Source organism: Phoenix dactylifera, chromosome 11 (genome assembly GCF_051530095.1).
Source record: "Phoenix dactylifera cultivar Ajwa chromosome 11, Ajwa_hap1_PhDact_Kaust_v1.1, whole genome shotgun sequence".
Taxonomy (NCBI): Eukaryota; Viridiplantae; Streptophyta; class Magnoliopsida; order Arecales; family Arecaceae; genus Phoenix; species Phoenix dactylifera.
This window is the reverse complement of record NC_143200.1, coordinates 1,516,189-1,660,367: the sequence shown is the minus strand read 5'-3', so window position 1 is coordinate 1,660,367 and position 144,179 is coordinate 1,516,189. Positions and strand designations below refer to the sequence as shown.

Sequence of the window (144,179 nt, the reverse complement as noted above, 5' to 3'; positions counted from 1 at the left end):
TGAAATGTTGATATATATATTTGAAACATGCAATCTACACATGCTTATCTTTAATATAAAATCTATCTTTTATGTTTATAATTATATATAAATCATTCTTTTTAATGCGTCCATCAATGATTTCTATTATATGTCTCAATTTTTAAAATATGTGCATCACCAAGTTGAAACAGGCGCATTAATTGTCATCTAATATGTGCATTATCTGTTTAAAATATATATACTAGTAATCAAATATGTACGGATCACCCATTTCAAATATACGCACAAAATTTTATAATATCTTTTATGCTATTTAAAGTGCATGTATTACCAATTGGAAACATATACATCAACTGTTTAAAATATGTACTTATTACTCTTTAATATCTATAATGTATGTGTCAAATCTCAGGTAATAAGTTTATCACCTATTTAAAACACGTGCATCATTATAATAGCAATTACGCATATGTCATGGAAATGGCATATATTCTTTTTTATATATGCTTGTATTCTCTTCTCATTCTCACTTTCTCACCGTTGTATTCCGAGATAACATGGTGAAGGGTATTTTTTTAGAAAATTAAAAAAAAATATATTTTTATAAAACATAAAAGAGTTTTTTGATGATAAGAGAGGCCCAAAAAAAGGCCACCTAGATTTTATTAAGAAAAAGAAATGTACATCAAAGGAGACTACATGCAATGAAGAGTGGAGTGAAAAGTGATTAAGCTAAAAATTCTGAAGTTGTAAAGTTAAACTTTAAGAGCTGAATAGTAACCAAAACAGAATATGCTCTAATCATGTTTGACTTCCAATAAGATCTCGTAGAAGATGTAACTGGCTGGAACTTTCATCATATGCAGCTAAAGCAAAACCACCATGCTGACAGAAAGGAAAATATGGCCCTCATTTGAGTAATCTAAAACAAGAACATTCCATGGAAAAATTAGCACAAAATCCTAACTAATTTAAAATTTATCCACTGCTCTATTTAACTTCATTATAGTCACCCATAAGGCTAAAAGGCAGTATTCTTCACTTTAGACCGGATTCTTTTCAGCTCCACCTGTATATTGGGATCACATAGTACTAATCAATCATTGAAACCTCCAAGTCCCCCATATAGCAATTGAGGCAATTGAAGATTTTTTATTTAAAAAAATTTAGATTTTCGCTCCAAAATTATGGTTACGTAGAGTTTAACTATATCGCAACCGCCATAACATATATCCCATCACCGTATGGGATGCCTTTCTCGAATCAGAGTACAGATTAAATTAAAACAATTAAAACAAATCTTGATGTACTGGGGGGCTACATCTGGATGTGCTCAATTAGATAATCTCCAACATATCCACTATTGGTTATGAGAAGCTACTTGTGTGGTTGTTGGGTTGTAACAAGAGAAAACTACATGAGGCACAAGCTCCAGACTCTGCTCTTGCGTACCACAAGGATCTCATTTTATCACAATCTACCCCACACCAGCCACCGACGTGTTATTGCTCTGCCGAGAAAAGATGAGGAAGACTCCCATCAGCTTCAAAACTCACTGTTGTGTTTTTGTTATTACACCATTGTTATGCCGCCTGTTAGCATTAATTGCCACCAAATGTTTCAGCTGAAGCTTCCCAATAAACCAAAAGGAGGTTCGACCTTTGGGTACAAAAGTACAACTGGGATCCCAAACAATCGCAGTCTAATTAATTATTAGTGGAGGCCATCCATCTTAAATAAGTTACTTACCAAGTTCATTTGGTTTTGGTCTTTTCATCAATGGACCTAGAGACCAAGGGTACGATAGACAAGGGTGCATAATCCACAGCCTTGGTTAAAGAAAATTCATATAGCCTACTATATATATAGGTAATCTAATCTGTGGAGAATTGGTGCCAATCCTGCCTATAATCCATTGAGGGTGAATAAAATCAGTCACTATATACACGATGATGCTAATTTGAACATTTAAAAACTAAAACTAGTTTGCTATTATAAATAAATAATTAGAAAAGCATCGGTTTCTTCCATTCTCTACACTTCTTTTCTTTTGTGGGGCAACTTATGTATCGGAAGAGCTTTAGATTTCCACAAAGCTATTGCTCATGAACTTCCCTTTCCATATAACCTTACTCCTTTGTAATTTTCTTGCTAATCTTTTTTTTTTAAATAAAATCATGGGGGAAGTTCCTCACTTCCTCCACTTTTCCACAAAAAAAAAAAAGTAATTATAAAATATTGCATGATATCTTGATCTTGTATTATTATGATATTTCGTAATATACTAATTTATATCACTGATGTAATTTGGATCAAGATATTGAATTTATTGCACCGATGTGTATGCAATACCAACATAAACCGATGCCCCTGAGGATCTCGGCTGAGATAAAAACCTGGGCTCCCATGGGCATTTTAGGATCACTACAGGTTACTAAACAGTGCTGGAGAAATCGCTATCTATGTGACGGTAACTGAAAGCTCCCTTTCTTGAGGGAGGTGTCTCCTTGGCAGTATGCATGTCATGGCTTTTGGCTTTGCCTTCCTAACAGCAACGGCTACAAACTAAGGTGGGGGGGGGAGTTAGGTGATGACTCTTGTCAAGGACACGTATGGGTGAAGGCCATGAACGTCCACTGCTTCAAGACAAAGACAGCTAAAATTAGTACCATTTGAGTCCAGCAATGGCACAGCCTGGTGACTCGTGAGGCGTGGAACGCTTGGAGTGTGGAAGGTTTTGTGGTTTTCCTCTCATTTTTTATTAATTCTTTGGTGCACCACCAAATGGTAGCAACCAAGAATACAGACCTTAGATTTTGTGTTAAAAGATCATCACCATTATATACTTCTACCATTGTTTTAACGTGCCAAGACAAGCTAGGATGAGCAATTCAGTCGTGTTAGTGCCCCTAAACTACTCGCCATCTGCTCAAATGGGTCCAACCCAATCTTGGATAGACAAGTCGGTCCGGTTATTCCCACCGAAACACTCAACATCTCTATAGATGGAGAAAGTAAATCCCGCACCATATGCACCATGTGGCCGTATGCCATGCCAATCGTCTCGACTCGTTCTCGTGGGCTCCATTCATTATAAGCTTATTTTAGCGATTGGCTCGTAGGAACAAGTCGAAATGATTGACATGGTACAAACCCACGTTGGCGCACATGATACATGATATATTTTCTCGTTCATGAGATGGGTCCAAATGCTCATGCCTAGCTTGTTCGATCACTCATGAGTAGTCTTTGAGCCAAGAAGGAGCCTCATCTCTATTTTCATGAGTAGAGATGTGTCGAGAGGATTAATTCAATGGTTGGAGAAGGGTTTACGTTAGGCATTTCTGAAGTTGTGGATGAAGAAGGAGTAGATGACGGCATAGGATCAACAGATGTGGGTGGCTTAGTTTTGAGGGTAGAAGGTGGCAAATGGTTGGATTTGTAGCATGGTGAAATGCGAGTTGGAATTTGAGAACAAAAGTGACCAGCTGGTTCATGGACTTGTTCTTTGGAAAAGGATTGAGTGGCTTCAAGAAATGTGACATCATGGGAAATAATGAGGCATTTAGAGGCAGGATCATCATATCAATAGCCTTTTTAATGAGGCAGACACTAGTGACAAGAGCTTCAGCCTAAAATTAAATAAGAATTTTTCTAGCAGCTTCAATAATATGCCAAGGTTTATCTTCAGCTACACCATTCTGTTGGAGAGTACTGGGACATGAAAGCTGATAACAACATCATTGGACTTAAGACAGCTCTGGAATTCATTAGACTTGAATCAGACCAAAGAGTGAGAGTATATATAGGAGGTTTCTGTGGTATTTTTGTTAGTTGATTGCAACATCAACCGAGTTTCTTCAGCTCTAACATCAGCCACTGCTTTCTCAACATCTGGAATTGGGATGCAACACATGATTGCAGATCCAGCATTCTCAAATTCAGATCTTAATCCTATCAAGAATTTAGAGAGCCCTAACTTGTTTTTGCACTCTTGAAATTCTGACAAACTAGGCCTTGAGATTCTTGAATCTATCATATTCTACTGGTCCAATAAAAATCAAAGCTTGGGAATCGAGAACAATCGTATCCTCTTGAATCAGGTTTCGAGTATTATGTTCTAGTCGATAAAAATGAATGACATCAGTACAACAATATAAATTTGTGAGATAATTCTAGATTTCTCTAGCTTTCATATAAGAAGTTATAGAGGATTGCACACATCCTTCAAAAGCAGTATATAGATATAATAATCCAGGATCTCATCCAAAAAAACTAGCCAAAAGGTATTATTTGGGTACTTTGATCCTATATAAGTACCCAAGATCTATCCAAAGAATAACCGATATGGGACTAAACAAACTCATGCACGGATATCCTCACAATAGAAATGCAATAGTTTGGGCATTTCCAACTTTCCACTTACTATATTTTTTATCATAATCTGGATCTGCTCTACCTAGAAGTTCCACATATTCGTCTATAAGTATCCTTGCCAATTGGCAGATTTTTTATTGCAAATGCTCATGACTGATAGTTTGCATTTGAGAGGCGAGGAAGTGGAAATGAAAGAATACTTGACTCTCCACTGAAGATACTAGGATAGTATAGAGGTAGGAGATCTAAAGCTTTAACACAAAGAGCACGGATTCTCTATAATGCGCCAGCTGTACCACAGGCTACTGTTATGAGGATCTGTGCGAATGTATATTTAGTTCTATATCAATTATTCTCCGAAAATTTTGGGTACTAATATAGGACTTTGAAATCTAAACAATATCTTTCAACTAGCCTTTTTGGATAAGGTCTTGGATTGTGAGATGTATGCAGCCTTCAAAGGTCACCATCAGGAGATGGTCGATCGGCCATCAAATAATGTGGTCCATGAGCACGTACCATGTTATGTATAGCACATATTTTTTGATGGCCATCAATCTCTTGATTGCCGCCATCGAGGGCTACACAGCCCACGCACTGCAGAGGATTCTACACAGTCTCAAAGTGCATCTAGACTCCAACCCCATTGAATCAAGATTAAGAACTGATAGGAGGAATTTGAAGGCACAAAATATGCAGATGTGGTGTTGACATGACCTTAACAGCTGGATTTGATTTTGGATCTAGTTATCACCTGACCCGGCAACAAAAGAATAGTGAATCCAGCTCCAGATTTGAACAAAACACAAAGATCTAAGCAGTACAAAGTATAGGTTAAGAAAAAAAAACAAGAAATGATGATCCATTTTAATCCACAACGCAGCAATTGGAAACGCTCACGCTGAAGAATCTAGGGACAGGCTGTCTGATACTTCCAACATTGGGTAGCTTGTTGAATCTAGTGATAAGAATGAGCCGAAGATTCTTCTTGTCTGAAGCTGCAGTTATGAATTCTATGACATCAGGTAGCTGCTGAACCAAATACCAGGAAAACAGTGGCAATGAAAGCATTTAAGAGAGCTGGGATTGATGCTGTGCTTATCTCCTATCCAGCATCTGAAGTATGATTTTTTTGGACATCTTTCAGAACTCTCGCCATCTCACCCTTGTTGCTCTGAAACTCTGCAAATCTGTTAGACATTGGAAGTTCAGCACCTCAAGAAGCATCTCTTTCCAATCTCTTGGCTGAAACTATGATCCTTCCAATCCTTATTTGTATTTTGTGATTGTATCCTAAGTCTCTCTTCACTTTAAATGCTTAATTGTTTTGCTGAATAGATACCTCTTGTTGAGAGGGCTGTATCTCATGTTCCATGGTCCCAGTCAATGTTCCCTTGTATTTGGGTGGAACACCCTCTTGTATCACTCCTCCAATCTGAAATAAAAGTCGGGTGGCACTTTTTCTGCCTCCCTTCACCTCAAAAAAAAAAAAAGGTTATATAAATATATGAAGTGTATACAGATGACAGCTGCCATGTTCCAAGAGCTAGGCCTCTGATGTGCGGTGGGCGCCGTTCTAGCTGCGCTTTTTTTTTTTTTTTTTTTTAGTACAACGGCTGTTTACACTGCTCTATTGTTAGTGTAACAAATAGAGTCGAAAAAAAAAGGAAGGCATAAATCTTGCTTCACTAACTGCCTAGTACTCTCCGCGAGCCATTTCTATGATCCTTCGTTCCAAAGTTCCAACTTTGTTCATCAAATTCCACCTTTGTTCATATGGAAAAGATTAGGTTTATCAGATTCCGCCTTGGTTTATCAAATTCCAGTTTTAGCATCAATAGTTGCCTGCCAAAACACCTCACCTGACATGACATGGATAGATTTTTTTCTGAACAAAATAAAATTTAGGAAGGGACAAGGGCAGAGCAGGCCTACATCCATACCTTTTTTTTTTTTTTTCCTCTTGATGCAACATCTATATCTTCTTGGTCAAAATATGTACCTGCTCTGTCCGCAAGGAGAACTTAAAATGCTTCTAGGAGGTGGCTCGCTATTGTATTTTATTTTTGAAATTTACATATTTATTTTTTGAATTGTTAATAGCATAACATTCATTGAAGAGAGTTGTTTTCAAAGACATGGCAGTGGTTTAGCAAAAAAGACATGGCAGAGGAAATAAAATTAGAAAAAATTAATGCCTTAATAACATATTAATCTCAAGACGCATATTTGTGTCATGCTGGTTCAGGAGCGCGCTATGAAAGGAATCACGTAGTAGCTACATAATTACTTTATGCCAAAATTGTGTTGCTATAAGACTAGCTATGATCATAGTCATATCAAATCATACTTATATTCAAAAACAATGCATGAATTTTACATGGAAGAAAACAAATGTTACAAGTAATATACTTATAATTATCATTTAACAGGACAACTTAGGTTTCTTCCATCAAAATGGTCATCAAATGGATCAAACCATATCAAAATTGAAGCTAACAAAGGGAAGTAAATTAAAAAAAAAGTTAATAGCTCGTACAGTGGACTGAATACTCATTGAATTGGATACAAAATAGATCAAAAATCTATCTAATAGAATCTAATAATTAAAAATTTATTTTTTAATTTAATTATTTTATTAAACAGATAATTTAATACAATTTACATTAGGTTGAAGCAAGTTAAAAAGATAAAATAAGAAAAAAAAATAAAGGTGGTTGGTGGGTCCTCCTCGCCCGACCCCCTGCCTCTATTCACACTTCGTCATGGTTATCTTGTTCTCCTCCTCATGGTTATTTTATACGGAAAATTACTTTCCCATCCCTCTAAAGACCCACTGTAACAGGAGGTCCCGGTCGCATTAACACTTTGACCGTCACATGGACTTGGACAAATCACTCGCTTCCACGGGTCCGCCCGAGGATGACGCAAAGTTGGAGGACGCCACAACGGTGCTGGCCAGCGTACTCGACTCCGGGGCTTCCTCCTCTTCCTCCTCCTCGACGATGGGTCCCACCGCCGGCCACATGAACGCCGGCTTGAACGGCGGCACCGCCGGCGGATCTACCGACCGGGAGATGATCTGGACGATGGCAGCTGTCTTCGGCCGCTCCGCCGGGAGGGGGTGGCTGCATGCTAGGCCAAGGAGGAGGAGCCGCTCGACGTCATCGGTCACGTAGTCGCCGGCGGCGGCGAGGCGGGGGTCGAGGGAGTCGAGGAGGCGGCCCTCCCGGTAAAGCTTCCAGACCCAGTCGGCGAGAACATGGAAGCCGGCGACGTCACAGCAGGGGCGGCGGCCGCAGACGGTCTCGAGGACTATGGCGCCGAAGGCGTAAACGTCGGTCTCGCGGGTGGCGCGGCCGGTGTGGAAGCACTCCGGGGCGACGTAGCCCACCGTGCCGGGGACGCCGCCGAGCTCGGGCTCGGTGTAGGAGGTCTTGTCGACGTCAATGGCGCGGGCGACGCCGAAGTCACCGAGGCGGGCGTGGAAGGTGGAATCCAGCATGATGTTGGAGGCCTTGATCGAGGTCGCGGTGCACCACCTTCTGGTCGTACTCGTTGTGAAGGTAGTGGAGGGCCGACGCCACGCCGGCAATAATGTTGGAACGCCGCTCGCAGCTGAGCAGAGGCTTGTCGTCGCCGCCGAAGAGGTGCTGGTCGAGGCTGCCGTTGGGCATGTAGTCGTAGACCAGGAGGAGGACGCATGCTTATGGCACCACCCTGCAGTAGTTGATCGCCATCACAGTTCTTAGTAGTCCTCCTCTAGGTCTCTAATTTATGTTTTCTTTCAAATTTCATTTTTCTATAGTTGTATAAATTTTCTCTACAGCAACACCCAACAGTTGTCGGGCAATTTTAACGTATTAAATTTCAAAGAAATATTTTTCCATGTCCCACGAGACATGGACCAGTTCATACCCGCCAACTCCATCTACCAGCCCCTCGGGACCGGCCTAAAAGATCTATTGCTAGAAATCCTACAGATTTACATGATAAGAAAAGGATATCTCAAGGTACTATCCGTAAAGCAAAGTTCAGAAAATTTAAGATCAACTGCTAATTAACACACACACACACACACAGAGAGAGGGAAAGGGAGATCTTAATTATGAGAAATTTACCAACTAAACGGACGAGATGCCTGTGGCGGAGGCGATTGATGATGCTGAGTTCGTGAATGAAGTCATCTAGACGACCCTCGCTGTTAGCCCTAGAAAACTTCTTCACGGCCACCTCGATCTTCTTTCCCGGCTGGTCTCCCGGCACCAGTCCCTTGTACACCACCCCATACCCCCCTTGTCCAAGCTTCAATTTCTCATCAAAGTTGTTAGTAGCCTTCTTTAACTCATCAAACATGAACTCCTTCGGTTGCCCCGGCAAGCTCTTCAACTTTTTGATCAACACACTGGGGTACTTGTGTCTCCCTGGCTTAAGCCTCTTACAAAAGTACCCCAGGAGCCCTGCTATTACTACACCGGCGAACACCGTAAGAGCGATCTCGAGGCCGACCATCCATCCGGCCGTGCCGCTTCTACCATCTTTGCCATGGGAGAGATCCTCTACGATTAAACTCCAAGAGAGAACGCAATGGAGCTGGTAGGCGATCCCGGTGGACGCCGAGAAGCCGAAGAAGGACTTCTGAAGAACGTGGGCGCCGAGGTCAAGCGAGGAATTAAGAACGGCTAAACTCGGCTTCCGGTGGCCCTGGACCGCCATGTACACCCAGATGTGGCGGCCGCCTCCATCGTAATCGATCCAGACGGTGTAGTTGGTGGCGTTCAACGGAGCGATGACGATGCCGAAGGGGCTCAGCGAGGCGGTAGCGTTGGAGACGACGCTGTTGACGTCGAGGCCGACGTGGTTGTCGTTGGGGTCGTAGGACTGCTTGACGTTGTCGAACTCGACGGCGACGAGGTGGTTGTTGGTGTCACCGTCGATGGTGGCGTTGGTGAGGCCGAGGAAGCCGGCGTCGCTGCCGTCGGGCATCTCGAGGGCCGGGGCAATGACGAAGGCCAAGCCCTCGCCCGGGTGGCTTTGCCGATACGGTAGAGGTTGATGGTGAAGGTGGTGTTGAAGGAGGCGACGCGCTTGCCTTCGGCGGCGGAGGAGGTGGCGGGGAGGTTCGCCTCTTGCCAGAGGATGAAGGGGTGGGCAAGGAGGACGCGGCCGGAATTATTGATGAAGTAGCCGACGTTGTTGAGGGTGTCGGAGGTGAGCTGGAGGACGTCATGGTTGATGATGGCGTCGTTGAGGACGATGAGGTCGGTATTGGCCTCGGATTTAGCGAAGACGGGGAAGGAGTAGTTGCGGTAGTTGGCGGTGTTCGCCACCCGGGAGTGTGTGGTGGTGGGGAGGCGGAGCTAGGAGCAGGAGTAGGAGGAGCGAGGCGTCGGCGCAGGCGGGGAGGCGGAGGAGGGTTAGAGGCGCGCCCATCTCAGGGCGAAACTGGGAGCGTGAAGAAGCTGGGGTTTGGTCCTTTTCACCGCAGAGAGCTACGCCCTTACGGAGTGCCGCCGAGGGCTCTCCCTCGCTTTCAAAACCGAGACCATCGCCTTCGGACACTAAATACCATAGTTTCGGAGAGGATGACGTGGGGATAATTCACTCATGCACGTTCCTCTGGCCAGCTCCGTTTTTAGCAGCTATCTAAATACTCGGAAGAGGATCCGGACTCGGATACCCTTCCTTTCATATTTATATCACAATATCTTTCCGAGTGTTTAAAGTAATTATTGTTAAATGAATATACTAATAGGCAGGGGCGGCCAAATGCACTTGGGGCCTAGAGCGAACTCACTGACTGAGCCTTTTTTTTTTTTAATAATAATAATAATAATAAATTTTTAATAAGTATAAAATATTTTAAAAATTTATTTAAAAATAATCCGTCTAGCTTTTTGAGATGCAAAATTATAAAAGAGAAAAAATAGAAAAAAAAATTTAACAAAATTATAGAAATTGTAACAAAATTAGAGGAATTAAACGCTGGATGCTGAAAATATAATCAAACAACAAAGGAGATTAGAAGAATCACACCGTATGTCGTGCTACTGACTCACTGTCACTATGTCACAGACTGACAGACTCAGTCTCACAGACAGTGAGACAGACGTGAGGCGGTGAGGGGACGGCCGGGCCCGCCGGGGTCACGGAACTACGGGAGCCGGGGCCAGGGAGGGAGGCGAGGAGGTCACGGCCTCATGGGAGCCGGCGCCGGGGGCGAGGAGCGGTGGAGGTCACGGGAGTGACGGCCTGACGGGGTCACGGGAGCCGGGGCCGGGGAGGGAGGCGACTGGCGAGGAGGTGGAGCCGTGGAGGTCACTGTGGCACTGCTTCACTGGTCACGACCCACGGAAGGCGGGAACCGGGGGCCTGGGAGGGACGCGAGGAGGTCGTAGCCTCGCAGGATCGCAGGGATGTCGGGGAGGCGGGGGCCGGGGAGGCAGTCAGGTGGAGGAGACGACCTCGCCGGCTCACTGGATTGAGCCGGACGGGCCGACGGGGTCACGGCCTCACGGAAGCCGGGGGCCCGGGAGGGAAGCGAGGAGGTCGCGGGAGGCGGGACCGCCGGATTGAGCCGGACAGGCCGACAGGGTCACGGCCTCACGGGAGCCGGGGGCCTGGGAGGGAGGCGAGGAGGTCATGGGCGGCGGGACCGCCTGGATGCCAGGGCCCAGGGAGGCGGGGAGGCGGACTGGCGGAGGCGCGGGCCGCGGAGCCGTGGAGGAGACGACCTAGCCACCCAGGCAGTCACGGAGCAGAATAGAAGAGGATTGAGGAGTGGAGCATGATGAGGATTTTAAAGAGAGCCAGAGAGGAATGATGGGCGATGGCCGATAGGAATATGGGATCAGGATTGAGGAGTGGAGGAGGAGTGGAGCACCCGCGTCTTGTCGAGGTAGTCGTTGGCTCCTGCGGCCTTACCTCTGCTCTACGGATACCGTAGCTAGGAGCGGGAGCTGGGAGGCTAGGAGCCTAGGATGCCATCGCGCGGGGGCCTTCTCTTGAGCCGGGGCCTTGGGCGACCGCCTAGGTCGCCTAAGGCTTGGGCCGCCCCTGCTAATAGGTGCACTAAAAACCTTTCTTACTGTCATTGTCCTTATTTATTACTAATAGTATGTTAATTTTTTGTTATTATTATTATTAAGATGATTATCTTTCTTAATTGTTAAGATGAGCATTTCCCTTTTTATTGACACTAGCTACAGTAAAATATATTATCTTTCTTACTTGCCATAATTTTATAATATTCATTTGGATCAAGCACAACCACCCCGTATTTGTATTTATTTCTTTCTTTGTTATTATTTTTTGTTATCATATCGATGATTCAAAGATTTAGATTTATTTAGAAATATAAAACAATAAATCTGAAGTTATTAATGTTGAAAAATAAAACTTTTGTTAATTTATATCAAGAATATTAATAATTGATCTAGGAGTATTAACTGTGGGTCATCTTGGCTACTATGGGAGGATTGGAAAAGATACATAAATGAGAACTGCCACATCAGAATGCTAAATCATCACGTGTTAAAATTTATGAGGCTATAACTTACCCAAACAATTTTTGATTGAGATATTCTTTTTTTTTTTGAAATTAGGTAACTTTTCAGGTTTTACAACATGACGATATCTCCTAAAGATGCAATGCACCCAACGATTAGAGCCAAATTTTATCATTTGGTCCGGAAATAGCCAAATCAAAGCAAAAATTTTTGTTTTAGGAAAGACTTTTAATGATACATATCACAAATTTGGAAAGAATTAGATAGAGTAATTGAAAGAAAAGTCAATATAGAAGATATGATATCCCTACTGTAGAATTTTAGTCTTTTTATGATTATTTTCACTCATCAGATCTATTTCCTAAAAAAAACTATGTTCCTTTTAACTATAAAAAAAATTCAACTTTTATTGTACAAGGATGCACCTCACTAGTATAAATAGAAATTATGTAACTCAGTTTATTATTCACTAATGAAAAAAAAAAGTCTAAATCTTACTTTTGCCCCCTTTTTTTATTTTTTCTAACTTTTTTAAAAGAATTCAAATGGAGCAGAATAGGAGAATTACTTTCTTCTCCTTGATCGAATCAATTACTATAGAAAATTCTATTGCTGAATCTCTTAATACCAAGTTAATCTCCAATCAAATGATCACAACTTATTAAGAAAAAGAGGTGATCCTTCTTAAATTCACATCTTAGAAACATTTGTTACCTATAAGTGGGAGAGTTTAGAAATGATTCTTGTTTTTTATTTTTATTATTCATTTTATAACCGGTAATTTTGTAATTTCTTTTAGAAAAATGTTTGAGGACGATGGTCATTTGCATGCGAAAAGTTGCCAGAACCGCTGCAACTAAACAAGAACTTGTGATTGGCACATCAATTATCATTAGCCATACAAACCCTTCTTTGCCACAGGTTAGCAATATGCATATAACCAGGCTCCAGATATATTACTTTTTATTTCCTTGGCACAATAATTTTCCATGCACTACATATGGATGCCAAAGTAATTTTAAGTGCTTTTAGAATGGGCGCAGCTAAATGTTTATGAACCAGAAAGTTTGATCTTAATTTGGTCTTGCTAATATGGTAGAAGGGGCGACAATGCTCAACTGTTTAACCCATTTAACTTGTATCAATTTACTGTAGATCATGATAGATTATTAATTTGTTTAATAGAATAGTCAGATTCATGTCTAAATTTATACGCGATCTATTTAATAAATAAATCAAGTTCAAGTTTCAATTTTTGATCTCTTCCGTATCCGGTCTGACCCAGCCTGATTGCCACCCCGTACTTGGCCAGCTTTTATGTTAAGACACCTACACAACGTGATAGGTCCCATAGGTAACCATGAGGTGAGTTGTTCCACAGCAGTAGAACAGTTGGGTAATCTTGATGGGTTCTCGATCCTTTCAATTTCTTTACTGGATATGATCTTGAATCAGAATTTTGGGTCCAGCAGAAAATGAGCATTTGAGAATTGGGGAGATATGAATTCGACAATTCGATCGTCAGGGATGTTGCCAAAGGACTCTTCTAAGGAAATGCTAAGTTTTGATTTTATGCATGATTTATGTTAGGATGCTACATTAATTATAACAGAGTATAAAGTTAATTATCCGGTGAGAGCACGCAGGCTTTTCCTTCCATGCTGATGTGTATTTGGCTATTTGCACATGCTATCGAAAAGCCACTGATAACTGATGACCTCAAGGGGAAAGAAGATACCCGTAGCTCTTGCTTTCTTTTCTGCATTTTCTTTTTGGGTCCATCAAAGGGGTCAAAACACAACCAACTAAAGTAAAAGCTAAAACCAAAGACCCAACCATAAACTAAACTCAGCCACAACAAGAGTTCTCATTTCGAGGGGAAGAATTTATGAAATGAGTTGGAAAGCTAGTGGTGCACTTTATGAGAACAGCCACCATCTTAAATGCTGAATAGTTAACAACAGGTTCAAAATTACTCGATTTCAATATATATATATATATATATATATATATATATCCATCATATGTTAGGATCTTTAGAAATTGAAGGAAAGATTTTGCTTCCATAAATATAGCTCTCTCTCTCTCTCTCTCTCTCTCTCTCTCTCTCTCTCTCTCTCTCTCTCTCTCTCTCTCTCTCTCTCTCTCTCTCTCTCTCTCTCTCTGGGTGGAAAGGGAGGCCAAAGCCATCCAAACTTTATACTATGTGTTTTTTTATCTATGAGTCCCCATCTTCGAGCTTCTTCAAAATCAACTTCGATAAATATGTCTTGCTGGGCGGCAGGAGGGGAGGTGCAGGCTTCGTTGTTAGGGGCTTGGATTTTAGGGCAATCGCAGCTGAGGTTGCCAATTGTTCGACATTTCAGTACCAGAGGCAGAGTTGAGAGCGGCTTAGTCTGAATTATGCTACGTTCGGCGTGCCTTACAGGAGAGAGAGAGGTCCTTCTGGAGGGCGATTATGCGACAGTCATTGGATGGATTCTACAGGTTTTGGGGAGGGGTCGGTGATTACCACTCACTTCTGAAAGATATTCGGGCCATGGTTAATGATGGAATGGTGCTTCAAGCGAAGCATGTGTTTACAGAGACCAATGGGGCCGTGGATTGGGTGACGTCCTTTGTTGCAAACCACTATGGGGATCACCTCTAGGTGGGAGAGGCGGAGTTGCCCAGTGCTCTCCGTGATGTATTATTTTTTGATTTTTTTGGCTGTATCCGTATACGTTATGCATGATACTACCGTTTTCACCCAAAAGAAGAAGAAGAAGAAGGAGGAAGTGCATATTTGCGGCGCTCTCTCTCTCTCTCTCTCTCACACACACACACACACACATCTCGTCTTCTATGTTCTCCTACTTAGATTGCATCCTCGGAGGATGGGTCGATGCCTGAAGCTGGGCGTGGGGTTATAGAGAACAAAGCTCTGTGCGTTGCAATTCTGGAGTCCATAATAGGAGAGCATGGGGTCTCCCCTGCAGCAGAGAGGAGTTTGGCGGTGCGACTGTCGGAGCGCTTGAAGGAATCCCAGGATGGAGAGGAGAAGGTGGGGAATCCGGTGCCTGTGAGAGCATGATTCCGATATAACATGGTAAGAGGTGGTTGTCGTTGTTGTATCGGTGTGAAATACTGTGGGCTGTCACGGTGAAATCGTTCCAGTGTTTCCTTTTTCCCATGCCCCACGAGGGGTGCCATCTTGTCACAGTGAAATCGTTCCGGTGTTTCCTTTTTCCCATGCCCCACGAGGGGTGCCATCTTGTTTCTTCTATAAAACTTCTACCTTGGTATAAACAGTAGTTTATCTAATAATAAGGCCTTTTGCAATGCTGTGAATAGATAAATGATAAATGTTATGCTTTCACAAGAGGATAACCAGTTAGATACTTTAGGTTCCAAATGAGATCGTTGCAAGGCCTCCCTATCGCAAGGTTGTTTATAAGGGCTACCTCAGAAGGTTATTAACTCTTGGCATCATGCCCAATCTTTGTGGCTCATATATTCCAACCTGCCGAGAGAACTTCCTGCCTGCAGAAAGCTATTTGCACTGCAAGCTGATCGAATCCGGGTCTGGTCCCTTCAAGGATATATGGAGATCAGAATTCTAGACTTCTTTCCGGTCTATTCCAGTCTAAGTCTAGATTAGGGATGGAAATGAGCTCACGCTGGGCTTTAGGCTAGGCCTAAAAGAGTTCAAATCAAATTTGTTCTTAAATACAGAGACTATTTATTTTTTGGATAGGACTCAAGTATATCATTAGCCTGACTTAGGTGTGACCTGAACCCAAGCCCGAACAAGGCTCGAAACGGAGCGTGAATTCATCTTTAAGCCGAAATCAATTTATCTTTGTATGTTGTTATTTAGATAAAATAACAAGCAAGTAAAGGATATATTAAAATAAAGCAAGTAAACAATATTAGCTTATGAGATATAAAACAGTCTCTAATGAGAACGCTGCCACTTAAAAAATCGTAAAAGGCAACTTGATCTTATTTGGACTATTGGTTCCTACAAGAATTATATCATATGTTTTTATTAGAAAAATGGATTATGTTGTTGATTTGGATATATCTTATTTTGGAACAGGACTAACATGATGAATAACTAAGAAATCAGTACAAGGTCTTTTAGCAAGTTTTCACCATATGGTATAAAATGCAAAGTTTTGCGCAGCTTTAGTGGACTCCTATAAAATGAGACTAACTGGTTAGTGATGGTCAGTCTATTGTGGCCCATATGGCTCGCTTTGGGTGGATGCTTCATCATGAATCTGCTTCTAGTCACTTTGTCCATAATGATTATTGTAGTGAAAAATAAATGCCAGCATTATCTTCTCCTCTGGTTATATTATTCTACAGCTATTGGTCAAATGCCATTCCTATTTTGGTAATAGAATTTAGTCTCTTATACGTCCTTTGTGAGAGCCTATGCGGGCATATGTTTAGTCTCACATTAATTATTCACCGAGGAGATCTTAGGTACTTATACAAAACTAAGAAACTCAAAAAATACCTTTCAAATAGCCTTTTTAAATAAGGTTCTGGCTTATGAAAATAATGATACCAAAGCGAACTCGGCTCATGACCCATGTGGATTAGGGAATGCTATAGCACAGGCTTATTGAGACTGACTACGAGTCGATCATGGTGTTTGTGATTGAATTTAAATGAATTTGGACTCTTAACCTGATGAGGATATTAGGGTTTGAACGAAGGGAGTATACAAGGATCTGTGCGGACATGTATCTAGTCCCATATCGGTTATTCACCGGAAAAATTTTGGATACTTATACATGATTAAGAAACTCAAAAGAAACTTTTAACGGCACGGACAAAAAGTACAATCAGAAATGCATTAACAAGGTTAATGGTTGGCCTTCAAGATTGGTCTCCTGTCCTTGTTAAGGATCAATGTGTTGGATGCTTGCTAGCTCATAGTGGATATATTGTCAAAATAGAATTTCCCTTTTTCCTTTTGTCATGTTTACATTTCATGTTATTCGCTAGTTTCTGAAGGGACTTACATAAATAGGATATTTTCAGAGAAAACATACGTATTAACGGTGATGAGCAATATAATTAGGACATAGGACAAGAGGTGTTTTCTTCAAAAAATGGACTTGGCTGGTAAAAGTGAGCATCATTGTTATCAGAGATTTGGAAGAAACTCTGAATACAGCTGTTGATGTGTTAGTTCAATAATTGGAATCTGTGCCAAATCGCATTAGAAAGTGCCTTTTGTGGGTATAAATTCTCTGGGGCTTTCGTTCCTTGTGACCTATCTGGAAAAGAGTTCTCTAGGAAGGGGGCAGCATGTGCAGTCGTGCTGTCAAGAAATCACCAAAATTTATCACTAGATCGCCTTCAATGGATCTTCCAGCCACTCCAAAAACAAACCCGGGGGAACAGATCCTCCATTTTAGCCATCCACAGCACCCTTTAGTTCAAGTCAGTTACCCCTACCTCTTTACATGCATGGGATGCAAAGAATATGGTGCAGGAAAAAGGTTTAGGTGCCAGATATGTGGGTTTGATCTGCATGATTTCTGCGCACTTGCTCCTCCCTCTCTACATAACCATCCTTTGCACCACAAACACCAGCTTGTGTTTTTCCCAAAACCAGGTAGATCTCTTCATGCATGCAACGTACTTGGTTAGAATGAATGTGCAAGGAATCACATCTTGCAGAAGCAACGTTGCATTTGTTTTCTAATTGGTCGTGTCGATCCGTTTGGTCATTTTTTTTCGGTCTCCATTTCAGTTCAATTTTATTCTTCAATGTTATGCTTATATCTCTTGATGTGGAACATGAAGGTGGATTTCTTCGCTCGAAATGTGATGTCTGTGGCAAACCTGCCAAAGGATTTGCCTTTCGTTGCAGCTCGTGCAGTTTTGAGATGCATCCTTGCTGTGCTATGATGTCTAGGGAAATGAAGTTCTCGACTCACCAGCATCCCTTGACTCTTTCACCACCTACGGCAATCATGGGAGGTGATTCGAGCTTTGCCTGTGAGGTGTGCCAAAGGAAAAGGTCTGGCCAGGTTTATTGTTGCATGGCTTGTGGTTATTATCTTCATGCTGTCTGCGCAAAAGATATGATTAATGGGCTTCATGTCCATGGCATTAGGCCTCCTGAAAAATCTAACATGCTCGGGGCGGCGGCTAAGCTTGCAACTCAGGCCATATTTGGAATCATTGGAGATCTGATTGAAGGAATTGGAGAAGGCATTGGGGAAGCAATCATCGATGACCTTGGGACAGGTCGAAGCAAAAGTATCAGAACTAAATAGAGATTGGCAGAAATGATAGACAAACTGGAGAAAGGGGAATGTGTTCGAGAATTTGGAAATTCTGGGACCAGTGAGAATAAAACAGCCATGGATATGTCTGCTAGTTTATGATGTAATTGCTCTTGTTCTTCAATATCATTAAGTGTGTGTTTTCAAACTTGTCGGTGGTTTGTATATTGTAATTCGTGTCTTGACTTAATAATTTAATATGAAGCTTGTTTTGCATCTAAATTATGCATGAAAAGTTGCAGAAACTATCAATGAGATATAAAAGATCTTGGGCTAAATCCATTTATGTTGAGTGAAGCACATATTGGTACAATTACAGGCCACCAAGTTAAGTCACAGTGGTTTCATATTGTAATCAGGAATTATATGGTTTCTGTTAATGTTGGCGGAATCTTGTTAGCAGATATTGAAAGCAAAGAGAACTATTACATAACTTTGGGGTGACAGTGATCCTTGAACTCTCTCGGAGAATATCTCATGTGAAAATAATAAGAACGATGACATAGATGAAGAAAAAGAGAAATGAAGAAGGCAGATAAGAAAACAGCAAATAAGGATAACGGTCATCATGATGTCATGATGACTCTGTCTTGATATCATGATTATATACTACATACGAATTAAAATCTTGGATTTTTCTCAGAATCTCTGTAACTTTTTCCCTGAAAAGTTCGATAGTGCAAGTGCGACTCTTGTTAGCTCTGGATTTTTGCTAAAAGAAATGTCCACATGATCATTGGAAACTGATATCGTTATGTAGATTCGCCCTGATCTTCCAAGATGATTCGGCTCCTTTTCACACCCTCCCTTCCACATACACACACACACAGGAGAAAAGGAAGGAAGAAAGTAAATGCTAGTATAGCATTTTATGCTTGACATGAGGGAAGATATTAGCACTCTTTATCTTGCAATCTCTTCCCTGTATTTTTAGGGGGCATATCTGTACTAATTACAGAATGGAGTGCGATTTATGCTCCCACAACACAACAGGAAGAAATGTGTTCTTCAGTATTAATCATAAAGCACAAAGCCATGGTTATGATTTATAGCTTGCAGTGATGCAGGATAGTATTTAACATGACATTCATACAGATGATAGAAAAGGATAATTAAAGATGAGGTTTCACCTACCTAATGCTGATTGGAGATAACTTTGTTGGAGAATATACAAAGGACAGAGTAAATATCAACTGGCCATACATTAAACTCTCTTTAATTATTATTTTTTGGCCTATGATGGTGTCAACAACACCTCCCACTTCTACCTCTTCTTTTCTTATCCTTCAACCTACATTAAACTGAAATCATCCAAACCATTTGTTGCTTAACAAGAGTATATAATGTTTTAAGGTCATTTCAGCACCCTTTATTCATTTCGGATCACAGGATATATACAAGACGATAGCCATAAACAAGCAACACATAACCAACATACTTAATACCAACATAAGAACAGAGCAACAGACATCAATGATCTTGAACTTGTTATCATGAATACTAATTTCTACTTGGATATGAAAGCCCCTATAACTGCAGCAATTATAGCTGTTGGATCTCCAAGGATGGCTGAGATGATAATACGGAGTGCACCGCTGGCAATCTGGCAGCATCTTCTTACCTTCCCCACTCTCCCCCTGTGGTGGTTCTGCATTGTCCCTCGAAGGCTTGGAATCCTTGGTTGAATCTCTCTGACCTTGTTCTTGTCCAAGTTCAGATATATAGCTTGCCAGCTCTCCGCAAGCAGTTCTTTGACGCATGACACATGAAGGTTGTAGTTCTTGCACTCAGATCTGTATGACCAGCCCAACCCCTTGCGCCCGCAGCGGTGGCAAGGGCTCGAGAGCTTGAGGCAAAGATAAAAGTTGTGCTCCCCATCATCGAGTTGCTGCGGGAGGTTTGCGCAGCATGGATGGAGGTCGAAACCACACCTGCTGCAATGGTACACAAAGCCCGGCACATCCTTCCCGCATGCATCACATATCCTCATCCCCAGGCCAGGAGGCTTGCTATAGAATCGGAATTCGCATCTCTTGTAGAAGGCATGCTTGATGGTGGCTGGTGCAAGGGCGCATGCCTTGTGGAGATCAAAATCGCACATGTCGCACTTGTACTTGAGGCCGATGCCTGCTTCCTTGCAGCCATCGCAGCGAAACGGGACTTCGGTGTATTCGATCTTGAGCTTGTGCTGAGGGTGGATGGGGTGGCAGATCTCCTTGTCCAGCTTCATGCTTTCTTGGCCTTCTCCTTCCTGGCCGGCTCTTCCTTTTCCCAGATTGTGCAAGAAACAGATTGAGTTTGAGTGAAGCTAGTTTAGAAAGTGTTATGGAACAGTAAAAGCAAATTCTCTAGTAACATTATAGAAGAATCTGCTTTGCTTAGTTGGAACAGAAGAGAATAACTTTGGGGCATGTGGCTACAATAAACTTGAAAAAGGGTTGAATGAAGGGTCAAGAAAGCAATTCAAGAGAATAAATGCCAAAGAGACAAGAAGGGTTAACTTTGCCCAGATGCTGAGATGGGAAGTCCTGCTTTGTAATAATCTGGAATATGGGTCCTCTGTGCTGAATTGAAATACAATAGGGCTTCGGGCTATCATAAAATATTCCGAGTATAGTCTCTTATTCTTTGCTCACTAGATGAGACAGAATGCTTTGGGTTTAAGTAAATCTGAACATTTTGCATCTTTATTAACTTAACCATCTCTGATCTATAAGATCCGAGGGAAAAGCAGTATTACAGATTGCTCTTCTTTTGATGCTCATTTTATCTTTTCCAATGCATCAAAAAAATTTATCTTTTTCTAAATGTAAGTTATCTGAAGGTAGCAATTATCAATTCTTCTATCCATCATATACAATTATATATAGATCAGCCTCCTGAGAACGAAAACCAGTAAATTAAGGGGCACTCCAACGCTTGCCATTCAATGCATATTCAAACTACCATGTGCTCCCTCCGCTGTGGGAGACGCTGGAGCATATGCTTCGGTACCTGCGTGAGTCTACTCGGAGGTCGACTTCTGCTGAGACAGGTACTATAGTGGCTTACTTAGCCTATCATATTTGGCTGGACAGGAACGATCGCGTGTTCGAGGGCGAGCGATCGTTCCCTCGAGTTGTGATTGAGAGAGCCCTATGGCAGGCGGCGGAGGTATCTATGATGGCCTCATCGAATCCACCTGAGATGGCCAGGGATATCTGGGGTACCTGTATTGCTGTTTCAGCGTCCAGGTTTAGCTACTTTTCTTGGGTACCCCCATCCCCTGGTTATCTTAAGGTAAATTTCGATGGTGGCATGGCAGAGAATGGCGCCTCTGGGGGCGTGGGCTTTGTGATTAGGGATCATGTAGGCAGTCTTGTGGCTGCTGGAGGACGGAGTACACGGGGTACGACTGTCGTGGGAGCGGAGGTGCGGGCAGCCTGGGGGGGCATTTTGTATGCGAGACGGGTGTTGAGGGCCGATTGCCTCTGCCTCGAGGGTGACTCTTCCACGGTAATTGATTGGATACGAGGTGTTGATACATATGGGGATGGCCATCCCTTGATATGGGACATGCGTAGATTGCTGTGGGAGCTGACCTTATGTCAGATATCTCATGTATATCGGGAGGCGAACAGTGCAGCAGACTGGGTCGCCTCCTATGTTGCCCGGCACTCTGGGGAGCTTCTCTGGACTAGCCTAGAGTGCATCCCACACTCCTTATTTTGTTTAGTTTCCTTTGATATGTCAGGTTGTATTCACGTTAGAGGTACTTGAAATGAAATACCGCTTTGACCAAAAAAAAAAAATTACCATGTTAACCAAGATTGCTGTGAAAGGATACAATTAGATCTTTGTGACAACCAAGAACCTCATCCAAAAAAAACTAGCCTGAAAATATTACTTAGATTCCTTAAGCCCCGTTTGGCAAAGCTGTTGGCTGTAGAGCTAGCTTTCAGAAGCAGAGCTTTTATAAAAAACTATTTTCTGTTTGGTAACTATATTTCTAAAGTATCGTGAAACTTTAATATGGGTTTGGTAAACAAACTTAGAAAGTACTTTTGGTATAACAAAATAACCAAAAAAAAACATTGCATAGTATTATACAACAGAGCATAATAAAATATAATATATATTAATACATCAATATATGATATAGTATAATATTACTATAGTGTAATATAATATTATTATAATATAGTAATATAATATTGTATACTATAGTGTAATAATATAACATAATATTAAATTATTTAACATAACATATCAATGTACTGCGATATAAGTAATATAATGGAACAGAGAGAGATCTCTCTCTCCTCTGTAGATCCTCTCTCTGTACAATGATTGATCTCGCGGTGTACCATGAACCGCAAGATCAATCGGGAGAGAGAGTAGGTGGACCGCGATGTCGCAGTCCTCTATCACCCTCTCTATCCCTCTCTATCCTCTCTAATGCGTGAATCGCGATGCTACAATCTATATCCTTTATGATGCGTGGAATGCGATGCCGCAATCCACACTGAGAGGTGGACCGTGATGTCGCGGTCCACGCTCAGAGGAGGACCGCGATGTCGCGGTCCTCTATCACCTCTCTATCCCTCTCTATGCTCTCCTCTCTGATGCCGACCACGCTGAGAGCTGGACCGCGATGCCGCGGTCCATGTTGGGAGGTCGGCATTTACTGAGAGAGATAGAGGAGAAAGAAAGAAAAAAGAAGATGAAGAGAGAGCTTTCGAAGAAGAGGAGAGATCGATGGAAGAGAGGGACAACTCCATCACGAATTGTTTTGGAAGAAATAGAGAAGAAAGCTAAAACTTTTTTCCTAAAACAAAATTCAAAATGATGGATACAAAAATAGAAAAAAAAGGAATACCTTGTTCACGGGAATCAGTTCGGCCGATTAAGGTTCCTTGTTGGGACTCCTATTAATTTTCATAATTATAAAGGGATATTTTTTGTAATTATTATATTTTATCACAGGTATTTTGGTCTAAAAAATAAAATTTATAACTCAAAATAGCTTTCTGACGGAGCCTAAAAGTGTTTTTTTGGAGAAACTTAACTTTCTTCCCGATTTTTTTACCAAACACCCCTATTCCATCTAAAAGTACTTTTGGAGGGCCAGAAAGTGCTTTCTGGCCTCCAAAAGCTCTGCCAAATGGGCCTTATATATATACCCAAGATCTACCAAATGTACAACACTAAATACTGACATTCATATGGTTTCTTACGTATGGTTGAGACTCATTGCTAAATCCTTATTTTATTAGGAATTTATTATCGTAGTTTGAATTTTAGATTTAGTGTTAGTCCATGTTAAGTTAGCTTGAGTCTTAGGCTCATGTTTTCTGTGAGAGATAGTAATGATTTCATCTTTTAACGGGAGAAAGAGTGTGGTTTTATTAAAATGGAAAGAGAATACATGAATTATGGTGGAGAGAGTTTTCGTGAGGCCTTTTTGTGAGAGCAGCCAAACTCATTGTTTCCGCCTTTATTTTTATTTTGAGTAAATTTATTTTTTTCTTCCAATTTTTTCTTCCATTGTTATTTCTTGATTTAATTAGTGTTTGTTTTGGATTTTGAATCGGTGGATTTGATCTACATTGAGTAGCATACTGTTCTACATTACATACTTCCCTTGTTAAAATCCTAGTATTCATGCCAGCCTAAGGGTCCAAATCCAATCATATTCATTATAAACACCATGATCGATCCATGATTAGTCCAAAAAAAAGGCCCATGCTATAATATTTCCGAGTTTATATGGGCCACAAGGTGAGTTTGCTTTGATACAATTTACAACGATGCAGAACTTCATCCAAAAAAAAAATAGCTAGAAGGTATTATTTGGACTGCTTGATCATATATATGTACCCAAAATCTATCCAATGCACAATTGATGCAGGACTAAATACATTGCCCCCATGGAGCCTTAACAACCTTCCTCAAAAAATAAAAAAAAAAAAAGTTATGATTAAACACTTGAAAATTTTTTGGGCTACTTCCCTTAAAAAAAAAAAAAATTGGGCTACTTATAACTAGGGCAGCTTTTAACATTATGGATATGAAGCATGGCTAGACACTAAAGCTATTCATCTTATTTTATAGGTCAAAAGAAACCCAAGGCTTGGATAAGAATGATTGTTAAATGTAATGGTAGTAAGGGAGGAGAACTTTTTTAAATAGTCTGCAAGAGCTTTCACCTTAACATGAGATTGTTGGTTGTTTGTTACATGCCAGGGTGTGACAACAACTTGGCAAAGGCTAAGGGCGTCCTATTTGGAGAATCCTCTTTTTGGTGGTCTTTTATTTTGCTTCATGAACAAGCATCCAAGGCACATGTTTATGTAACCCTTTATAACCCTTTACCAAGCTAAGCATCCCCTTTATCTTTTTTGCAATTATTCCTGCTCAATCGCAACCCATGTGAAGTTATTCGGTACCAAATTCCACCTTGGCACTAAATATATACGAAGCAAAATATGGCGCATGCTGAATTAAGATACATGATTTCTACCCTCTCTTTTTTATACTAACATCATATTAACCTTTTTGTTCTCTCGCAGCCATGCACTTGTTGTTGAAGAAGGAACCGGTGACTTAACATAACCAGATCTTCCAGACCCACAAGAACTAGGAAATTTTAGTATCCTTTGTGGGGTCGTACGGTATTATTGTGGATAGCTGCCATATTATTTCCAAGACGGATGGTTCTTCTTCATCACTGTGATACATTTTGCTCATCTCCGAAATGAATGATGTGGTTGCTATCTGTGATGGTACTGCACAAAAGAGGAAAAGAATTCGATGGGAAACTACAGTAAGAAACTAGAATTGCCTATAAGAAAACTGACATGCTGGCAGATTTCTGAATATTTATGCACAAAACAGGATCCTCTGTGGTGCGACTTTTGCATGATAAAGTACGGTACTATCTTCGATAGCTGCCATATCATCCATCTCGAAGACAGACGATTCTCCTTCATTAGTGCGACACACCGTGTATAGTATCGTATTTCAAGAATAAATAAAAGTTGCCTATCTCGAAAGTGGAGGATATGGCTGCTACCTGTGATGGCACTGCACAAAAAGAGGATCCGGATGCTTGGATGGATACGAAGGGGATCTGTATCTCAATGGTCTTCGCGGATGCCATGCCAGGGAGAATTCGACATGGCATGCATATTTCTCCGTATACAGATGGTAAGGTGGTCGCCATAAAAACGCCGCATGAAGTGGATCCAAAAATCAGACTGATCAACTAATAAATGAGCTGGTCATGCTGTCTCAAATCAATCACTGGAACATCGAAAATTTATTGGGCTGTTGCCGGGAAACTGAGGTCACTTTGCTGATTTATGAACTCATTCCAAACGGAAATTTATAAAAGGACTGCACGATTGTGTGGCAGTGGAAACTCTAATTTCATAAAATGATCGCCTCCAAATATAGTTATAATGTGAAGAAAAGAAAAGGAAAAAGAAAAAAACAATCCATACACGAACATTTTGTATTGGTCACCCAAAAATCTCAGGGTGATCATATGATTCAGTGGTATGATTATATAATTACAATGTGAAGAAAACTATACTGACATTACTGTTTGATAAAATTCCTGAGCAGAGCAGAGGCAGAAATATGCGTACCATGCACTGAAGAGAGAGGCAAAAACTATCTGAAGTAAAGGGTTCGGAGATGTATTTGTAGTATTATTAGACCCTTTCTCCCGAGCGCTATGGCGAGGCTCCGCCTTGGGTGCCATCCATCACCCTACCCCGTGTCAAATTCTAGTCCACATATATCTAAACTATAGTTTAATTTAGGATAACCAAATCATTCCAGCAACAGAAAAAACGATACACAACTTTTCTACAATGCCTTCAATCACAGTATATTTACTGCTGATACTTCTTATAGACCCCCCATTATGGGGTAACATAGATGATCCCAGCACTCATAGAAGATCTGTTATTATTTGAGACGACTTGGTAAGACAGGAAGATAAAGTTGCTTCTTAGACCTCTGGATGCACTCAAATAAGAAATAATATCATCGCATAATGTCGAATGGCTGCATAGCATGCACCGAAGAATCATCCTCACCATGCATACGACTCGGGATCGGGCATTCAGCTCCCTTCAACAGACACTCTCCCTCCTCTTCATTCTCTTCGATCCATGGATGTTGGTGAAATCTTCGCATCCCTTCTAGTTCCACTGCAACTTCTTTCATGGCGGGCCTCTCTTCTCCCATCAAGCTGAGGCAACGCTTGGCAAGCTCTGCAACTGCAACGAGCAGCTCCGGCGATCCTTCATCGACCACACGATCCTCCAAGGTCGGAAAAAGTCGGCCATCCTTCAAGCATGATTTGAAATGTATGGTAAGATTCCTGCATTCCGTTGGCCTTGTCGAAGCCACGGGTTTCTCACCTGTTAGGAGCTCCACAAGAATCACTCCAAAGCTATAGACATCACTCTTGTCCGTGAACTGAGCAGTGTGGAAGTACTCTGGATCCAAGTAACCGAAGGTCCCTCGTACCAACGATGTAAGACCATTTCGGTCGAACGGAACCAACCTCGACACTCCAAAGTCAGAAACTTTAGCAGTGTAGTTGTCATCCAGGAGAATGTTGCTGGACTTGACATCTCTATGAATGATGGCTATGGAGGCCTCCGAGTGCAGATAAGCCAACGCTCCTGCAATTTCTGCAGCAATCCTCAAACGGGCCTCCAAGGACAAGGAGGCCTTGCAATCTTCATCATGGATATGATGGGAAAGAGTTCCATTAGGCACGAATTCGTAAACTAGCAAGGGGACTCTAGTCTCCAGACAGCATCCAAGAAGCTTCACCACATTCCTATGGTTGATATGGGAAAGAACAACCACCTCATTTATAAACTGCTCGATCTCATCGTCATCCGTGATCTTTGATTTCTTGATAGCAACAACTATTTGATCTGGTAGAATTCCTTTATAGACTGTCCCAGCGCCACCTTGGCCAAGGATACGACTTTCCTTATAGTTATCGGTAGCCATTTCGAGCTCCTCCATTGTGAACATCCTTGTCGCTGGAGCACCGCCCTCGAGAGAGGAGACCTGCTGTCGTAACAAAAGACCTCCATTTTTTTGGAAAAACTTCTCCTTGAGCTCGATGAGTCTTTTCTTCTTGATGATCCAGTATAACCAAGAACATAGAATGATTAGAAACACCAGACCGAATGCTCCACCTGCAAGAATATATATACAGTACAAAAGAAAGCTTATAAATTTACGAGATCAAGCTCGCTCTATCTATCATCCGTATTATATTCAATGATGAAACTATTCAATATATGTTTGCTATGGTTGGATTTAGAGTGCATTACCTAGAGCCAAATAAACGAGCTTCCATATGGATTTGCATCCGCTTCCATCTTTTCTCCCATCACCATATTTGTCCCAGGGACATGAGCAAGTATAGTTTCCAGGCGTGTTCTTGCATCGACTCACGCAGGAAGTTTTATTCATACACTCGTCAATGTCTAGCGAGCAGCCATCAAAAAGTATGTAAGTACTTTAGTAAGTCGAAATTAGAGCTCAAAAAGGTCAGAGACCTGATATGATAAATTGCAGTCCCTCAACCGGCCCGGAGAGACAAACTGCTGGTCCTTGTCATGGAAGAATGAGACTACTGTCATAAGAAATCCCTTCTTTTACGTTTATCCATAAAATGTTACGTTGTTGCAAGTGAAGAAATGTTCAAAGTAATAAGCAATTGCCGGAATTCATGTTATATCTTTGTTATACAACAACAGAAATGCTTTCGTAAAGTGATGGTCAGAAATTATCATGGAAATTTTGCACAGAAAACACTTCCTTAAATGCAAGTAATTAGGTGGCACGTTGTAACTAGTTATCTTGGAAAACCGAAACTTGTCATGGAAATTTTGCACTAGAAAGCATCAATTATTTTAGTTGCAGGACGTGGTTTTTTTTTTTCCAAATAAAAACCATTATGACCTTTTTTGACCTTTATTCCCCTATCGGTATGATCACTGCAAGCGTATATTTAATTAAATGTAAGTCAAAATGTATTATATCAGACTAAACTACATCCTCGTAGTTGACCCAATACAACCATCTCATTTGCAAACCTAAATGATATCAAATTCATGAAAAAGCTACCTGGGCTGCACCAGTTACGTACCAATTCGAAAATGATAGGGCAACATGAAATTTTTTTTAGATGTGTACGTAAAAAAAAAAAAGTAATTATAAGAAACCAAAAACACCACCATAGCCGGTCCCAAGCACAACAAGCAAGATGGATGGTTGATGTTAGGTTGATAGCTGGTTGTAAAAATATATCAATAACCATAAAATGGATTCCAAAATGATCCACATGAATATTGGAGCATCTCCTGCCCCACGCGATGTGCCATAACCTGATCTGATTATTGTGACAAATGGGCAATTAAATCTTTTTATTTATGAAATTAACTCTTTCTTTAATGCTGGGCTCTAAAAAATTTTATTGATCTATTAGACAGAAAGTTAATTAATCTATTAGGATTCATATGGTTAAGTGTGAGGAGGAATAAACTAGATTCTAGCTATAACATAAACTGAATTCTAGTTCGTAATAGAATTAGAAAAGATCCCGACTAATTCTCTAACTCTTCCTTAAAATACCGGACTCTATGGTTAAAACAAAAAAAAAAAAAGAGAAAATAACATTGAGTTTCAACCAGATTCCAGCTCATAAAAAAGCATATTGAAAAAATCCGGTTCCAATAACCTATTCTCTCTTTCCTAAAATATTATGATTTTTTCCTGTTACAAAAAATTGCGGACTTCAAATAAAAGTATTTTAGTAAAACAAATAAATCAAGATCATTCATATTTTAAAAGAATTCCATATATCTCAAATAATTATCTTTGATCATCCCACGGGCATTGCACATGTGTATACTAGTATATAAAGTAGGATGTCAACGCTCGTTGTGGGGAATAGAGTGATGATCTCATATTTTTTGCTTTATTTTATCCTATCAAAATTTACATGTACCCACGGTCATTTTTTTTTCAAAGCTACCCATTTATGGATATGCTGTAGACCTGAGTTCGATCACCAATTTTACAATATGTTTAGATCTGTTGTAGACATGAGTTCAGGTTGTATCTTTCGCACGAAAAAAATAATTCATCTTTATCTGTGATGTCAACTGTTGGATCGTGCAATAGCTACTTCGAGATTCATATAGGTGCATATGATTTGGTAGTTGGCACTGTAAAAAAGGATCAATTATTATTTCACGCAAAAAATACAACCCGAACTCTCTCGTGGGTCGATGAGTCAAGCCCATCAAAATCAAGGCTCCAGCTGCATCTTCCGCGTAAAAAACATGATTCGCGTGAATTATTGGACCGTGCAACAATCGCTTTTGCGAGTGGATAAAAGCAAAATTAGGAATACTTTGAGATCCGTGCAATTTGTGATTCAATGATTGAAGCAGGGGATCAACTATCATGACTTTAATTATAATATATGTTTGTGAAATTATAATATATGTAGACGCCACCGGCCGGTTTTTTCAAAAACAAAAAAAACAAAAAAAAAAAAAACATCAAAGGGAAAAATTAAAAAAAAATCAAGCAACTAGCAGGACCGCAGATTTAAGCGCACTTATGGGTTAAAAGCAGTGGGGCCTCAAAAGAAGAAGTATTACCTTGGCATCCATCTTCCATATAAGGATTGCCCTCAAACCCTACGGAGCAATTGCACCGGTATCCCGGCCCATTTGTAGAGTTCAAGCAAAGGCTGTGCTTGGCCTTGCACGCGAACGCCGGGCTGCTCGTGCTCGCCTCCTCGCAGCTCTGGTTCCCTATCGCCCAGTCCAGCGTTACTGGGACGTTCGTCAGGTTTCTAAGATACGAGAAGCTGGAGACGCTGAAGTTGAGCCACCCCTCGTCGGCCAAGAAGCCGTAGCTGCAAGGATTGAAATCCCAGCAATTGGTGTGGTTCATGGGGCCATCGACGATGACTTCGAAGGCCGTGAGGCCCTTCGGAATCGGCGTTTCGCAGCAGCCGATGCCAGCACATGTGCCACTGGGGATGTTCCTGGTGCTGTTGCACGAAGTAATGCACCCGGTCTTCAGCCCCAACTCGTCATCTCTGAGAACTGCTAGAGTATCGCACCCAACTGCCATGAACTTGTTCCGGGAATCGGAGAACTTGTACGGCATGCCGGTTATGTTGATGGATGGGATGTTGTAGTCGTTGTCCTTGCCGTCCTTACTGTAGCAGTCCTGGGCCATGTATTGGTTGACGACCAGCAGGCCCTCGGTAAGGTTGATTTTTACAACGTCGATGTTGGTGTCGCTGAGATAGGCCACGGACTCGTTGCAAGTGATGTCGAAGCCTTCCATGAAGCAGCCCTTGCCGATGCCGAACGGGTAGGGAACGGTGACGTTCCCGCACTTGGCTTGGCAGCCGTGCAAGGCATCTGGCGTGGCTGCCGCCGCTGCGGCCAGGACGCTTGCCAGCCGAAGAAGAAGCGCTGCTGCCCAAACCATACTTCACCCTTCACACGGGTCTTCGCCGGTGTCAAGCTCCGGCCGCGTCCTTCTTTACTCTGTTGATCATAGGAGGGTGGGTGCTAGGCCTTAGTATATATGTGGATGAAACCCAAGCAAATTGCAATGAAGTCTTCCAATGTTGCAATCGAATTACGAGTTGCTGTCAGCTGCCTCGACAAAGAAAAGAAAGCAACGTCCGACTCCCCGGTGGGCGACCCAGTCAATTATCCACCAGATACTTTCAAAGACTGTCCTTTACCGCTTACAAATGATCTAGAACACATGCTGAAAGAACTCACAGAGAAAGGCATGGCCGCATGATTTTGAAGAACCCCACATCTCCAGCTAGCTGCTACCCTGAACGCTCTGGCGTTGCTATGCTTCACATGACTTGCAAGGGAAAGAGACAGAACGAGATGGTCTCCGGCAACGCCACGCCCCACTTCGGCGCCCCATTGACCTCCATGCGGCGACCAGGTCCGGACTTGAACCCCTCGTGGAGGCCGTGGGGAGAGGGGCACGACCTCGTCGAGGCCGTGGGGAGAGGGGCACGTCGCGACCCCTCTCCCGTGCCCCGTACACGTACGAGGGACTGTACGTAGGAGCCGCATGGCGCCGGTCCGAACCCGCTTGGAGAGGGGGAAGACCACGGCCCTTTGTGCCCAAACATCACCACCACGTCCTCCACTATGCGCGTGCCCTCTTCCGATGGCCAGGGTTCCAATTTACATACAGAAATACTTTTCAACGTCTGTCTACATGCCGAAAGAGACATATGCTAGGAAACACATGGAAAGTTTCTCCTGCCACCCTCCAGATCGGGTTGTTTCTTTCGCGCGAAAGAAGGATCCAGCTTCTTTCGCGCGAATCCACCGTTCGATCACTCACAGCACAACTCTCAAAGACTCTGTCAATCGGTGGGTGATCCGACGGAACGTGTGTTAACTGGACACACCAGCAATTATAAAACAGTAAAGGCAAAATTAAACTCAAACAAATTACATAATAAAGGATCAAGTAGTTACTGAAAAATCTAGAGTATATTTAGCAAAATTGGAGAAAAAACAGGAGAAGAGAGGCAGCCATACTATTCAGCTGTTACTTTTCTCTATTTTTTTTTTTTTCTACGGCATGTTCATGCCTCTTCAAGTTATTTTCATTTCCAAAACACAACTTGCTCTCGAAGTCTTGCAATCTTAGCCACCCATTCTAATCATACTTTGACTCAAGTTAACAAAAGTAACTATGGTAAATATTAAATAGAATTTAATTTAATAGCACATTAACCATAACAAGGTGAATCCTTCTTAGGGGCATCAATGGGTCAGATCGGACCGGGTCATAAATGATCCCGACCCAATCCGGTTTCTTATTCGGGTCTTAACGTTGAATCCAAATCCAATCCAATAGAAAATCTGGTCGGATCGGATCGGGTTAGGTCCATTGCTAAAATTTCTGACCCAACGAGTCATTCTGGTCGAGACGGGTCCATCTATAATCTAGTCCCAACCCAAAAAATTCGGATCCGGGTGAGGTCTCAACTCAAAATTACGTGATTTGTTTTGATAACTTAATTTGTTCTACAATCTATTAGCCATAGTTAGGAAAGATCTGCTCAATGTATTCTCTGCCCTATTTAAGCCCTAACTATTCAAATCTAATCACAAGTACTACAATCGGCCCGTGGTTAGCTAACCTCCCTCGTTTTCATTCAAATCTGGAAGGTATTTTTTAGAAACCTTAAACCTGTATATATACCTAAGATCTGCTCATATGGTTTCTCACATACTCTCCATATTTACGCCTTGACGTCCTCGTCAGGCTAAGGGTTCAAATCTATTCAAATCTAATTGCAAACACCATGATTGCTCCGTGGTCAGCCTCAATGAGCCCGTAGGCCATAAGTCGAATCTGCTCTGATACTACTTATAACAATCTTACCTCATCCAAAAAAACTAGCCGGAAGGTGTTATTTGGATTTTTTGATTTTGTATAAGTACCCAAGATCTACCCAGTGCACGCTTTTATGAGTCCTCATATTTCTAACATCCGAGAGCCACGTTGTTTCCATTTGACAAAAGGATATATATATATATATATATATATATATATATATATATATATAATTATAATTATAAAAACAACGGAAAAGAAGAAGAGGGGGGGGGGGGGGGGGGTTAGACCGACGCTTTTAAATGCTAATGCCTGTGATTCACGGAGTTGATGTAATAGCAGAGGAGAAGAGATCATGGAACAATTACAGTATGAGAATTTCCTCATTCTCTCTTTTCAGAACCGCAGAATAGGGTATCTGGAGGATAGAAGCCGGCATATTATGGGAGAAGAGGTTGATTCATGGTGTTTGGGCTGCGTAAGTTTCGGTAGACCAAGGGCTGAGGATGAAGGAGACAGCACAGGCCGGTCCTTCTCAGTTGAACCATGACCCAGGAGGTGGCGATTAATATCGCAGACGGGTAGAAGTAAGACCAATCACAAACAGACAAAGTGCCCCCATCATTCATGGAAATGATCATGGAATGGTTTCACTGGGCTCTCGTCTTGGCGTTCCCACGAAGGAGAATTCTGATGGAATACAACCACTAGCACAACCGATGGATGTAGGTGACCTTGGCCACGTGGACGTCATCTCGGAAGTCGGAAGGCAAAAGGAGAAATAAAAGCTTCTCCTAATAGATCACGATGCGGCACAGGATGGGTCCCCATTGCACCTGGAAGTCAAGGTTTTAATAGTAGAAGATTGTGTTGAATCCCCTAGGAAAGTATTCGGCAAGACCAACGGGAAGAGGCCGGCTTCTGTCGGTCAAGTTAATCCCATTTGGAAGTTGGTCGAGCCTAACCAATCTGGACATCATGAGTTCAGACCCTCTGCTTATTTTTTTCTTTGGTAAACTGGAATCATTAAACGGATCTAGAATAAATACATCCATGAGCATTTGAAAATAAAAAATCTATTATTAATACACTTGGTGTTGGCAGGTAATGGCATGAAATTATTAGGTTTTATTACTTCTCTTTTCTGTAGAGTAACTTTGTTCTCCATGTTTTAGTATTTGGTATCATTGTTTAGTTATATTTGTATCAAATTCTTAGATCATATGTTTTTATTCTAAATGATGATTCCAATACTCCATCATTCTTGTGTAGGACATAGCATCCAAAATAATGTCTTTTTCACAACAGGGACCAGGTGTTGTCTGTATCCTCTTGGCTAATGATCATATCTCTACACTGACTCTTTGCCAGCCAGCAACAGGGATCTGTATCTTTCGCTTGCCGACCTCCGGATCGGGTTGTATCTTTCGCACGAAAGAAGGATCCAACATCTTTCGCGTGAATCCACCATTAGATCACCCATAGCACGGCTCTCAAAGACTCTGTCAACCTGTAGATGATCCGACGAAAGGTGAATCCTTCTAGAGGTACAAATGAGTCGGATCAAACCGAGTCATAAGTGACACCGATCCAACCTGGTTTCTTGTTCGGTTCTAAAGTTGGACCCAAAGCCAATCTAATAAAAGATCGGGCCAGGTCGAATTAGGTCCATTGCTAAAATTTCTAACCCAACAGGACATTCGGGTTGGATCCATCTATAATTCGGTCTCAATCCAAAAAATTTGGATCTCGATTGGATCCCAACCCAAAATTATATGATTTGTTTTGATAACTTAATTTGTTCTACAATCTATTGGCCATAATTAGGAAAGAGGAAAAATGATTTCAGTATATAAGGCTAAAATGAGGATATATGCAGAGTAGTACCGCATGTGGTTATGCAAAACTCTACAATATACAGATATATTGCACCTTCTTGTGTTCCTTAGGCTTATTATCTTGTTGATAATCATTATCTTATTATTAATACACCTGGTGTTGGTATGTAATGGTATAAAATTATTAGGTTTTATTGCTTCTCTTTTTGCGGAGTTACTTTGTTCTCCATATTCTGGTGTTTGGTATTCATTGTTTAGTTATATTTCTATCAAATTCTCAGACTACATTAGGTAACTTTAAAATTAATTAAAATCATAAGTTTTTATTCTAAATGATGATTCTAATGCTCCATCATTTTTGTGCAGGACATAGCATCCAAAATAATGTTTAAAAAATCTAATAGCCGGATGTGGATTTTCTTTCTAAGCATTACCAAAATGGTTTCTATTATAATCTATTATGATATTTTGTATCTTTTGAGCTTTATTTTGCTTAAACATGCATACATGCACGCATGCGTGTGTGTCTATATATATATATATATATATATGTTCGATTCAACTGAGAGATATTTTGAGCCTTATTTTGTTTAAACATACATTCATACATATATGCATATATAAATATTTATATACTTGATTCAGCTAGAGATATTGAGATATCTTATAAGCTCACCATTCTATTTCTTTTATTTTTCTATTTTTAGGTGATGAGAAGTATAGAGCTCAAATTGGGTTAGGGGGGTGTGCTCTGGAGGATTAGAATATAGTGCGTTTCCTATGCTAGATGAAGCAATTATCTTGGAAAAGTGATGGAATATGAATCTTGGAGCACATCAATGGATGCACATCGCAGGAATTAATAATGGACATCTTTTCAAAAGCTCGGAGATCATTTGCTTACGATGAAGCTGCTGTCTCTGGCGTGTCCGCCCCGCCGAGGTCTGAACGAGTTGTTTTCTCTTTTAACTTGAGAGGTTTGCCATTGACAAAGGATTCAGTGATCTTGATGGTAGGGACCAGCCGGTTCCGGTCGTCTCCAAGTGTGTTATTTTCCCAGTCAGATGTGGTCCGTAAGCATGGATTTGTAGTCTTTGTTTTGAATAAAGGGGAGGCGAAGAAAAACGGCACCCATGATTTATTGGAAGGATGGAATTAAACGTCGAGTTACATGAGTAAGATTAGAGACAGCATCCCCCTGTGATACAGATTACGCGGCGGGGACCAGGGCAAACATGCGAGAGACTATCAGTTACGGAGACAAAGTCGTATACATCATCATTGACACAGCAAGAGGAAGAAAAACACCATGCGTAGCAGCGCTCAAAGCTCAGGTCTTCCTTCCATCGTGGATCCAGGGGGACCGTGGAAGGGCTTTCCAGCTGCAGGTTTAATCTTTCTCCGATATTTCAGGACATAAGGCTATGAAAGAAACAATTTAATTCCTTTCTTGACTGGTAAGCAGCCTTTGCTTTGAAGGATAATTGCTTACCGCACCAATCCAACGGGCTGAATCCAGACATGGCCCGCATTTTGCCGGCCGGTGCACGCAAGACCTCATCCCGGGCACTTCAAGATCTTCTGCTCTGGATGCCAAGTGTTTAGGATGGGATTCGGTTAGATGTCAGGCCATTGTGCATATGCATGATTCAGACTAATCAGACTGATCAACTAATAAATGAGCTGGTCATGATGTCTCAAATCAATCACTGGAACATCGAAAATTTATTGGGCTGTTGCCGGGAAACTGAGGTCCCTTTGTTGGTTTATGAACTCATTCCAAACGGAAATTTATAAAAGGACTGCACGGTTGTGGCACTGGAAACTCCAATGTCATAAAATGATCGCCTCCAAATATAATTATAATGCAAAGAAAAGAAAAAGAAAAAGAAAGAAATGATCCATCGAACATTTTGTATGGGTCACCCAAAAATCTCAGGGTGATTATGATTCAGTGGTATGATTATATAATTACAATGTGAAGAAAACTATACTGGCATTACTGTTTGATAAAATTCTTGAGCAGAACTGAGACAGAAATATGCGTACCATGCACTGAAGAGAGAGGCAAAAACTAGCTGAAGTAAGGGTTCGGAGACGTATTTGTAGTATCATTAGACCCTTTCTTCCGAGCGCTATGGCGAGGCTCCGCCTTGGGTGCCAACCATCACCCTACCCCCTGTCAAATTCTAGTCTACATATATCTAAACTATAGTTTAATTTAGGATAACCAAATCATTCCAGCAACAGAAAAAAACAGATACAACTGCTCTACAATGCCTTCAATCACAGTATATTTATTGCTGATACCTCATATAGACCCCCATTATGGGGTAACAAAGATGATCCCGGCACTCAAGAGAAGATCTGCTGTTACTTGAGACAACTTTGTAACGCAGGAAGGTAAAGTAGCTTCTTAGACCTCTGGATGCACTCAAAAAAGAAATAATATCATCGCATAATGTCGAATGGCTGCATAACATGCACTGAAGAATCATCCTCGCCAAGCATACCTCTCGCGGTCGGGCATTCAGCTCCCTTCAACAGAATCTCTCCCTCCTCTTCATTCTCTTTAATCCACGGGTGCTGGTGAAATCTTCGCAACCCCTCTAGCTCCATTGCAACTTCTTTCATGGCAGGCCTCTCTTCTCCCATCAAGCTGAGGCAATGCTTGGCAAGCTTTGCTACTGCAGCGAGCAGCTCCGGCGAGCCTTCATTGACCACACGGTCCTCCAAGATCTGGAAAAGGCGACCATCCTTCAAACATGATTGGAAATGCATGGCAAGATTCCTGCATTCCGCTGACCTTGTCGAAGCCACGGGCTTTTCACCTGTTAGGAGCTCCACAAGAATCACTCCAAAACTGTAGACATCACTCTTGTCCGTGAACTGAGCGGTGTGGAAGTATTCTGGATCCAGGTAACCGAAAGTCCCTCGTACCAACGATGTAAGACCCTTTAGGTCAAAGGGAACCAACCTCGACACTCCAAAATCAGAAATTTTAGCAGTGTAATTATCATCTAAGAGAACATTGCTGGACTTGACATCTCTATGAATGATAGGTATAGAGGCTGCCGAGTGCAGGTAAGCCAATGCTCCTGCAATTTCTGCAGCAATCCTCAAACGGGCCTCCAAGGATAAGGAGGCCTTGCGATCTTCGTCATGGATATGATGGGAAAGAGTTCCATTGGGCACGAATTCATAAACTAGCAAAGGGACTCTAGTCTCCAGACAGCATCCAAGAAGCTTCACCACATTCCTATGGTTGATATGGGAAAGAACAACCACCTCATTTATAAATTGCTCGATCTCATCGTCATTCGTGATCTTTGATTTCTTGATAGCAACAACTGCTTGATCTCGTAGAATTCCTTTATAGACTGTCCCGGCGCCGCCTTGGCCAAGGATGCGGCTTTCCTTATAGTTACCGGTAGCCATTTCAAGCTCCTCCATTGTGAACATCCTTGTCGCCGGAGCACCGCCCTCGAGCGATGAGACTTGCTGTCGTAACAAAAGACCTCCATTTTTTTCGAAAAACTTCTGCTTGAGCTCGATGAGTCTTTTCTTCTTGATGATCCAGTATAACCAAGAACATAGAATGATCAGAAACACCAGACCGAATGCTCCACCTGCAAGAATATATATACAGTATAGAAGAAAGCTTATAAATTTACAAGATCAAGCTCGCTCTATCTATGATCCGTATTATATTCAATGATGAAGCTATTCTATACATGTTTGCTATGGTTGGATTTAGAGTGCATTACCTAGAGCCAAATAAACGAGCTTCCATATGGATTTGCATCCGCTTCCATCTTTTCTCCCATCACCATATTTGTCCCAGGGACACGAGCAAGTATAGTTTCCAGGCGTGTTCTTGCATCGACTCACGCAGGGAGAATCAATTGTACACTCATCAATGTCTAGCGATCGAGCAGCCATCAAAAAGTATATAAGTACTTTAGTAAGTCGAAATTAGAACTCAAAAAGGTCAAAGACCTGATATGATAAATTGCAGTCTCTCAACCCGAAGAGACAAACTGCCGGTCCTTGTCATGGAAGAATGAGACTACTGTCATAAGAAATCCCTTCCTTTACGTTTATCCATAAAATGTTACGTTGTTGCAAGTGAAGAAATGTTCAAAGTAATAAGCAATTGCCGGAATTTATGTTATATCTTTGTTATACAACAACAGAAATGCTTTCGTAAAGTGATGGTCAGAAATTATCATGGAAATTTTGCACAGAAAACACTTCCTTAAATGCAAGCAATTAGGCGGCACGGAGTAATGATCTTTTATTGTTATGGGGAATGGAGTGATGATCTTTTATTTTTGGTTTATTTTGTCCTATCAAAATTTGCATATACTCAAGTCATATTTTTTTTAAAAAAAAAAGCTACCCGTATATGGATATGCTGTAATCCTGAGTTCGATCTCCATCCGATTCAGTAGAGAATTTGGATTTTTTTTTCAGGGACACAATGCAAATTTTACAATATGTTTAGACCAGTTATAGACCCGAGTTTGGGTTGTTTCTTTCACACGAAACAATGATTCACTTTAATCTGTGATGTCAACCGTTGGATCGTGCAATAACTACTTCGAGATCTATGTAGATGAATGAAAGAGAAGTTCAGAATGGTTTGACATATGTGCATGACATGATTCAATAGTTGATATCGTGAAAAAAAGATAAATCATTCTGAAACCTTTTTCCGCTTGCTGGCCAAGGAAGAGAGAAACCTTCATCCCTTCCAAAAGATACGGCCCGAGCTCTAGTAGACCCTCTTTTGAGGCAGTTCCGATGGAAAAATCAAAATTCAAGCTGCATCTTTCATGTGAAAAAATGATTCACCTTCTCTTGTGACATGAATCGTTGGACCGTGACCGCTTCCCGATGTGTGCAGGTAGATGGAAGCAAAGTTAGGAGTACTTTGAGATCCGTGCAAGGTGCATTCCAATGATTGAGATTGTAAAGAAAAGATCTACTATCATGACTTTAATTATAATTTATGTTTGTGAAATTATTGAAAGAACTATGTTTTCATTTCATAAACTCAATGAGATGATCCACGATAGCCACCGGCCGGTTTTTTCAAACAAAAAAAAAAAAGAAACCGAAAAGTGAAAAATAAAAAAAAAAGAATCAAGCAACTATCAGGACTGCAGATTCAAGTGTAATTATGGGTTAAAAGCAGTGGGGCCTCAAGAGAAGAAGCATTACCTCGGCATCCATCTTCTATATAAGGATTGCCTTCAAACCCTTCCAAGCAATTGCACCGATAACCCGGCCCATTAGTAGAGTTCAAGCAGCGGCTGTGCTTGTCCTTGCATGCGAACGCCGTGCTGCTCGTGCTCGCCTCCTCGCAAGTCCGGTCCCCAATCGCCCAGTCCAGCGTCACTGGGACGTTCGTCACGTTGCTGAGGTTGGAGAAGCTGGAGACGCTGAAGTTGAGCCACCCCTCGTCGGCCAAGAAGCCGTAGCTGCAAGGATTGAAACCCCAGCAATTGGTGTGGTTCATGGTGCTATCGATGACGACTTCGAAGTTCGTGAGGCCCTTGGGAATCGGCGTTTGGCAGCAGCCGATGCCAGAACACGTGCCAAGGGGGATGTTTCTGGTGTTGTTGCACAAAGTGAAGCACCCGGTCTGCAGCCCCGAGTCGTCATCCCAGAGATATGCTACAGTATCGCACCCAACTGCCATGAACTTGTTCCGGGAATCGGAGAACTTGTACGGCAGGCCGGTTATGTTGATGGATGGCTTGTTGTAGCTGTTGTCCTTGCCGTCCTCACTGTAGCAGTCGAAGGCCTTGAATTGGTTGACGACCAGCAGGCCCTCGGAGAGCTGGATCTCTACAACGTCGATGTTGCCGTCGCTGAGGTAGGGCACGGAGTTGTTGCAAGTGATGTCGAAGCCTTCCATGAAGCAGCCCTCACCGATGCCGAAGGGGTAGGGAATGGTGACGTTCCCGCACTTGGCTTGGCAGCCGGGCAAGGCATCTGGCGTGGCTGCCGCCGCTGCGGCCAGGACGCTTGCCAGCCGAAGAAGAAGCGCTGCCGCCCAAACCATACCTTCCTTCCTTCTTTTTCACCCTTCACAAGGGACTTCGCTGGCGTCAAGTTCCGGTGGGGGCTGGGCCTTGCTATATATCTAATTGAAACCAAAATAATTGGCAATGAAGTCTTCCGGTGACCAGGGTTCCAACTGGCATTTAACAATCGTTGCCAACTCCGTCTCGACAAAAAAGAAAGTTACCAACTCCATCCCCAACCGGCGACCCTGTCGGATATACAGCAAATACACTTCAACGTCTGTCTGTATGCCGAAAGAGACATGCTAGGGAATGCATGGAAAGTCTCGCCAGCCGGCCTCCGGATCGGGTTGTTTCTTTCGCGCGAAAGAAGGATCCAACTTCTTTCACATAATCCACCGAAAGAAGGATCCAACTTCTTGTTTATTTTGCTTAAACATACATACATATATGCATATATAAATATTTATATGCTTGATTCAGCTAGAGGTATAGGGATCTCTTATTAGCTCGCCTTTCTATTTCTTTTATTTTTCTATTTTCAGGTGATGAGAAGTAGCGCAAATTGGGCCAGGGGGGTGTGCTCTGGAGGATTAGAATATAGTGTGGTTCCTATGCTAGATGAAGCAATTATCTTGGAAAAGTGATGGAATATGAATCTTGGAGCACATCAATGGATGCACATCGCAGGAATTAATAATGGACTTCTTTTCAAAAGAAATGTTGAGGCTCCAATGATGCTCTTCCTCATCCACGCCAAGCATTCCTCCTCCTCCAACGGTGAAGCAGACCCCTCGAGGACCTGTGCTCTGCCGCTGGCCGCGGCCAGAGCCAGCGCTTTCAATTCGTCAGCGTCCATCCCAAGCCTTCCCCCCTCTTCCATCGTGGATCCAGGGGGACCGTGGAAGGGCTTTCCAGCTGCAGGTTTAATCATTCTCCGATATTTCAGGATATAACGCTATGAAAGAAACAATATATGCTCAGACTTTGTAGAGGCAACTAGTTGAACTGGAACATTCAGCAATCCGATATTGTAATGCGATATTCTGCAATCCGATATTCTTGTTGCTTGCTGGACCATGATTTATACATATTTTTCGTCACCAAAGCCAACGTCGCCGCATGAAGACCATTCCAACACCTCCGTCCAAGGACCTTCCGACTTTCAAGCACAAGCCTAATATCAAACTCACCATGCATCCTATTTATTAACAACTCACCTTGCATGACCATTTCATCGCCAAAAAAAAGGGAAAACAAAAAACTCAGGACCGAAGATTCGGTCTCCCTCAGTGCGCAAAAATAACTACAGTAATCACTGTGCGCTGAGGCTTGAACAACCTAGAGGACACGAGTCAGACGATGCCAAAACTGTTTTGCAGCACAAACACCCCCCCCCCCCAACCCAAAAATAAATAAATAAATTATTTTTAAAAAAAATAAAAGCAGACATCAGCACCTGACTAATTAAGAAACTGCTGACTTGATTATAAGAAGCTGAAGGTATATTATACACTCCTCGAATTTACACATTACACAATACCCATCGTGCTGGGTGACGTCTGCCCTTTGGGGATCCCTCCCATCCCAAAAATAGTCGGACCACCCGTATGTTAGCCAGCTTCTTCATGTATCTAATGAGCATATACAAAGAACGAAAAAATCAAGGGTGACCCATCAAAATCTAAGGCCGAAAGGGCCAATCTTCTGATTTACACTGTACATTGGGCCAATCAGATTCAACCATTAAGCTTTGCCAAGAAATGGCTGAGATTGTATTCATTTGCATACTGTGACTGATCCCAGAGCTCCTCGAGTCCACTTAGAATGGCTTTCAAGCCCCTTCCACCCGCCATGGATTTTGCATCTTGATTCCGGTCACCATTGGAGCTGCCCGAAAGTGCAGCACCCTGCTTCATGTTTTAACAGAAAACAGTTGAAGTGAGCAAAGTAGTTATATTCAATATTTTATTCTTTCCAAATGAATTTAGAACTGTAAATTACCTTTGGACAAAATCACAATAATATGGGAAAGTGGTAAAAGACTTGAGACTGTAAATTACCTTTCTGGCAGTTGATTCAGAAGTAAAGAGATCAAGCAACTGGTCAGTGTTCATTGTTTTCAAGCTAGCATTCTCTGCATTGATGATAGCATTAGCAACCGACACTTTGAACTTCTGGAGGCTCATGACTTTCTCTTCCAAAGTGCCTCGCATGATGAGACGATGGACATTCACGACTTTGCGCTGACCCAATCTATGAGCTCTGTCCATTGCCTGCAAAGACCGCCAGCGAAAATTAGCAAATGATTGGAGACAATAATGCCAATAAAGTACATTTTCTCCTAAGTTACCATAACACATTGCATGTAGAGGACGAGAGAAGCCTCTGAGAGCTATGAGAGAGAGAGAGAGAGAGAGAGAGAGATTATCAAGAAAAGACGAAAGAAACTATATGTATGAGATTTCAGCCTCCCATCTTACCATTGCGGTAAATATAAAATTGAGTACATGAATTGCATATCTGATGTATGTGTATGTGTATTATAATTTATGGAGGCAAATGATTTAAGGCCCTTTTGCTACTTGAACTTGCACTTCGGTCACACCCTAAATGCCATAAAGCAACCATTTAGCTAGTTTCATTAGAAGTATGATAACCCAGAACCAGCCAAGCATATTGGCATGGCCTCCTGACCATTTAGCTAGTTTCATGAAAAGTGTGATAACCCAAACCAGCCAAGCATATCGTCATGGCCTCCTGACCATTTAGCTAGTTTCATTAAAAGTATGATACCCCAAAACCAGCCAAGCATATCGCCATGGCCTCCTAGACTTTCTTGAGAACAACAGTGTGAGCGACCAACATTTTCAAAGAACTTATGCGACAACTACTGAAGTCAAATACTAGGGGAAACAATTGCTGAGATTTGAAAACAGGATTCCATTTGGACAAGGGCGGACAAGGGCAACAGCTGGGCCATAGCCCTGCATGCATGCACAGTTCAAACATACACATACATGTAAGAATGTCCGATCGGATGAACAAGAGAACCTTCATTCATGAACTTATATCTGGCAGGAAGGAAATATTCTCTTTAATTCAAGGTGTCTTCCCAGCCCCTGCCTAACCCTGGCCACCTCAACCTATCCTCACCTATTTTTGGGCCTAGATATGCACTCAGTGTTGCCACTTGAAACCATTCTTTTTCGTCCCTCCCACGCCCTCCATTCTATTATAGACAAGGTTCACAATCTTTATACTAGGTACTATACCAGTTTGATACCAGGTTGGTACAATACCATATCGATACTCGATATGCAGAAACATACTAATACAATAATAGATCATTGTTTTTTTTATTTTTCATTTTTCATTTGTTATGGTTATTTCAAGGTTTAGGGATCATGGAAGTGTGATTTTAAGATCTAATGCTATTTTATATCATACTAGTTGTAGAGACCATATGATTGCTTGACAACTATACATCATAAATCACCCCATTTATTATCATGAATTATATAAAGTGGATCTACCTCTCTAAAAAATATTATATACTTCAAGGAATATTAAGGAATTTTATAATTTAATTTCACTTAATATATGCGGCAATTTATAAAATAATGTAAAAACTAAGCATGCCCTAGAAAATGTCATAATTAAGAATATGTATTTCCATATTTTCATGATTTTAGTTGAATTAATGATGTTTTAAGTCGCTAAACATTTAAAAATTTGATAATGTGCATTGTAATGCAAATAATGGCTGAATTATTTCAGCAAATACTTCTAAATTATCTATAAAGAATAGTATTTTTTTATATTTTACTGATATTTAAGTACTTTTTAATCTAAAATCATATTTAATTATAAAATATTTAAAAAATAATTTTAGATCAATGTAGAACTCTATCAGGGGCACTACATATATTTTTTCAAACCCATTAAGTATGCCTTCATCACTACTTATTTTTAAAATTTATTTAAATTTGCACTCAGATTTGGGTAGCCATAATCATACCCAAATTTAAACAAATTGCTGCCAAAAAAAGATTGCTGGTAACATGCACACCACCAAAAGATGCTACCGACTTTTTATTTTCAAATATTATCTTTATCATTATATTTTACACCAAAAATATATTTTAATCGAAAAATTATATGATAAACAATAAACAATGGCTGAATTATTTCAGAAAATACTTCTAAATTATATATAAAGAATAGTATTTTTTTCATATTTTACTGATATTTAAGTAATTTTTAATCTAAAATAATATTTAATTATAAAATATTTAAAAATAATTCTAGATCAATGTAGAACTCTATCAAGGGCACTACATATATTTTTTCAAACCCATAAGTACGCCTTCATCACTACTTATTTTTAAAATTTATTAAATTTGAGCTCAGATTTGGGTAGCCATAATCATCCCCAAATTTAAACAAATTGCTGCCAAAAAAAAGATTGCTAGTAACATGCATACCACCAAAAGATGCTGCCGACGTTTTATTTTCAAATATTATCTTTATCATTATATTTTACACCAAAAATATATTTTAATCGAAAAACTATATGATAAACAATAAATTATGACCCTTTGATCCACACCACCATGCCAAAATAAAAAAAAATTCCATGATTTTCTCTCATTTATCTTTTTTGGGGTTTATTTCGAATAAAAAGAAAAAAAAAAAAGAAGAATGAAGAGGGAGGGAATAATACCTGATTTTGGTCTGGATTGGGGCTCAAAAGCACAAAAAATCTCCTCCCCTGATTTACATCACCTTCCACCCTACCCTTCATGTTCTCAGTAGAAAAGAGAGGAGAAAGGCATTGGGATGCCTTCTCCATTTTTACTCATGGGAGGGCCTGGAACTACCCGAACCAAGTTGTACTGAGCGGACTCAGGCACGATTCCACTCGGCCCAGACTGGTTCAGGCCAAACAAAACCAGCAAACTGACCACAAGTCCAGTTTGGTTCCCACCAAACCAGGAGGTTCAAGTCAGTTTTGCAAAGCTCAATTATAGAGCATACTGGTAATCAAAAAAAGAAAAAAAAAGGATGAGGAAAAGAAAAAAAAGATTATAAATGAGGAATCAAGATTGAGGTCCAGATACATGCCAAGAAACAGCTATGTCCACAGACAAGTTCATATTTACAAGGCAGGACGCTACATCAATATTATCTATGGGTCCTCACTACTATAAACATGAACTTAAAGGTTGCTTGAACCAGCAAACTGACCACAGGTTCAGTTTGGTACACACCGAACCAGGACATGTGAAGCAAACTGACCACAGGTTCAGTTTGGTACCCACCCTCTGTACATATTTTATCATGTATTGCATAGACGTGAAGCAAAAATTTGCATGCTCCGATCACGGGATATGCCCCTTGTCCATTGAAACTTTGAATTCAGCTATTTGGCTTATAATTTGCACCTCAGATATGAATGCAGTTCCACATATCAAATTAATCTTCTTCATTTATCATTTGGACTTTCCAATCCTGAGTCTTGGAGGATTTAACTTTGGTAGCTTGAGCTTATCTAAATAAGCATTTATGTGCACTTTTGTTTACTACCAAATATCAATAGGTCATCCAAGTTCCAGTGCAAGCCAATCTCTACAACCTTAACAACAGTTGTCTTGGCAATGAAATAGATACCGGACATAAGGCTTCGCATCAAATAAGTCTTGTTGTAGGAGTGTCTTAGATTAGTCAAACTGTGAGGCATCAAGTTCACCCCATATAGCTACAATATTGCTTGCTCATTAAGGTTAAGATTGATGGCTATAATACACGGTTACGCATGCTGAGACACATGCAACAGTTCGAACACTTTCTCCAAACATCAGCAAGGCATCCTAGGCACTACTTTCAGAATTCAAGTGGAATCATAAAAGTGTATGCTCCCTATAAGTAGACTATAGTAAAAATACATCAAATAAACTATCAATACTTCATATAATGATGATTACGTAAAAAAGCTAGAATTGTTCTGAGCAGGGATTATATTGTCCATCATTGCCATACAGCATCTACATTGAAACCTTTGAATATGTCATTGACACGACGAGGATGTCTAACTCTATACCATGTAACAACTTATGCATATTGGCTCACACTTCAATACACATCAATGAAGGTCGATAAATACCAGTAAGGGTTTGGACCCTTCTTTCCCATTTTAATGTTGTACTTGAACATCCCAAGAAGACTTTGTTTCCATTCTACATGGCCAGAAATTAATACAATACTTTTTTCTTTTTTTTATTGGAATCAAAAGGCCCATCTATTGACTGTACACGATAACAGAAATTTTTCATTCTGCACAGAATCAAAGGCTAGAAATGAAAGCAACCAACAGCGTACAGGCTTCCTATTGTATTGACAGTATGTGTATAATATTTGAGGTACCTTGATGCATAACATAACTGCATGCATGCCCCTAAAGTTCACTTGTACAACAAATTATTTTAAAGATGTTGAGCTCCAAAAGCATAGATATATATGATGAATAATCCTAGACTTCTACAGATTATTCACAGAATATGTTTACTTGAATGAGACATATCTATAAACTAGTATAAAGCAATTCAAATTGGTCCTTTTAAAAACCTGAATGTAAAAGCATATGGTAGCATGTTGATTGCATATATTTTCTACATGTACACCAGTGCATACCAACCATTGGAAATAAAAAGGCATAATAACTGAATTGTAAATGGCATGATATGCAATACTTTAGCCCATGTTCATCAAGGAGAGCTGAAATGTAAAGAATACATATAATGTGTCATAAAACTCAAACTTCATGGTTAAATAAACCAATAATTTACTTGGGTGTTTTAAGTACTTTCAGATGGTACACTCATAATGGCTACCTGGACAAATTTTTGTGCAGACATGTCTGAAAAGGTCAAATTTAAATTTGATTTAGTTTATTTTTAATTTTTGATAATATATATGATTTTTCACTTGTAAGTCCTTACGCTTATGGGTTTAAATTCTATTATCTCCAGATCTCTCATATTAAACATGGATATTCAAGGTTCCTTTCATATTAAAATATACTTTCGCATTTAGGCTTGATGACTGATACAGAAACCATAAATCTTGCAACAAATGGGACATCCCTCTTCCACTGTAATATACACCTATGCTCAAATATATTAGAAACAAAATATACAGAACTCGAAGACAGGAAAGCAGAAAAAAAGTGTTTTGTCAGTAGTGCCAATGCAACCTTCCAAAAAATGCACGTTGACTTCTGCAATAAGGATGATTTGCAAAAAATTTTCATTCTGTAGTTGATAATGATGCAATTGATTTAAGACAATATGCAAACCTACATTATTCAGTAATTAAAGGAGCCTAAAAAAGATCTAATATATCCGTAATCTAAAATGATTAATGTCTTCTTCTTGTTACTTTCCATAATCACAATGTCCGTATTTAGTAATATATTTGAAACCTTATAAAACAGCAAACTTAAAGAACTATACATAAGGAACCTAAGAATAAAATAATAATAGAGATTATATAACTTGGTCTAAATTTAAAGCAGTTAAAAAACTTATGATGCTTGCAGGCAATGATTTTAGAATGAAAAAAAATCTTTATTTAACAAATCCAAAAAAGACTCAAAAGTAAAATTCCTTAGCAATTATATATCAACCAAGAGGAGCCATGAATGAACAATAATATGATAACAAGATAAACTGCAGAGAAAACAAGATCCATCCATGAGGACAGATATGAAATGTTCAAATTACGTTAAGAAAGAAAAACAAGAGAATAGGTCAATAAATATTTGTAGCTAGTCCTACGATCATCATCACATTCCATAATCAACAAGATCAATCCCACAGCATACATAGGGCATGACTAACCTGGTGATCTTTCATTGGATTCCAGTCATGCTCCATGAAGACCAGTGTGTCAGCTGATGTAAGATTTAATCCAAGTCCTCCAACTGCAAATATAAGACATCAGTGACTTGCAAGCAATTGAAACTACCAACTTTAGTAAAACCTCACCATGTGTTGTGAGCAGCAGCACATCGATAGTAGGATCTGAGTTGAATGCTTTGACAATGTCAAATCGCTTTTCTGGTTCAACAGAGCCATCCAACCGCAGATATGTGATGCTGTTGGATACCAAAAACTCATGTTATTAGATTTATCAGAATGGAATGAAACCCATAAATGCATAGAAGTTCAATGAACAGACTGCTGAATATTACTAAGAACATGTTTAATTTATTTTGCAATTGAAAGAACAAAAGAAAGGCTCTCGAGATGACTCCTGTTATGTCATCAGCAACCTGCCAAACTAAACGTCTGCATCATAATGGGTGTATTCTATTTAAACAGGATAATGAAATGTTACATCACCATGCAAAACTAGAAATAAACAATGCTTTAGAAAAAAATAGTTACTTTTTGAACAAGTATCCTTCTTGCAAAAAATTAGACCATAGAAAGTTCAATCAAGGACGACAAACAACAATATTTACAGTATGCAGCTCTCAACAACGAAGCTGCCCAAGTACCCTCAATTTAGATAAGCACCCAGCCATTAGTTGAAACCTTCTAGCATCAATTATGATGCGACCAACATCTTGCTGGCTTGCCTTCAAAAGCATTCATAAGTTATTAGTACATACATCATTTGTACTAGCAAAGCGGCTGAAGTTCTAAAAAATTAAGGTCCTGCATTGCACATTATTTGAAGAGCTCAACTCAAGGTTTGTCATACCAGTTAGTACCATACCATACCAGTACCAAACCAATACATGGTAGGGTACCATACCATACAACACTCAGTATGCCTAACATTACCATATTTTACTGCATACCGACATTATAATAGGATGGTACCAGTACGGGTTCAGTTTACAATCATCTTTTTAACATTCAAATACTTCAACTAACCAAAAACAAGTACTCGTCAGCATTTAATTAAAGGCATCAGCCTTCCATTGACTATAGTCACGAGCACTGATATCCACAATTTCTCCACAAAGCAATATTCAACTCCAATTCAGTTGCCATATTTCCCCGATGCATGTAGCCACTGCAACAAAAACTAGTCTCCAACATTGCTCCTCAGAGTGTGTAACTAAAAGATAACATATGCAGATCAATATTGTTATACAACAATATTATAGCTAACAAGATCCCATGTGGATTCCAGATTTATATAAGAAGACACCTTTGTTTTGATTGGTTCAGATCATGTCATGTTGCACAAACACTAGGTGACAGGGGGGCAAAAGGATAAGTAAGACAACAAAAATAAGGAAGGTACAGGGATGTTCCAGATGTAGTCAGTAGATTGGTTGCCTTACGTGCCTAAAAAGGTGAGTTCTTCAAGATTTCAACAATTGATTGGCACATCAAATTCCCAGTTGTGCTACTAGAGCATGATTATTATTTGGCATAAATCAGTTGCCAGGTTGCCGAACATGTTGACAGTCCAGATTGCCCAGAAGGGGGCATTCATGATTGTCAATGATCCCACGAGAAGTCACAAACAAAAAAAGGACGAGCATATATTCCTACTATATTATGTAAAGCCTAAGGGAAGATCTGAAAAAGAAGGAAATCTGGCTCTTGATGAATATAGAATTTTAAAGCAATGTGCAAGGACTTGTACAGGAGTGTGTTTAGTCCCCAATCAGGTGTGTGTTAGGGAGGTCTTAGGTACTTAGGCAAGGCCAAGGACCCAATCAATTACCTTCTAGCTAGCCCTTTCTAGACAAGGTCCTAGATCATTATAAATGGTACCAGAGCTGGCCCAACCCACAACAGATGTTGACTAGGGGACACTACAACATGGACCCTCTTAGAGCTGACCGTGGAGTTTGTGATGGGACCCTCCCCAGCAAGGGCATCAGGGCTTTAATGGGAGTATGTGAGGGCCCATATAGGAAAACAATTATGGAAAAGTACTAGGATAATTGAACTCTATGCTCCTAATAGCAGGCTCCCATTCACCATTGATCAGTAGCCTAATATTTGGTGCAAGGCCAATTTCTTAATAAACAATCACATACAAAAATCCCTCAAATACCATTTGAACAAGACAACCATTGTAATAAGTACAATGAATACATATCGGTATTATTCTTGATGCATCATTTTTCATGGATTTCTAAACATGCCATGAACCCACCAATCTATGATGACTTTCTAATAACTCTCCTTATGATGCAGCAGGAAAAGGAAGAAAGGGCCAATTTGATCAATGAGGTTGCACTTTGAATATTAACACGCAAATGGAAGTAAACTGGATTGAAAAACCCTTCACTTCATGAAGGAAATCCTCTCAAAAAAATTTATTAAAGTCAAAAGGCTACCCCTCATAATGTATTATACACATATTTATAGGACATGAATAGAAAGAAGAGATGACAGAATCCACTCAATATATCCTTTAGCTTTCCTTGTGCTTTTCTTTTGTGAGTGGATGGTTGAATTTTTAGTTTTCCTTCTTTCATTTTCCTTTTTTTGGTTGGGATGAGTTAGGGGACTTATCAATTTTTAACATACAACCTTCTTAATTGCATGTGGACCTCGAGATTTAGGAGGGTTATGTCATTTACGACTTATTTTAGAAAAAAATTTCAATGCCAAACAAAAGTACCCCCAAAAAATGTAAACTTGTGGGATCAATTAGAAAAATAGGCAAATGAATGCATCCTAAATTATCTAAATGAGTGGCTTTACTATCTTCGTTCAGATGTCAAATTTCTTTGTCCCTCTTTCACAACATAAAATTTGTAATTGCACTATAATAAAATATTGTTAATGATATACCATGACTGCAATTCTCATGTCACCAACTTGATCACCGACATGCCACCAATACCTTAGCAGCACTCTGTTTTAGGAGAATCAATAGCAAGAAAACATGTGTTTTTACAAATTCTGACATTTGTAACATCCATAAGGGCCCTATCCCCTGAAAGTCAACACCCTTTTTGAAATTGACCATCAAAGAACTCTCCTCCCAAACCTTCTTATGACTTCTGCAACATTGAAAGGCCAACTGAAGCAACCATCTAATTCCATAGATTGATCTAAAAAATGTATTACAGTATGCTTAACTAGGATTCATTCAGCTTTAACTAAAATTCTCAGAAGTGTTTATTACCTTTAAGGTATATGTTCTTTGCTTCTTATATCGTGTAGGTTGCTGCACAAGTGCCCATATATTCTTAAAAAATGTACACTTTATTTTGATTATAATGACAATTTAAATTTCATGCAATGTGAACAATTTTTTCTGCTCCATTGGAAGATCACAAACTGTTCCAAAAATCTGAACACTGGACACTTGGTTCCAATATAAGTCTCAGTGAAATGATTAGGTTAGATGTGCCTCAAGCAACATCTTGGCATCTCCAAATTAAGCATGATATAATATCCACATGCTATGAATGTCGGTAGTTACTATCTCATCCTTAAATACTGTTGAATGTTCATAGGCAACATGGTCTGCTCACCCACGAACCTTTTGTTTCTTACTCCTCCACTTTAGCCAAGTTCGTAGTCTAAACTCTAGACATGCAAATCAACAAAAACAGTAAAATTTCCTCACACTATTCTCATAATATTCACCAACTCATCGAATTTTATCAAAACTGAACACTTTCAAGATGTTAGTCAAGACTCAAGAGAGACTTGTCTCTCTTCATTTTACTTTATATGTGTCCTCATATTCTTCTTTTATGCTTCTCCGATTTAAGGCATTAACTCAAAACCTTATGAACTTCAATTAATTTAAGTTATTCGGCAAATCTCCAATTCCAAATTGAATAAAATGAAACTATCGCTCAATCAGTGTATCATACTATCAGTTTTTGCCTTTCCTTATGTCTCTCCAAAACAAATCAAGATCAAAAGTCACTTTTTTTTATTTTCCATCATTTCCTTAATTAGACAGCATCCCTTACATATTTTTTTGGTTCTACCCATAATTTAGCTAGCCAGAATTCCTTCTCACACCTCCTAAAGCTTCTAATTTTACATTCTCTACTTGCTAAAAATGCAAGCATAGATGGTCACATGGGAATACTACTCTATCATCATACTGCCCTCAACAACAGTACAAATGTTACCACATGACAGCCAAATCAAGAGCAAAATACCATATATCAATGTGGAAAAGATGCTGTGAATTTATACATACATGTGTCTGCATGCAAAAGCACACATAAATATTATGTACAGCTCAACTTTATAATATGTATTATTCTCACGAATCACCAGATAGATCTTTAATTTCTAATATTATGTCAAAAAAATATAATAATATTGAAAAGCTTTATTTGCACAAGTGACAAAGGGGAAAAAACAATACATAAATTACATGTCTGATGCTGAATAACATAATAATACACTTACAAGTTGCATCGCAAGAGCAGAATAAACTGGGGAAAAAAAACTTTAGGAACAACTAACCTCTTCATATGAGCCAGGAACAAATCCCTTTCGATAATATCAAGAAAAGACTGCAGGTATCATGTTCCATTGAAAGGAGAAGAAGTGAAGAAAAATACTTTAGCATGCAAACGTGAATGAAAGCCGCCCAAACAAAGTTGGTAAAGGGAACATTTACCTTGTGTTGAGCAAAGATTAAAACTCGGTGCTGCCCAATTGTCACAGCACCATCAGAACTTGATGTGTCTAAGCCTATTCCACACTCTTCTAGAATTTCTTGAAGAGCAACCAATTTAGGAGAATGGTGTAGTTCATGAAGCTCAGTGAGAATATCAGCACAGTCAGGGATGACTTCTGATAGAAGATATGAAAGATGATTTGGTGGTTTGTCACCAATGACAAGCAATGGATGACTACAAAGTTTTAACAAGTACTTCAACGCCTGTATTTCATGATAATTCATGATTAGATATAGGAACATTCACAAAGCCATAAGTAATTTGACTACAATACCTGGAAGACATGAGAAGAAGTTTTTGTTGCTGAAGCTTCTTCAGCTGTACTCATGTTTTCTTGTGCTTTCACCAATGTTGATATCTCTTTTTTTGTATCGGAACAAGAAAATGCTTCATAAAGTTTAAGTTGCACAGGACTCAGGTCACAGTATCTGTCCTGAATAATTTTCTCAGGGAGATCAGATAAAACCTCATCTTTTGTTCGACGGAGGAGGAAAGGCATGACCTGAAGTTATAAGCAAACAAAAAGAAGTTGGTGTGATGCCAGAAATTCACTACATTATATAAGTATAAATTGTTTTCTAAGTTCAACCTGCTTATGCAATGCTTCCATGGCAAGAACCCCTGCTTCAGCATCCTTAGCAGAACATTTTGAATCTTTTGCTGCCAGTAATGGTTTCCCATATGTTGCTTGGAACTGTAGAAGTAGCCCACAATTAGTGACCATGTGGGTAGATGACTAACAGACAATTTTGAAACAAATACAGCCTACTCAACCATAGTCCATACATGTGTAAACTAGAGTTTGTGGAAGTAATTATTGTTTGTCTTTTAGAACATTGAGATGTACTAATTAAGACATACGAAGAGCCATGTACCTATATAAGGTTGTGTATAGAAAATGAGGAGGAATTAAGAATTGGATTGTTCGTGTTAATTCTATTTAAATTCAGAGGTGGATTCCACTTGATATCCCTCTTATTCTACTTGCTTCTCTATCCCGATCTCTTCCCCCTCTTTTTGCTTAACCCCTATTATTTCCAGTGTCAGTGTCAGAGCATTAGTTTGATATCTCATCCTTCCTCCTATTCTCTCTTTAAGAAGGCATTTCCTTTCTAAGGTCATGGTTCGCACTAACAATGAGCATGATGAACTCCTTCCACATCACAAGGAGTTACATCATCAACATGAAAAATGCCTGGCTTAAATAGAAGGAAAGCTAGATGAAGGCTTCAAATCAGTTTAAAGAAGGAAAAAAATCTTTCAAGATCAGTTCAAGCAACTTCAAGCCATGCTCTCTCTCAACTCATGACAACTAGAACTTCTTCAAATGATCGGTAATCATTCTCCGAAGTTGTTCATCACAAAATCAAGATCAATTCAACGGCAAGGCACCAATTTAGGAGATGGCTGAAGTTAAAAAAACACCTCAAAGGCCTCCCAACATTGTGACATCTCATCCTCCAAATTCTCCTCCAAGAGCTTTTCGCACCTCCTTTTATTGCTCTTGAAGCTCCAATAACTAAAAGACCAAACAATGCTTCGAAACTCCCTTGAACCCTCTATTTTACATGTTGATGTAAAGGGAATAAAACTTGATGTTCCAAATTTCTATTCAAGAAAGGAACCCTAAGTTTTTTAATACTGAATTTCACGGGTTCAGCTCGAATTTCATGAAAACACCAAAAGGATCTAAATATACAATCCAATAGAAGAGATATTACCACATAGCTGGAGATGAAACAATTGCTTCAACCTTGACTAATCCCTATAGATTATTTTCAATCTATTCAGATGTAGCATTACCATCCTATTCAACAAGAAGATGAATCGGTCGATTCCTACACCAAGAAGTTTTATGACTTAGTTGCCATGACTAGGACACAGAGTTTGAACTTTGAAGAAATCCTTTGTGCTCACTATCAAGCTAGCCTCCATTGCCAAATCCAAGAAGACATGATAATATGCCGTAATTGGATAGTTCATGAAGCATATTAAACAAAAATATGCTCAACATCAATTACCGTCGTCTTCATCATGTCATTGTATTTTGATATTTTGGTATTGATTCTAATAATCGTAAGAGGATATCCAAAAATTGATGCTTCAAATGTTAGGAGGCAGGCCACATCACATCATGACCCAAAATATTTGTGAATCCAAGCAAGGAGTCCATTTAAGTTCCCTTGGAAGATTAAAATACTTTCAAAGATGATAATGCACAAATTACATATATAAATGAAGGAGAGACCCTTCAACCATCTCCACCTTACACGTTCAAGATTGGAGGTGCAAGAGCATTCTCTGCACTTGTGGTAAGTGTGGTGGGCAACATTATGATCTTGTCATTGATAATGGGAGGACTTCTAACATTGTTTCAAGCACTCAATTTAAGGACCAAGCGTAGACCTTGGCCATGTCATCTAGCTGGTCTTAATACTTAAGCTCACCATACCAACCAATACTTTATTAGAATTTCCACTGGAAGGCACTTTGTCAACAAGTTCTATGTGACACAGCACCTATGACAGCCACACATCCTAGTTAGACGACCATGGCTTTACCATAAAGGAGGAAAACAAGATACAAGAGCCTATAATTATTTGTTTATGCATCAAGGAAAGCAGTTTTAATTTAAATCAATGAGATTGGACCACATGAAGCATATTTAACATCAAGATTGTGCAGATGCTCGATCAAGTATTCTGCAACCATATCCAAAAGCATAAAGATAAAAGAACCCGAGGGTGAGTTCCACGCAGCAGAAGCATCTGATGCAGGAGCTGTGGTTCTGCCCATTTTGGAGTAGCCTATATGCTAGTCTAATTCAGCGGTCTCGTCAAATAATATTTATTAGTTATTAATAGCCAGTGAAAATTATGCTTTAATTATGTACTCATATCCTAGACTTTATTCATTATGATTCATGCAAGTCTCCTACAATTTGTGAAAGTAATAAATGTTTGTCTTTTAGAATGTTGTGATGTATTAATTAGGGGATATAAAGAGTCGTGTAATATAAAGTCATACAGTAGAGAATGAATGGGGAATGAAGAATTGGATTGCTCATGTTATTTCTATTTGAATTTGGTGGTGGATTCCACTTGGTATCTCCCTTTAGCTACTTGCTTCTCCTCCAACCCAATCTCTTGTCCCTCTTTTTGGTAAAGTCCTATTATTTTCCGCATCAAAAAGAAAATGTTGTAAATGAAAAAATAATCAAGCCAAGAAAACATGTAAAACATCATTTTATGTTACTTGCATCATCTCAAACCTTAGTCTATGTTAACTTGTATCATCTTGAACCTTTAAGTACATCATTCTAGTGGTTGCTTGGCATTATTATATGTATGCAAGAGATGCATGCACTTTTGTAAATGTTCAAGAAAAGTCATAAATGTTTACAAACATGATCTACATTACTTAAACTGCACCATATCTTTTTTCTATTTAATCATAGTTGAGCATAAATATACAAAAATCTAAATGCCTAATAGGTTTAAGCTCTAGGATAGCCAAGCAATCTCAAAAATGTTATTTAAATATCTTTGAAATCAAGGTCCGTCATCTCAGTACCGGATACCATATCGATACCTTATCGATTTGATATGGTTTGGTACAATACAATACATCCCAGTACCAAAATAGCTTTCTAACTATTTTTCTCAATTTTTATCTCGGTACGCCTCAATACGGACGAGTACGCACCTCTGTATACCTCAGTACAGGTCGGTACGCCTCGATATGGATCGGTACGCCTCGGAACAAGGCTTGTACCAACTTGAAGCTAAGTTTCATACTAGTTTTCTCCCAAAACGGTACGCTCCGTACCGGGCAGTGTGGGGCGGTACATCAGACAATATTTGAAACACAATGCAACTGCTTCCAAATATTCACAAAACTTGCAAACTTCAAAATTATTATTAAGAAAATGTTCCCAAAATCAAAAGAAATGAAGAAATGACAACAAGAGTAGCCTGAATAGTTCAACATATACAATAAATTAGATGCATAAGCAGGTTTCCGACAATTCTAAAACTAACCTTAATTTCGAATTGCTCCCAAGTCCCAACCAATAACAATAAGCTTTAGATTGATTTGAAGTGACAGGTTCCGTTAAAGTTTCAAACCACACTCATCAAACTAGAAGTTTACCATTGTCTGGAAGTCTAAAGGCAAGGAGAAGGGGCTAGGCAGAGGTATGACCACAGAGATATTCTAGGACAACAAAATAACTTTTCCCTTCATCTCATTCAAACCCTATCTTAAATAGGTTTTTCATTACCAGCATATATAGCCTTACTGCAGTCCTGCAATGATATTTGTACAGAGATGTCCAAAATCCTTTCTGATCATGATAGTTGGGCTAGAGTAGCTTGAGTTCAGATCCTCTGCAATGCAATTTTTGCACCGCAGAGGGCTGTTTACAGCCCTAGATAGCCACTACGTCGTCCATCTCAGAGACAGAAAACTGTCACTCATCTCCAGAATAGAAAGGGTCACATTGGGTGCCAAACACTGTGCTCACAAGGATAAGCGACAGCCGTCCATCTCCGAGATGGATGTCTTGGCGGCTATCCAGGATTGTACAGCCCTCCGCCATGCAAAACATGCACCGAGAGGATCCTGACTTGAATGGCTTCCAGTATACTTCACCTATCTCTGTATTCAGTATATCCTTCCAACACCTGTCCCACTAAACATTGCAATTACAGCTTCCTAGTTGACAATAGATTGACCATTTGTTTTTAACTGGATCCCCCAAACTGCAACTCTACATATTTTACATTTAACCACAGATGTATTAATAAATAAATGCACTTCCGGCCCTCTTTTCTCTTGAAAAGGAAAAAAAACACAGATGTCAACTGAACAGCAAGACGAAATGTAATAGTAATATCAGTAACAATTTATAATTTTCTCTTTCATCAAAATTTAGAGTAACTTCTTAGATGCAGAATTCACAAAACTAGCAAAAGCTGATTACCAACTTCCCTTGCTTTCTACCATTACATGTTTAAATAGATATTTTCTTTGTTTAACTACATATAGTACAACTATCAACATCTCCTTACAAATTCTTAAATCTTCACTTAGAAAAATCTATTTTCTAGTAGGAATGATTATAACGGTACCGGTACCGGTACCGGTCAGCGTACCGGTGGCGGCCCGGACCGGTCCCGTATCGGTCTGGACCGGTCCTGTACCGGTCCCGTACCGGTACGACAGTCGAACCAGCCGGTTCTTCAATGAAAAGCTTCCGGTACCAGATCCCACACTGATCCAGTCCCTGCCCGAACCGGTTCGTACCGGCCCGGACCGGCTGGTACAGGCCAGTACGGCATACCCTGTTATAACCCATTACCATCTTCAACCACCCCCTGCCAAACCAAGAAAAAAACAATAAGAGTTCCCTTCTATCCTTTGAGAAGAGAAAGCAATTGAGGTTCGTTTAGTTTATTGGTCAATTATCAATCATATAGTTTACATATGTCAAAGAAAAAGTTATTTATTCGTACAAGTGAGCATAAATCTTTAATGCAATGTATATCTGATAGGTCACAAAAACTACTTCTGCCAAGACAATATTCACCTAGTTTATTTAAAACTATGATTAACCTTGCAATGTAGAAAGCCCATGAATAGAACTTAGTACAAACTTATAATGTCATTGCCATTAAAAAAAAGGCAAATGGATTATAATGTAGTTTGACAATATATAAGATCAATCAAAGAATTCCCATCAAGATATATCCACACCTTTCCACCAAGAATCATTTGTAAAGTTATAGTTAGAAAGTACAAACACATATTATATGTCCATGCACATGTATATGCACATAGGTACAAGAATACACATACATATGTACATGTACATATACATATATACATGCACACATACATAGATGCATAAATTATGTGAATGTATGCATATCACATATGTGCAAGGTACGTCGTACCGGTACCGGTAGGCGTACCAGCCGCCTACCGGATCGGTACAGTTCTGGTACGGACCGGTTTAATCCAGTACGGAACCGACCAACAGACCCATGCAGACGCGCCATCAAGCGCCAGTGCGGGCGCGGTTCCGAGTCCGAGCGTGGGGAACCGCGCGCAGGGAACCGCACGCAGGCGCGGGGAACCACACTCGGACGCAGTTCCCAGCTCGCGTCCGCGTGTGCCCACGTGGATGCACGCAGACACATGCCACAGAGTTACATTAAATGCCACTTTGTGGCATTAAATGGCCAGCGCACGGGCGCAATTCCAAGTCCGAGCGCGGGGAATCGCACGCGGGGAACCGGTTCCAAGCCTGTACTGGACCGGTCAGGGACCGGTCCGATACGTGCTGATCCGGCCGGTACGAGCCGGTTCAGCATACCATGCATATGTGCATATCTTCCAACATGTGCTAGAGTATCAAGGGCAGTGCCTTGGAACGAGGCGAGTCAGCGAATGTTCTGAGAGAGGATGGGACATCCACCATCCTATGTATCCGTATATGAGACATCCTATTCCATTAAAAAACCGGAGGAAGGCCCCATCCCTTAGTATTGAAAACCTTGAGCATCAGTATATATGGATGCACACAGGCAAGGATTCAAGTCCTAGTGTCTGGGCACATCCAGCCAATCTTGTACCATTCCAGTGAGGAAATGGTACTGGGGATGCCCCCAGGACACTCATTACATCCCGTCAAAGATGGTTGCGTCATGACACTTAGGGCAACGAAACATCCTAAGACATTTTTTTTTATTTTTTTAACTTCATTATTGCTGTTGATGGTTATTCCGGTCCATCCAGGTACCTTACCAACTCGGGACTAAACCAAGATAGGTATCAATACCATGACTCCAATCCTTGCACACAGCTGTGTATATATGTATGTATATATATAATTATATATATAATTATATATATAATTATATATATATGCGTGTGTGCGCGCGTGCGCGCGAGTTGCGCTATTCACTTTTGTACTAACTTGATGCATAGATTAAAGATCTCCGAAACATACAACTTTTGGTTTATAGGCAGTTTTGAATATACAGATCAAGATCAACAGTGTGGATCTTCAATTTGCATAACACAACATTGATTTTGGAATCATTAGATTTAATCAAAGATTTAACATTAAATGAGTATGAATGTATGTAAATATGTCTATGTGAATGTGTATGCATATGTTTGTGTATATTAGGACCATACACAGTTCAAATAAAATGATTCCAACAATTCCACAACAATGACCTATCAGATAACCAACGACTTATGATGCATTCAAGAAATTAAACCAAGCTCTGATATAGAAATCTACCTGCCTCTCTGTCCCAAGAAACCCAGGCATTAAAAAGTCAAAAAGAGACCAAAGTTCCAAAACATTATTCTGCAAAAACAAGTGAACTATTTAAGCATACTGCTGCAAAAAATACTTCAACAAAGAAAAAGCCCATTTAGCAGAGTTAACAACCTGAATAGGAGTACCACTCAAAATAAGGCGGTGTTCAGCTTTCAGTTGCTTCACTGCAGCAGTAATTTTAGATTTCGAGTTCTTGATGATATGTCCCTCATCTAGAATACAGTAGTTCCATGAAAGTTTGCCAAGATAACCAATATCTTTACGAACAATATCATAAGATGTTATAATGACATTACACCTATCAAACTGACTGCGAAGCAACATCCTTTCTTGGGCAGAACCAACATACTGCAGAGTAACCATCACAGAATTGTCTACATATTTTTCTATTTCATATGCCCAATGCCCAACTAATGTCGAAGGGCAGATAATCAAAGACTGAAGGTCTTTTCTATTACCACAAGCACGCCGCTCTGCAATATCAGATGCTACTATTGCTGATGCCTGAAGTGTTTTACCCAGGCCCATATCATCACATAAAATTCCATGCAGTTTGAACCGTCTCAAGAAAGATAACCAGTTAATTCCTTCTTGCTGGTACCTACACGACAAACAATAATTTATCAATGCAAAACCATAGTCTATACCCCAAAAGCTGAATAAAGATATGCCCCAAGGCTCAAAATTGAAAAATAAAAAGAAAAGAAAGAACATCACAAGTACAAGCATGGCTCAGGGTGTCAATGCTTGAGCATCCACCTACTAAAAAAAGAATATTTCAACCTCTTTGTTCAGGGAGAAGCCTGATACAGAAGTGTGCCTCACAAAACCAAGTTGCCAACAGATTAAAATGTCAATTGCTAAAACCAAGTAACTGAATCAGAGATATTGTTCATTAGGAGAGCTTTGGATGTCCATCCACACATACATCACAACTTGAGAATACATGTAAGTTAGCTAAAGTTTGGAAATCAATTAAGTTTTGACTGTAAGCTTTTTGTATATAACATGTGAGATGTTTTCAGGGTTTAAGCAGATTGAGAATTAAGTTTGTGCAAACAGTGAATTAAAAGGCCGAACATGCTTAGATTTGAGTTTTGACTGTAAGCTTTTTGTATATAACACATGAGATGTTTTCAGGGTTTAAGCAGATTGAGAATTAACTTACTGAAATAGTTGTTTGTAGCAGAGGATTCCTTACATCCCGCTTCCAATTCCTCCATTCTTCCTCAATTTCATTATCTTCCTTTAGTTGCCTTTATTTTGCCTTAAGTTCATGCTATGCAAATGCAGACTTAACCTTAAAAGTGTACTAAGTGCATACTTTATTTAGATGGCTCATTTGACACTTGTTTCAACCATGGTTCAAGGATTAAAATTTATTTTCACTCAAAATGCATTTAGAAATTTACTCTAAGCACCAAAACTGTAGTGTATCAAAAATTTAAAAAAATAGAAAAGATGATGATTATGATGTCTATGTAGAAAATAGTTGTGAAAAATTATTAAAGGCTTCAAACTTCAATGTTTTCCAGGTATATCTAAAATTAAAATTTAGAATCTAAACTGAACACACTAAAAAATTGTTATTAATGAAGAAAAACACTGAACTACAAATTTAACATGTCTGAACAGAAGGAGTTAATGAGCAAAAAGACCAGAAAATCATAGAAAAGCCTGCAAAAAAGTTAATGGAGAAAACACTAGGAGGTACCAACATAGTGCCCCAGACTCTTATAATAAAACAACCAAAACAACACAGAAACTATCTAGCATGTGTTCTAGAGATTAGCTTTACCTGGCTCCACAGAGAAACCAATTTTTTTTATTCAATTAAAACATTAAACAATTCATGATTTTGTAAATGAGGTAAGCATTGGTCTTAAATAATGCTAACTCCATTAGACCCCGAATTAGGCATCTAAATTGTTGTAGGCGCTGTCTATAACATCAGCTGGGGAACAACAATACCAAGACCCAAACCCAGAACCTCCAGCCATATGGTGGAAGGGTGCCATTAGGCTATCAGTTCTGTCCCTATAGATTATTTTTCCTTTCTTAGTTGAAAATGCAGACAATAGCATATTGGATGTGATTCAAAAATATTTATATCAAGTGCAGATAAGATTTTTGATTCTTATATCTATGTTCAAGGAAGATCTTATGACATTATCATTTATGAACTTGGAATTATTAATTGAATGGCAAAAAGAAAGTAGTACGTAGCATAATTTTAGATAATAAACAAGAATTAAGGTTAGTTATAAATTCAAAAAAACAATGGGGTCCAAAATTCAGTCAACACATTGTAAAGGGACTAGATTTCTCTTTTTCCCTCCTCTCAAAAAGGGGCAGCCCAATATGCATGAGGCTCCCGCCATTGCAGGTTCGAACCCGTGAAACTCAGGTCACAATTGAGCAATCTTACCATTGCACCAAGTCTCACCCTCTTCTTTCTCCTATCTCAAAAAGCCCAATTAAAAAGAAAGCCTCAACAAAGTCAATTATCAATTCTCTCACATCAAAGAGATAGATAAAGGCATGCCCAACTGATTTTAGAGCAAAATTAATGATGCCGGCAGTGTAACAAGCATCTCATGTGATCATCAAATGCCAATGAGATTCCAAGAAACCATTTAGAAAATTGTATTTAGTTTTAAAATATTCTGAGGAAATCAGAAACCAATAAATAAGTACTGAATAAACATATCTCCAATTGGGATGATAGTAAAATATTTGTGTGGTAAATTCATGAGAAAGGTCTGTCTAGAAGTACTACAAAATTGCAAGAATCTATGACTTACATTCTTTTGAAATTACAGTATAAAGTTATATTTGACATCGTATTTAGTTGTTCGGTCAGAATTTACAAAATTCCTCATGTCAACAAGGTGGAAATTTCAACTTGAGAGTAAAAATTTCCCTTTCATGATTTTGCACCCCATATCATCTTATATTACTCTATCACCCCCACTTCTACTTTATTTAACAGCCAAACCCTTCCAAAGGATCAGAGGTCTCAAAATTTTTTTAAAAAAAGAATAAAATAGTATCATGATTTCAAAATTAAGAACCTCCAAACACTTCAATCAGACATGATTATACTATATTAATCGATGCGCGAGGGGGCAAGAGCTCTGCTAGTATTGATTAGGGATGAAAGGAGGCCCTTGTAAGGAGAAGGCGGATATTCATGGGGAGCGGCCAACGAAAGGTGAATCTGGCGCTAACAGAAAGCTGATGAAGTCCTACTTAAAGATGAAAACACTTGACATAATTAAGGAAACAACCCTTCTTAAAATCTAATGGATAATAAATTTATAATTCTACCACCTGGAAAGCACGGTAGACAATCCATTAATTAATGTGCCATATAAATCCATGTATTGATGTATTTTGTATATTCTAATCCCAAAACAACACAGTTTCCTATGTCACAGGTTTACAACAACAAAAACAGGCAAATAGAAAGTCAAGGACTTCAAACAGACAAATAACATGATGCAGTGCAACCATTAATAGTTACCTATCAATAAGCAGCATTACTTCAAATAAAACAAAAGATGTCTTAGCAAGTACCTTCTCAATGACACTTGGAGATCGACAGAGAGCTTGTAATCATCAATATGGGAGTTATCAAGAAGTTGTTCTAAAAACTGTGCATCTTCCGTGCTCCTTGATAAACTTTCACTTAGTCCAACTGGTGCAGGGAGTCCTCTAGCTAATGGTAGCAGAGGTACAAGCACAGCAAAGCTATGTGTAACACTCTGTCTAACAGCATGATCAGAATCACTCATACATCTCAGGAGTGGAACCACCAGTAAAGGAGCATAAGGAACCAGCTCCACACCCAAACCCTGAACAAGCAAGCTCACAAGCATTCCAGCCCCCTGTCTTGCATGCACAGATGTTATATCTGACAACATAGGAATAACTTTTTCTATCACTGCTCCCATCACACTGACTGTCATCGATTTGGCCATGGAGGTGATGCATCTAGAAGCAGCTAATCTAACAGCAACATGGTCATGGCGGACGCACCCAAGAATATATGGAAGAAGAGTGAGAAGTTGTGGTCTTAATGACTCATCCACCATAGGTGCAATTGAACGAACCACCTGGAAAAGGAAGCAATTTCAGAGAGGAAAGAGAAGTTACAACTACAGGTGAGAAGATGAAAACATGGATTACTAACAAAAAGAAAAACCGACTGGTACAGCAATGAATCTTGCACTTCCTGGATGATAAAGCAGGTAAACAACAAACCATAGCTCAAATAGTAGCCTATGATGCTTTGCAAATGAAGCCATATTATAGATTATAAAATAGTGCAGTTTTTGATTTAGATCAAAATCACATTTTGGATCATAAATTATAATGTAATTTGCTCAAGAAAAATAATGATGCCAAAACGGTAGCAGCAAGGCAGTTTCACTTGTAATTGTTGATTATAAATATGCATCCTATACTAAGCTTCCCACGTCCCCTAATTATCCACACTCTAAATACAGAACAGCCTTGATGGGTTAGTCATTCATCAATCATGTGAATCAAGTGAATTTCTTGAGGATTATAACAAAAGAACTTTCTATGGCTTTCAAATGCCTAGAATGTTGCCTAAATTAGGCATTTTTGCACAAGCAGTTATAGGAAAAGCACTTGAAATTCTAATGGAACATAACGTATTTACTAAAGAACCTCTAAAGACATCAGGTTTGAGGAAACTTTAAAATTGAAGACCAGCAATAATGAAATACTGCTTCCATCATGACTATTCATAAAAATCCTATTCAGAAATATAAGGTTGTTTTTATTCATAAGCAAAATTCATCACAGAAGATACTGGGCATTAGAGACCATTTAACCCATATTTCCCTGGAGAAACCATTGCAAAACTATTCGCAATTAGGTGGCATCGAATTGTTGCATTCAATGGACCAATAATCCAACCTGTTCAAACCTTCCTCTTAATACAATTTGGTAATATCTAGTTTCCAAGTTGGACGCCTTTATAAAACATTATTAGTTTTCACCTCTCTTCTGCATTTACAACCAACAAATAACATATTGTTTCACATATATGGAAAGTTCCTAGTGCCTGCGCAAACTAGAATGCCATTGAGGATGTCTCTCAGCACAAGCTAAAGCCCATGTAACCCATGGTAACAAAAGATCAAAAATGTAATAAAAAAAATACACAAAAGAGAACATATGCATATAGATGGAAGAGAAAAGAAGCTTTTAGATTCTAAAGCATATAAATATGGAAACCTTAAACAATTTAGCAATAGCAAAAATCTCATTTTATTCACATAAAATATTGTTAGTCAAAATTGCAAAGAAAGATTAAGTATATTTCAGTCCATTATCATCAAAACAGCAGTTAATTAATGCAAATTCCTGCTAGATATGAACAGAAAAAAGGTTTTGGAGAGATGGGAGTAAGATTGGCTGTAACGATACCAGAACCCGTACTGGTTGCCAAGCGGTATGGTATGGTGTGGTACCAGTACCATGTCGTTCCAATCATTTTTGGACCTTTTTTTTATTTTCGAATTTTGAACTGAAGTCAACATATAGTTTGCCAACTTCAGTTCAAAATATGAATAATAAACAGAAAAAGAAAGAGAGAAGGGGAGGGAGAAGGGGGCATGGAGAGAGAGGGAGGGACAGACAGAGGCACACAGAGAGAGAGAGATGCCGGAGAGGGGGCATGTCAGAGCACCTCAGCCTGGAACCCTTCCGGACGTTGTCAAGAGACAAGGAGAGAGAGGGGGGATGCTAGAGCACCCCGCCCAAAGCCCCTTCAGACATGGTCAAGAGAGAGAGAGAGGGAGAGGAGGGAGAGAGGAGAGAAACCTACCGAAAAGGCGTCCATATCATTTGAAAGAGATGGAGATTGAGAGGGCCTAGGGTATCGCAAAGAGAGGCATCGGCGGCTTCAAGAGGGGCGATCGAGAGGTTAAATAGGCCAAACTGACTAGACGGGATGAACTATTTCGGGCCGGCATCGGTCTAGCTTAGTATGGGCCAAACCACCCCATTCAGGTCAATTCGGGATTCATTGGATGGAAGTCCTAAGACCAAAAGAACTTGACATACATGTTTGAAACCATTTCAACCTAAAAGCCTAACCCATTGGATTTTGGACTCAATCCTCCATATCAATCCATCTACCTCCCACTAATTATTCCATATAGGACTAAACCTCACATGTGATACCCAACATTCCCCCCATTTCACATGTGAGCGATTTAACTCTCCCTTGAGTCCAATCCACTACTCTTTGATCAAGCTCCACACCCAATTATGCTTCCAAGTGCACCACGTGTTATCGCTCCAGCAAGAGCTCACTCTTCATGAGCCATACTTCACTACGTGGTATCACTCAAATCCAAGAGTCTCGGAACTCAAAGAACCATGTTTCACCACACCGTTACAAGTCTGCTCTTCCAAGAACCATACCCGAGCCCATGCTCAAATCCAGTACCTTGCTCTATCAAGTCCACTTGGGACACCCGCTCGATACACTGCAGGCACCATGACCTCCCACTAAACATTTCATGTGGGACTAAATCTCACACATGATCATCAACAAATGGTACCTAGAAAAATATATCCTTCGGTTCCTCTTATTTATACAAGATTCCAGTTAATATTTGTTTCCAACAGATCAGGTGATCTTTTAGCTTGAAAAATCAAGCAATTACCTCATGAAGAGCTAGGTGCACCAACAAATGATAGAGATATTATTGCTGCTTTAGTTTACTCACATTAGCTGCATTTTTAGACAGGTCTTACAAGAAAAGGTAGAATTATTTTACGAAATACATATAACTTTTTTACCATCCTCGATTCAATTGAATAATTGGATTTAGTTTTTCAATTTTATTTTTTGTCATATAGCTAGAAGCCTAGAAGTAATTTGATAGCCAACCATTTCTCTTTTCAAACCTTGAAAACAACAAAAAATTTCTTTTTCAGTTTCTTTTCTTATGGGTTAAGAGATAGAGGTGGGGAGAGGGGGGGGGGGGGGGGGGGGGGGGAGGAGTTGGCTAGATTATTATGATTGTGCTTACCACTTCAGAAGAATATAAGTGCGAGTGGATCAGATCATACCCTAAAGTAAGCCATGCCTGATGTTGACACCCATGTGTTGGATATAGCTGTTGAAAATAGACCCCATACTCCTAACCAAAATTGTATGAATTCACGACTGGACCCAAACAGACCAAATCTCTACAGCCTTCATTTTTTAAATGAAAAAAAAAAAGTTCAAGCTCTATGTCTAGTTCCATAAAACAAGCCTGACCACAAATCAAACACTGAACATGAAATAGAAGAACAAACTGCAGAAATGAGGCAGACTCGGAGAAAAAGAAACAACAGCTATATGCTCAGGATAAGTTTGAGAATGAGATGGCAAGTTCAAGAAAAAAATCAGACAAATGTTAGCCAAATTAGTTGGATCAGATTCAACTATATCTTCTATTATCATTCAGACTGAATCATCCAAGAATTATACTGAATCCACCAACAGACCTGCATAGGAACTTGGCCTACAATTGAATTGTAAGTTCCCAAAAAATCCTAAATCCAGAAAAAGATGATGTTGACATACAAGTCATCTGGAGATGGTGTATATCTGACAAACTTACTGACATCCAATTATAGGATTAATCCTCGGAAGCTGAAATTCCTGAACTATAGTTTCGAACTCAGTCGCAAACTGTGCTCCAACAGGCTCCCTCTATTTTTCCATGTGCCACTTCACTCAGCAGAGACAATTTAATCCTTCCTATATTGTGTTTTAGTTGGTCTTATCACACATCCATCCCCACTACATTCTTCTAAAGTTAAAACCAAAGATCCTGAATAGATACAAACAGAATTAGTGCTACAGTAAAGAATGGCCACAAAATCAGATATTTATAAGATGTTTTGCGGAGTGGTTCCAAGCATCGTAGTCTTTTAGCATCAAAGAAGGGTAGCTGACATTACTCTTTTCTGCTCACAATTTAGTGACTCACATGGAAGGGGGAGAAGGGATGACAACAGCCACACATGGTCAGATCTCAATGACTTAAACCTCTCTCAGGCACTTCATCTCAACTTTCACACTTTTTGAAAGAGACCAACAGTTATCACTACCTCATCAACGAACTCTGTTAGACACATAATCCACAACACAAATTGTTGACTTCTTTGTTGAATCTCACACTACTCGACATTTTTGACCAAATCCAACATAATTTTCAATTATTTATTGAGGACTAGTGGCAATATGTGCATATAAATTAATTTGAATCGTCGACCACCATGAATGAGCTGATAGCAGTGAAAGTAGCAAGAATGAGAAGCAAAGTAGTCATGTAGTTCTGAGCTTGTTACAATAGCAACAAGAAAATATGAGAGTCCAAGATATCAATATTGGTAAAATGTTTCATGAATGCATCATGACCAACTGAAATTAGAAAAAGATTTCTTTAGCAAAAAGAAAAAAGGTTCAACTGATTACTAATGAGCTCCTCTATTGATATGGCACACACTTTGCAAGTCTGGGATAGAAAACAGTTGCCTGAAGTGCATTCAACCAAACAAAAGTACCAAACATAAAATGCAATCAATCAGTATCTTAATGAAGCCTGCCAAGTTATTAACATATGTAGTGCCAACCTAATAAGCAGCAAATTATAAAGTCAACTAATAATATAAAACCCTCATGGAAAAATTCAGCAAATCCAAATCAGAAGCAACAATTGTCTAATTCTGTAAGCATATCCCTGCCAGCATGCTTAAGAAACATGCAAAGTTCCATCGACAAAAATTACAAAAACATGTGGATGCTGTAGTATAAGAACGTGTGAAAGTCAGGTGCTAAACCCTTCATGGCAACAACATTTATTCTTTGCTTGGTAAAAGAATGTTTAAAATAAAATGCTCCATAAAGATTCCACTAAAATCAGTAATTAATGAAAAAACCAACCTGAATGTTGTTTATCAAAGTTTGTGGATCCTTATCCTTGCAAAAGTCAATCATTTGTAGAATCTTCTGCTCATCTGTAAGAAGCTGACTTTCAGAAGAAAGAGGTTTGAGAACCTCACTCAGGCAGTCCCACAGCTTCGGAAGTTTATCAAATAATGAAGACCCAAATTTCTGGCATAGGTGCTTCAATGCCATTTCCGCTCCACGCCTACTTATGAAGCCTTCCACCTTAGACCTATCTTCACCGGCAGATACCACCTGAAGCTTAGCCTTCTGACTGCTGGCGGCCTTTCCAAAAGACAACAAGTTGTGGTCCTCAATGACCTCCATTGAGTTTATGAGTGCTGCTTGGGGTGTCTCACAAGAATCTGCACATGTCAAGCTGCAAAGATTCTTAATTAACTTATCATTAGGACAAGGCTTACGCCCGATACAATGAAAAATAAGCTCAGCAAGTGCTTCAGCAGCCTTTTGTTGTAATATTTCCTCCTGCATGTGGAAGGCATATATAAACTTATTAGAAAATATTGAAATAAAAGGAAAACTTTTGCAAAGAGATGGTCTTCGAGTATTTAACTTGTTCCCTTTTGACAGCAGCCATTAAGGGCAAAATAACAGGATTGAGCCTCGTGGGCAATTCTGACATCCAGACCACTGCAGCAGCAACCAAGGCCGAGACAGTTACATGTAAATTATTCTGCATATAGGTTCAGAATAAGAAAGAGTTTGTGAAAATTCAAAAATGAAAAAGATGGATCCCTTTGAATAAACAACCAAAATCATGATCAAGAAAAATCTAATGAGATCATGATCTAAATTAACTTCCATTAATGATTAAAAAAGTTCAAAGAAAGAAAAATGCACAACTAAGCAGTATAAGCAAAGACCTGAACGCATTTCAAGTAGCCTGATGTAGCAAGAACTCGCTGTTTCAATGACTCTATATCACCCAAAATGTGCTTTTCAATGGTTCCAGCACCAGTGAAGTCAACAGGTAATGAAAGTTTGGAAATAAAATTAACTGATTCATCAACACTCAGTGTATCCACATTGAAATTAATACTTGACCTAAAGTCTTTGAATGCACCAGAAGAATCAATAGAGCGGAAGAGCAGACTGGCTTCATTGCGCATTTTAGCATAACTTCTTGAAAGTTCAGCATACGGAAGAACCGAATCTTTTGTAGGAAATGCTGGATCAGAGCATGCCAACAAATCCAATAACCATTGCTTTAAATCGTTCAAAATGCCAAGCAAGATTTTTCGAGATTCAGCAGGGTCCCTGCTTTGAAATTCTTTGTACCAAGCCACAAGAACCATAGAAGCCACCTGGAAGTGCATGTCGCATTTTAGTCCAAGTCATGTCATCAGTTTAGTATAAGTGAATGGCAGGAGCAAACAACTATAAAAATTAAATGAGAAAATGAATCTCATTATGAACCAGGGAAACAAAAATTCAAAATGCAGTAGATTTACCTGTCTCTGGACTCCAGAAAAGGAGGTAAGGTCACTCCGTAATGTATCAACCACAACATGCAGAGAAGTCTCAGGCAACCTAGAGGCAAAAATACCAAGGGCTGTTGCAGTAACGACCCTTGTATGAGTGACAGACTTTTCACTATCTGCATTAACAATTAACTTAGTGATATTGGTGGAAACATCAACATTTTTCTCCTGCAGATTATATTCTTTTGCAGAATCACCAGCAGAGGTTTTATCACTTTCATTTTCAAGCTTTGCAGCTCTCATTTTAGCAGCAGCTCTGAATCGACTTTTGCGAGGAAGCACAACTGGCCAAAACATTTTTGTAGAATCCAGATAGGAACCACATGGAGTAGTTGCAAGCTGCATCCAAGAAGCAAAATATGTCTTCGCAGCAGCTTCCAAGTCTTGCTCTGGGCACTGCAAACAATTTATTCATCAAGAAATCAGGTTTAATCAGAAATGGCATGCACCTGTTCATAAATTAGAAAAAAATAAAAACAGAAACCATTAGGTCACATCGCCAGTAACCAGAAAACCTGAAGCAGAAGCCTCCACACCCTCTCTGAAGACCGAAGAATATCATCATTTGATTCCAATAGCAGATTCTGAAAAACAATCCGTAGTGCATCACCGAGTACTGAAGCAGGCCAGAATCTAGTAGCCATAGACTCACAAGAACTCCTTGTATAACCAACTTCAAGAAGCCGCTCCTAGAAAAGATTCAGGTACTTGACAATGTTCAAATTAGGTACATATTAACATATTTACTTGAAATAGCTCAGAAGCCCTAAGCTAGAATTGCCAGCATGGAAGTTGGTATCAAAATATTGAAATATCATAGCTGATGAGCCCTAGCCAATAATCTATTTCAAAACCAACTACTAGTGTAAAATTTTCTGAAAGTTAGATGCTAAGGTCAAGGCATATATGGAACAGTTACCAAAGTGCGTATGGCAGAATGACGAACTGAAGTGATACTGTGTCTCATAAATGGCCATAGTCTGGGTGTTAGAGTGGACAATATATAGGGATTATCCATCTGTTTTGTGGCGTTCCCATGTTCTTCAGCTTGAGATGCTTCATTAAGATCAAATTCCTGTTTCTCAGCCAATGTCAATGTATCTAGCATCTTTGGAACCATCCCCGGCTGAGAATATATTTCCGCCAACAAGTTCATTACACTACAAAAAGAGCAACATGAACATGAACCCAAGTTAAACTTCATTGCTTCAAACTGGTTCAATTAACTAGACACAGCATTTCTATAATTTGTCCAGAAGAATCAAGAATTTGAACATATTTAAAAAATAATACATTTGACTAGATTAAAAAGAGAAATCAATATAAGCATACATAAAATATGTACTTCGCCAAGACTAGGTGCAAGGATTTATATCTCATGATATGCATTTTAGCTCATGAGTCAGTACAATAACTTTGAAAACATGTACCGCCAACACAACATACTGGCCAATACTGAAAAAAAAAAGAGGGTGTAAAAATACCTTAACACTGTGTACCAAGCAGTCAGGCCAGTTCACCCACCTGAGGGGGTGCCAAGTACTTGTTCCTAGCTCATACAAGGCAACACGGACCAGCATCTAAATCCTAGCTTGGATGATAAAACTAGGAACCATAACATAGTACAGGGCATAAGTTCTAGGTGCCTCGTAGTAAGATTTGGTATAGACCACATAAAAGCCCATATAAATGATTATTCATCAAGATGGCCCAAATAATCGACACCTCTTACAATAGATAATAGCTCGAGAAAGTAGCCACAAGAGCATCCACACCAGGGAAACCCAAACCAGGCAGTTTGGGGCGTATCAAACTGGAACAGCCAGGACCCGAGATGGTTAGGCCACCCGAATCAGTCTGAGGTCAAAATCAGCATGAGCCAAGCTGAAGTGTTTGGTTCTGCCTAATTTCAAGAGGTTTCGGGCTATTCCAGACCAATCCAGGCAGTTTGAAGCTCATAAGTGAGTCATAGTTATAGATAGTTAACACAGATATCGAGTATAATTTGTCATCCTAGTTTTCTATAGATAGTTAACATGTACATATAAATGTTAAATTCATTTGCATATACAAAACAGGATTTGTAGTTCAAGAAATATTGTTTAGTTGATCTTTTAATTTGCTACTTTAGTACTCTTAGTAGAAGAAATGTCCAATAAATATAAGTCACCATAAAGATAACCTGAAGTTACCTAATGAACAGTATTACAAAAAAACAACTGTAGAGGTAGACAAATATTAATATTCTTTCAGGATAAAGGAAGGGAGAGCCACCTGCACTATAATTAATTACCTGGTCTTAATACTTGAGGATGCACCTCTCAAGATTCAAACTCATAACCTCTGGTTGCTTGGTAAAGGGGAAATGACCACTAAGGCAAGCACCAGTTCATCAATCAAGTATCAGTACATGTCTTTCCAATATAAAGGTTCACTTTGAAGATATGGCGCACCTAAAGCCATCAGGAATCATCATATGCCTTAGATGACTTACTTTTTAGAACTAAATCACTAGTAGGTTCCTATTAAAATAAATAGGAGAGGATTATCCAAAATAAATATCCCTTACAAATAAATTGTTCCTCTTAGGATTGCAACACTTTCCAGTCCTAAAACAATTTAAATATGTCCAAATATATTAAGTTCTATGTTTTTTTGCTTTCATCAAAATATTACTTTTCTCAGTTTTTTCTCTTTTTACTCCCTTAGTTTGTTCCTTAATCATTGCCATTGTGGATGTTGCTTGGAAGCACATATGAATAGAGTCCAGTTCTGATGTCCAGTAGATAGGTAGTATAAATATGCAGGCCAAATAATGAAATGAGTCCAGCTTCAATTTGTTTTGCTGATGCTAACAGACCTGATCAAAGTGAGAAAATGACTAGTCATGAATAAAAGTTAACATGGACAAAAAAGAAAAATAGCTGCCTTACTCAAAATACGTAAATGTTTTGCCTGATTTTTTTTCACATTATTGAAGTCTGGTGTGAATTTTTAAACCTAAAAAACAGTTGTACAAAAGTTTCTACCTAGCTTATCACTTGTTCGATAAAACAGTAATGCTCATAAAGATGATTGTAATGAATGAGCAATTACCTGCTTGTGGATGGGCTTAGGTCATCCAAGTCAAGCAAAATATCCCAAAGCAACATAACCATTGAATGCAATGTTTTGTCATCAAGGGAGACTATGGCTGCAGCAGCAGGTATTAATGCCTCAGCAGCAACTGCCCTAACATCATCATCTGGATCCTCGAGCCCAGCTCTACAGGCAGGCAGGACATAAAATAGTAAATCTTGAAGCATCTCCTGGAAATCATACATGAACTTTATCATCAAAACACAAAATATAAAACAAATATGTAATTTCTTCAAGTATGCTATAGATATCAGTTTATTATATAGGCTTTGCAGACTTCATTCTGAAAAGTGTTCATAGTAATACTGAGAACTTCCAAAAACAAAAAAACATTCACTATGAGTTTAGGCATGTTAAAATGTTAAACCAATGAAAAGAGAACTAAATCTGAAGATATAAATGAAGTGAGATAAATCAAAAGACAGCTGACTAATCTCCTAGGAAAAAATATGCCTTTAGGCATCCAGTGTGCTTTAATTTATTCAAAAATATGACATAGAACTATGTGGCATATCTTTCCATAATTTGTAGAATAGCATGGCAATCACATTACATTGTTAATTACTATAACCAATATATAAATGAATTATCACGTCACGAGCAATCAATGAATTATCACATCATGAGGCATTCTGATAATCCATCAAAGTTTTAAATCCCTGTCCCAGACCCTGTATGGGTCAGGGACCAATTCTGGATGGTATGTACCCAACACTTGAACAGGTTGGCATCCCAGTGATTCACAGGGACACCAATTTTTAATTTTTTTTATTGTTGTTTTTGATGACTATCTAGGATTCTAGAGGGTCTTCAGGCTTTGTTTGTAATAATTAGGAATAGAGGGGGGTTTTAAGCCCAATATTGGGCTTATGGTGTCGACACTGATACCACCACCTTTTTATAGTGCCTACGACATGAGTCTCTCTCCCCCCTTCCTCTCTCTCCTCTTGTTATGTTGTAACTTATATTTAAATGATGCATTTTGGGCCTTTTGCCAAAGGGCTAAGGCTAAAGTCCAAACATTTTATCCTTAAAAATATCTCCTAATATAACCTTTCAAAATTGATATTTGCATGTATACCCTCAATATCGAATTTTGCATGGATACCCTTCTCAATATCGAATTTTGCGTGAATATCCTTTCAAAATTGATATTTGCATGTATACCCTCGTAAAATTCTGTTATTATACAAATATCCCTAATATAACGGTTGTTCTAACAGTATTAAAAAAATCACATTTATATTAATTAAAAATAAAATAAAAATTTAAAATGACGTTATTACCCTTATTCTTCCCTCCCCACCCCCACCCCCACCGCCCCGCCCCACCGCCCCCGTGCTCGGCTTCAGAAGACAGCTGTTCTTGTGCCAGAAGAAGAAGAGAGGAGCTCCACACAGCTGTGCTCTGCTTCAGAATCTCTTGGGCCCAGAAGAGAGAGAGAGAGAGAGAGAGAGAGAGAGAGAGAGAGGGCTGCTGGTTTGAGTTGGAAAGAAGGTGGCTTGTCTAAGGACCAGAAATGATGCTAAGTAGGTGGCTTTAACAGCACTGATCGAGTTGGTGGTAATGCAAACAGAAAAAGAGAAACAAAATCAGGATAAAGGCTGCACAAAGCCACCTAAAATCCAGCAAAAGCTCAGAGAAATGAGTTTGCTTTGTGATAACAAGCAAGAGAGTCGCTTCTTTTTTTTGTGTGCGGGTGGTGGTACTATTGGTCATTTTTAAGTGAATTTATGGTGGGTTTTCAAGGCAGACAGGAAGGAGATATGGGTTTCTTAGGAGCTTGTTAGCTTGCTCCCATGGCCTTATTATTCTCTAAAGGGATGGGAAATGCCAGCCAATGAGGAAGGAGAACAGGGAGGAAGGAGATCGCGAGCGAGCTGCATCGCGTTATCGGGCCAACCTCGCTCACCATGGCCTGTGGGATCTTGATCTCGCTCCCCATGGCCCTCGCCATCGCGATCGTGATCCCGATACGCTGGGGGCGGGCGGGTGGGCGGGAAGCCGCCGGGGGGGGGGGGGGGGGGGGGGGGAAGCCGCACGCCGTCCAGGGGGCGGTGGGTGGGTGTAAGAAGCCGGGCGCCGCGGTTGTGCAGGGTCGGGGCGGGGGGGAAGCTAGGCGTCGGGGGGCGGGGAGGGGAGGTGGGGGGTGTGAGAAGGATGAGGCTAATAACGTCATTTCAAATTTTAATTTTATTTTTAATTAATATTGTTACGGAGGGACTTAGCCACCATGCCCCACGTGACCGGCACGCGCGCCCAGGAAGACTACGGCAGCCCCTTGATCCAGCAATCCGACCCCGAGTCGGACATCTTCGTCTCCGCAGCCCGACCCCGAGTCGGCTGCCCCTTGATCCAGCAATCCGACCCCGAGTCGGACATCTTCGTCTCCGCAGCCCGACCCCGAGTCGGACATCTCTCGACAACGACAGGCTATTTCCCAGAGGCACGCCGCGGCCCTCTGCTCCACTACTCCCTGCAACGGTCGTATCCGGCGCTGCTCCACGATCCCCTGTAACAGCCGTACAAAGCGGAGCTCCACTACGCCCTGTCATGGCCGTACCCAGCGCTGCCCCACGACGCCCTGTAACGGCCATGTCAGTGGCAGCTCCATCGTGCTACACGATGACCAACCCCCCAAAAGGGCCCCCCAGCCTGGTATATATGCGGCTGGGGGGAGAAGGGGGAGGGTAAGCAAGAACTTCCAGAGCATTCTCCTACTTGCTACTATTATCTTTCCTTCTCCTCCAATCTCCTCTGACTTGATCGTCGGAGGGCCCCCACTACCCCAGTGGTGGTGCGAGGCTTGCTTGCAGGTTCCCCGGTGGAAAGTGGAGCGCAATCAACACCAACCAAGGCAACCCAAACGGAACCCCGTTCACACCGCTGTGCCAATCGTTCTCGGTTTGGACCACCAGCAACAGTTGGCGCTAGAGGAAGGGACGAATCTCAGAGCGATCGTAATGGCACGGCGAGGTGGTCGTGGAGCTTCCAATGCCTCCGGTCACGGGGCCTCTCGCGCCTCCGGCCGGGAGGCCGCTGCGTCTCCAACACATTCTCAGCAACACTCCACCGTTCCACCCCCCATTCAGATGGTCGAAGCCGCTCAGTTCGACCAGTTAGCCCAGCAGGTTCGCACCCTCGCGGAGGCAGTGCAGAACCTGCAGGGTGTGATGTCTCGGGCGCCGCAGCGGGCCCAGGAGCCGCTGCTCCCTGAGCGCTCACCTGTCCTCCTCAACCCGCGCTCCTTCCTCTCCCATGGGGAGGAGCGCCGGCGCGAGGAAGATTCTCGAGCACGGTCCATTCTGCCGGGACCTTCCCATCGGAGCTGCGCGGGGTACGAGAGGCGGGCCCGGGCGCGTTCCCAGACCCCCCAGTCCTCAAGGAACCCGCGCTCCAGTCGGTCCCCCTCTCGGTGCACCTTGTCTCCCACCCATCGGTCGCGCTCCCTGGACCGGCGGGTGGACGATCTCCACCGACAACTCCAGGTCCTGAAGGGCCACTCCAAAGATCCCTTCGCCGACTTGGAGATCTCCTCCCAGCCGGCGCTTGCCTCGAGGATCCTGCGGACCCCGAATCCGCCGGGGTTTAAAATGCCGGCGATCGAGCCCTATGACGGGGCGGCGGACCCGCGGGATCACGTCGAGAGTTTCAGGACCCTTATGCTCCTCCACGGAGCATCAGATCCTCTCCTCTGCAAGGCCTTCCCGGCGACCCTCCGTGGCCCGGCAAGGGCGTGGTTCGCCGGCTTGGAGGCTAACTCAATCCAGTCCTTCGACCAGTTTACTCGCCTCTTCATCACCCATTTCGCCGTCAGTAGCCGGCGGCGACTGGTCTCCGACTCCCTCTTTGATGTCCGGCAAAACGAGGGAGAAAGTTTGCGGGATTATCTTACCCGCTTCAACAAGGCTACGCTGGAAGTCCGGAACCTGAGCCAGGAAGTGGCTCTTTCAGCCCTGAAGCGTGGCTTCCGAAAGGGCAGACTCACCTTCTCCCTGGACAAACGCCTGCCGCGGAGCTTCCCGGAGTTGTTGTCCCGGGCGAACCAGTATGCGGACGCCGAGGAGGCGGCCGCCCACCGGAGCAAGGAGGCCGCCGAGATCCCTCCAAAGCTCGGAAAGAAAAGGCGAAAAGAGGCACGCCAGAGGAGGAGCCCGACGCCTCAACGTCGGCGCAGGAGCCTGTCGCCGGCGAGGAACCACGGCGCCCTACGCCCTCGTTCTCCGCCCCGACGTTTCAACCGGTACACTCCTCTCCTGACTCCCCGGGCCCAGGTCCTCATGGAAATCAAGGGGCGGGAGGACCTCCCGGTCCCGAGACAGATGAAGAAGATTCCTGAGAGGAGGCCCTCTCGGGCGTACTGTGAGTACCACCGGGACCACGGCCACGACACCGAAGACTGCTTCCAGCTTCGGGACGAGATCGAGGCTCTCATCCGTCGAGGGCGTCTCGGTCGATATGTGAACGACCGACGTCCCCCCGCAGACCCGCGTCCGGCCGACCCGGCCCCTCAGGAGCCTCGGGAGCAGAATCGACCCGTCGCGGGCGTGATCCACACTATCACTGGGGGCTGCCCCCGGCCCGAGAGGAACGCAGGGGGCTCGACTGAAGCGTCAGGGACAGCCGTCGCGAAGAGGCAGAGGGTCGGTAATGTAATCACTTTTTGTGATGAAGATGTAAAGGGGGTTCAGACCCCCCACGATGACGCCATGGTGATCTCCCTCACTATGGCAAACTATGATGTAAGGCGTGTTCTTGTGGATAGTGGAAGCTCAGCTGATATTTTGTTTTACGAGGCCTTCCAAAAGATGAGCTTGTCCAGACAATTGTTGCACAAAACATCCACCCCCCTCATAGGATTCACTGGTGACGCTATCTCGGCCGAAGGTGTCGTTGAGCTGCCTGTGACTGCGGGCGTTGCACCCGCAGAAGCCACGGTGCGGCTCGGGTTCTTGGTCGTCCGTATTCCCTCGGCCTACAACGCTATCCTCGGACGACCCGGACTGAACGCCCTTCGCGCGGTGGTCTCTACGTACCACTTGCTCATGCGGTTCCCCACGGCGGCCGGGATTGGAGAGGTCCGAGGTGACCAACCGACCGCAAGGCAATGTTTCCTAGCAACTCTCAAAGGAAAGAAGCCCGTAGAAGCCTTAAGCGTCGAGTCCCTCGACGCCAGAGACGAGGTGGCCTTGCGGCACGAGGAGCCGGCCGAGGGTTTGATCTAAGTTCCCCTCGAGGAAGGTCGCCCGGACAGGACGATCCGGGTCGGCGCCAATCTCGACCTGGGAGCTCGGGCCCGGTTGGTGGAATTCCTCCGAGCCAATGTCGATGTGTTTGCCTGGTCGGCGGCCGATGTACCTGGGATCGACCCGGAGGTCATTTCTCACGCCCTCAACGTCGACCCGACCCACCGACCGGTAAAACAGAAGAAGAGACACTGTGCCCCGGATCGGATCCGAGTGGTCGACCAGGAGGTAGACAAACTCTTGGAGGCAGGATTCATAAGGGAGGTCAGCTACCCCGAATGGCTGGCAAATGTCGTACTTGTCCGGAAGGCGAGCGGAAAGTGGAGGATGTGCGTCGACTACACCGACCTGAACAAGGCATGCCCCAAGGATAGCTTTCCGCTTCCGCGGATAGACCAATTGGTCGACGCGACTTCCGGATATCAGCTGCTGTCTTTCATGGACGCCTTCTCCGGCTACAACCAGATAATGATGGCTCCACAGGACGAGGAGAAAACTGCCTTATAACAGACCGGGGGCTGTACTGTTATAAGGTAATGCCTTTCGGTCTGAAGAATGCTGGCGCCACTTACCAGCGCCTCGTCAACAAAATCTTCAAAGAGCAAATCGGCCGGAACATGGAGGTGTACGTGGACGATATGCTGGTGAAGAGCCGCCATGCAGACCAGCACATCGCGGATCTGAAGGAGACTTTCGCCACCTTGCGGAAGTTTCACATGAAGCTGAACCCAGCGAAGTGCGCCTTTGGCGCTTCGGCCGGGAGGTTCCTCGGTTTCATTGTCAACCAGCGGGGGATCGAAGCCAACCCGGACAAAATCAAGGCCATCCAAGATATGTCCCCTCCGACCAAAGTGAAGGAGGTTCAGGAGCTCGCTGGGAGGGTCGCCGCGCTCGGACGATTTGTGGCAAAATCGGCCGAACGCTGCCAACCTTTCTTCAAGGTGTTGAAACGCCCGAAAGACTTCCTCTGGACGGCCGAATGTCAAGCAGCATTCGACCAGCTCAAGGAATACTTGGCGTCTCCTCCCCTGCTGTCCAAGCTGCAAGAAGGGGAGATGCTCTACCTCTATCTGGCGGTCTCCCCAACTGCAGTCAGTGCGGTACTGGTTCGGAAAGAGGCAAAGCTCCAGAAGCCTGTGTACTACATCAGCCGGGTCCTACGGGATGCCGAGACGCGGTATACGAAGGCTGAAAAGATCGCCTTCGCGCTGCTGACCGCGACCAGGAGGCTTCGCCCCTATTTCCAGGCCCATTCTGTCACCCTCTTGACCGATCAACCGCTGCGGCAGATCCTCAGCAATCCAGAGAATGCGGGACGGCTGGTGAAGTGGGCAATAGAACTTGGTGAGTTCGACATCCGCTACCAGCCCCGACCCGCCATCAAGGCCCAGGCGCTCGCGGATTTCCTCGCTGAGTGCACGGTGCAGGAGGCGGAACCTAGGTCGCCGGAAACACCCAGCCTCGACCTCCCGATTTGGACGCTTCACATCGATGGGTCGTCGAACCCCGAAGGTGGAGGGGCCGGGCTGGTCCTTATCAGTCCAGATGGAGTGATAGCCGAGTATGCCTTGAGGTTCGAATTTCCAGTGACCAACAACGAGGCGGAGTACGAGGCCCTAGTCACGGGACTCAAACTCACCAAGGAGCTCGGCATCCGGCGCCTGAAGGTCTTCACCGACTCCCAGCTGGTGGTCGGGCAGGTCCGTGGGGAGTTCGAAGCCCGGAACCCGACCATGCAGAATTACGTCCGGAAGGTGCAAGCACTCATTCCCGACCTCGGCAGTGTCGACATCCAGCAGGTCCCAAGAAGTGAAAATGCCAGGGCCGACAGGTTGTCCCGCTTAGTGAGCGCAGACGCGCACAACTTGTCGAGGGCGATCTACCTGGAGACCCTGGATGCCCCGAGCATCGGCGAGGCTGGAGCGGTGATGGCGATTGATCCGGAGCCGTCTTGGATGGACCCGCTTGTCGCCTACCTCGCCGAAGGGATCCTCCCTGAAGACGAAGATCAAGCTCGGCGACTTGTTATGAAGTCCGCCCACTACGTACTCTATGAAGGGAGGCTGTATCGGACCTCGTTCACCGCCCCCCTCTTAAAGTGCCTCCGCCCCTCGGAAGCGACCTACGTCCTCGGCGAAGTCCACGAAGGCGTTTGCGGATCACACTTGGGGGCTAGGTCCTTGGCGCACAAGATCATGAGGCAAGGCTATTATTGGCCTACCTTGTTGGAGGACTCAAAGGATCATGTACGGAAATGCGACGCCTGCCAGCGCCACGCCAACGTCCAGAGAGTCCCTTCTGTCCCCTTGGCACCAATCACTGCACCTTGGCCCTTCGCCCAATGGGGAATGGATATCCTCGGACCATTCCCCGTCGCTTCAGCTCAGCGGAAATTTTTGATTGTTGCAATCGACTACTTCACCAAGTGGGTGGAGGCAGAGCCGCTGGCCACTATCACGGAGGCGCAAGTCCGGAAGTTCGTGAAGAAGAACATCATTGTCCGATTTGGGGTACCTCGGGTCCTCATCTCGGATAATGGCCGACAGTTCGACAACAAGCATTTTCGTGACTTCTGCGAGGACTTCGGGATCGAGCATCGGTTCACATCTGTGTCGCATCCCCAAACCAACGGCGAGGCCGAGGTCACAAATCGGACAATCCTCCAAGGAATCAAAGCGCGAATCGGTCGGACGGGGCAAGCTTGGGTCGAAGAACTCGAGAATGTCCTTTGGGCGTATCGGACCACGCATCGGACCCCTACCGGGGAGACGCCTTTCAGCCTAACCTATGGCACGGAAGCCGTTGTCCCCGTGGAGCTCGGACTCCCCTCACCTCGGGTGGTCGCGCACCGACCCGAGGCCAATTCGGAGCAACTCCGAGGGAACCTGGATCTCTTGGAAGAAGCGAGGGAAATGGCGCAGGTTCGGATGGCGATGTATCAGCGGAGGGTGGCCCGATATTACAACTCCAAGGTCCGACCGAAGCTTTTCAGAATCGGAGACCTGGTGCTAAGGCGAGCTAAAGCATCTCAACCTGCGGAAGGTGGGAAGCTAGCGCCAAATTGGGAAGGCCCGTATAGGGTTCGCTGGGTAAACCGACCTGGCTCCTACCAGTTGGAGGCCCTAGATGGTCGAGAAATTCCAAGGAGCTGGAATTCCGCTAACCAGCGGATGTATTACCAGTAGAACGACAATGCCAGAAAGACAGTTCAAAAATGTATAACACTTTTCATTTCAATAATTTCTGGTTACAATGGCGTGCTCGTGTGATTACAAGGAATTCCCAGAGGGGAATTAGGGTGTAAAGAAAGTAAAAAAGCGGTGGAGACTCCGACGAGCTGAAGACCTGGGATCTCGAAACCTCCATCCGAAGCGGCTGCAATCCCGCCGGAAGTGGGTGCTTCCAACCGGAGGCGCCATCGGCGTCTCACGAAGAAGACGAAGAGCCGGCGCGGATGAAGAAGAACTGGACGAAGGAGAAGTCCACACTGCTCCTACCCAGAGGCGCCATCCACGCCGCACGAAAAAGACGAGGAGCCGCCGCAGACGAAGCTCCCGCTGCCTCCAGGGGAACGCCACCTCCAAGGGATATTCCGGTCCTCCCCAGTATTAGGGGAGAGAAGGAATACATGGGAGAAGAGCATATGGAGGCGCGGTCCCGGATCAAGCGCCTGGTGCGGAGCTCAATCGGGAGGCCGAACTTCAAGGAGGGGAGACGTGATTCCGGATGAAACGCCTAGAGCGGAGTTCCGCCGGGGAGAACCTCCTTGTTGATCCCAGATGAAACGGCTAGTTGGCGGAAGTCGCGAAGGGCGCGTCTCCCGTTCCTTCGGTAGGGGTCTCTCAACCATGCGCCGGAGAGGAGGCCCACGATCCATGGCAACCTGAACAGCTCCGGCTTGGCAGGCTTCATCGCACCTGCACCTATATTTATAGCCAAACTGCGGCCCCCCGGTCGTTCCGCTGCGGGTGGCTCCAATAAATGCGGGCGCATTGAATCCGGAGCCGATCCGGCTCTCGAGGCGTATCTTCCCGCGATTTCCTAAGCGTTATTCTCCTTAATCGCATTCTTTGTGCAGGACACTCCGGGTGGCCTGTACCCCTAGGTCCACATATCTCCGCTCGCGCCCAGACCGCATCCGCCTCGAAGAACGCGCGTATCGCGGCCGCTTAACTGACACTCCTCGCAAGCAGCAACTGGCGATCCGATTTCCCAGGTAACCCCTCAATTAGCATTTAATGCCCATCTGGTGTTCCCCAGGCGACGCTTGGAGAGGAGGAGAAACACGATCGCAGCTGGCCATGGAGAAATCCCGTCGGGCGGCAAGCGACAGGCGCACGACCAGCGAGCGGAATTTCCCGAGGCTCGGCCCTCGGATGCCAGGCTAACCCGATGATCATCCCGGGAGCAGACTAGCCTGAAGCCCCGACCGGTCGCCTCGGCTTGCGCCAGCCTTGGCCGACCAACGAGCGGAATTTCCCGAGGCTCGGCCCTCGGATGCCAGGCTAACCCGACGATCATCCCGGGAGCAGACTAGCCTGAAGCCCCGACCGGTCGCCTCGGCTTGCGCCAGCCTTGGCCGACCAACGAGCGGAATCTCCCGAGGCTCGGCCCTCGGATGCCAGGCTAACCCGATGATCATCCCGGGAGCAGACTAGCCTGAAGCCCCGACCGGTCGCCTCGGCTTGCGCCAGCCTTGGCCGACCAACGAGCGGAATTTCCCGAGGCTCGGCCCTCGGATGCCAGGCTAACCCGATGATCATCCCGGGAGCAGACTAGCCTGAAGCCCCGACCGGTCGCCTCGGCTTGCGCCAGCCTTGGCCGACCAACGAGCAGAATCTTCCGAGGCTCGGCCCTCGGATGCCAGGCTAACCCGATGATCATCCCGGGAGCAGACTAGCCTGAAGCCCCGACCGGTCGCCTCGGCTTGCGCCAGCCTTGGCCGACCAACGAGCGGAATTTTCCGAGGCTCGGCCCTCGGATGCCAGGCTAACCCGATGATCATCCCGAGAGCAGACTAGCCTGAAGCCCCGACCGGTCGCCTCGGCTTGCGCCAGCCTTGGCCGACCAACGAGCGGAATTTCCTGAGGCCTGACAACCCTCAGATGCCAGGCTAACCCGATGATCATCCCGGGAGCAGACTAGCCTGAAGCCCCGACCGGTCGCCTCGGCTTGCGCCAGCCTTGGCCGACCAACGAGCGGAATCTCCCGAGGCTCGGCCCTCGGATGCCAGGCTAACCCGATGATCATCCCGGGAGCAGACTAGCCTGAAGCCCCGACCGGTCGCCTCGGCTTGCGCCAGCCTTGGCCGACCAACGAGCGGAATTTCCCGAGGCTCGGCCCTCGGATGCCAGGCTAACCCGATGATCATCCCGGGAGCAGACTAGCCTGAAGCCCCGACCGGTCGCCTCGGCTTGCGCCAGCCTTGGCCGACCAACGAGCGGAATCTCCCGAGGCTCGGCCCTCGGATGCCAGGCTAACCCGATGATCATCCCGGGAGCAGACTAGCCTGAAGCCCCGACCGGTCGCCTCGGCTTGCGCCAGCCTTGGCCGACCAACGAGCGGAATTTTCCGAGGCTCGGCCCTCGGATGCCAGGCTAACCCGATGATCATCCCGGGAGCAGACTAGCCTGAAGCCCCGACCGGTCGCCTCGGCTTGCACCAGCCTTGGCCGACCAACGAGCGGAATCTCCCGAGGCTCGGCCCTCGGATGCCAGGCTAACCCGATGATCATCCCGGGAGCAGACTAGCCTGAAGCCCCGACCGGTCGCCTCGGCTTGCGCCAGCCTTGGCCGACCAACGAGCGGAATTTCCTGAGGCCTAGCCCTCGGATGCCAGGCTAACCCGATGATCATCCCGGGAGCAGACTAGCCTGAAGCCCCGACCGGTCGCCTCGGCTTGCGCCAGCCTTGGCCGACCAACGAGCGGAATCTCCCGAGGCTCGGCCCTCGGATGCCAGGCTAACCCGATGATCATCCCGGGAGCAGACTAGCCTGAAGCCCCGACCGGTCGCCTCGGCTTGCGCCAGCCTTGGCCGACCAACGAGCGGAATTTCCTGAGGCCTAGCCCTCGGATGCCTGGCTTAGCGCCGGAAGGAGTTCCTGAGGCCTAGCCCTCGGATGCCTGGCTTAGCGCCGGAAGGAGTTCCTGAGGCCTAGCCCTCGGATGCCTGGCTTAGCGCCGGAAGGAGTTCCTGAGGCCTAACCCTCGGATGCCTGGCTTAGCGCCGGAAGAAGTTCCTGAGGCCTAACCCTCGGATGCCTGGCTTAGCGCCGGAAGAAGTTCCTGAGGCCTAACCCTCGGATGCCTGGCTTAGCGCCGGAAGAAGTTCCTGAGGCCTAACCCTCGGACGCCTGGCTGCCGAAGGGTCGCTCGCGCCCCAAAGGCGAATCGACGCCATTAAGGTGGGATGTCCGCCGAAATCCTCAGACTGCCAGGTCAGCAACAATCGCCATACGCCATAAAGAAGGCGGGGAGCTCGAAGCGCGCGCGCCTCTCCGAGGGATGGTGGCAATCACGAAGCATCACTCCCTTCACCCGTTCCCCTTCTGGTTCCAGGCTCGGAAGTGGGGGGCTACTGTTACGGAGGGACTTAGCCACCATGCCCCACGTGACCGGCACGCGCGCCCAGGAAGACTACGGCAGCCCCTTGATCCAGCAATCCGACCCCGAGTCGGACATCTTCGTCTCCGCAGCCCGACCCCGAGTCGGCTGCCCCTTGATCCAGCAATCCGACCCCGAGTCGGACATCTTCGTCTCCGCAGCCCGACCCCGAGTCGGACATCTCTCGACAACGACAGGCTATTTCCCAGAGGCACGCCGCGGCCCTCTGCTCCACTACTCCCTGCAACGGTCGTATCCGGCGCTGCTCCACGATCCCCTGTAACAGCCGTACAAAGCGGAGCTCCACTACGCCCTGTCATGGCCGTACCCAGCGCTGCCCCACGACGCCCTGTAACGGCCATGTCAGTGGCAGCTCCATCATGCTACACGATGACCAACCCCCCAAAAGGGCCCCCCAGCCTGGTATATATGCGGCTGGAGGGAGAAGGGGGAGGGTAAGCAAGAACTTCCAGAGCATTCTCCTACTTGCTACTATTATCTTTCCTTCTCCTCCAATCTCCTCTGACTTGATCGTCGGAGGGCCCCCACTACCCCAGTGGTGGTGCGAGGCTTGCTTGCAGGTTTCCCGGTGGAAAGTGGAGCGCAATCAACACCAACCAAGGCAACCCAAACGGAACCCCGTTCACACCGCTGTGCCAATCGTTCTCGGTTTGGACCACCAGCAACAAATATAAATATAATTTTTTTAACACCAACAACCGTTATATTAAGGATATTTGTATAATTAACAGAGTTTTACGAGGGTATACATGCAAATATCAATTTTGGAATGGTATTCACGCAAAATCCTATATTTAGAAGGGTATCCATGCAAAAAACTCTATTTTATTTTTCCTATGTGAAATGATGGACTCGAGAGGGTGGTACCCTTGAATCACCCAACCTGATCAAATGATAATTATCCATGAACATTAATAACAAATCCACAAATTTATAATCAAATAGTCTAAAGTGAATTTGGAGTTACAACATCTATAAACAAATTAAACAAACTATGTTTATTGTTTTTCATAAATTAAGCTCTTATTAACAAAGTATGCATTAACTTTGAAGCAAAAACTTCAAATATAAATTCCAACACAATGAAAATAAATTTACCTAAAGTCATGTCCAGAAGTTCATGACATAGATGTACTGAATAAGCCAAGGGAAACAAAATAGAATAATTCCAACTCCAGATGCCATTGTTACCACCATTTAAGTAGTCTTATTTTTACTATTTAGTATAGTTTTAATGATGTTATTATTTTAGATAGATTTAGTGTTTCTGTATTACTTTTGTAGTTTTATTATAACAAGGGTCATTTTTTTAGTTGCTACTTATTAATTTATCTGAAAAAGTGTTTTATCTATAAAGCTGAAGTTTTTTCTTGCCTAAAAGTAGGGAAAACTATGATTAAGTAGGTCAATTCCAGAAATTTAGAGTTGCCTAAAATCTGAATCCAGCCTAGTTTGAGAAAGATAGTTAAACATTATCACCTGCTGTTATCCGACAGCAACCAACCATAGCCCAGTTTTTTCTACCCGGAGTTGGGTATTGGGGATGGAAGGGGTTGGCATTAGGATGAATCTTAGGATCCACCAATACAACCATGAAAAAGTTTTTGGTTAGTTCAGGAAGAATAGTTCATCTTACAAAGTTTAGTTATGTTACCACCACCTATACACCACCAAGCATTAGATGAATCCTGATGTCACCATAAATGATAACACTAGATAATCAAAAACAATACTGGAAATTATTAATGCCATAGAGCCTAAGGTTATGCACTCAGGAATTATCTTTAACAAATTCACGGGTCAGCAGACAAAAGGCGTATTTGCTCTCTAAATGTGGTCCACATGTTATTATGATCTCATACAACTTAAGCATGTAAATAGTCAACTGCAGGATATTCTTTAAATCCATGTTTCATCTGCCTCATTTTTTTTCGAAAGTAAAGGGTGGAGACACAACCAATGACTTCTAAGAAATTATGGGAAAAGTACCAAAATTAAACAGTAGAAAACAGCTCCAAGGTTCAAACATGGAACCTCGTCATCTTAAAGGAGGGATGCAACAGCTGGACTATTGCACAGCTTGGTATCTGCTTTTCGTACTCATTCTGACATTGTGACCCTACCTATCTTAACCTAGGAAAACAAAATGAGTAGAAAATAATAGAGACAAACCACAAGAAATAGTCATCCACAAATTTTAGTGTTGCAAAAATTGTATGTTCATATTCCCAGTCTTTTTTTTCCCATCACATGACATATGAAAAAATGTTGAATTTGAAACGATAGAATCTAGCAGAAAGTGAAAAGAAAAGGGAAACCAGAAAGCCATATAAAATAGCAAAGTTGTTGACAAAAAATTAAATGAGTGCACCACTATACCACACACATAAACATCATGATATTAAAAATTATTAAATTAATATATGCTGACTGCAAATTTTGTCAATCATTTGCAAGCTGCTGAAGCATTTATAACAATGTTTGATCCAGCGTCGGTGGAACCGTCCCGAACCGTCTGGTTCGGGGCATACCGAGCCAAACCAGCAGCGGACTGGGACTGTTCCAGCCTACAAATTGTGAAACCATCGAAGAAGGGGGAGAGGGAGAAGGAAAGAGAGGAAAAGAGATAGTGAGGGGAGAAGGGAGAGAGAGGGAGAGCGAGGAAGAGAGAGGAAGGGTGGTAGATGGCTAGCGAAGGCCAGCAGAGGGTGGCGGAAGGCTGCAAAGGGTCGAGGAGGGGTGCGGAGGGGCGGAGGAGGGGCTTCGCCCTTCAGTTCCCCTATTTCATTCCAAATAGGGATTTCAGAGGAGGGCCTTTTTTATTTTGACAAATTTAAGTGAAAACAGCAATTTTATTTTGAAAAAAATAACTGAGACCGGTAAGGAGGTTGCCGACTTCACTTAAATTCGTCGAAATAAAAAGGGATCCTCTTTGAGACTCTTGTTTCAAAGAAAACATGGAACTGGAAGGCGAAGCCCCTCCACATCCCTCCCCGATCTTCCACGGCCAGTTCAAAATAGGAGAACCGGAGGGCGAAGCCCCTCCTCCTCCCCTCCACACCCCTCCCCGGTCCTCCACCACCCTTCGTCTCTCTCCATCCCTTCCTCTCCCTCTCCCTCCCTCCCCCTCCCTCTTTTTTCCTCTCCCATTCTCCCTCTCCCCCGCCCTCTCTGTTGGCCACACTTCGCCGACCTCTGCAGGCCTTCTCCCTCCCTTCCTCCCTCTCCACCCCCTCTCCCTCTCTCTTTTTCTCCCTCTCCCCCGCCCTCTCTGCTATGTCGGTATGGATCCGACATGGAATGGCAAGGGGGCATACCGAACCGTGCCATCGGCAACCGATGCGGGCTCCGGCACCAACACAGTGATCCTTTAGATCATTCATATTCTTTTTGGCCGCAAAATAGTATACATAATTAATACAGTACCATAACAATAAAATCAATCTATTCATTAAGTTAAAAATTGGAAAAGGGCATGAGGGATAAAACATTAGAACAAAAATTGCTAAAAAAAATGCTACTAAATAATTAATAGTTGACATGTTGTTCAAATTCATACCCGTCGAACTGCAACTAAATATTTTATCCCAAGAAGGCTTCCATGACGAATTTCCCATTCTTGCCTGTGCTGAAAAGCAATAAGAGAAATGATAAGAAGAGAAGCTTGGTATCAGCGAAAAGACCTGTCATTAAATAATATATACCTGCATTTGCAGTAAGACTTTCAATGTTTCATGAACTAATGACGGATGCATGTACTTGAGAACAGCACCAAGCGCTTGAGCACAAGTTTCACGAACAGGGGCAACAACCTGGTCGGAAACATAGTCTCCAAAGCTACAAGATTAAGGGAAAGGAGATAAGGAAAAGATATAGCCAAGAAGTTCTAGCCTTGCAGGACCAGTCAAAATGAAAATAGTCACGTATATGAAAACATCGGAGAAATAAGTGCCAACTTTATTAATGATTACAGTGTGATGGTTAATTTCTGGTGTAAATGAATCCCAGTTCTTGCTAAATACATACCGATCCAAGGAAAGAACACACAGAAATCGAATGGCACAATCTTGCAAAAACTCCCAGTTCTTCACCCATGAGTACCTGGCTAATTTTATCAATTTCACAAGTTTGGAACTTTCAGGATGATTCCCAATAACATTCACATTCCAAATGGAGCTATTATCTTCCAAGAAAGATTGTAGTGATGACATATCCTCTTCTTTGACCTGAGAATTCAATCCACCTGTACATAAGTCCGGTTCCACCTTAACAGGAGCAATGTCAAGGTTACCATTAACACACACAGAAGTTGCATCCACCAGACCACCTTCCATGTTCCCATAAGCCCCATTATTCATCTCCTTACTTAAGTACCCAGTTCTACTGTTGGATGGAATTGATACTTCAAAATTAGACTTATGCCTCTTCAAATCAGGTTCATACTCATCAACAGCGAACTGTATATTTAGATCAATTTCTCTATCCCTTTTTATTGAATTTAAAAAGCTTTTATCATCAGAGTCGACTAAACAGGACTTCATCAAGCTAAGATCAGGGAAGTATACTCCAGCACAGGCCCCTTGATATGTTGCAATTTCTCTCAAAACCATGATAGTACCATGGCGCACTTCCCAAACTGTCAATGCATAAAACACAGATGGCATGTCGTCACATAAACCAGAAGCAATAATACATAAAACTTAAAAAGCAAATTTTTAAAAAAAAGAGAAAAGAAAAGAAAACTTACCAGGGTCAAACATATCATGAACAAGTTGATCCACAAATTGTTGAAAAGGCCATTTCCCATTTTCATCATGCTCGCTATTGTCTTCATCTACTGGAGAATCTGTTGAATCCTGCAGAGAAAAATGTCTAAACAGTGGAGCATTTGATGATTTGTGCAGCTTCATATATATATACATGCATAGATACATACATACATATATATACACACACACATATATACATATACCAACATATATATATATATATATATATATATATATATATACACATATATATATATACATATATATATATATATATATATACATATATATATATATACACACATATATACAAAATGAGAAACCAGGACGAAGGGGGAGAAGGAGAAGGAGAGAGAGGAAAAGAGAGAGCAGGGAAGGGAGGGAGAGGGAGAGGGAGAGGAAGGAAAAGAGAGGGAGGGTGGCGGCCTTCCGAGGGAGGACCGGGGAGCCACGTGGAGGGACGGAGGATGGGTTCCGCCTCCGGTTCCCCTATTTTGTTAGAAATAGGGTAGACGAAGGAGGGCCCTTTTTACAAAAATTAAGTAAAATCGTCAAGGAGTTTGCGGACTTCACCTAAAATTTTCAAAAATAAAAAGAAGCCCCATGCAAGACCCCTATTTCAAATGAAATAGGAGAATCAGAGACGGAACCCCTCCTCCGCCCCTCCATGCGGCTTCCCGACCCTCCAGCGGCCTCCACCGAATGTCCACCACCCTCCTCTCTCTCCCTTCTCTCTCTCTCTCTCTCTCTCTCTCTCTCTCTCTCTCTCTCTTTTCTTCTCTCCAATTCTCCCTCTCCCTCTCTCTCGCCTCCTCTACCATGTTGGTACAAGACTGGCACGAATTGGCACAAAGGCATATCGACCCGTGTCGTCAAGCAACCAGGGCCCAGTTCCGACACAGCAATTCTTGATTTAGATAATTATTGCCAAAATATTATACCATATGAACATAATAATATATTCCAATAATATTAGTAAATTCAATATTAAAATATTCTTTAAATATTATTTAATAATTATTATATTGATACTGAATTATATTTTTATAATTTTATGCTATCATGTTGCTTCATTTCCTAGAGCTTACCTGGATTAGTCTAAAACAGGAATAAGAAACAATCATTCTCAACAAAATTCACTGTAATGGATTTCCCATGAATGGGAAAGCCTTTCATAATTTCAATTCCTGATAAGCAAACATGACAGTGGGTGGACTAAGCAGCTATCTCAAGGAGAAGGATGGTGAAGAACCATAGAAAAATTTCAAAAAAATCTTTTAACACGTACAGACAGTAGACTTTTGTTGACACGTCAGTTTTACTAAAATAAGAAGATAGAAGTAATAGGTTGCCTGCCATTTTGTTAAATTCTAGTGACACCCTCTCAAATTATCCAGATTATTCCCTCTTTTCAGCAAATTACCATAGCAAAACCCATCATAAAAAGCGCACGAGTGTAATTGCAAGTGGCGTTTTTTAAGGTTCCACTGTAAAAGAGCAGCTATCTTTCTAACAACTTCATGCAAGTCACAGTTCAGATTAAATCCATTTATTTAATTCCAAGCTTGATTAAAGTTCTGCTGCACTGCTCACAATCTGCCTAAAATATCAGTTAATTTATAATTAGATAAATTTATAAAACAGTAATCTTGACTGAAGATGAAAATCAAACCTATTAGTGTGTGCGCGCGCGCACATATATAATGTACGTACGTATGTATGTGCGTGCGTACATATGTATGCGTGTTACAAATAAGATGGTATATGCATGTCAGTAAATAAGAAAACAAATATATGCATAAATGTACGAGCATAATATGACAATAACTGCCAGAAAGTGTCACTAACTCCAAAATTTCATACCATCAAAAAACTAGGGTGACAAGCATTACCCATAGATACATGGCTAGGATACTATACAAAAAGTGCAAAGAAAAATGGGACACGAGTCCAAAAACCTCAAAAAGCCTATGGTGCTTTATTTGCTGGGAATGTTTTCATAAGAAAAGTAGTGATTGATTAAATATTTTTCCAGTACAGTGGAAATTGAAATAAAACATTTACTGATCTGTGACTTTTCTCTGAGCAAGTGGAAGAATAAAATGCTGTTCTACATGCTTCCAAATAAAAGGAAGCATAATTGTATCACCAAAAAAAAGGAAGCATAACGGACATGTCCTGAAACACATCAAGCAAGAAATTCTTTCCAAATTGTCTACAGAGGTTTGCAATTCTCCACATCGTTTAGCTCTCACAACAGAATAACAAACAAAGATAGAATGACATATACAACATTTCAGAATCAGAAACCAATAAAATTCCACATAGGATATCCATAGGTAAATAGGGTCAACAGCCAGAAAGTAATTTTTAGTCATACCTTACTGGCACCTAGTGGATCCGAACATGTTCCTGTAGGCATCACTGTGTTTTGAGAATATGGTACCTCAAGCTCATCATCCTCAGACAAGCATTTTGTATGATCTTTTGCATTTATTTTGGCTTTTCTTTTTAGTAGATTCAGTTCCCTAGCACTTAACCTTTTAGGCCGAAAGCTAGGAACCATTGTAGCAACTAGCTGTTCGATATTTTGTCCAGATCGGGATGCATGACATCCACTATAGGATCCAATTCCACTCAGATAACCTTTTTGTGCCAGAAGATCCTCATCTTTAATCACATCACTTACATCCATAAACTGCTCACAAACATCTAATCCTGCAGTTGAATATATACTCAAATGTTAACAGAGCATATAAAACATATGCATAAACATAAAGCATAACTAAACTACACTAGACTGATAGAGATATGGAAGACCCAAAGGATACCATAAAAATAATAAACACTACGATGGAGAGCACAATAACAACACCATTTGGATTCAGTTCATAATTAACACCTCCTCAAACTACATCTACGATTGCCAATGGATAAATGAGTCATCCAGCCACTTGAGGATTTTTCACAATGGTGAGAAACTGAGAATGCATAGAAATTGAAGAAATAAGTGCATAGTGCAAAGAGAAGAAACCATCAACAGGGGGGACTAAAAATAATTAAATTTTGCCCATCTAACTTACCTATTCGTAACCTCTTCAGCATGTAGAACTGTGAATTAACTGGCAACCCAGGAACACAAGAAAAATGCCACTTCCCCTAGAATTGACTTATATCAGACCTTAGTACCCAGAATCTTCTACCTAGGGTAATGCACTCGCTTCAGAATCTTCACAGTCAAACCCGCAGCGACTTCCTGAACACTTCAGAATTAAAAGTGTCTCAAAAATATCCTCTTCTCTGTACCCGCACCAGCTCCCAATTTTGGCAACTAAGCATCAGGCTAAGTACAGAACAATAATTTAATACAACTTGTATTTACAGATTCCCACATGTTACCTAGAAAAATAAATGACGTGACTCTCTCAAACCTAGGAAATGCCTAAGAATAGCCTGAAAACTGTGTCAAAAGATTCAAGAAACACTACTAAGTTATGAAACAAGGACAAGAAGAGGAACTAGGAATTTGCTATTTGGCTGATTCCCTTGCTTTCCCAGTATGTTTTTCATGTTTTTCAGACATAATATCCACTTCATCAGTTAAAGGAAATTTCAATCATCCTTTCCCCTATTTTGTATATCAAGTATACATGAAATCTCAACTCCTGCATCCAGCGAGAAGTTTCTGTGTCAAGCATGTATCAATGAGTCAGGCACATGTCAAACACTTTGATACTCATCCATTCTCGTGTTCTAGATTTCAAAGACTAGTGGAGAGTTGGATTCTTCCAACGAGTCGGATGCACCATAATGACACTCGAAGTAGTCATTTTTCAAGCCTGGGTATGCATTTAGATATTGAAACAATCTTATGACTTACAATTCATATTTATAGAATCGTTTAAAATTTATTGAAGAACCAACTATTTACTAGAATCATATCTTATAACTTGAAGTATAACCCATTTACTAACTTAAACAACAAACCCCTTCCAATCATTAAAGGTCTGAAATCAAAAGTGACAAAATCATAATTAACCACTAATAACAACAAACAAGAATCTTATCAATTTTATATAGGAGATCAAGAAGCGGAAGTAAAGGTTCTTTCCAAATATAGCCTTCAACTAGCTTCCTCATTTTCCCATGTTAATGAATAAGATATGGTGCACTTCAAAAGAAGTAATTTACAAGTTATAACATAAGCCTGTAACCCTCAAGTAAATATTTAAAAGGATGCGAACCCATATATATTACTTGCAGCTTAGGTTATTAATTATGGTGATAAAAAATTAAACTGCAGAAAAAATTGGATGGCAAAAAACTGGTCACAAGGCCATTTAAAAAGAAATAACTATAACCCATAGCACAATAAACCCATACTGTACTGGTACAGAACAAAAACATGGAGGAAACAACAAAGTATTTGAGCTAACCCAAACGACGACGAAGGTTTTGCTTCTGACGAGCTAACCGCTCTGCTGGATTCTTGCTACTGTCACTTGCAACATCATACTCCTAATAATAATAAGAGGTTAATTTTTCTTGATATCATCAGTATATAAATGTCAAAATATTAGACTAAAAGTTGTACGTTACTAGATTAACGATATCAAAAATGGCAATCTCTAATAAAAAGAAAGGAAACAGAATACCATAGAGCAAATTAAAAATACTAGCAAACTGTAGTAATGCAATATCAAGCACATGTCAAATAAAATTACAGAACTAACAGACCTACAACAAGTTCAGTAAAGTGCCATAAGCCCACAGTCTGATTTAAAATTTGTGTGACAAAAACATTATAGTTTGACATGTGACCCTTGATTGAAAACGCATATGGTTCGGCAAGCCCACAAAGTCAACACCAGAGTCTGCTGAACAAGCCCATACCGGCCGGTTCAGCCCGAACCGTACCGGTACTGGCTCCTACCGGTACCGTTCGGCTATACGAAACGGTTCCGGCCCAATAGGACCGGAACTACAGTATTACTGGGCCGGAACCGGGCAGTACCTGCCAGAACCGGCCCGTACCGACTGCGTACCGGACGGGACCGGTATCGAACCAGTACTGGGACCGGTTCGGCGATTCTTGGTCAACACCATATAAATGAAAAAATAGTTGAATTTGCTTGCAATATAAGATATTTGTATTTCATCATATAGGAATCAGAGTAGAACTTGGATGAAAAATCTGTTGTTTTAGATTCACTTTGAACTAAAGAAGTGAGGAGGGATGTAGAAAGTGAGGCAAAGAGCTAAGGTCCATTTGCAAGGAATGAAATATAGATACTTTAAGGACTAAAATAAAAAAACAAAAAAGATTCAAGAAACATGCAATTTAATGCTTAATTCTCACACTTGGACCGGAGGGGACCGGACCTTGGTGTGCATCCAGGACCCCCGATCTCTCCATATCAGGTTGTGGCATCCCAACACTTGGAATGGCTTGGTATCTGAGAACAGCAATTTTTAATATATTTTACTTTTTTTCTCTTTTTATTTGTCTTTAACGGTTACTTAGGGCAAACCACGGACCATCATAGTATCATACGAACCTGGCCCTAGACTAAGACGGCCCCCACTAGCATTTAAACCCTTGGATTAGATCGCACCTAGATATAACCAATTCTACCCAATAATGATGAATTTTCCTCTTAGTAATGCCCAAGGGCCGGCCCTTCTCCTCTCTCCAACACTTACCAGAATTATAAGGTATCTCTATAATACCACCCCATTTTGGCGAGACCTAAATCCTTGCTCCACACAGACATAATTAATGGAATCACAATCATCCATCATATACTCCCTCCTCGAAATTAACCATGTGCATGGAACATGTTTGGCACTAGTAAAATATATGACAATAACACTCATTTTCGAGTTTCGACAAACAAATACTACACATCCAACATGCAAAAGACATTATAACCTATTTAGGAAAAACTAAACAATTTCCTAAGACATATTTTCATGGTTCATACTTTATTATGCAATATAAGCGAACAATTATCAGATTATATTTAAAGAAGTGCTGTAAACTATCAACTCATGGAAAGAACATCAGCTCTTGAATGCAGTATACATACAAAAAAAGTGGATATTGGGATGATTTTCATGTCAAGCTCAAGACTCCATAGAGTTCGTCTATGTTCATCATATTTAGTACTATAAGATGCTCAATTTACACATCAATATCAACCAAATAAATCAGCTGAAAGAATGGTTTGAGTACATCCAAAAAAGCTAACTGAGCCAGAAGATAGAAAAGCCATTACCTGTCCCCCTGATGCTAACAATGGAGAACCAAATTCCAATACCTTATTAATGTCAAAACTGCAAATAAAAAAAAAGAACAGAAATTAACCTCCAACAGTTATATTTATACTGCCATCAATTTCCACAGGTTTGTAAATCCACAACAAGAACAGAAATTCATGAGAGATGCATCAAAATCCAAAACAACATAGATGGTTAAAAACTTAAAATGATCTGTTTTCTGATCAAATTTGATTTTCATATAGAACCTTCTAAAAGAGAGGCCTGCAACATCATTAGGTTGAAAATTTGACCAAGACATTCCTACACCATTAGAAACATCAGAAAATCCAGCCTCCTGCATCTCTGCTTCAACAGATGCAAAAAGCTCATCTAGAGATGTGTGTTTGACATTTTCAGCTATTGCACCCACAGCATGAGCAGCAGCAACCCTTGTATCCCAGTTTCTACTGCGAAGGAATTGAGAAACCTACAATTACAAAGCAAAATATCAACACCAAAGATCATATAAGAATACCAACATTTTTTTGTGATTATTGTTAAAAATCAAGGTTTTTGCAATGATGCTGCCAAATATACTTGCTATAAAATGGGTAAATTAAAATCAACGGTTAAAATCTTGATAGCCAGCCCCATCTCAGTTTGTTCCTGATATGATATTATACCAGGACAGGACAGTACAATTGGGAGGAACCAAAATAGCCAGCAACAATAAGAGGAAGATAAAAAAAATTATGTCCCAGTCCATCCCGACCATCTTGGTGTATTAAAAGTGTCAAGACACAATTAGGACGCTTGGGACATCCCAGATGAAAAGAATCGATGTCATGCAAGTGTCTTGGGTCCCAATTTCCCGTTGGAACAGTATGGTACCAGCAGTATTGTCCAGTTCTGACAAGACATAAATCCTTGGTTAAAACTTAAAAGAGTATAGACAAACCTATAGTGACAAACACAACAGGCAGCAACAAATTTTATACCTAGGAAGTCAATTAGAGGATTAGTACTACGATAATAATATATTCTGGCTTAGAGAAGTTTTTCAATGTGACTAAACTTTGTGATATTAACATCTATAACAAAACAAAGTATAACTTAATTGTCTACCTATTGTAGAGATATGTGTAGAATGAAAAAGAAGTTGCATTCTATGAGTAGGAAAGCACCAAAGCAAACATGTGATAGCATATACAGGTGGATACAGCACTATGAGTACATTCCCCAGAAAGAGTAAGAATATATATGAACAGCACAATGAAATAATACATGGCCTAACGAAGACGACAATGAAACAATACATGCCATAATGCACATGCAAAACCAGAGACCCTGCATTGTCTCAGATACCTTTCTGCTTCAAGAATATGGTGCGTCATGCCAAGAGCTTTCCATATCAATGGCAAAATATGACAAGGTATAAAGTAGCTCTCAAGGAAAATAAAGTGTCAAGACATAGCGCAGCTTCAGTCATTCACAAAATTCCAAACCCAAATCATAAGAAGACTGCACACACACATCAGAAAAATCATGACTGCGCTTCCAAGTAACTCTGAACCACTAAAGAAAAGATGCATCAAGGTGCAAAGGTGGTGATAAAGCAAATATATGGGAGGTGAAATGGTACCAGAAGAAGCTAGAAGAAACATAACTAACCACAAAAGCAGAATGCAGCAAATGGCAACCTAACCACTGAAATTTCAGTGGTGTGAAACATCCAAGTAAATATATGAGTTAAACACAATGATGATGTATGTGTGGGCAATGATGCTATACAGCAACATGTAATCCAGTAACCAAATCAACTTAAAGCGACATAGCACAAATGACCAAGCAGACTACCAAAGATGCGGAACAGGGCTCAAAGATAGGTAATGGCAGATAATGCTAGTAGAAGGCAAACCATAAACAGAAGTCAATGTCAGCAGACATGACAAAAATAATTAGATAACTATCATGGGATGGATCTGGAGATATGATGCAAATCTACAGTTCAGTAAATACAAGAAACTGATGCTAATAAAGCAAAGGAATCATAACCAGATAGAACTTAGTGCGGTCAAAAAGATTGCCTTTATATAAAATGTGCAACTACAATAGCAAAAATATGAAGATAGAGTCCCAACAAATATGTTGGTATATAAGGTAAAGATGACCAAAAAACACCATATACATTGGATAAGAGAAGTGACCGGTAACTTCATAAAGGACTGGTATTATGCAAATAAAACCCACATGCCCAACAATGAAGCAAAATAAGGTGAGATAACAACAAATTCCAATGATACAGCAAAGACAAATAAGAAGTAAAGGGTGCAGAAAGGATCAAATAAGTGTACAGATAGCTAAGTCCAATTAATGCTGATAATTAGATCCATCAAGAGGAAGTATGAAGGTTGAAACTCATACTGGTTTAACTGATGGACTACCATAGGTTCAAGAGGCAGCAGGAGGACAAGTTGTTCAAGTTGTGGAATAGGAATTGGAAGCGACTGGTGCAAGTGGAGTATGTGATCACAATGTGCAACAGCAAGAAAATAAATGCACATAAAATGTAAGTATCGACCCCAATAAACCTAAAGGATGGACTCCAGAAAAAGAATGTAAGGGCTGCAAAAGAAAAAGATGTGATCAAATGAAGCCAGCTGTGGTTCCACAAATTCTAAAGGCAAGAAGAGGGATCAAGTAGGCAATTGATCTTGCAATCCCATGAACCATGCAAACCATCTTACGAAACAGTATACAAAATTCCCTGTATGGACATGACAGGCATGTCCAACTGCAACTCAAAATATTATATCATAAATGCCCCAACATTTTTTTTTATGTTATTTGTTTTTTATTTTGCTACACAAGTTGTTTCTGTCATCCACAAAAAATTATCCATAGTATGCAGCTGGTACACCTAAAGCATAATAAATTGTGGAACAAGTTGACTCCTAAAAGCTAGTGGTTGGACTGAGATTGACTGGAAACAGCATGTGAAATGTTTTGGATTCAAAAAGTTGGAAAAAAATGCTGCAAGAAGCAGTAGCAGGAAGATCAGAAGCAGAAGCTACATGCACTAGAGGATGTTGCAATGAAGATAAGGGGCGCACGATAGCTGAATAAATTTGAAAAGCATAGTTCTAAGCAAGGTCTAATGTGCCGGAACCGGGCTCCGGATCAGTTGCCCGGCGGCATGGGTCGGTACACCCTCGCACCCGTTCCGTGTCAGGCCACACGATAAAGAAGGCGAGAGAGAGAAAAAACGGGAGAGGAAAAGGGAAAGATAAGGGGGAGAGAGGAGGGAGAGAAAAGGAGGGTGGCGAGAGGACCGGCGGAGGGCCGGCGGGCTGCACGGATGAGGCAAAGGAGGGGCTCCGCATCCAAGACCTATGTTTCGAACCGCCACCTCCACGCGGCTCGCCGGCCTCCACGGCCCACTGCCAACCGGCCTCCACCTCTCTCTCTTTTCCTTCCTCTCCCTCTCCCTCCCACCCCCGCTCGCTCTCTCTCTCTCTCTCTCTTCCCCTCTTTCCTTCTCCTTCTCTCTCTCCAACGACGGTTTTTCGTTTCGGTTGCCGGAACCATCCTGGTTCGCCGTCAGTATGACTCGGTATGCCCTGACCAACCCGATTCGAGACGGTTCCGCCAATCATGGTTCTAAGTTCTAACCATCCGTAGCAAGAAAAGATAAGTATAAGTTTTTGATATCATAAAGAAGAATCTAGGCAAAATGGTTGCTATATGAATACCCATCCAATCATACATACATTTGTATCTTAATAACTTCCCTAATTGATGTCTAGGAAGAAAGTTACCACTGGCCATCAATCATATTCATCTAAATATCAAAATTAAACTGAAAAATGACTAAACTTGCATGTACAACCAATGCTACTAGGAGAGCTATGATCCAACACATCATGAGCATTTTGCAAGTATTGACACTATATTTCTCAGGTCCAGAAAGGTAACATCCTCGTATGCCATCTGTTATTTAACATTGCATGGCTGACTGCTAGAGATTAATTGATTTTATTGCAAATGCAAACAGCTTAAATAAGCTAAGGTTAAAAAAATTAAGCAATCATGAAGCAAGCGGAGACAGGGATCAGGGCTAAGCAAAGTCAGCTGGATACCTTTTTTAAGAGAGAGCTCAGGTCTTGAGGATGAGACTTTGCAATATCCCCAATTTGTCGTGCAGCAGCAAACCTAGTTGCTTGGGATGAACCAGCTAAATTTTTGTCAAAGAAACTTCTTTTCAAAACCAAACAATGCAGACAGTAACACAATCATAATATACACATTCCATAACAAAAAGAACTGCATAACTCAGTCTAAAACAAAGTACATCTAGCTTCCATAACAAAGGAGGATACTGTCCAATAAGGTGAGCAAACGATGAAGACGAGATGAATTTTGAGCCATAAAGCCTGTAAAAAGAGAGGCTCTCTCATCCGAAAAGGTCTGTATGCTACAGTCTGCATTGTAAACAAAAAAAACGCCAATGTCTAGTTAGGCACTCTTTGGATTATAAGCTTTCTACAAACATTCATGTATACACACTATTTCTGCATTGTATAAACAAAAAAAATGCCAGTGTCGAGTTAGGCTATCTTTGGATTATAAGCTTTCTGCAAGCATTAATGCGTACATACCATACATTCAAATATCATAAACTCATACATATATACATATATATGCATGTAAATATGCATACACAAACTGATGTACATGTGCGTATGTGCATTCATATATTTAACTAATGTATTATATATAAAAAACATATAAATATGCATTAATATGTATAAATTCATGTTTAATATGCATTAACATATATATATATATATACATAGTTCGGTTTAAAAGCATACAAAGATACATATACATATACATTAACTTATAATGTATTATATATAATACATATAAATATGCATTTAAATATGCCTCTTATATACCTTTGTATACATACATAAATACGTATACATTAGTTTATATGGAAACTTCTAATTTATTAAAAATAAAATACATATACCTATATGCACAAACATCTGTATATACTCTGGTAAATCTTGACTACAAAATTCATATCCAAACATCTTTTTCTTGTACCATGAAGTATAAAAAATACTCTTTCCCCAATAGTCCAAAATTTTTGGGTATTCAAACACCCCTCAAGAACCATGTATCTTCAAATACAAAAGTAAGCAAGGTAATTCAACAAGGGCAATTTGAGAGGAAGGGCAGAAAATGTAGCGCTTAAAAGCTAGGATCCTGCATCCAGAAAATAGCATCTGCAAGACCTCGCTCTTACACTTAACTTCTAAGCATCCAACTACCAACATGTCTTCGTCAAGGCATCATTCCGAGAGAAAAAAAAAAGATATTGATCAAATTAAACCTTAGATATCTTTATTCTTATATCAAACCTCCAATCCATTTATGATGCGATTCTTCACAATGCAACAGCCAGATGACTATTTTTTTTCGTGGCACACAATAATACTCTATATAATGGTTTCCTCGGTGCATCCATATCCTAAATTTTATGGTCTCGATCTCTAGCATCCAAACTCACTCCCACATCTCCTCTTAATCCATGAAACCAATCATCAAAGAGGAAAGTTGTGAATTCAATTCTCAAATGAAATGAGGTGAAAAACATTTCAAAAACAAAGGTTTTTCCACGGTGGATAGATGCAAAAGGTTGCATTCGATATTCTAAATCTATGCAGCAAATAACAGGACACAGAACAAAGTCAAGTTATCAAATCTCATAGTGGTCTTGGTAACATACTTTTGAAAACGAGAGAGCCGCTTTTTCCTACAAGATTGGAATGGCTTTTGTGGTATTAATAATAAGCTAATGCAGAATAAATAGGGAAAACACAGGAGAAAAGAGCACATGATACAGAATTAAGGGATAGAAAACAACAAAATCATACATGTTATTCTTGTTGCTAAAAGAAACAAACAATTGATATATATAAATGCTTTTAGTTTTTAATAAATTGTTTACATCTATTGAACTATCACAAAGGAGTGACTATCAGGCCAGAAAATTTTAAAGGATGTTCTTTTTGACATTTTTGGTGGATAGTTGAGAAAGGGGCCTTGGGTGGAAAATTGAGGGGTATGAATCAAAAATTAAAGAACTTGAAATGTTTTGGAAGGCAGTCGAGATATACAGCGCACTTTCGGCACATGAGGCACATAATTTGGATATTTTTGAGGTAAACAGATACAAAAAATATAATAGTAGTAGTAGTAGTAGCAGCAGCAGCAGCAACAACATGAATAACAATAACAACAGACAATCGCTTCTTACACTCAGCACTTAATACATGCTAGAAATAATTATAATGTCATTGACGAATGACAATACATGCACCCTGACCATAACATGAATCCAACCACCAAAAGACGAAACACCCATTGCTTGCACAAGCTTGCAGAAGAGTGGACCACATATGCAGCTGCATAATACTAAGAAAACCTCAAATACAATCGAATAGCAAAGTGGGGCCACATTTGCAACCACATAACTCCAAATAAACCACCTGTTCAACCCTTATACAGTTTGAATAACCACTTATCAGGAATGTGACGAAGTCAAGGACTGCACCCACAAATGCGGCCACATACACCACTTTTTAAAAAATTAAGGTTAACAATTTGTAACAGGAACAAATGTAACCTAGTGAGAGTGATGATCTAAAATAGCACTTGTAGAGATAGGCTCAATTAGAGTATGGACTCTTGGAGTTTGTCTACAATATGGAGAATAGGTTGGGACAAGAGCTTTTTTAAGTAATCCCAATTTAAGGTTAGATATGGGATATAGGCTACAATCTGGTAGTGCTAGTGATGTGACTTGATCGCTTACGCTTCTATAAATAGGAAAAAAAAGATATACATTTTTCAAGGAAAGAGTTGGCCAACAAAAGACTAAAGACATGTTAGTTAAGGACATCTCTTGACTAGTCGTGACCAATGACATGGATGAAGAAGCAGAAGACTACCCCCACCCCCCTTCACATGACATTAAAATCTCCACCAATGTTGTAGCAACAACACTAGGACACAGACGAAAGAGCATTATGTGTAATGAGGAGAAAGAAATCAGTGTTGTATTCTCATTCATTTTAGAATGACTCTTTGGGTTTCCTAACTCATGACTATTATTTAAGAAGAACATTGGAAATCAGGTGAAAGGGTACCATGTATAAAATTAGGAGGAAGAAACCATTAATGGTTCTCTTATTCATTGTAGGATGACTTCTTGGGTTTGTGAAAGGATAATTATAACATAAGACATTCATTAGAAAAGAATGGACAAAGCTTCTTAATTATACTATAACAAGTTAACAACTATACTATAAACAAGTGTAAGGAGGTTTGGCAAAGTTTTCGGACACATTTTGACGTTCTAGAATGTCATTGCAATGCTTTAGATACTGTAAGGTTGTCTTTCCTACCCTCAGATCCCTAAGACCAATTTGGCAGTTGCTATTCAACTAATTTGCCTTGTTGAAACATTATTTTTAAAGTAAATTTTGACATATCTCCAATCACATATATAAGCATAAAACGCAGCTTCTAATGAGAAAATAGCATTTCCAGTGCCACATTCATGGGGCCCTAAGATAGATTTCAAATAAACCATGGTTCCACCAAGTCAATATATGAAATGAGTTTCATGAGGTCTAACACGTGGCAAAAAATGAATTCCCTTTCTAAATGGTGTTACTGAAATGCTTCCCTGGTCAGCCTAGAGTTCAACCCATAAATGGAGCCCAAGCTTTGGTTAAGGATCAGATTGGAGCACAAAATATAATGTGGAAACACCTTGTGGTTTTTCATGATTCCAGGTGGGTGATTCAATATCATCTAACCTAGCAAAAAAGAGGTATAGCTTCGCTTTACAGATACAATAAGCCAGCAAAGGATTTCAATAAAATTTTTCGAATGATGATTGCAAAATGCAGAAGCAATGACAGCAAGAATGGCAAGGTCATAGTATCGGATGCCTCTATATTGGGCACACAAACTACCTACAAACAATACAAGGACGCCTGGTAGAGAGAATATCTCGTAAAGCATTTTGGCTCCAACATGAAACAATTGCAAGGAGCGAATAGTATCAAAGGCACCACGAATGGACTGGCAGCCACATGCTTTCATCGCTTTGACAAGAAAACACCCACCAGGCAAGCTAACAAGGAATGAAATTAGCATGCATCCAGGTATCCCATGGTTAAGCAAAGTAAGCAAGCTATCTTTCTATCAAGAACCTCTTCTGAGAATGGTCCATTGTAATTTTCAAGAATCTTTTTCTCCTCCTTTCCTTTTCTTTTTCTTTAGTGCTTCCATCAGATACTGGAGCAGAACCAATTTGGAATCGATATGCAAAAAAATATCTGATCGTTTAACATTTTCTTGATAAGTCATCAAGATTTACAAAATGCTCTTCAATCTTCTAGAGCCTACGGTTCTCTATCATCAAAAAAAAAGGGGTGGGGGGCCTGGATCATCTGATAACTAACTCAAACTCATCAATGATCTGCAAAGAATCGACATAAACCAGTAAACCAATGAAAATTACATAATTCACCGTCAAGAATATTGACATAAAACATAACTGCTGACTACATAACCATTTTTCACGCATACAATCCTTTTGTCCACCGACCGTAAACACTAAACCCTAGAAGCAAAGATGGAACCCTAAATCCCAACGCCCGTGCAAGAACCGCTTCAGCCAAGGTCTTTCTATTCATACCAAAACGAAAAAAATCAAAACCCTAACGCAATCTTTGCCCATCGCCGATGCTCCGCACTATAACTTCGAGATCAGAGACGAGAACCGGGCCATACCTAGAGGTTCCCCGTCTCGGGCATCGGCGATTTGCAGGGTTCAAACGATTCAAAAGGGTAAGAAAAAAAGATCGAGGGAGAGCGCTTACCAAAGATGGCTGCCGGTGTCCGGAGGCTGCCGGCGGCGGAGGGAAGCGGAGAAGGAGGGAGGCGGGGGAGGGGTGGGACTGGACGCGGACCGTCCAAATCGAGAGATGGGGGAGGGTTGGGGAGGGGGCGAAAGGGGGATTCATGGTGGTATAAATAAAGATGCAGGCATATCTGAGATGTGGGGGAAGACCAGTGAGGAACCAGTCGGAACCCCCCGCGCTATGCGCGGGAGGGGCGTAACCTACTCACGGGCGCCGCGGTCCAGATAGTTCTGGGTCCGGTCCGGATCCAGGTCCTGGTCCGGCTCAGCCGACAATGAACTAAAACAAGCTGATGCATGGAAATAAACGAGCTGGTGCATGGAAATGAACCAAAATTATACCTAGCTATTTTAGAATAAAATAGAATGGAATAGAATAATATAATACAATATAATATTATAATAGTTAATTGTACATTATATTTTAGTGATGCAAGCGGCTCGTTTGGTTCGCGGAAAAAGAATGAAAAAAAAGTGTGGTCAACGGAAAAGTGATTAGATGCTTTTTGTTTGGTTAAAGTTTTCAAAGAAAAGAGACGGAAAAGTTGTCTTTCCATGGAAATATAATTTTCATATTTCATGAAAAAGTCTTTTCCGTGAGAAACATGAAAAAGTTACTTTTTCATTAACTGAAAATCACTCCATTTTTATTTTTTTCTAAAAAATCCTGTGAGCATTAAAGATGCATTAAAGACCTAATTTTTATTAAAAGTATAATAGAAATTACCATGACTTTTCCAAAAAAGTGAATGGTCAACAAAAACATAAGCACTCTGAAAATCTATTACTTTTTCATGATTAACCAAACATGCCAAAAGAACTTTTCTAGATATCCTTTTCTTAGATATCTACTTTTCAGAAATCATATTTTTAGAAAAAAAATGCTTTCTGCGAACCAAACGAGCCATAAGAGAGAACAGAGTTTCAATAATACGTGGCTGCTATCTTGGACCACATGACTTGTAGCCCACCTCGAACATGGACCGAAACAAGATGCCTAGTGGCTGGTTAGGCCCAATTTGCATCTCTGGCATTAGACGTCCTAGCCGTCTGCCTCACGTGACCGCATAATTGGCCCATTAGTGTACGAAACTGCACTCAATCGCATCAAACTACGTTGGGCTGCGCTAATATTTTTTTTTGAGGTAAAAAGGTTATTTTGATAATTAAATGAACTTTATTCTTCTTTGCTGATTTTTAACATAACAAAAGTTATGTTCTGATGGGTCTTTATAATGTAATAAAAGCATTACTTCTAATTACAATGCCTGTTTTTAAATTGAGTTTTTTTTCCTCTAATAATATGGGATCTATAGAGAACACAATCTAATGGAGTGCTAAGAAAACTCACCCAGCAATCTACCATCACCTTGAGTTCAAAGGCTAAGCATGTTGATGGGTTGAACAAGCCCGTTATCATTGCCATTCCATCCTCCCATACAGTCCCCTAATAAGTTTTTAACTTTCCATGTTTTCGTGTGTTTTGGCCATTGAAATCTTATCTACAGGTAATTCTTTGTAGAATGGGAAGAAGAGAAAGAAGAGAGAGACTAGGGGTTCTAGAGAGGAGGAGAGAAACAGTTTATTGTACCCAAACATGAAGAAGACATGGAGAAAAGAGCAATTCTAGAGGGAGCATAGTTGTGCATGGTTGTGCACTTCATGTGCTTGATGATATATTTATGTTGATATTTCATCCGTTTTTTCTGTAGTCCTTGATCAAGTTTTTGCATGTTGTTGCACAAATTCAGAACTATTCATGCCGAGGTATGTTTCGCTGCAATTTTTGTGATCAACAGAGATCATATTTCAAGACCCCTACCTCGCTGTCTGACAACTGTTGGTCTTGGGCTTGAGTCTTCACTGATGCATCTCCAAGCATTTGGATTTCGATAATTATCTTTTTTAATATATGTAAACCTCCCAAACCTCGTTGCAGAACCAGTTTATATGTGGTGTCCAAAATTAACTCATGAATGGCAACTGCTTTTGCGGAAAAAATTACCATCAGTACTTTTTCATAATTCATTTTAAAATAGAACTAGTGCACATGTTACTACCTTCTCTTTTTTTTAATTAGTTTTGAAATACAATATAGCAATGTAATAAATTATAATAGGTAGAAGAACTTAATAGCCAGATTTTTGTTATACATTAAGTAATAAACTTTAGTGGATGTCATGTAAAAATTTTTTTTATTAATATCGACGCCATTAATATTTGTGTCTAAAAGGCGTACTCTACGGAACTTGAGTATTCATAAAAAAACTTCTATCATTATTATTGGCATCAGCCTCACGTGATGCACAAGATGAGTTTTTTACCTTTTTCTATTATTTTTGAAAGACAATATAACAATATACTTTTTAATAATAAAAAAATAATGGTCGCACTTTTTTTAATCATCTGCACTGGGAAAAAATAGCATTTCTCAAACTATACAATTTCTTTTAAGAAAAAATTAATGCACATATATTGAGCTTTAAAAAAAAATAGTTAAAAAAATGATACAATGAAAATAATAGCTGTTGTTGACATTAAAACCAACTATTATAACACCAAGTAGTGTGCTACAAGAGATTCATTTATCAAAAAAAGAAATTTATTTATCAAGCGAGGAGGTATAAATATTTTATAAATTTATTAAAAGTAATAAAATTTTAATGAATATGATCGGTTCTCACCAAGAATAAGAACGTTGCTTACCGAATATTATCATTTTAAATATATATGATAGACTATCCAAAGCAAAAAATAAATAAATAAATAAAAATCCTACTTATTATGGAATATAAAATGTTTGTATTAATAATATTATTAATACAAACATTCACATTGGCAATGGGGAGCTTATTTTAGTTATATATAATGGATAGTAGTTATATTTTGTAGATGGATCAACCCGTTTTCTTTTCACAATTTTGGACTCGATTGCAAAGGTTTTGGTCGTTTTGTCCAACTCCAGGCGGAAATATGCATTGAATGAAGCCATGGCTGTTGTAAATTTGTAATATCGTACAACCCGTGCTTCAAGACCTTGATATTTAAGACAAATTCTTGTTCCCTTTTTCACCGTGTCCAAGAAATCCTTCTAATTTCCGGGTCCAATCCGTCGATTGTCACGGGCTTCTTGCCGCATGGCACGAACGACAGCGTTGAGCTGGGGCTGCCGCCGTATAGATTTATTCTTTGTCTAAAGAATCGAGTGAGCTGGGGCTGGCTCCAGATGTTTGACAAAATGACAACTTAAGTCAGGTCAAACGAACCATTATATATATGTATATATAATTTTACAGGCCCCTAGAGATCCTTCATGAGTCTTAAAAATCTACGGTTTATTCCATTGGCATGAAGAGTATTATTTAATTTTTTTTCTCTGCCTGTTGTTTTGAATGCTTCGTAGTTGTATCAAGTTTAATTTTTGATTCCTGCTAAAAAAAATCTCACCTGGCTTGATCAATTGAAATGATAGAGAAGAATACATAAGACTTGATCAAGGGAAGCATGGTCCTTCTATTATTTTGGGTTTAATAACCCAACTAAGATATAATGTCTTTTTGTTATTATTTTTTATGATTACTAAACATGCAGCATGGTGGCCTATATGTGTACATACCACAGTGAAAAAGCTTTTCCCAAGACATAGAAAGAAGAAAGCTTCAAAAAATATTCCTTACAGAAAAAATGGAATATTTGAAAGTTGCATTAAAAAGAGGTGAGATTATACAGTTTCAGAATATCTCCTAACTCTTCCAAACCTATTTTTGATCTGGCAGAGATGAGATTGTACCATTTCAGCCTGGAGTCTATTTCAGAGAGAGAGGATTCTTCTCTATGGAAGTCATAGTCATTAATAAATTTCCATACAGGCAATAACAGAAGACCAAGGGGCCACTATCTCGATTAGAACTGCATATTATCAGACATTCATTTTTATGCAGATATTACTTGAATTCAAGGAATATAAATGTCAATACAGCTTACTTTTGGTAATGTAGGAAAATACAGATAAAAGCCATACTGAGTGGATCAGAACATATGGATGATATACACTCAACTGCACCCAAATATTCTTTTGATTCTAGAGTTCAAGACTTGCAATCCCAGAACTTTGTTTGCTCTCTTGTTGTATCAACACTAGTCAGGAACCACTTCCACATGAGAAACACTGTATCGTCGCCTTATATTTTTTTCTTCTCTTCTTGTTACTGCAAGGATCCCCAAGCCAAGGAAAAATGATCTAAGGGACCAACTCATCATAACAAGCCTGTGTTAGAAGAAGATACTCTGACTACCAATGGGCTTGTTACATGGAATTTTTTAGACTTCCATGATAATGATCCAAACACATAGTCCTTCGATGGAACAACAGCCCTAAAATTCACTGTAAAGTTTATCTTCTGATCATAGCTTTTAAAAATGAGAACTTCAGGAATCACAGTTACATTGATGCCAGTCGGTGGAGACACTACAGCTCGATAGACAGATCGGGGTTGCCCTACATTTGTCACGGTTCGGGTGATGGAGTAGCTACTCTTAAGATCTGGTACTGTAATTGATGGATAATTCAGGTTAGAAGCTATTGGTGAAGGTCTAATGCAGACACTGTTGTCTCCTGTTATTTGCTGCAAAGACTTGTCATCATAACCAACTGAACATAAGAAAGCCTTGTAATCTGCAGCTTGTGCATCATAGATAAGACCAGGATCAAGGAGTCCTGAGGGATCTGGAAAGCCCGAGCCATAATCAAATGGGTTTGCTGCTCTTCCATCAGGATCTGCTGTTATGACATTGCCATTCCTATCCAACATAGTTGCTGCATCGACTCAATTATATGAGATGCTTGAGGAAAAGATGAGCAGCCATATTAAGAAAGGGAAAATCTAGCTTCAATTTCTCAATCTCCTCCTCTATACTCCTATTGTTGTTTTCATTGTAGAAAGGATTATTTCAGTCGGTTGGAAAATTTTGTTCTAACACATAGATTCAAGTATGTAGATGCTTTATTTTTTGAGAAAGCCATTTTTTTCTTTGATAAAAAGAACCCAATCTATTGATGCATGGCCAAGTACTTAATATGACCACCAACTTAGATAAATTTACACATTCAAAGCTCCGGTAAGACAAAACTGCTGCATCATAAGAGTTGCCATCAGTCTAAAAAACCTACAGCTTTATTCAATAGCTAAAAATTTTATCTCCGAATGAGAAAAATATGGGAAAATTAGTGTTAAAACTCGACCTAAGTATCATAAAAGTGAAGGAAGAATCATGACAGGTACAGCTTTTTAGATATAAATATTTTCAATTTCCTAAATATTGAAGCAGTGAACCTTGAGCCTCAGCTTCAACATAACTTAAAGATAATGATCCATGATGTGTGATTTTAAAAAGCTCAATCTGGACTTATCAGTTTAAATATTCTGCTAACCAAGACTTCTGAAAAAGCATTTTCAAAATGATTAATTGAGTTGAGTTCCAACCTGATGTCATTATTGCAGACTTTATCGCTGAAGGAGACCATGCTGGGTGTACAGCTTTGATCAAAGCCACAAGTCCTGTTACGTGGGGACATGACATAGAAGTTCCAGAGACAATGTTATAGTTCATCTTCTTATCTGCAGGAGACCAAGCTGCTAAGATATTCAGTCCTGGAGCTGTGATGTCAGGCTACAAAAAAATATTCACAGTAAAAAGGAGCGGTCGGTCAACATTCATCCTTTCAAGTCCAGAAACAATTGGTTTTGAAATTTAGCAGTCAAAGGCTATCATGGAACAAAGCTACAAACCTTCAAAATCTCTGGTGTCAAGTAATTGGGACCTTTGGAAGAAAATGCTACCACCCGAGGAGCTGGTCTAGATCCTATTATGGTCTTTGCAGGCAAAATAAGTGATCTTGGTTTCCTGAAAACAGTTTCAGAGAGCAACTAATGTCGAAAAAGGGGAATGCTTTTATGAAGTTGAATCTGAACATGTGAGAAGCCCGCATCAAACCTTGTTTGGTTGACATAAGATAAGATTCTTGCAGCATCTGCCCTTCCAACAGAAGCTGCAGGGATCGCAAAAGGAACTGCAACATCACTCTCTGCTTCATCTATCAGAATCATTCCCACACCTCCAGCTTTCTTCACCACCAGACTCTTCGCTAGCCTTGATTCAGATGGGCTGCCGGAATGGCGACAAATAAGAACCTTCCCTCTGGCCTTTGTTTTATTCAAGGAGCTATCCAAGCAGAAACTGAAAAGAAAGAAATTATATCAGCATTACCATATTTTACTGTTTAATCACCCATTACTAATTACACTTTTCTTCACCTTGATTGATATGGAGTGAAGTATCCCTGACTGGTTTCAGCAGCCGAGATGATTCTTGCTGATGCTTTCATTTTGAAGGTATTTAAGCTTTCACCCTATCCATGCAGGACAAAAAACTCTCAGAATATTTTAGTGTCAATATTAACTTGTGTTCATGGATTCAGTCATTAAAGCACATTAGAATGCAACAACAGTTCATGTACCATCAATTTCTTTTTACCACCAAGTAAGATGTGCGAAGCGAATTCCCGGTCTGTCGAGCTGGCAGCTACAGTGAGCATCCATGGTGCAAGATTAGTTGCAGAGCCTCGAATTCCAGCATTTCCAGCTGAAGAAACAACCAGAATATCATGTCTAGCAGCGTGGAATGAACCCACAGAGATTGCATCACTGAAATAATCTCGCTGTGGAGAATTGGGGCCTAATGACACAGATATTATGTCTACTCCATCTCTAATTGCATCATCGAATGCTGCTAGTAAGTCTGCATCGTAACAGCCGGCATCCCAACAGGACTTGTAGATTGCAATCCTGGCCATTGGTGCCCCTCCTCGAGCACCACCAGCCCCCAGGCCATTATAATTCATGTTCTTAACATGTCGACCGGCGGCAATTGAGGCTGTGTGACTACCATGGCCAGAGCTGTCCCTAGGAGACTTCACAGTCATATCTGAATTGATGGGGAGTTCACTGCTTCCTTCTTCTGCTTCATATCCATTCAGATAGTACCTTGCTCCAATTATTTTTCTGTGAGAATAGATAGGAAGATTGAGAAATAAAGAGGGCTCATTAGATTGAGTACTTCATAGCTGGCATCTGAAGTTGTGCAAGTGTAAACACATACTTGTTGCAGGAGAAATTTGTGAATGAATCTCCCATTTGGCATTTCCCTTTCCATCTCGAAGGCACCGGGGGCATCCCGTGATCACTGAAACTGGGGGATTCTGGCCATATTCCTGGAGGATGCTCATGAATCAACATATTTATGAAGGAAAAGCATTCATGTTGGATCCGTGGCACAATTTTATCACATCAGATTCTTGTTAGATCCTATCTGTTAATGGTTTTTTAATATACTGAGACTGTTTGCAATTATAAAAATCTGTTTAAGACCAGTTTTGTCATAAATTCAGTGATTCTATATGAAACTAATATTGAGCCAATATATATTAAAAAAGAAAATGAGCCAATATATGCATAAGTCAACAAGCTCCCTAGAATCAAACAAATTAAATAGAAAGGAACAGCCTTTTTTTTCAGATATCAAACCATTGCAGAAGAAGCTACAAATTGTTATTGTATCCTAGTTTCTTGACTGAGTTAACTCCTCTCTCTAGGGAGGGGAAGAAGTAGTTGATCAGATTTAGCATAATGAGTAGCAAAACAAGAGTTACCTAAGGACTAAACAATGCGATGATATTATTTTTTATGCAGAACACATCAGATCCGTTCAGATATAGATCACAAATGCATATTATTTATCAATTCATACAAATCAACGGAAAATCATTGAAAGGAACTAGAGATTTTAGAGAAACAGAAACTTATAAGTTAAATAATAGATGGGCATAATTAGGGCCATTAAAGTAATAGTTTAAAGTTGAGAAAGTTGAGAAAGTAATAAATCATGTCATGTTCTGCTCAAATAGTAAAGCTTGTTATATGTTCACAATATATATGTTACATGCTCTCCTACAAAGAAATATGCATTCAATCAGAAGTCGTTCATGTTCCTTTTTTGAGTTGAGGGTTTCTACCCCTTCAATATTCACAAGGAACACCAGGAAGATTTTATTACAATAATCTTGGGTTGTCATGGTTCGAATAACCGATGTAAGATATATTGAACAGATAACATCACTTTTCTTTCCTCATCACATGTTCTGCTCGAGAACAAACCACATCATGCCAAGAAACAGAGCTCTCTTGGGAATCACTCAAAAAAATCAACACATTCAGTTAAAGAACAGGATACAACAGCATTAGAAATGCAAATTTAAGTACTAAAACCTCACCAGTGTCAATAAATCCAATGATAACATTCTCCTGATTCTTGGTAGAGAATCCCGGGATCTCCATCGCCTCATTGGTTGCAAGGCCCATGAAATCCCATGAATGTGTTGTATGCAAACTTCTCTTAAGGTTTGGAAACACCGAGACCACACTCGGCATCGCTACAAGACCAGAAGTCGAACAACAAACCAATCCAATAAAGATACTATAAACATCTCAAAAATTAAAAATTTGTAGCATACCAGCAATGTCACAAGCTTGTTCTTTGCTCAACTTCGCAGCGAATCCTCTGAAACCATTACTATAACTATAGACGTGCGACGCCTGGGCTTTCTCCAAGCTGTTGAACGACCAAACCAATTCTTTCAACAAAACAAAACATATAGAGAAGAACCATATCGAGCAAACTCTGTAAGAGATGGAGATAGCCTCGGTCTGACCTTCCTCCATGAACAGCCGCGAGCATTTGGTGGTTTTGCCTCAAAATCTCATCAGGACTGTCACTGCTTTTGCTGCCCATATAAACAACATGCACCTGAAAAGAAAACAAAAGATCAATGAATCCAAATATCAGGGAGAAGTAAAGAGTAAGGAGTCTAAAAATAAATACAAAACCCAGAAACAAAGAAAAAAAAACTTCAAACAATCACTAGAATAACTCACCTGAGCAGTATAACATAAGCTTATCTCAGCTAGTATTACAGAGAGGAGCACATAAGGATTACAACTACAAAGAGCCATTTCTATGTAGAGAGAGAGAGAGGGGGAGGATACTGGGATTTATCAAGTAAGAAGGATGGAGAGGGGAGATGGAGGATGTTTTTGGGAAGCTGCTAACCGACCACTAGGTCCACTATGTGACCTTCCCACCTATATCCCGGATATGACCGTTAAGGGATCTTTTTTAAGGAAGCAATTAAAAAAAAAAAAAAAAAAAAGAACAGGGCGCAGAGTAAAGGGGTTGATGTCATGTTACAACTCATGGCATCTCTTCCTTTCTTTTGAGAGACAGAGGCATCTCCCATACATCTGTGATAAAACAATGATGCCCTTTTGGTTCTTGTTTAAAGACAGAACAAGTTTTGTTGAGATACAGAAGGAATGAGATGAGAAGAGAGATTTATTTGAAATTTGAAATGCTAGTTAGCAGTTGCATTTCAGGCTCAGAGCATGTGTCCTTGGCCTAATGGCAGAATGAAGTCTTACCACATGGCTAAGTTTTCTAATTGGCTGATATTTTGAGAGTCCTTAGACAGGTTGGTACATTAGATTAATCATTTGCAAATCCTGCACTATAATGAATCTTGGCATCATGGAAAGAGAATAAGTTCACTTGTCAATAAAGCCGGAAAATGTTTATGAATTTATATAACTAATTTTAGACTTTTAAGTTAAATGGATGATCACTGCCATCCAAACTTGCTCTCTCATAGAGAGGTAGTAATTACTTGGAACCTTCCAATTAACGGTCATCATTAGGGAGTGTTCGCAAGGGTAGTTACCTGTTGGGTTATCGATGATTGGAATTCTATATCAACCATACCTGCTTTAGTAGTCATATTAATTTACAGCTCGATCGTAATTGGAATGAGGTTATTTCACTACAAAATTTTGTTTATTTATTTAATTCTATTAACAAGTTAAGAAGAATGAAGTCACAAATCATCTGAGATCCTTATATGTGACTAAATCTAACATTATAGCAACATGGTTCCAATATGTGAACAATGAGTTTTGTTTGTAAGCATTGACCTCCTTGACTAAATGTCTGAACAAGTTTCACTTAAATCTTTTCAGTTGAATCACTAAACAATGGAACAATCAGTTAATGTCAAAGCATCATCTTTCTGGTCTAGAATGCCATCTCTGTCACTTGCAAAAGGCATAGAACAATGATGCATGTGTTAGTAGAAATCGAACCTTTTATTTTGTTGGACATGTAGTTATATAACAACAGTATCATGGTCGAAATATTAATTACATCAATGGCAGTGAGAGCTTGATTCAAGGAGGGGGACTGCACGCGGTGGGTATGGTGGGAGACATCAGACATCCCTGGAAATTACCCATGTACGGCGTCGCAACAAAATCTTAGAAAATCCCCATCCATTTTTTCAGAGAAGAGAGAATCTTGCTTAAGATACACTTAAATAAGCAGTGCACTGCAACCCCTTCCTGCCTATGGTAAAATAATATTTTCACTTTGGTCTGCCATGGGAGCTGTTCAAGGCCGAGTAAAGTTCGTTCTTTTTGGGGATTTAAAGGGTAAAGTTTTTCCTAAGCCTTTATTTTAAAGTGAGGGGTGCTATTGCTTTCACAAAGTGGAGATGAGTGTGATCCCCACTTGGTTTACCAAAGTTTGGTAGGCCACAGGCTTTGTCCATGTCACAAGCGTTCCAAAGATATTTGCTGAATTAACTTCTGATTGATTCTATTATTTAAGCATGTCAAGCTTGAGATTTATGTTTGTCCAGCCAAACTAACTTAAGCTTGCTCCTTAAGAGAGAGAGAGAGAGAGAGAGAGAGAGGGAAAGAGAACCCTTAATAACACTTGGTTAGCACAAGCTCCACATCACAAAGCCCACGAATAATTAGCAGAGATTCAAGGATGGGAAAAATTGAAGTGGATATTTGTGAAAAATGTTCTGAATAATTGCATATTTGGAGGACTTGGCCTTCGAAAGAAACCAGCTGTTCAAGTTAAAACTTGCTCCCGTCCTGCACATTGAACTAGCTGTTCCAATGTAAATACTATCTCTTTTTTATTCTTTCTATTTGGCTGGGAATTTGTCCGAAAAACATTAAAATTTATCATGCGCGATTAGGCTACTTTAGTGGAGATGATGCAATGGCAAACAATTTAGCAACATTTTTCCCCTCCTTTTTTTTTTGTCAGGGACCAATATTCCGAGTCATCGTACAGTCCCACGTGAAACCATTCAAAGGTAATTTTCCATGCACAATCTGCTCATCCCTAGCCTTGGCCTAGTAAAGCTCTTATGGTGCCATTTGTTGGACCATGCTCCATTTGGTAGACCTTTTAATATCATTATCAGCCTTTTTAGGTAGAGATGACAATGCTTAACCCGACTCTATTTAACTTAATTCAACTTGCTCTAGATCAGGTTAGGTTGCTTCTTTAATTAAATGATCAGGTTCAAGTTGGAGTTTTGACCTATTTAAGCAAAATGTCGTAACAGCTCCAATCCAACCCAATTGCCATCCCTATTTTCAGAGAAAGCTCAGCTTTGGTTGGGTTTCCAACATTTGGTGTTGGCTACATAAATGGGCTAACTCACTTCAAAGGCACATCAAGGAGCGACCAGGCAACACTGGTTAGAGCTAATCAATTTGTTGGTTATCCTTGATTTTCTTTTTGACCTACAAAGATCACGTTCCCCTTTGGTGGAACATAATGGCCACAAAGTGATGCTCAATGTCCCTTATCCTACTTTACTGAGGTATAAAGTCATAATTGCGCAAGCCTTGGAAGGCATCCTTTACTAAGCTTTTCATACAACAGTGAGTTGATCCCTAAGGTAAGAAATGATCACACACATCGCATCTGGGAGGGTGCCTTAGCTGGCTCTTCCCACCCAAAACTTCTTTTTTAAGGCACCACAAATTGATGGTGCAGCGATTCGCCTTGGATTTTCTGACATCATTGGCGAGAGGAAAGTATATGATATGACATGAAAGAATAGCATAGCTGATTTGGGCTGCCAGAAAAGAGGCCTTCAGCAGCTTACCTCACTCTGTGACAGGAGGAGATGGAAGCCATGAACCAAGGTGAAGTGCACCCCACCATGCTTAAACCTGCAGGGGATAAGGAGAATTTGCTGGAATGAAATTTTTAACACCTTGAGTACTTCTTATTCTATTGTTTCTTCCCTTTTATATGACTCTGCCTTCTTTAAGTTAGGATACTCAGATGAGGTGCTAGTGAGCCTGTCAGGAGAGTCTTGATGATGGTATCAGGAGACCTATGATCGAGCCCTTCACCAGGGCTGCAAGGCTCCATGAGTATTAGAGGAGACCTCAAGGCCTCATCTAGATGGTACATAAACAAACCTTTTGTGATAAAGTTGTGTTATTGGCTTTCATATTGGCCCTATGAAACCATCATATTTCTCACCGTGTAGGTAATGTTCCCTAGATGTTATTCTTCACGAGGAAACAAGTGGAGATGTGTCAAAGGGCAATACCGTATGTTGCCTAGGTGCTGCCCTTTGACACAACCCCTCTTTCTTTGGTTATGACATTTAGAAAGGCTGACCTTCGTAGATTTTACTAGTTGCATCCAAGGATGAAGAGCAATATACTTGAACACATCCTATAAGCAGGTCTCACCACCAGGGAAAGAAACCTTGAAGAAAACATGGTCTCAGAGAAAGAGGTGGCCAGTTCCTCTACCATACTCAACCATGATGTGCCGCACCGATGGTGTTGGATGTTGCACTCCCTGTGCTTTGCCACTTGGCGAATCAACCTAAAAAAACAAGATGGTGATGCTTGCTATGCATTTCCAGCAAAAAGTTATCACGGTAAAGAAGCTGAGAGAAAATACCGATTTAATTCAAATCTAGGAAACTTACCTTTTCTTGGAACTGATATGGATAAACACCAGAGCTTGCATGTTTTGATACTGATGCAGGGGTTCGAGACTGTTTCAAATTTCGAACCAGTAATATTTTTGAACCGAAAATATCAAAGGCATTCAAGGAAAAAGGACACCACCTGATCAACAGTAAGCATCCAACCTAAATATAGAGATAAGCCAATAACTACAAGGATGAAAGCTACATTAAGACAATAAGCTAAATCACAAGGTTTTGCAGCTAGCAAGCTTAGGTCTCGCTATTACAATTACATAGTACAGACAGAATAATAAAAATATTCACTGCAATCTAAAAGTTACAACCATCGGACCTTCATGAACCATCCATCCTATTATTACAATGGGAACTCTGAAAAAAAAGTTGCTAAAAAACGGGGTACCAGAGGAACAATATACTGATTGATTTGAAAGATAAATTGCAGGCACATGAAATCATATTATTGCTATTATTATGGATGTAAACAACACATTAATTAAGCATCTGTCCAAATCAAATGATGATAGGTATCAACATTCTGAATCTCAATTGCAAACTAAAGGAGCAAACTATAGAAATGAGAACACTCCAAATGAAAAAGGCTTAATGAGTAGTGCACAAAAAGAATGGCTGCCATTGATCTATTGGTAACACCTCTCCTGACCTCTATAGCGCGTAACTAACAAATATATATAAATATGTGTAAATATATAAATATGCTCAAAAGCCAAATTGTGGGAGGCTGAAACTGAAAGAGATGTAGTTGCCTGCCCAAAACAATGCAAGTACCAGTAGAGTTGTCAGGAGCACCCACATCCATGTACTCATCTTTCTCTTACCCCTGTTACGGAGGGGCATGGGAAGAGGTTGTATCTTATTATAATGCTTTGCAGCTATCAATGGCCTTGAAGGCCTCTTTGAAGCAGTTACTGATCGGCCCCCAGATTCCGGAGCATTTTCAGGCAGACTACCATCGGCAGCAGACGCACCATCTTCAACACCTTCATTTGTTGTGTCTGACTTGGCTGATACTTTCTTTTTCTCCTTCTTTAATTTCTTCTGCAGAAAAATCCATGTTGCTACTGTTTAGTGACAAATGATGTGAAATCTATCTCAAAAATGCCAAGTACATACCAATGTCTATGCGGCAAAAAAGAGGGCTACATTTGAAGATACCGCGTGAAGTTTTTAAATTTCAGAACTCCCTTAACAGCAGTAAAAAACCAGAAAGAAAGAAAAAGAAAAAACCTTTTCTTGGAGCTCAGCTTCCTTCTGTGCTCGATATTCAGCTCGGGCTTGGGCCTTCTCAGCTTTACGCCTCTTCCTTTCCTCAGCCTCCTTGGCTTTGGCCTTCTGCTCCAATCGCAACCGTTCCTTCATCTCAGCTTCAGCCCTTTTCTTTCTCAACTCCTCTTCCTTCCTAGCCAACTCCTCTGCCTTCCTTGCCTGTTCCTCTTCCTCTTTTGTTCGACTCTTCTCTTTTGGAGCAGTTTCTACCTCTTCTCTGTCAGAAACTGCAGCCATGATGGTTTCTTTTGGCATAGGTTTCATAGATTTTTTGGATTTGGAAGAATGATTTGTTTGTGCTGTTTGCAAGGCTGGAAATGACTCCTCTTTAGGAGGAGCCAGTGTGCCCAAATTTCCTGGTTTTGCTTCTGAAGCTCCAATGGCTACGGGTGGGTTATTTGAGGCAAAGCTTGAGCTTTTGTCTATGGTAGTACGTAGTGCGGGTGGCTCCTCATCTGGGCCAAGCGATCTTCCATCCAATGTCCTCAATCTCCTCAATGTGCTGTTCTTGTTGGATTTCATATACTGCATGCGAAATTCATCATTGTTGTTCCACAGCTCCATAATTTTTTCCACCTGTCAAGCAGATCATTAGGAACTGCTATGTTGCGACTTGTTGATCTGAAGTTCAAACATGCATTCACCTGTTTGCTGCAATGCAACTGCAGACCCTCTCGATCGCCGGAAGTTATAAAGTTCGCTGCAGCTCTCTGATCATTCTTGTACATATGAAAGTATTTGCTCTGCATACAGATGCAATAAATCATAATCATTTCATAGAAAGTAACATGGAAACCATTATAGTCCATTTTATTGAGAATGGTTATTTATCTATGGTATTCCTAGAAAACATGAGAGGTTGCACGGTCTCTGGCAGAGTAAGTTCTCCTGCACTTGAAAGATAAAGCTATGCAGATGAAAAAGGCATGCCCTGTTAACAGTTAAAATTTTCACCATACAGGAAAAACAAAATTCACCATTTCATTACAGTACAAAGCACAGAACGGTTAAGAAGTGACTTCTAAAACTCAAAATCTCAAATGCAGTGTGGGTCTGCTTCTGTGATTGATATAGATTAGCATTAATTCACTAGTATATGTTTGATGGTTTTTGAGCAAAAACAAAATAAACAAAATAGGCAGGAAAAACAAGATATAAAGGGAAAAATCTAAAGAAAGATCAGAAAAACAAAATACATGCTGATTTCTTACTGATATGTGAACCAGAAGCCTATAACAAAATTCAAAAAAATAAAAGATGTGCTGATAGTGATGAAAATGGAGGAAATATCAAATTAGAATATGCAAATGCAATCATAATTTCACATGATTTTCATAATAATTGAACCCAAGCTAGCAGATTGGGTTGCAATATTATCAACAGGTAACAAAGGGTTATCAAGTCATCAGCATGCAGACGTGTGTCCACAAACATGCACAAGGTGGGGGTGGCTGGGCTGATTCAGTCAAGTCCATTTGCACTTTCATCTGCGTGCTACACATCAACCACATTTTCATCTTCTGAATCTATTGGCAATGTAACTTCAAGTCAAATGGGGGATACCAATAATTAACTGCCTCCCTCAATTAAATAAGCCCCTAAATTTTTTCATGTCCCGGTAAGGTGTGCTATTTAAGTAATCGTACTTTATTGCCTTGCCATGTGCTAAGATCAATGACTCATAAAAGTTGTATAAGAACTAACAATGAGAAGTTTTGTATTAAAACAGCAATATGCATCTAGATATCAGTGGCAGTGAATGACATGAAATGTCTAAAGAGCCTTCAGCCATCAAAGAGCATGAGCCATCTCTGGGACCAATGAGCGGAAAAAGTTACAAGGAACCGAAGAGTATGAGACCATTTGATAGCATCTACAGCAAGACCCAAAATAGACATCATTCATGATCATCAAACTTTGCTTTTTTAAGGCGTCATTACAGGCAACACTAAAATCATCAACAAAGAATTGATTATATGACAATTTCCATATTGTTTAGAGACAGGAACAACCTCTCACAATTCAAAACATGGTTCTACCAAGTTCTAATTGTTTACCATTTTATGATTGATTTTACTGAAACCCAGTTTTTATTAGTATGCCAAGCTAGCAGTTAATTAATATATGATAAAAAATTGCAATATATCTACTGATAATATGAACCAGACCAAGGGCTTGAGATGTTCAACACTGCTCTACATACAGGGAATCCTACTCCAGCAAAAGTTAACATGTGGTATTAAGCAAAATAATAGAAATTTATTTTCAGACAAAGTACAAGATCAAAGAAAGATATAAATAGTTAAGTAAAGTAAGTCGAGGAATGGCACACTTGTTATATAAATTAATAATAAGTTAACACTCAAGGGAACGTAGCACGAAAACCTGACTTGGAAAATAATGAAAGAAATGCTGGATAGAAAAGGAACTAATTCTGCCTTATTTCTAGAGCCATATGTGTGGTTCTTTTGGCTCGAATTTATACTATCTTAAGGTCTGATTGGTTGTTTGTAAAGTTTCATACAACAAACAATCATAAAACCTGATATTCTGTAAAACAGTTTTTATTTGAAAAAAAAAGGAAATAGGTTCATACAACAAACAATCATAAAACCTGATATTCTGTAAAACAGTTTTTATTTGAAAAAAAAAAAGGAAATAGGAGACCAGTTTTTCAATGAACCAATTTTTCAGATTTAATGACCTGGCAGATTTTACAAAACCGGATTTTTATAAAGTTAGCAATCAAGCATTTTTCACAAAAACCATTCATTTTGGGTATCCTCTGAACCCATTTTTATAAAACTTGGTATCCAGACAACTCCTTAGTATCTCTATTCATCTTACAAAATAAGTGCCCAAATATACTCATTCAGTGGACTGTTTTTTTTTTTTTTTTTTTTTTTTTTTTAATACCATGCTAGCTTCGAAGTTTACAGTTCTGCCTTAGGAAGCAAAGTCGAAATTCAAAATTATAAACAGAATGAAATCAAGAATACTATAGGTATCTCTTCTGCAGTCTATGAAGGTATCTCCTCTCCAAAATATGTAATATGAAAGAAAAGACTTATGACTGAAAGAAAATACCCTTCAGAATCACAACTTGTATGTGAGATCTTGAAAGAGGAAATATTAAATCGATGGAAACAGAAGTAGACCATTTAATCAAGCTCGCATTATATTGTCTAAATATAGACAACTTGACAAAGACCATTGAGAATTCTAAAAGTAAGAAGATAGCACACCTTCGCCATCGACTCATTTTTGAGATACCTCCAGTGTCCATATGCTTTTTGACGAATCTCATCAGCTGTTCTAAATTGTTCTTGTACATCCCTCAAATGTTGGACTTCAACATCATATTCTTTCCGCACCGCTTTTCCCTTTGTTTCTGCTTCTGATAGATCAGCTTTAAGGGAATCCAATTCCTTTTTTAAAGTCTACAAACAACCAACGAAAAGTCTGAGTACATCAAACATAGTAATAAAATAACGAGAAATCACATTTGCAGATAATATACACCTTGAAGCGCTCTTCAGTCTGGTCTCTTTGGTCAAATGCCATATCAATCTCTGACTTCGGGCCCATAATGGAAGATAGCTGTTCACGATGGTGTCTCAGCTGTTTAATATTATGCAGATGTTGTTTTTCTTCTTTCAAGCCCATGGTCGAATGCTGAAATTCATGGTCCATTGCTTCTATCTACATACATAAGGAACACAAGGATGAAGAGATTAAAAGACGTGAAAGTGAAAATTGGATGGTTTTGAATTAGAAGAAAACCGTACCTTACTATCAATTTCTTCAATCGAGGTTGCATTCTTTAACTTGTTAAGTATTGACTGGACAGATTCTATTTCTTGTCGCTTAGCATTAAATGCAGCTCTTGCAGCTCTCTCTTTTGCTTTTGCAGTTTCTAGCTTTTCTCGGTATTCATTACAAATTGCCTGAAAAAAATGTGACAGTTCAAGCATAAGTGGACAAAAATGAAATAACAAATTCAAAAGAATAGCATGATATCTCTAAGCATTCACTACCTTTTTCTTTTGAACTGCAACACCAATAGAATCCCTGCTTCGCGTCTTCTCTTCTAGTTCTAATTGAGCATGCTTTATTTGCGCCCATAGCTCATCATCAGTGAATCTAGGGACTCTAATAATGTAACATGGCTGCCATTTGACCACCTGTGTATCCACCTTCTCTCCCTCAACAGATGTCCCACTAGGATCCTCTGGTGAAGCCTGGATCTCTTTGACAGTTTCAACTTCCTTATGAATAGGTTCTTCATCATCATCCTTACCTATAGCTTGGTTACCTTTAACAGCGCTGGCCAAACATTCACCAACTTCTGCAGAGTCATTTTCAATCCCAGGTTCTGATTTCCTTGCAACAGCATGATTAGTAGAAACATCTTTCTCAATTTCCACATCATTGCAAACTTTAGTCTCTAGCAAAAATGTATCATTATTGGAACAAACGACAACGTTTTCAGCTTCAACTTCACTCTTAGCATATGCATTTATTAGTTCTGGTTCTAGATCCGCATCACTGACAGGACCTGATGGTTCAGGCTCATCTGCACTGTGTATGCCTGTTTCAGCGTCTGAGGGGCCGGTTTCAACATTCTCAGCAGATTTATTGTTCACTTCGACTTCTTTCATCAATTCCTGGTCACCAACATGACACACACTTGAGTTTTTCGAACTTTCTGGATCAGCACTTGATTCAGCTTCTTTCACCACGCCATCAAGGCGACAGATAGAGCTGGCTTCATGACTTTCAGGAGATTCACCGCTGTCTGCTGTTTGCAACTTGGTCTTGCATTGGCCTTCAGATGCCATTGCATTTTCAGCTGAGCATTCATCTGCTGGACCCTCTTCAGCCACATTTGACAGCCTCACCTCTTCATGCTCAAGAGAAAGAGACTCAAATGTTGCGGTCTCCCTGACTACGCTCTCAGGCTTCCGTTTTTCTCCTCCATCAACAATTGCTTCTGGTTCAGCTTGGTCGCCAGCCTCTGCAGCAGTCTTAGTCTCCAGCTTTTCTTCCACATGAACAACTACTTCCAATTGCTCTTGGTCGTTCTTATCTGTCGACACAATCTGGGGGTCCTGTGTCTCCACTGCAACAGCTGATTCAGCTTCCACTCGATCACCAGTGCCTCTGGTGGCAGTCAAAGTGTCCTGCTTTTCTACTTCAACAGTCTCCACCACTTGCTTGTCTTCTACGTGAGTAACTGATTCCAATTTAGCTTGGCGGTCGGTCTCTGTAACTACGGTCTCAGGCTCTTGCCTTTCTTCAACTTCAACAGTGAATTCTGATCTAATTTGGTCATCAGTCTCTGTCGTTGCAAGCATCTCTTTATCAACTGATTCTGGTTCTACCTGGAGCTCGGAATCTATAGCGACAGTCTCCCCCTTCTGTTCTCCTTCTAATTCTACATCATTGTTAGCAACACCATTATTACTCTCTGAGTCACCTTGATCATTAACTTCCTTCTCCTTGCTCTCCTGCACCTCCGCTGCAGTATTTGTCTCAGATTCCATCTTTTCCTCCTTCGCATCACTCATAGCCGCCACATCTTTCCGATCTTCCACACCGGTCTCTGAATTCACAGCAGAATCAACACCCTCATGATCCCCTCCCTTCTCTCCATCCGTTTCCTTATCTCCGGCCGCCACCTCCCCCGCCGAGGGACCCACATTGGCCGGCGGCCCGCCGCCGCTCTCCTCGGCCTTCACCGGCTCCACTTTCCCACCCAGATCGAGATCCCTCTCCGCCGGATCATCCGAATCCTCGTTCACCATCACGAACGAGCCCTCGCTCTCATCCCCTCCGCTCTCCTCCCCCTCCCGACGTCCAATGCCGCTGTAATCTTCTTTGCCCTTCCGATCATTCTCCAACACCACTCCCGACCCCGCCTTCCCCTCGAATTCCACCTTCTGCCCGTCGCATCCACCATTACACTCCTTCGTATCCGCCGTCATTGGTCAAACCCAGATCGAACAACGCAAAAATCACCCAGAAAAACCGGGAAAAAAAAACAACGACGGCGGAATCGAAGCGGAAAAAGATCAAGTAGAACAGATCAGATCTTTCAAGATCAGAGTAGAACTTACGGTTCCCGGTCGATGCCGGTGACGGCGACGCCGCCTCCCCGCGAAATCGAACCCGGAGATTCCGAATTCAAGATCCCACCGGCCGGATCTCGAGCTTAGCCGGATCAAAACCAATCAAATCCGTCTTCCCTTCTCTCCCCGTCCTCCCTTCTCTTCTCTCCTTCAAATTATCTAGGGTTAGGATTTGAAGAGGACGAGATCGAGATCGAAATCGATACGGAGAGAGAGAGAGAGAGAGAGAGAGAGAGAGAGAGCCGGGGAGAGATTTAAAAGATGGAGCTGTTATCGTTTGAATACGACGAACAGTTCAAGATATTTAATTCTATTTCCTTTTTCTCAATACTAATATTTATAAACTGGCTTTTTTTTGTGATACAAGTCTTTGACTACCATTCCATTTTTACGTTAGAAAACCCTTTTTTTATAGCAGGGAGGATAAGATTAGTAATGGGAGAAGAGGGTGGGAATGCGGTTTCGGCGATATTTCTCGCCGTCTCCGTGTCATCCGAAGCCGGGATTGATGGCGGTGGATCCGGTCCACCGTCACTACGTCGGGCAGCGCCATCGTGCCGCTGAATCGTGCATCGTGGGCCCAACACGTGGCTCCCGCCGTCTGTTTCGTGTTCTGTGTGCGGGGGAACCGGGTTTATACTCCTTGCCACGAGTGTAATACACAGCGGACTTTGGAGTTCGTGCTGCGTAGACACGAATATCGAAGTCTGAGGTGTATTAGGTGGGCTGGGAGAGAGATGAGCTCAATTTTTGCGCTGTGTAGTGGATCTAAGTGGGTAGAAAGAAATAGCTTGTTAGCTTCTGGAAGGGGGAATGGCTTGGAAGGTTGCTCTTTCCTTCTAGATGGTGGTGGGGATGGGTGGCAGCCATGGTTGGCATAAATGCACTACTTCATGACACATGGCTTTCATGCTTGCTCTCCCACACTATCACCTACCATAGGGAGAGAGATGAGGATTTATCCCCTACAAAGGAGTTCTTACCTTGTAAAGAAAAGTACTAATAGTAAATAAAAGAGATTGTACCATCATGTGTAGTAGCTAACATAGACTGTCATGTGTCCATTTCAGGGTCAAGTAGCTACCTCTTAGGTGGAACCTAGGTCAAATTATGTTACATTTTCCATTTTAGTCCAACATGTTTTATCTTTAGGTTTATTGTAGTAGTGTTTGGTTAGCGAATTTGATCGATTAATATCGAATATCTTATACATTTTTATAGTCTACTTGCAATAGATTTTCGGTAAATTGGCTAAATTAAATTAATTGAGCAAATACAACCATGGGAAGAACTGCCGTAGAATTCCATAATATAGTTCCATAACTGAGTTGGAAGATCTGGTAAATAAAAAGCGACCTTTTTCATGTGACAACATTTTGCACCTAAGAAGGGTCAATGGGTCATGGGAGTATGAGACCTTTTTTCTCTAGTACAATCTAAAGATAAGACGGGGTCATTGATTCATTGAGCCAAATTAAATAAATCAATAACTATGGAGAGATCGATTGGGCCCCTCCAAGAGGCAACATGGTGCCAAGTGCCAACCTTCTCTTAGCTGTGTGATATAATAAGTTAAAGATTTGATGCTCAAATAATAACACCCTAGGCCCTTGTCTCCCAAATGTTGCTTTCTCCTTGCTTTTCTTTGGAAGATAGCCAGCTACCATGCACTTGAAGCACAAATTTTACATCGTTTTCCATGGCATGATGGAAAACTACTAGGAGAATTATTATAACCGAGTAAATAAGGACGTAGCGTATTGGCAACAACTACTAGGAGATTGACAGAGCCCCTCGTAGAGGCAACATGATGCCATCCTTCTCAAAACTCTTTGATATAATAAGATTTGATGGTCATATAAGAAAATCCTAAGCCATATATATCCTTGTCTCCCAAATGTTGCTTTCTCCTCACTTTTCTTTTGAAGATAGCCATATAATATGTCATAAAGCACAAATTTTGCATTGTTTTCCATGTCATGATCGAAAAATCCATGCACCACTGGATGATGAAATCATTTCATGCACGATGACCATTTCTTAATCATCAAACCAACTCATCACGTGTCTTTACATTGATGAGATTGGTTATGATCCTTTGCGGTCCGGATCGTAGAAATTTTCAACAAATGGGAAGCCTTGGTTGCTTTGATCTGAAGTTTTCAGAGCTCATATCTTATGACCATTAAAGGGTGGGTGAGCTAGTTGTGCACTTAATGAATTGGAGAAAGGAACTATTCCTCTATCACTGTAACATTTGATGTGTGGTTCCATCTCTATCTACTATGGACCGGTTCAGCTTTGACCAGTTATTTGCAAAGGTAACATCTTTCACCTACTCCATCTCCTTTCAATTCCAAAACTAAAACTTTTCATTCCTTTTTTTGATGAGATTAAGAACCGACCCACATGCCATTTGGTCCCAGCCATGGTAATTATATTTCCTTTTTACCATGGTAATTTCTGATTTCAAAACTACAACTTCCATTCCTTCTCATCCAAAATTGACATGGCAAGTGATAGATGTTAGGGATTATAAAGAACAATGCAGCATTTCCTATATAGTTAAGTGCATGAGAAGGCATTGGGCAAAGCAACAACAAAAATTCTGAGGATGCTTCCAATTAATATCAACTACTTCATGATTGATAAAAATTAGATTATGATTAGATTATAGCATTTTTTATATTTCTAATACAGTTAAGTGCATGAGAAGGCATTGCGACTATATCGTAATAAACTGTCATTAGAAGCAAGCCTCCTAAAATGATCGTGGTTTTGTCGACTTTGTGCAGGTAATTCTTCTTACATCCTATTCTAATTGTGAGAGAATCACAACTTTGACAACAGGCATGTTGAAAGGTCCTCAAATATAATATATTTATTTGGTATATAAGAGACCATATAATGAGTCAGAACTTCTGTTGTCCCTTCAAAAAAAGCCTGGGATTCTAGAAATGTGAGAGTAGGTATCTCTTGGAAGAAAAGTTCAGATTGCTGAAAGGCAGGCCTCCTCATTATCAGCATGTAAAGTGGATTAGGCCGGCCTTAACTGCTGTGGCCATCCAATTCTAAACCAAGCATAGTCAAAATTAAGTAGTTCATTGATCATCAACAAGAAGATATATCTTTTTTCAATCCTCAACTTAGGCAGAGATGGTACGTTATCGGTCTCTATCTATCGGCAATTGGTGACACTGTTGCTGTCCTTCTATTTGTGGTCCCTATATATATTTGCATAAATTAAAGTCATATAATTGATGCAGTAAAAAGAACTGAAAATGATGGATGCGAATGCGACCAGCATATGAAACATGGTGACACATAATGCTTTCAGAATATCCTTGTTCCCTACATAAATAAGCACATGAGTGCTCACTCCATGATACAATTCTCATAGTCTGAAGTATTGGTTCAGCTGCAGGCAAATGGAATGAATTGTATTCATCAGAGCTGAGGTGCTTCCTAAATGCCATGTTATCGGTTTTGATATTTGCCATGCTATTCCCATCAAAAGAAAATGCTTACCATATTGTTATCAGTGTTCTTCAATAAAGCTAGCAAATGATTTTTAGATTATGCCTGAATAGTTGAAGTGTTCATCAACTATTTAATGAGTCACAACCTTATCATAAATAGTCCATGGCTTATTCATGAAGGCTTTGTGACATTGAATAAATGATGCCATTCATCATGTTTCTCCTTGCTAGTTTTTCTCTCCCTCTATCCTCCTCACTTTGTCTTGTTATTTCTGCATGTATCTGCATTGATATATCAATTCTTTACATCCTTCAATTATTATTTTGTGATCAAACAATGTTACTGAAGTCTCTCTTTGAATGAGAAAATCTTTCCAAATATATTGCCATTTTGCCTAACAGTAAATTTGCCCTCTCCAAATTACTTCCCAATCAACTAGCCATGTCCCCATACCACATGAAGAGTTCCATAGATAAAATGATAGAGCTAAGCTACATATGGGTGAAAATTTCTGTCTATATTCCATAGGGAAGTAAGTACTAATAGAGAGAATACAAGATACAAGCAACACACCAAAACAAAGAGAAAAATCACTAAAATGAAAGCATATGACCATACATAGATGACACAAGCATGCGTCTAAATGGGACACCAATTCCTCGTACTGTGTGATTTTATTGTCCTAAAAGAGGGAGAGAAGCCCAATCAATAAGGCATGGAAATGTGCACACAATTCTTCTAGAGGTAATAACGTTGACATTTTATCAGCTTAGCCATGTGAATTGAGGTCCCACTAAGTCTCACCTCTTGCTTGCAAGGACCATTAAGAGATAACTTAAGCCATTAGGTCTCTAACGATTTCTTTTATTTTCCTTGAGATGGGAGTGGGTGGGGAAGCTTTTTGAGAAAAGTTGGTGGAAAATTTAATGGTCTAATTATCCTCTATGGACTCGTTTGGTTCGCGGGAAAAGATGGAAAATATGGTCAACGGAAAAACAAAGAAGCACTTCTTGTTTGGTTAGAGTTTTCAAAGGAGAGAGATAGAAAAACAGCATTTTCATGGAAATAAAATTCTCATGTTTTATGGAAAAGAAAAATTCAAGGGAGACTTGGAAAAGCTATTTTCCCATCGCTGCAAAATTAGAGTCCCTTTTTCCCCAAAGCACTCTTAAACCATCAAAAATTATGAGTAAAATCTTTTCCTTTATTAAGGGTATAATAGGTAATTTATACAACTTTCTCAGAAAAGTAGATACTCAACTAAATATAAGCCATTATGAGATATGCCACTTTTTCATAATCAACCAAATATGCTAAAACTATTTTTCCAGACATCATATTTCTAGAAATCATCTTTCTAAAAAAAACATTTCAGCGAGGAAAAGCTTTTTCTGCGAACCAAACAAGTCCTACTTGGCATAGTATTGGATCCAACAATTCTAGATGCAATCAAGCAACGAAAAAAATGCCTGTTCAATTGACAACCTCTTAATCTTGGATATATGTAGCAACAGCTGCCGGTGTATATGTGGCTTGCGAATGTTGCCATTCTCCCTCTATGGGAACTAAAGCTTATGAGGCCATTGGATAGCCACTTTATTAGCCATATGTAACCTTTTTCTCATTTCACTAGAAGATGTAACTTTCAACTAATCAGACTGGCATGGTCAGAGTAAATTTGGTGAAACCGTCGAAATCACTCTTTGTTAATGGTATGTGTTTGCAAGATACAAGAACTATGTCCTCCAAACCCAATTTGGCTCAGCTCCATTTACCCACTCATGGTACCAAAATTAGCTTAGAATCCATCAAAAAGAATTTTCTTACATATTGAAAAATATCAAATGAGATCCATATTCATGCAGGTAACATAAAAAAGAAGCTCCTACTCTAATTGGTTCATACAATGAGTCAAGTAGGGGAATTCTTCACTCATATTGCAATGGTTTTTATGACAAAGTTGGATTAGATTTGTTGGAGAAAAGATCAAGAACTGCAATACACATATCTACACTTTAGCTCAGATCAGTGAAATCTGATCAAATAAGATTAGGCAGCAGTTTGCCTAAGTATCTGTAAAGTAGCATGAAAGCAAGCCTCTGTTTAGTTAAGAATCTTTTAATCCTGTGTTGTGCTAAAACAGTAACATGACAACCAACCCCCACCTGGGATTAGGCCGGAAAGAGAGAAATACTCAAGAAGAATTACCAAAAGTTGTGTCGGATTAGCAGGCGACCGAAGGTAGTGTTTCCACACTAGAAAGTAAGTATCAAAGAATTGGTGTTCTAGGATTTATTATTATTATTATTATTATTATTATTACAACCACAGCTCTAGAGGATTTGCACTCACAATTCTAAGCCAAATATTGGAATGGCATATAATGAACCAGGGCATGTTTTAATGCTCACATCCCTCTGCTTAGCAGCCAAAGTATTGAGTTCGATTCTTGCGAAGAATCTGGACCTAGATAATTATAGCGTAGATGGGTCTATCTTTCTCTCAAGAAAAAAAAAATAAATTAGCTATATATACAAGTGTCGACCAACTTCATTTTCCTGTAGACCATTTTAGTCAACCATTCCAACCCCTTCATGTTCTAATATTAGCATTACTTCTTCTTAGCTGATATCATGAAATTTATATAGAAAACTCTGTTGTGTAAATGTTGATAAAAAAATTACAGTGTCGAGGACCCTTCCTCCCTTCTTTTTTCAAGAAATCAATACCATTGAGGTTCATTGGTAGACTATTGATCATGGAAGAGCCCACCCAAGATAACTACTCTCTGTATTTGCTTATTTTCTATTTACCTTAAACTCTTCAATAGCAACCCACTCCAAGTCCTAACCTTGACCATAGTATGCAAGTCTGATCTATTAAATGCGAAAACCCTATCATGACTTGTTCTCGAGCCAGACACCAACACTATGTTCAAAGTTAATTTGTCAAAAGAAAAGAAAAATGGAACTAGTGAAGCAAATGAACCAAGTCATCCCATGAATATGATAGCTTGGCTTGACAAAAAATGTCAGGTTAGGTAAAAGAAAAATAAAAGAAAATTGATCTTTTCTTTGTCTAGTTAGATCAGCTAATATTGATCCAAAACTGAAAAAGATTGGATCTTAACCAACCATGCCTTGCAACTCACCTAACCATAAGTTCTACAGCATGTACAGATATACTCATATGACCTACTCTAAATATGGTACATACTATCTTTTGCCTAGATACATTGTAGGAGCTAAAAGAATCTTCATCTACCAAAAGTCTCGCTTTTGTCTTTAGAAGAGAAAAAAGAATTGGCAAATAGTAAAATATTATTTTACTTCTATATGGTCCCACATCTAGTTTTTGTCAAAATAGAGGGTTCTATAAGTAATTTTTCATTTGAACATCTATGAGCAACTCATTGGCAGATTCTAGTTTAGATCCATCCCAAGGAAAACTCAACAGGAGTCTGTATGATTAGCGGAATTTATGCATAGCTTCCTGGCTATATGCAGCCCCTGCTCATTTGACCCCGACTTCTCCTTCTTTCTTCTTGGAGAAACCCTAATATTCTATTCTCTCTATTATCGGTTGACGCCACATATCAAAACTATTGCGATGGCAAAATGAATACTTCTAGATTTTTTCTCTCCGCTTCTTCCTTCAGAATCTTTGATTTCTTTTATATTTTTCTATTCATTATAGTTTCATTTTGCTCACTTTTAGTATATCCGCAAAATGAACTCTTTACGAATTAAAAATCTAAAAACTGTAAGATATTTTTTTTTGTCATAGTGCGAATTTTGTTGCCCATTAGTTAAAATTCTCTATAAATTATATACTTTTTATATTGAAATTCTTGATTTTTTTTTTTCATTTTATTTCGACATATGTTGTGTATTATTCTAGTAATTAGAGTAAAGTTCTAGGTTTTGCTCAAAAAAAGAAGAAGTAATATTCTAGCTTATTGCAAGTATCCATCATGAGAACTTTTATAATATGATAATAAGTTGAGATAGCAATAGTAGTTATATATCTATTCTGGTAATAAAAAGCTATTGTTGCTAGTGGCCAAAGCAAAAGACCTGCAGCTCACCCATCTAGTGAAACCTTCGTCACCAAATGGGTTAGCGTATATGTTTCATTTGCTGCTTCTATCATTTTCATGTAGTTACTATGATGATTCTAATTAATAACATGCTACATTTACATTTAGTAATTTATTTTTGTATGAACATGCAAGCTAATTTATTTGCTTCCAATTATGGAATAATATTTTATATTTTGATTTTATTATCTTTAGCGACGTTGAATTCTTTGAGAAAAATGAAAATGCAATGTTCAACACTATTTGCTTGATTCTACTAGTGGTTATTATTAGGTTCTATCTTGCTAACTGATCTATTTATCAACATAACATGAGTATGTTGGAGATCGTATGTGTCTTGGTGCATCCTAGATCGACCACTCATAAATTCCAGTTATACTTCTCATCCATCCTGTCTTCTGTTTGTAATTAACCACCCATTTTCCAATCTTTGGCAATGAAGATTATCAAATGCAGGGTGGGCAATTTTTGTGCAAAGGAAAAGATTGATAGGGCCTAGGCTGATGTGCCTTTGGCACAAAAATTGCCCTTTAAAAGCTTCTAATTAGCCCAAGATTACACAACTTTGAACCCAGACATCTAGTCTAAACTAATAAATAAATTTCATAACACCTAGTGGGGTGTCTATGGTCCTTAGTTGGTGCAGTTTCTGGTGTAGCATTATTTTTGCTTCATTAGGTGGTGTAACATTAAAAATTGGACCCAAACAAACATATGTATGTCATAGGCAATGTAAACAATAACCATCCAACTGAATAAAAGGAAAGGGACAACCAAAGCAGGTTTGGCAATGGTATCAGCTTAATGTATGCATGTCCAAATGCATGAGCTCAAGCTGATATAATCCAAATAGCTAGGCTTATTATTATTTTTTTTTCAGAATATAATGAGCAGGAACATATCATGACAGCCCATCTGTTCTCATCAACTTGTGTCATTGACAAGATCGATCACTTAGCCTTGACTTGTTCTCACTATAATAAGAGAAGAGTGTCTGGCTTTGTTGCTGCTCAAAGGCTTCACTTCTTTTTCAGAAAATTTACATGCTTACATTAAGCTTAACCGAGAGGCTTCTGGTTTAAAAAAGCATAAAGTATCCCTAAAATGTCATTCATATCTAAGAGGAAAGATGAGTCTAATACCAAGGAGTGTTGTCTCTAGATTAAGTTCTATGAGAAAATATGATTCAGTTTGAGAGCATCCAAGGAGTTATGTTATTGCTAATATCGATTTCTAAGTAGTCAGCTGAGATATGATAATGGTGTGAAATGCTAGCCAACTTGCCTAACTGAGAAAACGAAAGCTTACCTTTTATTTTTGCTGTTGAATGGATTTTGAGCCCATAAAACAGAAGAAATGGTACAAGATATATAACAAGAGGAAGAAATGCAGTCGATGCCTCAAACTCTTTTAGTTATCATACAGTAATATTATATTTGAACGAAAGAGAAAAGCCATCTACGTTTTTGCTTGTAACTTTTATCCCCAAGTAATATTTTGCTGATAAAGTATTTCAGTAGTTGTAATCTCACATTCATTGTTGTCAGAGAGCTTCAATTATCAGCTTTCCATGAAACCATGACTTATTCATAGCATTGGATGCGTAACTTGCCTGATCCATGGCCAAAGATAATGCATTTTTTCATGCTCTCTCAAACTTTAAATTGAATAAATTATCAACTTCTATAAAGGAAAAAGAAAATAAATATTGACTCGAAGTTAGACGGCTGGATCTTTCATCACTTCTGTCAGTTACAATATAACTCACATCTTGCACCAAAACGTGTTTTTCTCAGCATATCCTCATCATTTTCTTCACCTGTATCATCTTGTGATTGTGATTGGTCCAAGCAATACAACCATTTGATTAGAACAAAGAGAGAAAGAGAGTAGATATCGACCGTTGATGTTGGCATAATGATATTTAGGTAAGGGCGACAATTAGGTCGAATCGGATCAGATATGGATCAGATAGAACATGAATTGGATCAAAAATTCGTTAAATAGATAAACAAGTAGTCCGGCCCTTATGAACCGGAACAATTGCTGCTGCCCCAATTGAAAATAGACCTTAACACACACGCACGCACACACAACTCAAATTCATTTGAGTCTAGACGAGTCTGAACAAGTGGGAACCCCAAACCCTACCAACCGTAGAAACCTCAGTTCCGGGTCGTAACAAACCTAACCCTGACCCACTATGCCACGAGTTTTGGGCCAGAAAAAGAGGAGCCCTCCACATCAATCCAATCCAAAGCCAAGGCCAAGCCCTAACTCTAACGCCGGTCCCCCCACGTGGAGACGAAGCCCTTTGACCCAGAACGCACACCAGGAGGAAGTCCAAAAGCCCACCACAAACAAAAAGAGGCGCCCGAAAACTCCCCCACATTTAAGCCTTCTCCCCTCCGGATTCTTTCCATGAGCCTCCGCTCCAAGCTCGCCGCCTTCGTCAAGAAAGCCCGCTCCCTCGCCGGCGCCGCCTCCGCTGCCGCCTCCTCCTCCTCTCCCGCCGCCGCCGCCGCCGTCCCACCGCCTCCCAAGGCCTTCTCCACCTCCACCATGGACGACGCCAACGCCGCCGCCCCCAAGACCCTCCGCACCCGCCTCTGCATCATCGGCAGCGGCCCTGCTGCCCACACGGCGGCCATCTACGCCGCCCGGGCCGAGCTTAGGCCTGTCATGTTCGAGGGCTGGATGGCTAACGACATCGCCGCCGGCGGCCAGCTCACCACCACCACCGACGTCGAGAACTTCCCCGGATTCCCGGAGGGCATCCTTGGTTTCGAGCTCATGGACCGCTGCCGCGCCCAGTCCCTCCGCTTCGGTACTCACATCCTCTCCGAGACCGTCACCGCCGTCGACCTCGCCGTCCGTCCCTTCCGCGTCTTCTCCTCCTCCAGCACCGTCGAGGCGGACGCTCTCATCGTCTCCACCGGCGCCGTCGCCCGCCGCCTCCACTTCCCCGGGTCCGACGACTTCTGGAACCGCGGCATCTCCGCCTGCGCTGTCTGCGACGGCGCCGCCCCCATCTTCCGGAATCGCCCTATCGCGGTCGTTGGCGGCGGCGACTCCGCCATGGAGGAGGCCAACTTCCTCACCAAGTACGGCTCTAGGGTTTACATCGTGCACCGCCGGGACGCCTTCAGGGCGTCGAAGATCATGCAGGCGAGGGCGCTTGGGAACCCCAAGATCGAAGTGGTCTGGAACTCGGAGGTGGTGGAGGCCTACGGGGAGGGGGAGAACGGGCCCCTGGCGGGACTGAAGGTGAGGAACGTGGTCACCGGGGAGATCTCGGATCTCAAGGTCTCTGGGCTCTTCTTCGCCATCGGGCACGAGCCCGCCAGCAAGTTCCTTGGGGGGCAGCTGGAGCTGGACTCCGACAGGTACATCGTGACGAAGCCCGGGAGCACACAGACGAGCGTGAAGGGAGTGTTTGCTGCCGGAGATGTGCAGGACAAGAAGTATCGGCAGGCGATTACTGCTGCTGGCTCAGGTTTGTGCTTAAAAATCTCACTTTCATCAGTTCTTTGTTCAGATGTACTAGTTTGTGCCGTGAAAAATGGAATTTTAAAAAATCGGTGTCTCTCAGTGAATGGTTTTTATCGATGAATGGCCTGAGTATGGATTTGTAAGATGAGTTAAATTCTATCTGTATATTAGAGCTTCTTTGATAAGCGGGTCCTGTTTCTTATGCTTATCATTAGGGCCATGTATTTAGTTTATATTGAAGGTTTCAGGCCAGAAAGTGGATCGACATCATCCTATGCATTCTGACTTGGTATTGATCTTGTTAGATTTTCCATCTTAATGTCTCAATGATATCCTGCTTACCATTGAAATTTCAGAAGCTATTCCAATGTTTTCAATTTTTACAATTATGCAATTTATGCTCATGCTTGTTTTATGTTGTTGTGGAATACTACATTCTGTTTGTTTCCTTATTTTTGAAATTTCTTTTTTCATATATAAACACAAGTAGGGTTGTGAATGAGCAAACCTGAGCTTTGGGCTGCTTAGCTTGCCTCACTAATATGAAAAGGTAATTGAGCTTGAGCATTGCTGGATCTGAGCATGACAACAGATGTTCAAGATTGGGTTGCCTATTACTTGAACAAGCTTGTTATCAAGCTAAGACTGAGCATCTGTTTATTTTTGCAAAGCCCAAAATGCTTAGGCCCAGCTTGTTTAAGTCGAGCTTTAAATGAAGTCTGAGCTTGATTCCTTTCCAAATTAGATGAGCTCAATTGCTTTCTTTCAAGTTGAACCCAGGCTGTTTATGTACAGCTTGGTTTTATGCAACCACAGGCACGAGGCACATGATAACTTTAGTCAAAGGTTCTATGTAGGATCCTCTTCTTGAGGTTTAAATGACTCTAAACATTCACCATGTTAAAAAAAATTTCCAATTACGCAGATAATTGGAAAGTGGAGTGCTATCACTTCTACTCCATCATCATGAGGAAGGTTCATTTATAGTCTAGCCACCTGATTATTATTGTCTTGTGCATGGATCTTTACTTAACAAGATGACTTGGAACTTTCTCATTTATCATTTACATTTGTTTATTGTTATGTCTGCGGTTCAACTTGTCAATGTTGATCCATGAAATTCTTATGTTAATTTATTTTCTGGATACCATAATGGAGGAGTGACTCAAGACCCTCCACCAAGACTAGATGAGGTTCTATTTGATTCAACCAAATCATTGGTTATTTGGTTCTTTTTCATGACGTTGTACTGCTGCACTATAACTGTTTTACTTATATATCAGCTAGGATTGTGGGTCTCATCTTAAAAGTTCCGAACCCTTTTTGATGAGTGTTGACAAAAGAAATGTGAATGCTAGGAGGCCAATATGCTTATTTGTATGCCATGGCAGTCAGCAGATATTGATATGATGAACAAGGTTACAATTGTACTATGGGATAAGCATTAGAAGTATTATAGCCAAATTGTTTCAGTCTTCTTGTGCCTGTGATCATGAAGGGATGGTATAAACATCTCTATTGTAGAAATTGTTTCATGTGTAACTTTATGTCAAGGAATGTTGCCTACCCATATTTTTGTTGGTGGTGGGTTAATGCTGCCCTGGTTTAGATTTACAGTGTAGTGCTGAATTTTGTGATCCAAACCAAGTTTTTAAGCTTAAGGGCTGATAGAATGGTAAGTTTTTAAAACAGTTGTATATTTTTAGGCAATACAAGTTTCTTAGGTTATTTATTTTTTTTTGAGCAAAAGAGGTTAAGGTTGGTGGAATCATTCCAAAACATTCGGTTCGGAGCGTACTAAGCCATATCAGCAGCAGACCGGGACGATTCCGGCCTTCAAATTGAGAAACTGGCGAGAGGGGGGGGAGGGGGAGAGGGAGGGAGAGAGTCGAAGGGTGGCAGATGGTTGGCAGAGAGTGACAAAGGGCCAGGAGGGCCACAAAGGGAAGGAAGAGGGGCTCCACTCTTCAATTCTCCTGTTTCATTGGAAACAGGGGTCCTGGAGGGGGCTCCTTTTGAATTTTGAAGAATTTAAGTGAAGTCGGCAACCCCCTCCTCCGCCTTTCTGCGCTCCTCCCCGACACTCTACGACCCTTCGTTGGCTTCTGCGGACTATCTGCTACCCTTCGTCTCTCTCCCTCCCTCCCCTTTCTCTCTCTCTCTCGTTTTCCCTCTCCCCCGCTCTTTCTGCTGTGTCAAGCCATGCTTCGCTGGCCTTCTCCCTCCCTCTCCCTTCTTTTCTCCCTCTCCCCCTCTCTCTTGCTTTTTTCCTCTCTCCTGTTCTTCTCCCCCTCCCTCTCTAATACGAGCCTAGGACGGAACAACATGGGGCCATGCCGAACCGGGCAACTGGTACGGGCTCCGGTATCGGCACAGCAATCCTTGGTTAAGATGTTTTATCACCAAATACATGCTATATGTTATAATGGTTTGATTGCTGGCATAGAGATGCAGACTAGGAGTTACAGACCTTATGAACTTGTGAAGCGCAGCCAATAACTTTGAAGCAAACAATTGGGGGATCAGATACTAGAGGTAAATTGTTACTGATCATTGTAGTAGATGAGACAGGGGATGACTAAAATTTATTCATCTGTGATGAGGTCCTCATGAAATGATATGGCAAAGAGGATTCATAAAATAACAGCTTGGCATAATATTTCCAACAAAATCCTCCCAACTACGTGGCATATAGCAGAGTACGTTTCTCTTGTGTGCTTGGTCTATAGTGCTCATCATGCTGAATGATAGGCCACATGAGTGCAATACCTTCTTATTACATTTTTAGGACTTCAGCATTGGAGGAATTATGGTAATTTTTTCTATTGAGTAAATGAATTGCATGGAGGTGCAATTAGAAGCATCTACTAATTTTTTCATAAAAGTCTAGATCAGAGTGATTACTCTATCTGGTCTATTATTCTACCGGCACACTTCTTTAGCCTTGTTGTTTGGTTATTCATCTCCCTCTCTCTTACATGGCATGCAATTGGCATGTCCTTTGATATGAAATTTTTTGATGTAGGTGATGACCTTTCGAGAGTAATCAAAACACTTCATTCATCCAATACAAACTATTAGTGAACTTTAATTTAAGATCTTTTTACAGATATTGCACCCCTACTTGTGATTTTTGTTTTTTGCTCATTTCATGCTTCTTTTGCACTGAACTGGCAAATTTGTGGTGGTCATGATAAAGATTTTCCCCCTATACGAATTTTAGGGATGGATGTTTTGTATCCACTGAATGTCTTGTTGGCTATAGTAATCATATTTTAAAAGAAAGGTAGCTATGAAACCTTAATAGGCTCTATGTAGATTCCTATCGGGCTACGAAGGTACCACAAATTATTCTTGCTTGACTGGAAATCATACTCTGTAGAAGCGTTTCATTAGTGTGATTTTTTTTTTTAAATAAGGAAGGTTGCGAAATGTGGTCCCCCAAGAGTCTTGCAAAGGACTGCTCATATTTGAAAGAATTGCATAGAATTGTTGTGCTGGTTTTATAATGTTGTACTCCTCGTATAATTTGGTCTCACGTGTATCTGGTATTGTATTTTAGTGTTCAAAAACATTGTCTTATTTTTTCTAACATTATAATGAAGATAAAGTGCAATACAATGTATAGGCATGATCAGAATTGCACTTTTTTTAAGCTTTGCAGAAAAGCAATGTGTTGAGTAAGATGTATGACTTATTTAATTTTCCATTCTATGGGAAATGGAAATTGCTCTTCAAGGAAGATTTTAAATTAAAAAAAATTGGCTATAACTTCCAAGATTTTCTTTGATGGAGAGTATTAGGGTGACAACTGGCTCAGTTGTTAAAGTCACTCTATGTTGGATACAAATGACCTAGGTTTGAATCCCATTCTCATCCTGGTTTTGATGGGCTTTGTTGGATGGGTCAATCCAAGTATTGATACATCTATATTGTTAGTACAACAAAGCAAAAGGGAAAAAAAACTTGCATTATAGCTTATGAGAGAAGGGATTAAGCTTTATGAAATATCTTTTGTCTGAATCTAGCTTAGTATTCTGAGAAATAGCTGTGGTACTGTGGATTCTGGAGGCTTGTGAAGCAATGCTCATGGGCAAAAAAGATGGCACAAACGTTAATACTTTTGAGTTGCTGATAGATGGATCACATGGCAATGAAATGCTTATGGGCAAAGTGGTGCCACAAATATTGTGTTATAGAGGTTCCTGAGAGATGAATTCCTGGTTGGTGATTTTCAAATGCTACAGAAACAAGACCAGGGACCTGTGCAGCAGGCAGGAATGGCCCTCCCTTATAAGTAATACAGGAATACTGCATAGAATATTTGAAAGCAGTTCCTTCTTGTGAAAGCCTGCTCCACTCTTTCCATTTCTTTCATCAATTTTCTTCCTCCAATTCATCTTCTTCTTATTGCTTATAATGGATTGTCTTGTATCATCCTGTCACTTGCGAACATATGTGCCTTTTGTTATCCCTTATTCAACCTCCATTTATGATATTCTCTTCAAGTTTGATTTTCTTGAATCATAGTGTTAAACATTATACTTTTTAAAGAACTGGTCTCTATTATCTATAATTTCATATTTTCTTTTTCAGCATTTACTTTCTCTTACCATTAGAGACAGTCACTTCGCTCTCATGGTATGCTCTGGCCATTCTTTTACTTGAATGTCATGTCTTCCCTGAGGACATCTACATCCTCTGGCAAGTTTAATGTAAAAATAATCCACTGTGCATTCATAGGCCTAAGCTGGATTTCTCTCCTAATGTATACATATAGATCGCAAGCCCTATTAACGTTTTTTACATACCTTGCTCTTCTAAGTTATGCCGTCGGTTGTGTGACAAAAATAGACTAATGTGAAGGAGATTTATAGGCTAGAAGGTTATAGGGCAGCATGCACTTACTGGATCTGATCTTGTTAATTTGATAAATTTCCCATTGAGACACCTGCAAGAGTGTCTAGACTCTGCAATCTGCATTTATCATTCCCTACAATATCCAATAACCATTTCTGCTTTTAAGCTAATATATTGATGTTCAACAATCATTGCAGGATGCATGGCTGCTTTGGATGCTGAACACTACCTGCAGGAGATTGGAGCTCAGGAGGGAAAGACTGATTGACTATCTTTGGATCATGTTGCCAGCCGTCGAGAGAGTCCAACAGTGGTGGCAAAGGCTAATCTTTAAGACACAGCATTTACTTGCTGATCTCTCGCTGCAGTTTGTCACCAGAAGGTCTTCGTAATAGATGATGAACTTAGCATCTGTTTCAAATTATTATTTTTATTTATACGATTTGATTAAGCATCCGAGTTCTGTTAACTCCGTGCCACTATACTCTTGGATATTTAGAAGTTAATGTTCCTCTGAGTGCAGGTCATTGTATCCTGAAGAATTATTTTTTCATTGCAAAAAATTCCTGAATTGCATGCTTTTATCAGTTCGCAATGCATCTCTGCTCTGATGATACCTGCAGAATTATTCTGAGTCTCATAATACTACCCCGGTGGTTCTGGATGTATTTAATGCTTCTGAGGAAAAATCTTAATACGAGTAATGAGTAAGATACAAGGTGTGTGCTTATGGTTCTCCCGGTAGTGGGTTAGAACCCCTTCCCTGTCTCGAGAAAAAAGTGAAGATAAGGGGGTTGGTACTCGAGTTGTGCCAAGTGCCTCTCGAGTTCTCGAGACTTGAGACATGGTCCCTAGCATTACTTTTTTTTTTTTTTTTTTTTGGTGAAAACGGCTGCTCAGACTACCCTAGCATAAGCACAATCAGCTATATCAGCATCAAGCAAATACCATAAAGCAAAAAAGAACAAAAAACTGCTGCATCCAGAAAAGATCTTCGGAGTGGTGCGCAACGAAGGAGGCGATCTAGTTTTAAAGTGACTCGGACCTGAAAAGAGATGGTATGTTTCTTCTATCTGATCACTTTCATTTAGTTTCCTCGGACTTTCTAAACTAGCGTTAGCTGTGACCTCTCGGTTCTCCTCACTGCGGAAATAAATCAAGCACATGCATATAGTCCTAGAGCAACATGAAGTAAAGAGCTTCAACCTGAAGCTATATAGAAGCAAATTGGAAGATCTATGAGCCTGTTTCAACTTCTTTAAAGTTTGAACAAATATGAAGTTTAAAAAAAGGAGTTGGACTAATAAAGAAGTAGAAGTCTCAGCTATGAGAACAAAAAAGTAATATAGTCGCTGAGTTGATACATCCGCTTCAAGCACCTTTTAACAGCCCCTTTATCTAGCCTATAAAAGGAGGGCTACTTCAATCATTTGTAATCAATGGATGGAAGCAAAAAGTACGGATGTGCTTTCTCTTCATAAGCAGCAGCCTTTACTTTGTTTATGTTCTTGGGGTGCCGCTTGTGGACCATCTTTTGAAGTCTGAAAAATCAGCTATCAAAGTTCATCACTAGAGGTGTCAATGCCTTTGCATTGTTGTGGCTTGAAAAAAGTCCCATCTTAGAAGAGCCTTCCCCAAGCTCATTTTGTTATTCATACATTTCTTATCCTGTTTATTCATGGTTCTTTGATTTTAAAATCATGAAACAAACACCAATTAAGAGCTATAAGAATGACTAGAAGTCCAGATAATTTAGGAGATATTTTGAAGGACACAGTCTGGGTGTAAATTTGTTGAGCATTCTAATCTGTTATTCCTTTCTTCTTTAATTTATTATCATACTGCATTG

At 40.7% G+C, this 144,179-nt stretch overlaps 8 protein-coding genes and 1 pseudogene across 13 annotated transcripts; 3 read left to right on the top strand and 6 right to left on the bottom strand.

Moving 5' to 3' along the window:
• Positions 1–7,146: 7,146 nt before the first annotated feature.
• Positions 7,147–9,908, bottom strand: LOC103713478 (putative L-type lectin-domain containing receptor kinase S.5; annotated as a pseudogene).
• Positions 9,909–14,325: 4,417 nt separating this feature from the next.
• Positions 14,326–14,940, top strand: LOC108511484 (chalcone--flavanone isomerase-like). Its single transcript, XM_088707866.1, has 2 exons — positions 14,326–14,475; positions 14,728–14,940. The coding sequence occupies exons 1-2, from the start codon at positions 14,326–14,328 to the stop codon at positions 14,938–14,940; spliced, it is 363 nt and encodes a 120-aa protein (XP_088563992.1).
• Positions 14,941–17,122: 2,182 nt separating this feature from the next.
• LOC103713469 (Cysteine/Histidine-rich C1 domain family protein) lies at positions 17,123–18,359 on the top strand. Its single transcript, XM_017844228.5, has 2 exons — positions 17,123–17,484; positions 17,676–18,359. The coding sequence occupies exons 1-2, from the start codon at positions 17,175–17,177 to the stop codon at positions 18,149–18,151; spliced, it is 786 nt and encodes a 261-aa protein (XP_017699717.4). The 5' UTR covers positions 17,123–17,174; the 3' UTR covers positions 18,152–18,359.
• A 1,142-nt stretch (positions 18,360–19,501) lies between these two features.
• On the bottom strand, positions 19,502–20,489 carry LOC103711798 (protein VACUOLELESS GAMETOPHYTES-like). The gene has a single exon (XM_008798086.6). The coding sequence runs from the start codon at positions 20,388–20,390 to the stop codon at positions 19,668–19,670; it is 723 nt and encodes a 240-aa protein (XP_008796308.3). The 5' UTR covers positions 20,391–20,489; the 3' UTR covers positions 19,502–19,667.
• Positions 20,490–25,963: 5,474 nt separating this feature from the next.
• On the bottom strand, positions 25,964–41,857 carry LOC103713459 (uncharacterized). The gene is made up of 6 exons (XM_026806644.3): positions 39,661–41,857; positions 38,202–38,357; positions 36,893–38,063; positions 29,854–30,704; positions 27,511–27,666; positions 25,964–27,372 (listed from the first exon to the last, which is right to left on the bottom strand). The coding sequence occupies exons 1-6, from the start codon at positions 40,505–40,507 to the stop codon at positions 26,195–26,197; spliced, it is 4,359 nt and encodes a 1,452-aa protein (XP_026662445.2). The 5' UTR covers positions 40,508–41,857; the 3' UTR covers positions 25,964–26,194.
• Positions 41,858–41,936: 79 nt separating this feature from the next.
• On the bottom strand, positions 41,937–106,257 carry RGD3 (ROOT GROWTH DEFECTIVE 3). 4 transcript variants are annotated; one of them, XM_088706338.1, is made up of 30 exons: positions 106,019–106,182; positions 101,432–101,533; positions 101,192–101,286; positions 98,418–98,573; positions 97,319–97,539; positions 97,070–97,127; positions 95,228–95,309; positions 93,172–93,509; positions 90,770–90,878; positions 90,049–90,658; positions 89,727–89,859; positions 89,582–89,650; positions 74,111–74,322; positions 71,934–72,174; positions 71,530–71,703; positions 70,985–71,410; positions 70,397–70,837; positions 70,087–70,206; positions 69,510–69,998; positions 64,103–64,641; positions 60,635–61,124; positions 60,482–60,550; positions 53,756–53,860; positions 53,441–53,668; positions 53,106–53,369; positions 52,949–52,998; positions 48,518–48,627; positions 48,371–48,453; positions 42,533–42,745; positions 41,937–42,379 (listed from the first exon to the last, which is right to left on the bottom strand). In XM_088706338.1, exons 5-30 carry the CDS (start codon positions 97,411–97,413, stop codon positions 42,209–42,211), a joined length of 5,919 nt encoding a protein of 1,972 aa, XP_088562464.1. In that variant the 5' UTR covers positions 97,414–97,539; positions 98,418–98,573; positions 101,192–101,286; positions 101,432–101,533; positions 106,019–106,182; the 3' UTR covers positions 41,937–42,208. The 4 variants fall into 4 exon arrangements, with proteins under 4 accessions (XP_088562464.1, XP_008796296.3, XP_088562465.1 ...); XM_008798074.5 differs by lacking the exon at positions 98,418–98,573 and having other exon boundaries at positions 106,019–106,257; XM_088706339.1 differs by lacking the exon at positions 98,418–98,573 and having other exon boundaries at positions 97,319–97,961; positions 106,019–106,213.
• A 3,318-nt stretch (positions 106,258–109,575) lies between these two features.
• Positions 109,576–119,280, bottom strand: LOC103711780 (subtilisin-like serine-protease S). Of its 3 annotated transcripts, XM_088706336.1 has the most exons (13): positions 118,982–119,280; positions 118,753–118,875; positions 118,136–118,202; positions 114,827–114,921; positions 114,629–114,726; positions 114,389–114,547; positions 113,218–113,329; positions 112,577–113,120; positions 112,374–112,468; positions 112,054–112,296; positions 111,849–111,963; positions 111,543–111,729; positions 109,576–110,875 (listed from the first exon to the last, which is right to left on the bottom strand). In XM_088706336.1, the coding sequence occupies exons 1-13, from the start codon at positions 119,020–119,022 to the stop codon at positions 110,316–110,318; spliced, it is 2,439 nt and encodes an 812-aa protein (XP_088562462.1). In that variant the 5' UTR covers positions 119,023–119,280; the 3' UTR covers positions 109,576–110,315. The 3 variants fall into 3 exon arrangements, with proteins under 3 accessions (XP_088562462.1, XP_088562463.1, XP_008796284.1); XM_088706337.1 differs by having other exon boundaries at positions 118,663–119,280; XM_008798062.4 differs by lacking the exons at positions 118,753–118,875; positions 118,982–119,280 and adding an exon at positions 115,050–118,041 and having other exon boundaries at positions 118,136–118,201.
• A 140-nt stretch (positions 119,281–119,420) lies between these two features.
• Positions 119,421–126,877, bottom strand: LOC148700550 (uncharacterized). Its single transcript, XM_088706335.1, has 7 exons — positions 124,306–126,877; positions 124,057–124,215; positions 123,791–123,970; positions 123,514–123,708; positions 120,913–121,011; positions 120,230–120,844; positions 119,421–120,040 (listed from the first exon to the last, which is right to left on the bottom strand). The coding sequence occupies exons 1-7, from the start codon at positions 126,253–126,255 to the stop codon at positions 119,702–119,704; spliced, it is 3,537 nt and encodes a 1,178-aa protein (XP_088562461.1). The 5' UTR covers positions 126,256–126,877; the 3' UTR covers positions 119,421–119,701.
• A 9,473-nt stretch (positions 126,878–136,350) lies between these two features.
• LOC103711766 (thioredoxin reductase NTRB-like) lies at positions 136,351–142,912 on the top strand. The gene is made up of 2 exons (XM_008798037.5): positions 136,351–137,474; positions 142,528–142,912. Exons 1-2 carry the CDS (start codon positions 136,400–136,402, stop codon positions 142,596–142,598), a joined length of 1,146 nt encoding a protein of 381 aa, XP_008796259.3. The 5' UTR covers positions 136,351–136,399; the 3' UTR covers positions 142,599–142,912.
• Positions 142,913–144,179: the final 1,267 nt, after the last annotated feature.

What these genes read in the sequence shown, in the direction of transcription:
- LOC103711766 (XM_008798037.5), top strand. Translation starts at nt 136,400, where the DNA reads ATGAGCCTCCGCTCCAAGCTCGCCGCCTTCGTCAAGAAAGCCCGCTCC. An exon ending in GATTACTGCTGCTGGCTCAG is followed by an intron (nt 137,475 to 142,527) that starts GTTTGTGCTTAA and finishes CAATCATTGCAG; the next exon opens with GATGCATGGCTGCTTTGGAT.
- RGD3 (XM_008798074.5), bottom strand. Translation starts at nt 101,480, where the DNA reads ATGGCTCAAAATTCATCTCGTCTTCATCGTTTGCTCACCTTATTGGAC. An exon ending in ATCCACTAGGTGCCAGTAAG is followed by an intron (nt 90,879 to 93,171) that starts GTATGACTAAAA and finishes TTTTCTCTGCAG; the next exon opens with GATTCAACAGATTCTCCAGT. An exon ending in TGAGTGGTACTCCTATTCAG is followed by an intron (nt 60,551 to 60,634) that starts GTTGTTAACTCT and finishes TTGTTTTTGCAG; the next exon opens with AATAATGTTTTGGAACTTTG.
- LOC103713469 (XM_017844228.5), top strand. Translation starts at nt 17,175, where the DNA reads ATGTGCAGTCGTGCTGTCAAGAAATCACCAAAATTTATCACTAGATCG. An exon ending in TGTGTTTTTCCCAAAACCAG is followed by an intron (nt 17,485 to 17,675) that starts GTAGATCTCTTC and finishes TGGAACATGAAG; the next exon opens with GTGGATTTCTTCGCTCGAAA.
- LOC103711798 (XM_008798086.6), bottom strand. Translation starts at nt 20,390, where the DNA reads ATGAAGCTGGACAAGGAGATCTGCCACCCCATCCACCCTCAGCACAAG.
- LOC108511484 (XM_088707866.1), top strand. Translation starts at nt 14,326, where the DNA reads ATGCGACAGTCATTGGATGGATTCTACAGGTTTTGGGGAGGGGTCGGT. An exon ending in CCAATGGGGCCGTGGATTGG is followed by an intron (nt 14,476 to 14,727) that starts GTGACGTCCTTT and finishes TCTCCTACTTAG; the next exon opens with ATTGCATCCTCGGAGGATGG.
- LOC103711780 (XM_088706336.1), bottom strand. Translation starts at nt 119,022, where the DNA reads ATGCAAGCTCTGGTGTTTATCCATATCAGTTCCAAGAAAAG. An exon ending in GTGGTAAAAAGAAATTGATG is followed by an intron (nt 112,469 to 112,576) that starts GTACATGAACTG and finishes CTGCATGGATAG; the next exon opens with GGTGAAAGCTTAAATACCTT. An exon ending in TGACACCAGAGATTTTGAAG is followed by an intron (nt 111,730 to 111,848) that starts GTTTGTAGCTTT and finishes ATTTTTTTGTAG; the next exon opens with CCTGACATCACAGCTCCAGG.
- LOC103713459 (XM_026806644.3), bottom strand. Translation starts at nt 40,507, where the DNA reads ATGGTTTGGGCGGCAGCGCTTCTTCTTCGGCTGGCAAGCGTCCTGGCC. An exon ending in TATAGAAGATGGATGCCGAG is followed by an intron (nt 38,358 to 39,660) that starts GTAATGCTTCTT and finishes CTCGATCGCTAG; the next exon opens with ACATTGATGAGTGTACAATT. An exon ending in ATGCAGCCATTCGACATTAT is followed by an intron (nt 30,705 to 36,892) that starts GCGATGATATTA and finishes GTGTGAAGGGTG; the next exon opens with AAGTATGGTTTGGGCAGCAG.
- LOC148700550 (XM_088706335.1), bottom strand. Translation starts at nt 126,255, where the DNA reads ATGACGGCGGATACGAAGGAGTGTAATGGTGGATGCGACGGGCAGAAG. An exon ending in TTGAAGAAATTGATAGTAAG is followed by an intron (nt 123,971 to 124,056) that starts GTACGGTTTTCT and finishes TTATGTATGTAG; the next exon opens with ATAGAAGCAATGGACCATGA. An exon ending in AAAATGAGTCGATGGCGAAG is followed by an intron (nt 121,012 to 123,513) that starts GTGTGCTATCTT and finishes ATCTGTATGCAG; the next exon opens with AGCAAATACTTTCATATGTA.